This window comes from Talpa europaea, assembly GCF_964194135.1.
Source record: "Talpa europaea genome assembly, chromosome: 13".
NCBI lineage: Eukaryota > Metazoa > Chordata > Mammalia > Eulipotyphla > Talpidae > Talpa > Talpa europaea.
Window position 1 is genome coordinate 19,228,388 of NC_140080.1, and position 144,179 is coordinate 19,372,566.

Here is a 144,179-nt window from a genome sequence, read left to right on the forward strand (position 1 = left end):
GCACACCAGAAGACCAGATGATGGCCTTGCTCAGGAGGGGTTTGTCCATAATGATGAAGGCTTGTTTCCCAAAAATCAAGTTCCTATGACCTCATCCCCAGAGTCTCTACGAGGCAGGCTGAGTCTGATCATCTAATGACTGTTGGAAGCAGCAGCTTAGAAGCCATGGACAAAGTGCAGTTTTCAAAATTTTGAAGGCTCTGTGTTCATTACTGATGTCTTCATAGACGTATTAAATTGGTACATGCGGTGTTTTCAGTGGAAGTCTCTTGGGATATTTTTGTCTCTGCTTCTATCATCAGATTTCACCCAAACCCACTGAGAAAAATGACTTCCTTGTGTACAAGGTCACATTGTCATCAAGGAAGATCATACCTCTGCTTGCATGCATATATCCAAGGTCCTTAGGAAATTTCCAGTGACTGTTATTAACGGTATGCTTTTATTAAGCCTTCTTTTTTTAAATGCCCATAGATTTAGTAGTTTCTATGAAATTATTGGGGTTTCTATTGGAATTTCATTAATATCTAAGTCATCATCTCTGATTACTGGGTTTTCTTCTTACTGAAGGACAAGTTGCAAATAGGGGATTCCCACTCTATTTTATTTGCAAGACCTGCTTTTATCATATTAGAAACTTTTCTTCAAGGTTGTACCTAGAGATGGCAAGAGTTCCCCGCTACAAAAGGTGTACACAGAAAACTTCTTAAAATGTTTTTTGCCTTTTTGAAATTTTAGATAGCTTCTTAAAAATAGATATTTGACATTGATGCACTGTGTTTTTAATATAAACAAAGCATACTATGATTTTGAAGTTAGATCTGACCTCCTGGGCCTCTTGAGTTCTAGTCTCATGAAGGTTGAAACCTGATTTATAATCTCTGTGTCTATAAACAAGGTATGAGATTTGTTAAACCTTTAGAAAATTAACCTCAGCTTTGATGGTAATGATTCTTGGTTTACTAGTTAATGTTCTTATTTATAAAATCAAAGATTATTTTTTTACCTTTTTTTATGATCTTCCTTGATAACAAAAGAAGTGCTTTTTTTTTTTTTTCACCTGACTATGTCTTTGGTTATTTAATGGGGTTTCTCATTATGAAAGAGCTAAGTTTCTCTTTAACTTTATTTATCATGTTTGATTATTTAAAAATATTTTCTTATGACTTTGATTAAATAAGGAATCAAGTGTTACCTTAATAAAGTGTCCACACTGGACACTTTTTAGACACATCTAAAATATTTTTGAATTTTGCCTTGCCCAAATCGGAGCTAACATACAGAAAAAAATAAAAATAAAAAGACATCTTTCACATCTAAAACTATTTCTGGGATTTCCCGGTCACTGAAAATATCAGAGATTTGGACTTTTCATCTTTCATAAAAAGAAGTGCTAGAAACAATTGGTTTTGTTTAATATGTTACTATTGTAAAAGTTCCTAGGAAGAGTTGTTTAATAAGTACAGACTTTCAGCCTTCCCTTTGTTATAACTGTTTAGAAAAATTAATAGAAATATCTCAGAAATTGTGTGCTCTATGGGGAATACTTAGCTATTTGACAACTCTCCCCTTTCTATAATAATTTAATAGATTTTGTTTTTATAGAAATTTTAGATTCACAGCAAAATTGAGAGGAAGATAAAGAAGTTTCCCACATATCCGCAGCCCCACACATGCATACATTCCCCATTATCACACTTTCCACCCCGAGTGGTACATTTGCTCCAACTGCTGAGCTTACATTTGCTCATCATCGTCACCCAGAGTCCATAGTGTACCTAGGGTTTACGAATGGTGATGTGATGGTTTGTGGGTTTGGATGAATGATGTGCATCTTCCATCACAGTATCAGACAGAGCAGTGTCACTGCCCTTTAAAACCTCTCTATTCTTCCTAGTCCTTCTGCCCCTTGGAGAGCTTTTTCTTGCCCACAATGAATGTTGTGGAAAAAATCATTTTAATGCTCATGATTACAAACCAATAAATAATAAGTAATTGTGCAAATGACAGAACATAGGAAGACAACTAGTTTCATTATAAAAAGGTTAATCAGTCCATTCCTTTAAGTAATACTTGTGTTATCTTCATGCAGATGAGTTATAGGCCATCACCTTGCTTTATAGCTGCAGTTGTGGTTGTTCATAATAGGCACACCGTGACATAAACTGAACTATTAATACGATTGTTGGCTGTAGGTTTATCTAGAACATTTCTAGAATCAACACATGCTGGTAGTTAATCATCACCAGTGGATACAGAATGCCATCTAGACAATAAATTATATATATAGATAATACAGTACACAATGAAGTGTAATATATAGCAAAAATCCTTTGTTACACATATAGGCAAAGATGATGTTGCCAAGGCACTATCTATTTAAGGGTTTGTTTAATGACTGACAAATTACATTGCCTTTGATGTTCCTACAAGTATTTTTGCATGTATTTGGGATTAGTAACTAGCATCAGTGGAATTTCAGAAATGGAAAGAATCACACGCAACAGTATGTATGCTATATTATGTTGCACAAAAGAAGCTATGCACTAGAGGTTATGCTTTATGATTTCATAATTTATAAGAAGTTAATGAGACTGACCAATGTGTTGGAATTCAGGGTAGTGGTTACTAGGTTTGAGGAGAAGTCAGTGAGTGACTAAAATAGGCTTGAGTTTGTGAAAATTCATCAAGCTTTCCAAATAGCATTTGAGTACTTTTCAACCAAAGCCTAGCTAGAGTAATTGTAACGGTGACAAGATACTTGGTGAACCTGAAGCTATTGTGGTTACAGCAGGAATAGTGTGGAAACCCTGAAATGGAGCTGGGGGGAGAGGGAGCCAGTGAGCAAACCACTGGTACAACCCAACCACTTCTGAGGAATGGAGGATGCCTGGAGACTGCGGTGCCCACGTTACACAGCTACTTGATGACAGTTTATTAATAGGTTTGCAAACATGTACAGGGAGAGTGTGCATAAGTGCACGAACGCACTCACAGACCAAGTCCCAGATGTGGGCAAGATGCAGGGATATAGTTGGGAGTCAGACTGGCTCAACCAGCCCTTTTGCTCACAGCATTTGAAACTCAGGTTTTCCTGCTCAGTCATTTATAGGACCTGCCCCACCCCCACTAGAAGGGGTTCCACACCTCCTGATACACATTCATCATCCAATTTTCAGAGAACTGCATATTTCATTTCACGAAGATGCAGCATGAACTTCCCGTCCCACTTTTACTTATTGAGCATTTCTCTGTGCTCAAGAAAGAATGTTTTCAGAATTGAGCACCATTTCATGTTCCTTACCAGACACAAGTCATCCAGAGGTTGTGATGAGAGCCTGGAGAATTGTCCCCTGGTCCTCTTCTGGACTTGCCGACTGGGGTCCCCTTCAGTTGGATTCCAGGAGGCACATTCACATCATTTGGCTCCCAGGCTTGTCATTTGATCAGGCGCTCATCTGCATGTCAATGAGCCTTAAAGCCCATGGAAAGAATTAACTGGTCTGGGATGTTTATGCAACTTTTCAGCAAAGGCAATTGAGAGGCACATTGCCCACTGAGCTGATTGTCTTGGAGCAGATACGCAGTGAAGTCATCATGTTAATATTGTGTGACTCGGGTTATATGATATTTTCAATGATCAGCCTAGTAGGAGTTTCAACATGAGCAAAAACACAAAGTAATCAAAAACAGTCAATGAAACATCATTTTTAAACAGATCGACTGGCCTTTTATTTATTTTTATGCTTTTTTTTTTTTAAGATTAAAGCATAGGACAAGTTCAGGATTCCTTCGGCATTTATGAAGCATGTTTTTTTCTCTTGCGTTTTTAGACCAACAACATTAATTTCCAGTTGTGTTTCTTTTCCTTTAGGACTAATTAAAGAAAATATGTTTGTTTTTCTAGGCATTACTCCTAAATCTGCAAGTGCCAGGATATAAAATCAGGTTTTATGTTCCAAAAGAATGTTTAGGTTTTGAGATCATATAATCTGTAGTAGAATAAAAGTTCACATGTAAGGAGGTGCATAAATTCTTTGTTCAAGTTTAACCTCATCCCATAGATATTTCTTGAGAGGTGAGCAAATTCCATGCCAAACTGTCCCTGTGACTTCTCCATAGGTTTTATTAATAAACACACAACAAATTCCACCTGGTTATACCTCTGAAATATAGTTAAAATTATAAACACATGTATTATACACACATGTTGCAAGGGGGTTATATACTATTTTTTTTTTTTTTAAATGAACTTTTCTTTTTTTTTTTTTTTTTTTAATTTTTTTTTGAGGCATGTTTTATTTATTTATTTGTTTGTTTGTTTTTGTTTATACATGCACTGGGTACAGTCAGAAGCACGGGAGGGTGAGAGAATTCACCAGAGCCAGAGCGGGGAGCAGAGCAGGCAGAAGGACCAAAGTACACTGCTGAGGGGAGCAGCGGGTGGCAGGAGAGGTCTGCGCACCATGCGGGACCCTCCTCAGTGGACGGGGAGCAGCCGGGGAACGAACCGGCGCCGCAGAGGCCGCGGGCAGCTTCTAAACCCAGCGCTCAACCGCTGCGCCACCGGGGAGGCCCAAGGGGGTTATATACTATTAACCCCCCCGCAACATATGTGTATAATACCCCACAACATGTGTATATTTTCTTTTGTTTGCATTAATGTCCTTTATTGACAGGGTGGCTTCCCCCCAAAAATCTTATGAGAGAACTTGATTGGCAGATTCTTTTAAACTGAAAGATAGTAATGTGAGGTCCTTCCTGGTGATCATTCTGAACAACACTGAAGCAACCCTGTGCCAGGAGGGGTGTGCAGTGAATCCCCATCCTATAAAGTATTTTGGTTCTAAACTCAGTGCATAAGGCAAAAAAAATTATGACTAGTCAAAATGACCCTTGAATGCCCGTTAAATTACCCATAAAATCCACCTTCCTATAAACCCAGCACAGCCAGTTTTTCCTCCGGCATTGCAAGCAGGGCTTTCTCTTTGAGAGTCAAATGAGGTAGGACCTCATTACAGGAAAACGTAACCCCAGAAGACCCCCTTATGCTAAAATCCCTGTGCCATGAAACAAATGGGAACCAAACCAGTGAACGGACAGACGTTTCCTGTCTCGAGCCCCACGTCCATTATCAGGATGTCCTCGAGGGGTACAGGGAATGGAATTTCCCCACACCATGTCAATTGGTTTCCTTTCTTCTTCCCTCATTCTGCAGAGTTGAATTTAGGTTGAATGTAGTGACAGCTCCCTGTGTGGGAAGCCCCCATCTGCTTCCCTGTATATAACACACCAGGGACAGGCAGTGGAAATACATGGTCAGCTCCAGGGTTAGACACTTGAAAACAATGCTTGTGATGAGGGATTTAAGTGGTGTGTACCCCAACTCTCCTCCTAGAGAGGATTCTAGCTGGTTTAGAATAACCAGTTTTGAAGGTGGGTGGCCTTTATGCATGCTCAAATATATGTAGGTTGTGCTTAAGACTCTATGAAGTGTATTTTGGCAAGAACAGCTTCATTTTAATAAGGTCATTATGTGGTTTATAAGCCTAATGTTAAAGAAGTTCTTTTTGATTAGACTGAAGTAATTGGGACATTTTTACTTAAAATTTTACACACACACACACATACGTTTCCTAACATATATTTTTTGAAAGGTTGATTTATTTATGCATACAAGAGCTGGGGTATAGGCCAGAGGTGTGGGGGTGAGAGGATTCACCAGAGACAGAGTGGGGAACAGAACAGGCGGATCTACTGAAATACACTGCTGAGGGGAGCAGCGGGCGAGGCAGGAGAGGTCTGCTGTGCCATGTGGGTAGCTCCCTGGTAGGGGATCGAATTCATGCTGCAGTGGCTGTGGACAGCTTCATAGGTTGTGTTTTAACCCCTTGCACCACCAGGGGGACCAGCCCTCCTAACATATTGATAATGTCTTTTCCGGTTTGACAACATGTAAGAACTGGAGCACTTTTTTCTCTTGCTGGTCAAGGATTCAAAGTGAATCTGTCCCTAGAGTTCAGGGATGTTGGGATAAGCTCTCTAACTTTGTTTTTTGTGTTTGTTTATAAGAGTTATTTATTTATGCATATAAGTACTGGGGTACAGGCCAGAGGTGTGGGGTGGGTGAGAGGATTCACCAGAGACTGAGCAGGGATCAGAACAGGCAGACTGACTGAAATACACTGCTGAGGGGAGCAGTGGGTGAGATAGGAGAGGTCTGCTGCACCATGTGGGTTTCTCCCTTGCTGGCCGGGGGGATCGAACTTGTGCTGCAGTGGCTGCGGACAGCTTCATAGGTTGCGTCCTAACCCCTTGCGCCACCAGGGAGGCCCTATGCTTTCTAACTTTGGAACCGCCCTCCACATCGCTCCCCTTGCTTCCTCATGTGCACATGAGTAAGTGCTTTCTCTATCACCGCATATCATCCATCACCACAGCTCTTCTCTTGGCTCTTCCCCCCATAGCACACCGGAGTCTGGCGCTGGTGTTCCCCTAGGGCAGCTGCTGGGCGGGAGCATCAGCCTGGCTCTGAAGTCCCTTCCTGACCGCAGGCTCTGTCTCCCTCTCGCAGTCTGGTCTCCAGCTAGCCTCTTGCCTGATCTTATTCAACATAAATCATCTCACGATACTCTCCCCTTTGAAACCATTCACTGGCTTCCCTCTGCATCAGAATCAATTCCCAACTCCTTTCCATCTGCCATGGGCCCTGCGTGTGCACACGGGACTCTTGTTCCCCTCCACACTGGCCTCTTCTTCTGTCTTTTTGCTAAGCTCTTGCTTCTCTCAGGACTTTGCACTAGCAGTTTGCTCCTGTGGAACCCTGTTCCCACTGTGTTCACGTGGCTCAATTCCTTTTGTTGTTAAGAAAAGAGACCTTTTTAATACACCATAATTAAAAAAGCCCAGTCTTCTAACCCCAGTCACCCTTGGCCCGTTATTTTGTTGTTGCTGCACATATCCAAAGATGAAAAGATAAATATCTATTTAATGACATGTTGATTGTCTGATTCATTCACTGGAACTGTCCAATATGGTAGCCGCAAACCATGTGTGGCTCTTTTAACTTAAATGTAATAAATTTAAAATAAATAAAAGTTAAAATCAAGTTCTCTGATTGCCCTGGCTACATGACAGGTGCTCTTCAGCCACACATGTCTATTGGACAATGCAAATATTAGACACTTCGGGGTCTCCCCGATGGCACAGCAGTTGAGTGCTGGGCTGTGAAGCTGTCCGCAGCCTCTACAGTGCCAGATCCCACTGGCGAGGGTCCCACATGGCACATAGACTCCTCCTGCTGCACCCGCTGCTCCCCTCAGCAGTGCACTTCGGTCCTTCTGCCTGTTCTGTTCCCCTCTCTGGCTCTGGTGAATTCTCTCACCCTCCTGCACTTCTGACTGTACCCAGTGCTTGTATAAATAAATAAATGAATCTTTAAAAAAACCAAGCCAATATTAGACACTTCCATCGTTCCAGAAAATTCTGTTGGATGATGCTACATTAAAATAGGAGTTTCCTGGGAATAGAAAGTCTGTGTCGCTTGTTTACCACTGAATGTTCAGTGGCTGCATCTGACCCATGATGTTCAATAAATAGGAGTGGAAGGAAGAAAGGAAAGCAGGGAAGGAGGGAAGAGGGAAGGAAGGTAGACAGGGGAGCCTTCTGTTTTCCAGGGAGAGACAACTTCACTTTAATATTGGAAATTTTCTATCTTTCCATGACCCTAAGAAGGCATAAACTTCAAGATTTCAAAAAAAATTAAGATGTTTCTTAACGCATAAGGGAAGACTTGGAGGGAATATTTAATCATCATAATGGAATCCCTTCTAATTCCCCTCTGTTTACCATCTTTCACCTCGTCTCCTTCGATCCTTCCTTTTGGGGAGTTCATCCTTCAAATTAAGAAATTATCTAATTCCAGAAGAAAAGCACATTTCTTCCTGGTAAGATAAACCTTTTCCCTCCCTCTATTTCCAGGATGTGTGCCTAGTGTGTTCCCCTAACACTCACATAGATACGGTTCTCCGGAACTGGATAAATAGAATGTCTGTGCCTACCAGCTGTCACTGGTGCAGTTTTCCTGATTTTACCTTGTGAAAAATCATACTTTTAAAAAGTATCTTGAGAGTGGATGAACTTGTAGGACTCTCTATCATACCAGATTGGCGAGATCTTGCAACGTAAGGATGGTCGCTGAGTGTTGATTAAAAGCAGCACTTTCTCTGGCTCGCTTCAGAGCTAGGACCCTTATAAATTGTTGCTATGAACTTTTGAACTCAGAGAAACTTCTGAATATATGTAATAAGAAGTAAGGTAATCCGGGGCTAAGAATTTGTGTCTTCCTCTTAACAGATCACATCTATTAAAAAATTAGTTTGCTTCTTGGCCTCTTAATGTTTTCTTGTAATTTAATGTTGGAAAACTTGTCTGAAACCTTTAAACATACTTTCTCTAAGTCTCTTAAAAACAGTTTTTCATTGACAGTTGTCTAGATAGGAAATCATTCCCTAATGTAGATATGAAAATCATTTCCAAGAAGGAATCATTTCAAAAACAGTCATTTGTCATGTTTGTTTTGCTTAGAGACAGAAGTAAATCATGACAGTTCAGAATGACTTATTAAGTCATGTTCTGAAGCTTAGATTCTAGAAATGTACTGAGATCGAACTATCAAAAAAATCTCAGCCCATTTAAATCTTTGAGTAGCTTTCCTTTCGAATGTTCTGTTGCCCCGAATAACTGACATGAGATGTTTAGATCTTGAATAAAATAAAACAAATAGACTGAAGATCTACGATGCCGTTCTCCAGAAAGATTAATGAATTAGTGAATAGTTTTATTTAATAAATTCTTATGAGAGAAATATAATAGCTGTTTGTGGAAAGTCGTATTAATTTTATTTTTACTGGAAACAGTAACGCATAATATGTCTTTAAAGGCTTGAGTAGTAAGCAGCCCATGAATCTGTAGGCTTAGAGATAAAGATCTTGGTCTCTAGCATGTGCTAACCACAAATAATAATGCCTTCAGCTTCTCCAGAGGAGGATCTGATGCTGCCTGGATGCCTGCATCTCTTAACATGCCACAGCTGGGACAGTCCACCAGCTTCTTGGGGCCTCTACGGCAGTTAGGGTTGATTATCTGCACTTGCAATGGTGCTCTCTTACAGAAGTGGGAAAACGTTGTTCCAGGGAGCACCTGTAACCACTTTCTCACAGTTCTTTTTGGCTTTTAACATTTCGATGTCAGAATTGCTTTTGGCTCACTGAGATTTAAATATTTCGAAACATAGACGGCCTCTCTACTCAAAAGCATGTCCCTCCACAAACAAGTGCAGAAAAACACTTGGAAGTGTTTCAGATGGCTGCAGCGGCACTGGCAGACAGCATGCCTGCAGCTGGGGGAGGAGCTGAGGAATGGGTGCAGGGGGTCAGTGAGGAACAGGGTGCCTCAAGTCCCCAAGCCCCGGTTTTGCAAAACCATTGATCAATCTGATCGAGAAACAACAGTTGGAGTCACGGTGCCCCCACCCCAATTAAAGAGGGAATGTTCAGAACACCAACACAGTCACACAATGCTCAAGCAACAGACCAAAGCTTGTTTCTGGGAAGCAGGTCAGGTAACCTGGGAGACTCCACGGGCTTCAGTAACCTAGGAGACCCTTGGGTTCCAACCAGTCAGAGACACAACATTGAGACACCCAACTGCCAAACTCCTCCTTGTCCACAATAAATCTGTAAATACCTGCTTCTTGTCCCCTAAGTAGCAACCCAGTTGAGACCCCTCTTTGCTCAGAGTACTTTCCTGACCTTCCTCATATCTGCCCATAAATCTCTTGCTTTTCCGTCTAACTCTAGTCTTGATGTTGAATTCTGTCCTTGCTGAGACAAGCACCTGGAGCTGGTTGGGGTTCTCAAATCCCTAGGATGGATTCAGATCCACATTGGAGCCTTTCTTCCTGGGTCTGCACCACTGGATCCAGAAACTCCCTTTCAGTCTCTCTCTCGTGGAGACTGGTAATATATAGGCTGTCGTAGTGTTGTTGACAGAACTGATCTCTGCTGCCTCCCGCCCTCTGGTCTCCCTACCACTGCTGCTATCTCCTCCGCATATGCTGGAATGATCTTCTACTCTTAGTCAAGGTGCATTGTAATACTACTTCCACCAGGTCCTTGCTCTGTGAACTAGTAATGATTGCTCTCCAACCCATATCTCAGTTTTCCTGTCTCTGAAATGGGTATAGTTATATACACTTGGTAGAGTCAGTGTGAGTTGTAGAAATTTGGCATGTAAAGTGCCTGACATGTGTTTGTTGCTTGGAAAGCAGTCCTGTCTCTTCAGCTTCATGAAATTCATTAAATGGAATGCTGTTTGGAGAAGAGAACTCTCTTTTGGACTGCATTCCCTTAGCACTTATGTTTTATTTTGTAATGTCTCCATGAAATTTTTCCAGTGTGTTCCATGAATAAAAAGTATGATTATATGTACCAGAAGTCCTTATTATCTGCGAATAATCAGGAGAGAAATAAAAGACCGCTAAAAAGTGAAGTCACTAAAAACTGGAACAGTCTTTCATAGTAAATAGTCAAACAAACAGAATTCTTCTAATTGGAACTGGTCTTGAAAAGTCAACTGAAATTATAAAATCAGTTCCTTTATGCCTGTCTTTGATGAGATTTAGGTTAGATCTTTAGAATGAATTGGCAGTTCATTCTTTCAACAAAATCAGGCATGCATATTATATGACACCGTTCATTTTGTGTTTGGCTTTGTAGTGCATAATGAGAGATGGTCATTGTTGCACGAAGAAAAATGCCCTTGGGCTTCCACCTCACTCGAAGCCTTTTCTCCTTTGATAATCAAATCATTCTCTTGTGAAATGTCTCCTACACCCCATCCTTCGATATGGTACTGAAATTATGAACTGCTCCAACTTTTCCAATTGCCTGATGTATACTTCAGGCACTTACTCAACATCACTTTTTTCTGACCTCATGAATCCTGCATCTTTTGCAAGCCTTCCAACTTCACTTCCAGTCCACTTGCCTTGTATTTTTGTTGCATCAGCGGATTTGAAACCTTTCACAAGTAGTGAGGGAGGGACCTGCTTCCAAAGATGTTGATTTAATGGATACCGGGAGATAGTGCTTGTAAGCAGGCAGGGATGTTGGGGAGGGGGCGGGATTTCTTGAAACAGCCAGCTCATAAATATGTCCATGTTATGATGGCTTTTATTTCCCTGTGCAACCTTGAAATCGTGGAAAATTGGGTAACCAGGCCTCCCCTTGTAGAATCAGTGTCATCTCTGATGAAGAGCTCTATCACTAACCGAAAGGTCCAGCATGCTCTTTCTCAGCATGTCTGCTCATGCCCTCCCCTGGGATCTCCAGAACAACTTTTCCATCAGTATCATTGGATCTTCTGCTTCCACATCATCATTTCCTAGTGACAAGCCAGATATGAAAAGGGGGAAGGGGTAGGTCAAACTTCCTCAGCCCTGGATCAGCATGATCATCTTTTTACTATCTGTAAAACTGGCCATTAGTGATTATGAAAAAATAACTCAGTGACTTTCTACTTCTGAGGATAGATGAAGTTTGGGGACAACAAATGTAAGGCAGCGCATGGGAATAGTCTAAATTCTGGCTATAGAGTCCTGATTTCCTAATCGCACCAATGACCTGAGTGCACTTAGCAAATTTTATTTATCAGTAGGGGTATTTTAGTTCATCTATGACAAGAATAAAAATAACAACGAACAAGCGTTTACCTCTATTCTAAAGACTTTTCCTCCATGGTCTGATTTAATCTCTGTAGTATCCTTGAAGGTCAGATGTTCCTATTTTATAGATGAGGACATTGAATCTCCTTCACTTTAGTGCCTGTGAATATTGCGAGGTAAAAACCTGGTAAGAGTTGAAGTGAAAATAGATGTTGTCTGCTGAGGTATAAAGATGTAGTTTACCATCCAAGGGTGCGTTGGAAATTCAGGAATCTGAGTATTTTCTCACCCTGGGAATCAAGCAAATGGAAAGAATAACAGTGCAGAGCCAGTTTTGCCTCTGTTCAGCACAGAGATAAGCAGAGGAGTCACATTATTGACTCGAAGTGGATTGTAGTGGATTAGAACAGGGAAAGTTGAAGGCTTATCAGTAAAAATGGAATGTTCAAAGTCAGACAACTCCTAGGAATGTGTACTGGTTACCAAATGCAAAATCAGATTAAATGGGGGAGGGAGAAACTGCAGAATGTCTACATTTCACTAGATAACAGCAACGGAGCGCGCCAAGAACTGGATCGGAGTCTGGAGAGTGAAGCAGAGGTCCAAGTGAGGCTGACCTATGCATGAACCACACTCAGTGGCCTTGGCAGTGGCCTCCACCTCCATGGTAATATGGTGATAACAAACACGTGCAAATGAATTAACCAGGGCAGCAACAGTTAGCTTCACCATGGGAGATAGAGTTGGAAAGTTCAATAAGCAGTTGGGCCCTGGACAGATGTGGTCAAGAGGGAAGAAAACTATGTTTAAAACGTTCAGTTTCCAGGTACAATGGTGTCTGTTATCTTTCTCACTGATTTGGTTGTGTCGATGCCAACAGTTCAAATGGTAACACATCCATGTTTACTTGCTTAGTTCTGCCCACTGGCGTTGCTTCTGGAAGTGACCAGAGTAACATCTGATGTCCTAAAGTAGCCGAGGTAGACCAGGGCCCTGGTTGAGATAGGCTCCTTGTCATACATCCCCTGGCAGAGTTAGGTCTGAGAAAACAGGAAATAGGTGTAGGACTAGAAGTAAATACAGTGTTTAATTGGTGACCGTGACATGGTTTACCAACCAATGGGCAAGAGAAAACAAAATCCTCATTTTACACAGCATGCAGAATAGCACTTGAAACCGGGGAGGAATTACCTATTGACTGATTTTAATGGATTTGAAGCCGAAGAAAATTCTCAAGGACATGCACCACATAAAATGCATCTGAAAAAGTAAGCATTTATGATCAGTTTCTTATGGTTCAGATATTTGATGTAGATGAGATTTTTCAGTGCTTGGTCTAAAAAATTGTATTTAAGGCCGATGTGTTATGTCCTTCTTCTGCATGTAAAGAAAATGGGTCATTGTATTTGTGAGAGTCTCACTGTATTTGGGCGAGGTGCTTTCGTACAAATCTGCAGGCAGCCCCCAACTTGAGGTTCCTTTAATGTCAAAAAGTAATTTTTTTCTAATTTTATTTCATTTATTTTCATTCCTACTATTTTTCAATAAATTCGTGAAGTGTAAGTGGGCGGTGTTGCTGTAAGCAAGTCTCTGAATCCTTCTAGATCTCATTTTAGTCATTTGCAAACTGATGATATTGTGCTAGATAATATATTCATTAGTCTTAATTTTTTTAAAACAGTTTTATGTTCATGGCAAAATTAAGAGGGAAGAACAGGGTTTATATATTTTTGGCCCCCTGTACACACACATGCATAGCCTCCCTCATTATCAATTTCTCATTGTCACACATCTCCCTTCAAAGTGGAATATTTGTTGTAACCGATGAACCTACATGGTCAAGTCATCATCACCCAAAGTTCACAGTTTACCTTACAGAATATTGTATAACCTCAAGAGTTAGACAAATGTTATAGATTTGGACAAATGTATAATGACATGTATCTAATACTATAATATCATACAAAAAATCCAAATATATAATGACATGCATTGAACATACTAATATCATACAGAATATTTTCACTCTCCTATAAATCCTCTCTGCTTTGCCTGTTCATCCCACAACACCCTCCCAACCCGTAGCAACCCCTGGTCTTTTATACTTACTACACAGGTAAGCCTTTTCCAGAATGTCAGTGTTAGATTCATGTGGCGTGTGACCTTTTCAGATTCACTATTTTTGTTTAATGATATGTAATTAATGTTCCTCCATGTCATTTCATGGCTTGATAGTTCAGTGCTTCGTAGTGCTAAATAATATTCCATTGCCTGGATGCACCCCAATCCATTTATCCACTCATCTACTGAAGGACATCATATTCACATCCAAGTTTTGGCAATTATGAATAAAGCTGCTGTAAACATTTATGGGCGAGTTTTTGTGTGGACATAAATATTCAACTCCTTTGGTTAAATACCAAGGAATTCTATTATGGATTGTATACTAAGAGGCTATATAGTTTTATAAGAAGTACCAAACTCTCTTCCAGTGTGGCTGTACCATTTTACATTCCCAGGAGCAATAAATATCACTTCTTCTTGTGCCACCTGCATACCAGCATTTGGTGGTATTACTGTTTTTGATTTTGCCTATTCTAATAGGCGTGCAGTAATCTGTCATCATTTTAGTGCCCATTTTCCTGATAGTATATGATGTGGAACATATTTTATATGCTTATCTGTCATCTGTATATATTCTTCTATGAGGTATCTGTTAAGATCTTTGGTCCATTTTTTAACCAGTTCATTTTCTTATGTTGAGCTTTAAGAATTCTTCGTATACTTTGAATAATCGTCCTTTTTATTATTTAATATTGCAAAAAGCATTGTTTCCCATTCTTTAGCTTGTCTTCTCAGTTCTTGAAATGGTCTTTAATGGAACAGAAGTCTTAAATTTTAGTGATGTCTAGTTTATTATTTCTTTCACGTATCGTGCCTTTGGTGTTGTAGTAAAAACATCATGCCATTCCCCAATGTGATCTAGGCTTTCTCCTGTCTTCTAGGAGTTTTATTGGATTGTATTTTACATTTTGGTTTACGATTCCTTTGGCGTTAATTTTTCTAAATAATGTAAGGTCTGCATCTAAAGTTTTTTGCCTGTGGATGTCCAGTTGTTACATCACCATTTGCCTTACTGTATATCAAATATCAGTTCACTCTGTTTATATGGGTCTATTTCAGGCTTCTATGTTCTGTTCCATTAACCTACTTGTCTTTTCTTTCACCAGTACCACACTGTCTTTATTATGGCTTTATCGAAATTCTTCAATTCAGATAGGGTCGGTCCTCCAACTTTCTTCTTTAAAATTGTGTTGATTGGGGTCAGAATGGGGGGTTTGCAATTGTATGGGGGAATATAAAAATAAAATTTATTATTTAAAAAAAATTGTGTCGACTCTTCTGAGTCTTTTGCCTTTTTATATACATTTCAGAATCAGTTTTTCAGTACCACAGAATGCCTTGGAGTTTTGTTTGGAGTTGTATTGAATCAGTAGATCAAGTTGGGAATAACTATCATCTTGAAAACATTGAGTCTTTACATAAACATAAATATCTTTTTTAGTTCTATCTTTGATTTCATTTATCAGAGTATTAAGGTTTTCTCATATTGATCTCGTGCATTTTTTTTATATTCACAACTGTTTCATTGGGGGGGAATTAATGTAAATGATGTGTTTGTAATTGTAAATTCACTTGCTCATTGCTGGTATGTAGGAAAGGAACTGACTTATGGATATGAACCTTATATCTTAAAACCTTCCTGTAATTGTTTATTAGCTCCAGTAGGTTTTTATCAACACTTGTGGATTTTCTCCATAGACAGCCATGTTGCCTGCAAGCAAAGACAGTTTTATTCCTTTCTTTCTGATCTGTATCCCTCTAATTCCTTTTCTTGTCTGATTGCACTATACACCATTTCTGGTACAATGTTGAAAAGGAATGGTGTGAGAGGACTTTCTAACCTTGTTCCTCACCGCAATGACAAAGCTTTGACTTTCTTACCTTACAGTATGATGTTAGCTGCAGGGTTTTATATCGTTACTAAACTAAAGAAGTTTGATTCTATTTAGTAATTTTGAAAATAGCAGTATTCAGTGGCTTTCTCCAACGGAGGAGGTGGGGGACACAGAAGAGGATAGTAGTAAAAAGAGGCACAGGTGAGGTGTTGGAGTAAGGCTAGCATTTAAACAATTTAAAATCAATCTCCAACAAACTTTCTGTTTGTATTGGTGACTTTTCTTCCTCTTTGAATTCCTGCGAGCTTTGTTGGGCCTCCTCTGACCCTTTGTCCGTCTTGTTTGGGGTGTTAATCATTTTTAAATGTCCTATTTTTTTTTCAAGTCCCTGAACCCTAACAATGGACCCTTTATATTTGGTAGTTATGGCTGTGATTCTAAGCTACCTGCACTTCCCCAAAATGTGGTATGTCCTACATTTATTTTGAAATATGAAGCCGTGATGTGTTTTGCCATAAGACTTTCTATAGCACTGATACAGAAAATTGCAGGTAACTTCTCTGGCAAAGCCAAAATTACCGTCTTAAAAAAAGATCCGTCTTTAATTTCACTATTTCATTTACTGAACCCTTTCATTGATTCAACACATTCTTTTTTTTTTTTAAAGATTGATTTACTTATGCATAGGAGAGCTAGGGTATAGGCCAGAGGTGCTGGAGGTGGGGAGCGGGTGTGTGTGACAGGATTCACCAGAGACAGAGTGGGGAGCAGAACAGGTGCATCTGCTGAAATATGCTGCTGAGGGGAGCAATGGGTGAGACAGGAGAGGTCTGCTGTGCCATGTGGGTAGCTCCCTGGCTGGGCATCGAACTCCTGCTGCCATAACTGATTGCTTGAACACATTCATGAGTGCCTCAGTCTCCTGGGCACAGGGCACCTTGCAGCCAATCTTCTTACTGAGACAGCTCCCCCCACCCCCTTCCACCATCAGCCACCTGTCTTCTGACCCAGAGGCACCCACAGCCTTTATCCAGAAAATGTCCCCATCCTGGGCTCTTCCCTTCCACACAAAGCAAGAAAAAGCACTGCTTGGGCCTTCATACTTGCACAATTTTTCTTCGCAACCTGGTTCTCAAATTCTCTCCTCTTTCTCTGCTACGAGATTTCCTCCAGGTTTTGAATTCTGTGTTTCTTCCCATCCCCACCGAAGATCTCATCACGCCACTGCTCTTTGCAGCCACCCAGCCCTGCAGGGACTCCTGATTTTGTCACAAACCAACTGGAACCACATGAGCAAGTTGCTCAGCTGTAATGAAGCTAATCATACCTTGTCGGGCTTACCGGGAGGATTTCGGGAAATAACGTATGTGAAGAGTCCAGTTCATGCCAGGCTTAATCAATCTTAGCTCCCTTTCCCCACCAGAGTGGCCTGGAGCTCTTATCCACATTTCCCAGCACTTAGCACAGTAATATAATTAGCAGCATTAGTATATCTAAAAGGCAATTACCATTTAATTGCTCTGGCCCCAGCCAGCCTGAAGTTCCTCTCCATTCACTTCTAATTTGGAGTTGGGGGTTTTCGGTCCTACCCTAGCTGGTCACAAAATCACTGCCTTAGAAGAGAATTGAAAATAACCCCCCACCTCTGGCTTACACCCCAGTTCTTGTATACATAAATAAATAAATCTTTAAAAAAAGAAAATAACTTCAAGCACCCCTGGATTCCAAGATGAAAGATTGAGTAATTCTCTCCATTTTGTTCTGCATAAAAATGCAAATGTCAGTTTGCTCCTGGCCAGTGAACTGATGAGACCACTTCAAGCAGCATCTTTCCAAGACTTGGTGAATTGCCTGCTGCCTGGTGGAACCAGCCTGCACTCTTAAGCGCTATATTGAGCACTGATCTTCATTAAAATAAGTGAGTGCCCTGGTACAGATTTAGACTTTGTGTCAAGTTTCAGGCATCTCTTCTTAAAAGGCATTTGTTTATATTACATACTCAATTTAAAGGAGGTAATGCCCTTCCCAAGCTAGCAGAGTTTGTTTATCTTAGCGCTACTGTGAGAATCTAATGCCCAAATGAAGCATGCGTTTGATTTCTCCTCCTCCAACCCAGATCGCACAAAGGGACATCAGTCTCTAATCAAAAGGAACCAGAGTTCTTCAGAATCCAAATCTTTAATATTAGGACTGCACAAGAGCCTTTGAGGAAACCTAGATTGCCTTAAGCCACACGGAAAGCATTTACATCTGAACCACTTTACATGTGAATGCAAGTTAAAGTAAATTCTAAATAACTTTAGCAGTTTGTGATTTGGAAAACAGCCTGGGCCCTATAAATTCTGCCTTGGTTCTCTTTCTGTTAAATCTTATGCCAAAGTAAATGGAAGCTGCAGAGAACCTTTGAACTCCCCAGTTCTCAAGTGACCTCAGTGAAGCTGGATTGGCAGAATGAATGTTTAGCTTCCCAAGGAAGATTTTTCTTTCCTTTCCCCCTCCAAGTGTCCCCATGGCGGTCACCTGCATAGGTCGGAGGGAGCAGGATCCCTTCCCGGGCCTTGCCAGGGAGCCCCTCTTTGTGCCTTAAATGGGTATCGTGGCCTCCCCTGTGGCACAGTGGGTTGAGCGCAGCTCTGTGAAGCTGTCCGCAACCTCTGCAGCGCCGGTTCAGTCCTTGGCCAGGGAGCTACCCACATGGTGCGGCAGACCTCTCCTGTCTCTCCCGCTGCTCCCCTCAGCAGTGTGTTTCGGTCCGTCTGCCTGTTCTCCTCCCTACTCTGTCTCTGGTGAATCCTCTTATCCCCCATACCTCTGGCCTGTATCCCAGCTCTTGTATAAATAAATAAAATCTTAAAAAAAAAAAAAAAAAGAAATGGGTATCGTGCCTAAGGAGCACATCCCTGGGCTCTCAGGACCCCTGGAGTGGGCACCCAGATTCCTAAGCACCTCTTTGTCACAATTCTGTCCGTTTTGCTTTTCCCTTCCTTTTTCTTTTCAAAAGAAATTACTTATGACAGCAAGAGGCCTGGAGTTCAAAGCCACCTGTCCTGCTGGTAAGGCTAGGGCCTGGCCTCTCCGAATTCAGTTTCCATTTCTATGAACTAAAGACTGAAATAGTCCTGCCCACATGAGTTCCTTTCTTGGGCTCTTTTATTCTGGGATTCATCACCACATAGTTTAATCCATTGAATTATTATTTATGGATGGTTAATGTTTATTAAAATGTCAATAATTATTATATATGGGCTATATGTGCATACTGTAGCATTTAACAGATATACGTGAGTGTGTTCTCGCAACCAGTCCACATGGGTCTTGAAGGCAGGGACAGTGGCTTCAGTGTCTGCATTGTCACTCCCTTTCTGGGTCAAGGATGGGCTATTGTCAGTAGACAAGCAAGCGAGTGGTTGTCTCTGTCTACGTCCCATGGTTAGGAAAGGGGTGTATTATCCATCAGTCAAGCAAATAGTCACAAAAGTTAATAGTGCTCACCTTACATTTTTTTTAAAGATTCATTTATTTATGCATACAATAGCTGGGGTACAGGCCAGAGGTGTCGGAGGTGAGAGGACCCAAGAGACAGAGCGGGGAACAGAACAGGCAGATTGACTGAAAACACTGCTGAGGGGAGCAGCGGGCAAAACAGGCGAGGTCTGCTGCGCCATGTGGGTAGCTCCCTGGCCAGGGATCGAACTCATGCTGCAGTGTCTACGGACAGCTTCTTAGGTTGAGACTTAACCCTTCACGCCACCAGGGAGGCCCACTCATCTTACATTTTAATGGGCAGTTTTTTCTCATCTAGAAATAACCTTGAAGGGAAAAGGGACACATTTATTTTCATATGTTTTACCCCCTGCAAAGGCATGAAGTATTTTATGTTGGCTGATCCTTTTGAATCGCAAATGTGTCTAGAAGCCTTTTTGGGGAGAGAATGCAAGAATATCACAACTTTGTTTTACCATTGACCCTCAGCTCTGAGAAGTCAGCGTTCATTGCCATAAATTGTTGCCATGTGGGTTTATGTAAGAAATAGCACCCCATAGCCAATCTCTTAACTCACTTTCCCAAATTCAATCTCATATGGAGGTGACTGTGTGGCCTCTTCCTTTCTCTCCCGGAGATTCACCCCATAGAGCCTTGTGCCTCTGCTTAAAGCCAGCTGGACGTGGCTCCCTGTTGCGGGAAGCACCGCCTTCTCTTGGGAGTGACGCGTCCTGGACTTGTGTTGGGTGTTTACAGATCTCTCTGAGGTCAGACATGTAAGCAGCCACAGTGTTTGTAATCACCATCAGAGGAGAAGGGGAAGACGAATCTCTATCCAAAGATTGTCATGACTTGTATATAATAAACCTGAGGTTCCTCTTCTCAAAAGGCAGGTATCCTAGGCTCTCTATAGTGGGCGCACCACTTGTAAATCATTAGGGGAAGGTAGGGAAGGGTCAACAGAAAAGCCACAATCTGACAGCACGCGTGGAGCGGCAGTGACAACTTGTCATTCTGGGGAGCTCCCTGGTGGCCTAGGGGTTAAGTCTCAGTGCTATTACCACTGAGGCCTGGGTTCAATCTCCGGCCAGGGAGATACCCACCTGGCACAGCAGACCTCTCCTGTCTCCCTGCTGCTCCCCACAGCAGTGCTTTCAGACCGTCTGCCTGTTCTGCTCCCGGCTTTGTCTCTGGTGAATCCTCTCACCCTCCCACACCTCTGGCCTGCACCCCAGCTCTTGTATGCATACATTAATAAATCTTTAAAAAAAAAGTTTGTAAAGCAAAGCACCAACACAGTATCTGACTCAAGTTGATGTTAAATAAATAGTATCTAATGTGAACATTATTATTATGTTATTAGTATTGATGCTTGTTATTGCTATTGTTATTATTATTAATAGAAAATCAGAGGTACCTGCTTGGCTGACTGTAATTGGCTCTAAGGTAATGGATTTTTCTTAGGGAATAAAAATGTAGGAACTCTGAGTTGGCCACCTGTCTTAGTAGCCTCTTAGGGAAAGGGATTTAATAGGAAGTGACAGGCCCCTCATTTCCCATGTCCGCCCCCCACCCTGCCACAGTGGAATTGCAAGGCCCAGTTTCCCTTTCTGCTATAACTTCTATAAACCTCTTAAATTCACCGACACTGAAAGGGTGGTGGATGCCAACTGTTCCTTTTATCCTTAAATAGATAAAATACCAGCTAATTTCTAATCATTCTTATCTGTGTTTTTGCTAAATGTTGTGTTAGTAAAACAAACCCCCCCCCAAAAAAAAATCCCTCATCTGTAGTATTTGCTAATTTCCATGATGTGAATGCTATCAGCATACTCAATTTCAAGCTTCCAACATGAAGTCACTGAACAGGGAGTTGGGAAGAGATAGACAAGTTTGTTCCATGGTAGATGACTCCAGTCCCAGAAGTTCAAGTTGAAATATGTTTGACTGTATGTGACAGGACGATTGAAAGCAAAGCTGACAGTTGAGAGAAAGTAGTTTGTCCCCAATATGGGTGACTATGAAATGCTTGGCCACAGTTCATCCAAAAATTGAGTTAGTGGCCGATTTCTTGAGCAATGAATTGTTTCAGGGCCTATTTTCTGTCCTTGCTATGTAACTGTCCTGTCCCTACTTTCGGCAGAAATCTTTCCCTAATCTTTTGTGCTGTGGGGTGGAAAGTCTCTGCAACCACATCCCACTTGTCAGAAAGTATCTTTAACCAGTAGTCTTAAGATTTGGTCATGGGGCCTCCCTGGTGGCACAGGAGTTAAAGACAGCGCTATCAAGCTATTACCAGCCACTGCAAGGTCGATCCCTGGCTGGCCAGGGAGCAGCCCACATGATGCAGCAGACTTCTCCTGCCTTGCCCGCTGCTCCCCTCAGCAAGGTATTTCAGTCAGTCTGCCTGTTCATTTTTTTTTTTTTAAGATTTTATTTATTTATTTATTTATACAAGCACCAGGGTACAGGCCAGATATGCAGGAGGGTGAGAGGAGTCACCAGAGACAGAGCAGGGAACAGAACAGGCAGACTGACGAAATACACTGCTGAGGGGAGCAGCGGGCGAGACAGGAGAGGTCTGCTGCGCCATGTGGGACCCTCACCGGCCGGCCGGCCGGTATCAAACTGGCACTTCAGAGGCTGCAGACAGCTTCATAGTGCTGTACTCACCCACCTGCGCCACCAGGGAAGGCCCAGTCTGCCTGTTTGCTCCCCATTCTCTCTGGTGAATCCTCTCACCCCCCACACCTCTGGCTTACACCCCAGTTCTTGTATGCATAAATAAATAAATCTTAAAAAAAAAGTTGTGGTCATGGACCTAATATTCATGTTCATAAAGGTGTCTGGCTCTCTCCCTCTCACTCTACTTTGCTCCCTCTCTATTCCCTCCCCTACAGCCTTTGCAAGGATTTTCTATGATCTCTTGTATTCCTAGCAACCCCATGAAATCTTTAGAACAGGAAATAGCATTCTGGCTTTACAAAAATGGTAGAGAAATTAGAAAGCTCGCTGTGCTTCATAAAGCACTGTCATGTAATTACCATCATTCTTTTTTTTTTAAATAATAAATTTTATTGTTATATTCCCCATACAATTGCAGCCCCCCCATTCTGACCCCAATCCCTCCCCTCCCGCCCCCCTAAAAGTGTCTCTGGTTCATAGTTTTTTGTTGATTTTGATTTTCACTTTCTTATAGTTATTCATTTTCCTGGTCCCTTATTTAAGTTTTCTAGATTCCTGCTATGAGTGAGACCATCCGGTATTTTTCTTTTTCTTTTTGGCTTATTTCGCTGAGCATGATCCCTTCCAGCGCCATCCATGTTGCTGCAAATTGCATGTGCTTATCTTTTTTGAATGCTGAGTAATATTCCATGGTGTATATGTACCACATCTTCTTGATCCAGTCATCTATTTTTGGGCATTTGGGTTGTTTCCAAAGCTTAGCTATTGTAAACAGTGCTGCTATAAACATAGGGGTGCAGGTGCTCTTTGGAATTGATGTTTCTGTGTCCTTTGGGTAAATACCTAGGAGTGGAATTGCTGGATCATATGGAAGCTCTATGTTTAGTAGGTCCAGAAATCTCCACACAGCTCTCCATAGTGGTTGGACAGTGCATCTTAATATACCATTTTGTTATTTGGAAATCTTCGTTGTTATTCAGACACCTCCATCCTTTTCCCATGAGCAGAGAGGGTCATTTCACCTCTGTTTCCCTGCTCTTTGCTGTCAGAAATGTAATTGTATTCTATCCCTTGTGCTTGCTGAAAACTATCACACTGTGTATTCAGGAAATTGCATTACAGTACTATAAATACTTTTCTGAGAACTTTTAATTAACTGATAACACCTAGAACTTTCTTGTCATAGTTAATGTCTCAAGAGATGATACAGTGGAATCCTCTTGGGAAGCCATTCTGTTTTCAGCAGTTCATTACAGCAGGAAGCAGGTTTCTGTAACAGACCATCTCTTAACTGTTCAAGTGACACAGCTTGATGATTTTATCAACGTACGAAAGTTCAAGTGCCCAGGTCTTCTCAATGAATACCTCTTAGAAGTTTTCCAAATGCCTGATGCCTTAAACTGAAGAGAACTCCATGTCCGGACTAACTGATTTACCTTTCACCATGAAACTATCTGCAGACCTGCTTGACATCATTGCTTGTTCTGTCCTCATCACCGTGAGCTGTGTTGGAAACCTGTGTTTGTTTCACTCTACGAGGAAATGTATTGCCGGGCACTTGCAGACCTCCTTTCTTCTAATTTTCAGTCTTGTTTGTGTCCACCTCATTAAAAACTTGGTGGTGAATGTCTTGAAAATTGTTGATTCTTCTGGTTTCACGTTGGATTTGGCTGGCTGCAAGGTTCTCCACTTCACGGCGGCCCTGACGACATCCCTGGCCATCTGGTTCACATTATACTTCGCGCTGCTGTACCACCAGAAGCTGTCCCTAACAGTCCACCCCTTGAGTGAGGCTCCAAACCCAGATCGTCCGCAGCGGTCCTTGAAGGTGGTGTCTGCGCTTTGGGTGGCTGGTGTGGTGGTTTACACTCCCATCTTACTTTATACCAGAAAATCAGATCACCTGAACTCGGGAAATGACACCACGTCTACGTACAAGCTCTACGCGGATTGCCCGATGGACTTTGGAAACCAGCAGGTAGCCTTTTACTATGGGAAGATATTTCTAGCTCTGGTTGATATTGTTCCTTTAGCCTCCTTGGTCTTTGTCTGTTGCTGGATGTCTTATCTCCTTTTGGAAAGAAAAAAAATGACATATGGAGACATCTGGATTGGAGATGATGATTCAGAAGTTGAAATCCTGAGAGGCGCCAAGTTTAGTATTTTATTAATGTGGCTGATCACTCCACTTTGGATTTCTCACTTCATCTTAGTCTGTTTCTTGAAAGACTTGGCAGGCTGTGTCTTTTTTCCAGCTGTTCTCACAGCCCTCTCCTCAGGCTTTTCTGCTTTCAGTCCTTTCCTGCTTATGCTGGTGAATTACAAAATGAAGTTGGTAGCCTTCTGTGGTGCCAAAGAGGAAAAGGCCACACCACTGCCTGCAAATGATGTTCCGTCTCCGTATGCTTAATGGCAAAGAATTCGGTTTTAATTACCTGGAAACAAGTCCCCTCATCGGACGGTGCAGCTGAAGTTTTCATCGCTGATGTAAGCAGTTCCTGAAAAGGGAACTCGAAGATTGACTTCTCCCCCAAAATAGACTTCCGAGGGGTGAAGAGATGAAAATAGATAAACCCGGGCCTCCCTGGTGGCGCAGGGGTTAAGATGCAACCTATGAAGCAATCTGCAGCCACTGCAGCACAGTTCAATTCCCGGCCAGGGAGCTACCCACATAGCACAGCAGACCTCTCCTGCCTCTCCCACCGCTCCCCTCAGCAGGGTACTTCAGTCCATCACTCTGCCTGTTCTGTTCCCTGCTCTGTCTCTGGTGAATCCTCTCACCCCCTGCATCTCTGGCCTGTACCCCAATTCTTTTATAAAAATAATAATTCTTAAAAAAAAAGAAAATAGATAAACCCAAGTTTTAATAGGTTGAAGAAAAGTAGTGATTGAAATGTTTGCTATAAAGTACAATACCAAGATTTTTAATGTGGAAATTCTAAAGTGATTCAACAATGATCAGTCTGGAAATGAACTCAGCATAACAAAAGATAAACGTGTTTACTCCGTGTGAGGTATTGTATTAAAAAACACCCTATCATTGAAAGTGACATAACACTTCCTAGCTGAATTCCTCACGACACTTAACTATAATCTTGCATTTTCATCTTAAGTTTTTCTTGAAATGCTTTGACACATACTGGAAGTGCATTATTTAGGTATGCAAAATCAGTTTTTGCACTTTTAATCATAGTACCTCATCTATGCTGGAAGCAAATTTTGTTCATTTTCCTTCTGCTAAGTGTCTTTAGTAAAGTAGGGTTAGATAAAAGCATTGAATTAAAGAATTAGTACTTGTTAAGTCATTCTCTGTGTAAGTATAGATGTGCAAATATTTGGTTACTGCAGAACCCACTGTGTTTTCTTAACCACCTAAAGATCAAAATCGACTCTTTCTAGAAAAAAGGGACACGTGTTTTATAGAAATTTGTATCTCTTCCTCTGATAAACTGATACATTTAAAATTGGTACATTTATTATTAAACTGGTACATTTAAAATGGAAGAATAGATAAAATCCTCATAATAATTTGATTTTTGGACTTGGATGCAATAAAAAATAAGCACATTATGGTTAAAAATACATGGTCAGGTTTTTATTTTTCACAGTTACCCAGTGTAGCCATTTGGCCTGCTTCAGATTCAGTGAGTAATTATCTTAAATATTTTGTGATGCATAATATACATGTTGTATAAGCAGTGAATTTTAAGCTAATTTTATTACAGTTTTGCTTTTTTTTTTCATTTTTGTCTTCATTCGTAGACCTGGGTTTGATTATTCTGCAGTTCTAATGAATGAATATCCCTAAATTGAGATTCTTGCTCTTAAAACGTTGCATATGAAATGATCAACCTGGATCTCATTAACAGGGGAAACTTAGAACATCTTTGGTGTTATGGAGAAAAGACATTTTAAAGAAACCAAGGCCCAAATTTTGTAGGTTTTTTAGGCCAGAGTCTGTCCCTTTTATGGCACAGGGAATTTAAACACATTAACATACTAACATACACATGCGCGCACACACACACAGATTTAAAACCTTCTTGATGTGTGTGTGGTCTTCATGGAAAATGCTTAGTTGAGTCCACTGAGGCAGTTTAATCAGAAGGGCACTAGGATGGATCCTGTCTAATGAAGTTAACATCTGGGGAGATGGAGGATGCAGAGGAGAGGTCACCTTCTTTTAATTAAGCACAGATGTAGTCAGAGCTGGGACGAGTCATTGATCTTAGGTCTTAGCTCTCGAGTATGATTCTGGAACCAGCATCACCTGGGGACTTGTTAGAAGTGTAAATTCTCAGGCTCCAACCCACACCTATCAAGTCAAAAACCCTCAGAGTTGGACCTAGTATTGTTTTAATAAGCCTTCTGGGTGAGTCTCACAAACTGAACTTGGAGAACTTCTGGTCCAGAAGTTTCGTCCTCACAAATCCTGAGAGCGGAGCCAAGAGAACTGACTCGCACTGTAGTCCTTAGTGTTCCCCACACACATTGCTACTATGTCCACTTCTCTTTAAAACAGCCATTAGAATTGTCATTTGTATTCCTGCCATACATCCTCAGCAGTACCCGCCAAACAAACCCACTGCAGAAATCAAGTAATCTTTGCAAAATCAAGAGTAACGCATGACTGCTTCAGGTGCGCCAAAAATTTGGAACTTGAGTTGGGATAGTTTCCTGTACTTACCCGAGTAAGGGATCCAGTTCCCAAATTATTCCATAGTTCCTTTCCAGAAGCCAGTGCAAGACAGAGTTGGCGTAAGCCCATGCTCAGATTTCCAGTGCTAGAAATGTTTCCTTTTTTCTTCCCAGATATTTTCTTGTAGTTCGAGCCTCATTAGGTCATAGTTTTGTCCTTGTGGAATTGATGTGCTTGCATCCATAACAGAGAGCAAATCGTATCCTCACTCAACAAACAACATTCCAATTCTTTAAAAAATTGTTTTTTATTAACTCTCTTGCTCTCTCTTTTTTCCTCTCTCTGACCTGCCATAGTTCATTCATTTTCCTGGTGGCATCAGAATGACCGAGAAAATAGGATAAAGGAAGCTCGGTAAACACAGCCATGGGCACTCACTGAAGAGGAGTTTCCTTTTTTTTGTTTTTTAAGAAGTGGGGTACAGGCCAGAGTCAAGGGCGGGTGAGAAGATTCACCAGAGAGAGTGGGGAGCAGAACAGGCAGATGTACCGAAATACACTGCTGAGGGGAGCAGCAGGCGAGGCGGGAGAGGTCTGCAGCACCCTGTGGGTTGCTCCCCAGCCAACTGGGGATCAAATCTTGCCTCAAAGGTCACGGAAAGCCTCACAGAGCTCTGTGCAATCCCCTGCGCCACCAGGGAGGCCCTGAAGAAGAACTTTAAAAATTGGTAAAGGGCTGTCTTGAGGTCCTGGTTTGGTTTCAGGTGTTTCTGCTGCCACCTCACAGTCCACAGAATCTTTGAGTTAGAAGGTCCTCCCCTTGGAGGGATTCTCATCTTCCTTCCTCAGAGACCCCCTCCATGCTTCTTGGTGAACAATTTCTTGCCGGGGTGGTTGGGAGCTCATAAAAGCAGCCATTCCATCTACGCCCATTCCAGATGTTGTTATTAGAAAGTCTTTGCTGATGTTGGCCTCCTTGAAACTTCCTTCAAGATCTACCCTTTTACTGATGGGTAGAGAGAGAGGAGTTTTTCCCCTTCGCCACATAAGAAGTTTCCTAGCTGTGCCAGACGAGGAAGAGTTGCCAGCTCTCATGGCTTCCCTCCTCTGACTCTGAACTTTCGGGTTTGTCTGTGGCCTTCTTAAGAAACTGCACACAGATCTGAACACGACGTACTATTTCTTGTGTTTACCTGCGCATGTTTTTTGTATTGTACATGCCTTTATTTTCTCTTGTGCAGTGGCTGCGAACATGGATTCTTTCTCTCTTCCTTCCAGAAAGAATTTTAATGCTAAATTCATTTTCAGTCGCACACACAAATACCAAGTGAAATACTTCTACCTCTTGGCTTTAAAGCTCGAGTCTTTTCATGCTCTAAAGTTCTAGTATCTGATAGTTCAAACTCAGTATTTCAATTTTAGAAAATGTGAAATGACCCCAAAAAGCATTTGCAGCAATTTGAAACTACAAATTAGGCTTCTCAACTACTTTGAAGATGAAGTATTAAACCAACTGGCTATAGAATTGAATGGCAGTTCAGGTGTATCTGGGTCTAAGGTATATGTTTGGTACAGAAGAAGTCTATACACTTTGCTTTAATGGTGACGAGGATTCCTACTGTTCTATTTAGAGGAAAGAACATTCTGATGTTTGGAGTTAGATTTTGTGAACACCCCAGGCGATACAATGGAGGGCTGGGCGTGTCTATGGAAATCTGACTCTCTGTTTCAAAGACAAGCTGGTGTTTCTGAGCAGTACAGTGGATCAGAAGTCCTCTGAACTTGTTAGCAGAAGCGCTTTGACTGAGTTTTGCCCCTACCTAGTAGTCCATAACCTTGGTTAAAGAATAACTGAGTTTTACTATCTGCGAAATAGGAAGTGGTTGTAAATCACGACCCATACCCTCCGCCTCCCTCACAGAATAGTGATGAAGTCAGATGAAAAAATAGTGAAGGTGATTTGAAAGAATGAAGTGCTCCATACATGGGGAGGTGTTACTTTGCCAGGTCAGGTTCAACAAACTAAATTAAAGGAGAAGCACAGACTTAACATCAGAAGCCCTGGCTGTGTGTCTCTGAGGTGATTCTAGAACCTCTCTGAGTCTGGGTTTCCTTACTTCCACAATGGGGATTTAAGATATTTTGTCTCCCAGGATCTTTGTGAAACAAAGTAATAAATGAGAGCCTGTTTGTAAAAGCACCCAGACCTATACTCTGGTACCAAGTTTTGCTTCACGAAGGTTCTGGGCATTCCCCTCAGGCAGCAAATGCAGTGCTGCTCATGGGAACCACAGCAGGCTCAGTACAGTCCATCGACCTGTCCTGTTTGATAGCAAACATTTACTTGTGTTTTCTCCAAGCATAGCAGAAAACTTGGTATTCCAAGAAGACACGATCTATTTATAGTTGGACTTTGGAAGTACTCCCCTGGCCCCTCTGTGTAGTACCCCATTGTTGCCCTCACCACCAAGACCCCTTTTTGCAAGGAAAATATCAGTAGGTGCTAAATCCATATTGTCCATCCTTCCCTGCTTCAGAAGTCTAACCTTCCAGCCTTGATCCATGCTGCAGCATTACATGGAACACTTCTCCTGCCAGGACAACCTCCTCGCTGCCAGAACAACCTCCTCACCACCCCAATCCTCACCCTTCAGCTTTCTGCTGACGCCTTATCAGGACAACTTCCCCCCACTTCAAGGCCTGGGTTTGGTGTCTCAGGCTCCTGTGTACTTATTTGTCTTAGTAAGGACCACAGCACAGGGTAGTGGCTCTTGTTCTAGCCTTATGTGCCACAGCAGGCCCAGGGCAGGGTGGGTCTCATCTGGCGCGGGCACACAGGTACAGCCCACAAGTGAAGATGTGGGTGGAACCCACAGAGCTGTGCTCTCCCCCTTCCCTCCTCATGTGTTCTTCTTGGCTCTCTATCATTGCCTCTTTCCAGTAGAAATTTCTTGCCTCTATCATTTTTCTGCTTCAGAACTAGGCATTTAACGACTGCCATGCCGCTGGCCACTGTTGAATCAAAGAGTGAAAGAAACTGAATCCAACATTTGGAATGAGTTGCTTCCTTGCCAGCCGAGCTACTGAGCCAACTGGGGACAACATTTCATATATTCCATTTTTTTTTCCACCCAAGTTTTCCAGTGCTTAGTTTGTGATTTTTTTTTTTTAAGGTGGGGGGTGCGGTGAGAGCTCTTGTTCTTTTGTATTAAAGAAAGCAAATCCAGTATTGATGAGCAGGTTTTTAAATGGAAAATGTATATTAGTGCACATTTGGCTCTGTGTGTGTGTGAGTGTGTGTGGAGGTATAGGAAGCTGCAATGTGTTTCCAAGTATTGGTATACCAAGGAGTAAAGAAAAAAGTTGTAATGCAAATCTATTGTGGTTACTTCATCAGCGAATGAAGAACTCTACTCATTTATTTTGACAAGCCCAGCTTATTTTTAATTACCAGGCCCCCTAGTATACTGGTAAAATGTAGCAATAGTGACTTTGGCAGAAAAGAAGAAATCTGTGTAACACGAACCTTCAGAATGAGCCCACACTGACTCCTTGTAAAATGGAGTGAGGCAATTCATTTTAAGAAGAATTTCAGTAGAGCAATTTATGTGATATGTGACTGCAGTCACAAATCAGTGAGCCTTCTATGAGCCAAGCACACCAGAATGTGTACATTAACTGAGTAGTTTCTCAGAGAAATGTGGACCACGCCAAGCATTTTCCAGCGATGGGGTCCTTCCCCAACAGATTTTTGGAAATCTTCATTTGGAATTGTTTACAGAGTCAGTTTTCGAGTCACAACAAAAAGCTAAAAATATCACCTGAAAATCACAACACTGGAGGGGGAAGCTGTTTTTAAATTACTTGCCGACTTTTCATTCTCCAACAGGATTCTTAGTTGCTTAAAACTCTTTCCCCAAGCGAAACTTGCCTGGAGGGGTGTGCATTGGCCATCACTGAGGTCACTCAGGGAAGGTGACATGGCGCTGATAGACCCAGTAGGGTAGTGAGCCCCTCCCACACACTTTTACAGGCTCTGGCAGAGCTTCTGTTCTTGGCAGTTCATCAAAACTCTTCATGAGTAGGAAAATCCTTGTGGACAGTGTGCATAGTCAGTGCTCATCATATCTCCTTTACCTCCTCATCCGGTATCAGTTTGGAGTTTGGGTAAAGTTTCTTTCAGTGCTTCGGGTAGATCAAAAGAGGCTCACACCAGCACAGCATACAGCTCCCCACTGCGTCGGACCCCATTTCTAATATTTTTGTCCTTCCCTCCCCTGTAATTTTCCTGCTCGATTTGGTAGAGCTAAAGCATCCGAAAATATCTCCTTTACACTTCTACTCCCTTACCCCTGGTCTGACCTCTGTCTTCAACTTCACCTCCTTTAGAAATCACATACGCAACACACTTGCCTGAGTGAATAAAAATTAAAAATGGCCAGTGTCAGTGAAGAGAAATTAGAAGCCCAATGGAGCTTGAAGTAGACCGATTTCAGTTGACAGCAATGAAGACAGACAGTTATGGCCAGAGGTGTGTTGAAGAAGGGTGAAGAGGGTTGAAGAACCATCAATTAAAACTAAAAGAAAGCCCTGGGGACCCGGTGGCAAGTGACTGGCCCGTGTACATCAGGACTGATTGGGGGGAGGGGTGCACATTCATAAAGGACTAGGTCCTGAGATCTTGATGGGGCCCATGGACAACTATGATGCCCAGCAATAAAAATCTCATGTAAAGATTTTTTAGCTCTCTGCTCATTTGGGGGAGGTGTAAGGAAAATGGAGTAATTCAGGCTCTTTTTTGCCTCCCACTGCCAGCCTTTCCAGCCACCACCTGCAGCTTTGTTTTCCTCCTAGATTTCATTACCCACACGTGCTATCATGTTATTGCAAAAAGCACTTGGGAGCATGAGCATGGGCACACCCCTCCGATTACGGACTCCCGGGCTGAGGTGTTGGAGAGTGTGGGGTGCGCATGGATATAAATGCAGCCACCTTTGCCAAAAGGGGAGAAGAAAGAAGGCAGAGAGAGAGCCAGAGATCGTGGGAGATTACATAGATCACAGGGGCTGGGAGGCTCAGTTGCTGCCTGCTTCCCTGCCTGCTGGTCTGCCTGTGTACCCAGTCCTCTGCTTCAGCATTAAAGACCCATCAGATCTACCTAAGCTTCCAAGATTCCCTATCTGTGCCTGAATCAACCATGAACCTGCCCAGTCTGGGAGGTTTGCTCCTATAGGCAGTTGAAAGATACTATTAATCTATGCATTACCCACTTTCTTGGGCCCTGTATAGGGGTGACTATTGCCTCCACGTTTCTGCTCTGGCTGGGGGCTCAGGTCTGTTCTGGAGTTGCACTTGGCACCTGTAGGGCAAGATGAAAGGTATCAGGCTGTTCTGCCCTCCCGCCATTTGGATGGATGACCGCAGGAACCCTGCGGTCCTGAATGCATGCCTGAGGGCGGGCACCTGGAGTAGGGTGTGGGCATAGGTAGATGGGATTCGACTGGGCTTTTAAGGACGGCGTCACGGGGATGCCAGCAGAAGCTGAAAGAGAAGCAAGAGCAGCAGAAGCCGAGAGAGAAAGAGAAACAGGAGAAGCAGAGCCGGGAGAAGGCCGGAGAGCCCAGAGTGAAGACCTGCTGGGGTCTGGGAGGCTTGCCAGCCTCCCGGCCCCCCAGCGCCTCTGCCTGCCATGTACCTGATAATCTAAATAAAAAGCCCGCAAAAGCACTGAGGACTCTGACTTCTCCTGTACCCTGCACCATGTCCATTCTGCTGGATCAGAAAACCTGCACCATGTCCATTCCTGCCCCTACAGGACTTCTCCCTCCTGTCCCGCGAGTCAGTCCAGTGGCACCATGTAAATCCACAAGGGCAGTCCCAATGCCTTCCTTTCTCCAGCTGTAAAGTGAAGGAAACACAGTCCCCCCACTAACCACCACACCACCCCCCACGCCTTGGAACATTTTACTGTTTGTGAAAGTTTTCTTTTCCTGGTAAAATAAAATAAAATGGAGGCTCTGCAAAAACACACACTGTAACACGTGAGAAATTTTATGTTGTTGCTTTCGTGGTATGAGAATTTAAAACCATCTTGGAATACAGAGTCAATCCTAGAATACAAAAGAAGTAAACATTATTTGGCAGGAGGCACCAACTGAAAAAGGAGGTGAGGGAGAACAGGACTGGTTGTTTAGTGCTGAAGTCCTTTGAAAGGTCTCATACACGCAGGCCCCCACGGCCAGGTGAGGCATGTCAGTGAGGAGACTGGGAGGGGGGCTGCTGGAGTTGGGGGGACTGGCCTCATGGACTCTTGGAGCAGCCTCGGCTCAGCTGTAGCCAATTGTTGCCATGCGGAGCGTGGACCCGTCTGCCAGTGCTTCGGATATTTTTTAAGTGAAAGCAGAAATCCAAAATTTTATGTGAAATCACCCAAGGTCTACAAATTGGCAACCTATTCGATTTTTTTTTTTTAACACTGCTAGGGCCAAACACATCACATCTGTGGGCCAGACTCAGCTCATGGGCCTCTGCTGTGAGCACTCAAAAGCCATGTGTCCCCCCAGAGCTGGGTGTCATTGTTCAGGAATGGGGCACACTGATTTCTGTTTTGGGCTGATGTGTGGGGTGGGGTGATACCAAACGAATAGTTTCCCATCTGTAGTCTCTAATCTGACCTCACCCATTCCTGTGGGGCTTCTCATGCCTGAGGGTACCATGCGGAAGGGCAAAAGAGGCAGAAACAGGCAATGCCATGGACGCTGAGACCACTGTGGATTCATGTTTGACTAAGAAGAAGCAATTAATGAGGGAATGTGGCTAGAATTGTGTAGGGTAAGGTAAAAAGTATCAGGCTTTCTGCCCTCCCGCCATTAGGAGAGATGACCGAACCCTGTGGTCCCGAATGCATCCCTGATGGCGGCACCTGGAGTAGGGTGTGGGCCTATGTAGATGGGATTCACCTGGGCTGAGACTGGGCTTATAAGGGTGGCATCACGGGGACGCCAGCAGAACCACAAGCAGAGTGAAAGAGAAGCAGAACCACGAGAGGAGCAGAGAACAAGGCCACCAGAGAAGGCCGGCGTAGGGTAAGGAAAAATGTCAGGCTTTTCTGCCCTCCCGCCATCAGGATAGATGATGGATCCTTGCGGTCCTGAATGCAGGCCTGATGGCGGGCACCTGGAGTAGGGTGTGGGCATGGGTAGATGGGATTCACCTGGGCTAAGACTGGGCTTTTTAAGGGCAGCGTCACGGGGACGCCAGCAGCAGCAGAAGCCGAAAGAGAAGCAGAGAAGCAGCATAAGCAGAGAACGCCAGAGAGCTCAGATAGAGTGAGGATTTACTGGGGGCTGGGAGGCCTGCCAGCCTCCCGGCCCCCCAGCACCCCTGCCTGCTGTGTACCAGGTAAATCCCAATAAAAGATCTGCAGAAACCACTGAGGACTCTGACTTCTCCTTTACCCGGTCTGCATGGGATCAGAGAACCTGCACCGTGTCCAGTTCTGCCCTTACAATTGCATAAGTTGGCAAGATGATCCATGCAGACGGGTATGGAGCCCTCCAAAGACCTGGAGGGACTAAGGAGTAACGGACTTTGCCTGTGACTATGCTGGAGGCATCATGGCAGCACAGGAGAGGGACAAGGTCCAGGAGCTACAGGACAAGACCTGGCATGAAGGAGACGCCTGAGAGAACCAGCCAACGACACCTGAAAGGACCAGCCAACGACCCCTGAGGCAGCAGAATTGTCGGGGAGGAGAGGACCACAATTTGGAGCTCGCCAGTGCTGATGCAGGGAGAGGCCAATGGACTTCTACTGATGGACATGGACTGATGAACTTGGACTGACAATCCCGCCAGAAGGCGGAGGACCTTGCAGGTTGTTATGTTTTGGGACCCTGGGGGTGGAACAGTTTTGTTTGTAAACCCCAGGAGGTGGGAATCTGGGGGTGGCCAGCAGGCCTTGGTGGCCAAAAGCAGCCTGTGTATGCCCAGCAGCCAGGCAGAGGAGAAAAGCCAACTGAGAAGGCAAAAGCTGGTGCTGATGCTAAGTTTGGAAAGCCCTGAGCGGCTGTTAAGCAGCCTGGGTATGCTGAAGACCTGTGAGTCTCGTAAAATCACCTGTGGGTGATGCCCTGCTTGTTGATGAGTGAGGGTGAGGAGCTGAGGAACCCATCCTTGGGGGATGGGTGGGGAATGTGTCTTGGGGTGGAGCCCAAGCTGCATGTAGAGTTTGGATCCCTGACTCATGAGCTTGTGCAGTGGGTTGGCCTGAGTGCAGGGGTCTGCGAGTCGCATTGGTGGCCATGAAGGCCGAGTGTTGGAGCGACTGCAGACAGAAACCCTGAGGGTTGGCGATTACCCCCAACAGAATAGAATCGCCAATCCCAGAGCTAGTGCATCCTGGGGGTGGATGCTGTGTGTGCCTTGTAGCCGAGACTACAGCCAGAGAAGGCCAGGAAGCCTGATGGCTCCTGGCGTGTTACAGTAGATGCCGTGAGTGATTCCCCTCCCTCGTATGAGCAGTGCCTTCAGCAGCAGATGTGGTGCCTCATCTGCTGGTACCAATAATTGTCTTTTGCACTAGGTTGGGGCCCTGCCTGGACTTATTTGTGTTCTGTTGTATTTTGTTATATTGCGATGTATTTGCTTTTGTGGGCCATGGCTGCATTGTTTGTGTTTGCTAAGAAACAAAGTTGTGTATGTGTGGATTATATGGCAGAAAACCCTGAGGGGGTGGACTGTAGGGTAAGGAAAAATGTCAGGCTTTTCTGCCCTCCCGCCATCAGGATAGATGATGGATCCTTGCGGTCCTGAATGTATGCCTGATGGCGGGCACCTGGAATAGGGTGTGGGCATAGGTAGATGGGATTCACCTGGGCTAAGACTGTGCTTTTTAAGGGTGGCGTCATGGGGACACCAGCAGCAGCAGAAGCCGAAAGAGAAGCAGAGAAGCAGCTGCAGAAGCAGAGAACGCCAGAGAGCCCAGATAGAGTGAGGATTTGCTGGGGGCTGGGAGGCCTGCCAGCCTTCCAGCCCCCCAGCACCTCTGCCTGCCATATGCCTGGTGAACACCAATAAAAGACCTGCAAAAACCCACTGAGGACTCTGACTCCTCCTTTACCCGGTCTGCTGGATCAGAAAACCTGCTCAGTGCTCCAGTCCTGCCTTTACAGCCGGAGAGCCCAGACAGAGTGAAGACTTGCCTGGGGGCTGGGAGGCCTGCCAGCCTTCTGGCCTCCCAGCACCCTTGCCTGCCGTGTGCCTGGTAAATCCCAATAAAAGCCTGCAAAAGCCATTGAGGGCTCCAGGCCTCCCTCCTCCTTCACCCCGTCTGTTGGATTAGAAAACCTGCTCAGTGTCATGCCTGCCTCTACAAATTGGAATCACAGGCATTTCTGCCCATTGCTCATGAGACTTTGAAGGTGCCACTTTGAAGTGGCACCTTGAAAAAGAAGCATTGAACCTGGGTGAAAGAAATTGGGTTGTAGAGAGATGGCTCTACATCATGAAGGAGATGGCTGCATGTGGAGGCCATTGAGGAAGTCAAGACTCTTTTGAGTGCACTGGATCCCTCAGCCGGAGGGTGGATGGTCCAGCCCACTGAGATCTCTGTGAACAGAGGCCCAGGTCTCCCTATAAAGGCTTGGAAACTGTTGTATCACTCATGTTCTAACCTATAGCATGAAGGATCTCATTGCCATCCCCAAACCTGAATATAACTTCTGCCTTAATGTCATGGCTTATATTAGCCACTGGATATGTGTCCTTTGTATTTTCATGTATTAAAGATCACTCCAATATTAATCCCTCGTTAATATGTGTGATGTGCAGATATCTGCTTCAATTCATTAGGGTGGTCTTTCATTTTGATGACAGTTTATTTTGCTGTGTAGCACCTTTTTGGTTTGATGTAGTCCTGTTTGTTTACTCCGTTACTCTTGGGGTTGAGTCCCCAAAGCCATCTCTAAGGTTAAAGTGGTGAAGTATCTCACCTGTTATCATAATTTTATAGTTTCAGGTATTACATTCAAGTTTTTATTTTTTTATTTATTTTTTTATAAATTTTATTGTTATATTCCCCATACAATTGCAGCCCCCCCATTCTGACCCCAATCCCTCCCCTCCCGCCCCCGCCCCCCTAAAAGTGTCTCTGGTTCATAGTTTTTTGTTGATTTTGATTTTCACTTTCTTATAGTTATTCATTTTCCTGGTCCCTTATTTAAGTTTTCTAGATTCCTGCTATGAGTGAGACCATCCGGTATTTTTCTTTTTCTTTTTGGCTTATTTCGCTGAGCATGATCCCTTCCAGCTCCATCCATGTTGCTGCAAATTGCATGTGTTTATCTTTTTTGAATGCTGAGTAATATTCCATGGTATATATGTACCACATCTTCTTGATCCAGTCATCTATTTTTGGGCATTTGGGTTGTTTCCAAAGCTTAGCTATTGTAAACAGTGCTGCTATAAACATAGGGGTGCAGGTGTTCTTTGGAATTGATGTTTCTGTGTTCTTTGGGTAAATACCTAGGAGTGGAATTGCTGGATCATATGGAAGCTCTATGTTTAGTAGGTCCAGAAATCTCCACACAGCTCTCCATAGTGGTTGGACCAGTTTGCACTCCCACCAACAGTGCAGAAGAGTTCCTTTTTCTCCACACCCTCGCCAGCATTTGTTGTTGCTAGTTTTTTTAATATGTGCCATTCTCACTGGTGTAAGATGGTATCTCATGGTAGTTTTGATTTGCATTTCCCTGATGGCAAGTGATGTTGAACACAAGTTTTTAATCCAGCTTTGAGTTCGTTTTTGTGTATGGTATGAGATATAGAGTGATCTGGTTTCATTTCTGTAAGCATGTACCTGTCCAGTTTTCCCAACGCCATTTGTTGAAGAGACTGCCCTTCCTCCATTGTATGTTCTTGGCTCTTTTGTCACAATTAGATGTCCATATACACTTAGACTGATTTGGAAACAGCTCATGCAAGTCAACAACAGCAATGAAAACAAACTGATTGAAAAGTGAACACGGGATCTGAATAGACATTTCTGCAAAGAAGAAGTACAGATTGATGGTCAATGGGCACATGAAAAGATGTTCATCATCTCTTATACAGGGAAATGCAAATCAAAATAAGGAGCTATTATACCTTACTCATGTGATAATGGCTATTCATTCCACAAGACAAAACACAGCAAGTGATGGAGTGGGTATGGAGAGAAGGCAACCTTGTACACTATTAGAGGGAATGTAAATATCTATGTCATATGGAAAGCAGAAGGGAGATACCATCAATAAATTAAAAATAGAAATTCCATATTATCTAGTAATCCCACTTCTGGATACTGAACCAAAGAATATGAAAATGCTAACCCTAAAAGATATATTTACCCCTGTTCACTGCAGTATTATTTATAATAGCAAAGATTTTGAAAATATTTCCATCCACAGAAGGCTGGATCAAGAAGAGGTGATATATATACAGTGGAATACTACTCAGCTATGAACAAAGATGACATACTACCGTTTGCAACAAGGATGAACCTAGAGGGTATTGTGCTTAGTGAAATAAGGTAGGTTGAGAAAGACAAACACCTTATGGGTGGTGCTTAAAGAAATAAAACAAATGAATGATATAAATAAAATAATTTTTTTGACTCTAAGACCAAATTACTGGTTACCAGAAGGGTAGCAGTTAGGTAAATCAGGAGAAAAGGATTACTTGTATGGTGAATGAGGGAACTGGAATTTTTGTGGTGAACTTACTGCATTATATACAGATGTTGGCTGTGCACCTGAAACCTATATAATGTTACAACCCAATGTTACCTCAATAAAATATTTTAAACAGATCCAGTTGATCCCCAGCGTTGATGCGTGTTTTTCTGCTTTGTCTCCCGATGTTCCATGTTTCTGGGGATAGCTCATCCTGACACCCTACATCATCTTTTTGTTCACCAAGACCATGGAGTAGAGTCTGCAAATCAATAGTTCATTGCGGCGTACAGATTTAGGAAAAGGAAATTGGATTGGAAGAAAGTCTGTTAACTGACAAGCTGGAATTCAGTCTGGATTGTCTCAGAATCCATCAGTATAAGAGAAAAAATCATGTTGAGTAATTTGCAAGTATGAGTGTACATGCTTTTTCTCTGAAAAACTTTGTGTGGATTAGAGAGAAAAGGATATCTTTGTACCAAGCAATTTTCTTAAGAACCCATTTCTAAAGTTGTATAAATTATAGATTTTCTGGCAATATATGCACATATATTTTAAAAATACAAATTGATTTTATTTTTAAACTCTACTGTGATTTCAGAACTTCTGGCGTTCTAAGTAGGAACATCTCCCTTGAACATGGTGGTAACATCCCAACCCTTTCTTGGATCCAAAAAGATAGAAAAATGTAGATGGATTTGAGAATGGAAGGAGAGAAAACACTGACAGTTAAATCAGTGGGTTGAGATATGAGGTGGCAAATGATTTCCCCCCATTTTTGTAATTATACCATTTGTGTGGCTTTAAGATTTATTTTATTTATTTATGCATGTAAGAGCTGGGGTGTAGGCCAGTGGTGTGTGTGGGGCGGGGGGTGAGAGGAATCACCAGAGACAGAATGGGGAGCAGAACAGGTTGGATCTACTGAAATACACTGCTGAGGGAAGCAGCAGGCAAGACAGGAGAGGTCTGCTGCACCATGTGAGTAGCTCCCTGGCCGGGGATCAAACTCGTGCTGCAGTGCCTACTGATCACTTCATAGTGCTGGGACTTAACCCCTTGTGCCACCAGGGAGGCCCCATTTGTGTAGCTTTAAAAAAAATCTCAAAATAAGAAGGGAAGCCTTTGGAGTGTTTACTTTTTTAAAAGAAAGGTATTTTTTTAAGATTTATTTATTTATGCATATAAGAACTGGGGTACAGGCCAGAGGTGTTGGGGGGGGACGCTGGTGAGAGGATTCACCAGAGACAGAGCAGGAAGCAAAACAGGCAGATCTACTGAAATACACTGCTGAGGGGAGCAGTGGGCAAGACAGGCGAGGTCTGCTGTGCCATGTGGGTAGCTCCCTGGCCGGGGATCGAATTCGTGCTGCAGTGGCTGCGGATAGCTTCATAGGTTGCATCTTAACCCCTTGCACCACCAGGGAGGCCCCAAAAGAAAGGCATTTTTTAAACTCTGCTCTTCTATCCATCACTTCCCAGTAAAATATTCTTTGTTTGCCCCTTAACTAGAGAAACATGAATTATTTCAGGTTTTCCAGTTTGAAGTAGCTAAGAAAGGTTTTATAATCAGAAAGACAAGTTATGGGAAATGGAATCTTCTTTTGTTATCTGAGAGTTGGCTCCGTGCAGAGACGTGCCCAGCAAGGCAGTGCCAGGAGATCAATATTTCTGTTCTTGAAGTCTGTAGGTGCCACTGCCACAGCCGATAGTGATGATGGTAAGTGATGGGGAAATGGACTGGGAGACAATGTTGCTTTCTTGACAGCTTGAAAGAATTGCCACTGGCAGCCCCAAGGCAAGGGCCAAGGGAGGAGATTCTGGCGCCTGCGTAGGTCACTCTGGCACGTTGGGGAAAGCTGTTAGAAAGAAGCAAGGGGCAGTGCAGTGACTGTGGTTTAAATCTGGCCTTGGAATTTGAGCCTCTTTTTTTCTCGAGGGGTGAACTGGAGGTGGTGCTACAGATTCTGAACTCTCCGCTACTGTTAGTGAGCTGGCATCTGTCTAGTACATGTGTTACTCTGCGGAGAGCCGGTAATCACTGCTCCAGGCACAGCATCCACCGAGGTGCCCACAGTAAACGTTTGAATCTGGTTTTCCTAAGATTTCCAGACTCACTCCCCATCCCCTTCTGCAAGCCATAGGGTGTGGTAAGCGCTAAGTGAGGGCTGTGTCCTGCCTTACATTGCTCAGTTTCCTGACCCCCAGCTCCTGCTTCAGCAATGACAAGCAGGCCTAAATGAGGTGAATCAAAGGTCTGTGGGGGCTCTTTGGGGAGCCCCTGGGGACCCTGGAGGAGCTACTTCTTGGGTTTCTGGAAACCCAGGCTAGGGACATTCCCAGTGAGGACATGTGCTTGAAGGCGGCACTCACGCCAGTTACCTTCCTCATTTTGCTTGTTGAAATAGAGTTTTGGTTTTAAAACAGCTAACCATTTTTTTGTCTTCTTTTCTGCTTCTGTCTTATGCAGGAGTTTATTAAGTATTTGACGTGAATCAAAATGTGCAAAGGAGAATAATGGAAGCTCCTGAATACCTCGATTTGGATGAAATTGACTTCAGTGATGACATATCTGTGAGTATCACCTGCAGTCGATGCTTTGGGAAGCTGTGACTTTCCCTGCAGGGGCTACCTTCTCTCTGGTAGTCTGTATCCTAAATCCTTGCAAACAAACTGAGAGCAGAGATCCCGTGAGGCAGATCAAAGGAATCTTAGGGTTTCCCGGACCCAGAAACAAATGTCCCTGAGTTATATGTGAGCTGAGCATCTTGTCAACAGCCTGTTTCATTGTTGTCAAAGTTATTCAGTGAACCAACTTCCAAAGGGCCTGTACACAATTAAGCACCCTCACAGTTACTTCTGCATGCAGTTAACTGTTGGATGTTAATTTCCTTTGATACAACTGGCTGTGCCACAGCCAGCGTTCTCTTGAGTTCACAAGGACACAGACTGAACGATGACCAGGTTATCACTGCTGAGCAGTGAGAGGAAGCATTCCAGGCACTGCAGGTTTGAAAGCATAGGTCAGAGCTTGGAGGGAACACCGAAGAATAGTCATATCTTGATAAGGACTGACCCAGCTGCCCCCGGAAGTTATGCTTAATCCTGTCACTGAGGAGCATCTGTATTTCCCACCACCGCCCCCACACACTGTCTGCCTGCAGGTGGTTAACTGAGCTGCTCTGAATGGACCTTCTCCATGCACCTGGCTCAGAGCCATTTGTGACTGAACCCAGGCCATGCATCAAGTGTCACCACAGAGGCCAACCAGCGAAGGTTAGACCTCTCATGCTCCCCAGCCACACCCAGGCTAACTCTCAGAGTCTGTGATGAGAAGCTTACTGCTTCTGCTCTTTTCCTAAAAATTCATAAACTTTTCTTCCCAGGACCTCCAAGATCCCAGTTTCCGACCTGGCTTTTTTTTTTTTCCATAGATCTCTCAGAGCCTAGAGCTTTGAGTCACCCCTAGAAACTGTCTCAGAAAGATATGCTGATGAACCTGCCTCCAGCAAGGGTGCTTTGCTCCACTTCACTCCTTTGAAGTAAAATTTGCATACAGTATGCAAGACTTGGATTACTGGGATGAATTTGATGAATCGCTTATTCTGTATAAGTTTGGATGAATCCTTGTACCCAGAAAATGTGAATTCAGCCTTTTCCTATTTCCACTTCCAGATAATTTGTATTAATCCATGCTAAGAAGAATGGGAAATGAGTATTTTCCTTCCTGTCTCTCTTTTTAAATTGTTTTAAAAGGTTAGAGCATGATTCTTTTATACACCTGCCACTCAAGGTATATGGAGCTGGGGAGGGAGGGGAAGCAAAGATCTGTTAGAGGGCAGGAGGAAGGGTACCCCATGACTTGTCTGCTCTAAATGGGTTCTGCTGTCCTCCGCATCAAGACAAAACATACTATAGTGCATAAGACCTTTAATGGACAGGAGCTTTAATATAATAGTGTGCAATAAAGAGAAGCGAATAGAAAGAATAGATAAAATAGTTTCCATATGAAACACCCAAAGTTACCCATCCCCTTGCGGGTAAATGCCCAGCCACACAGGGTAGGGCCAAAGCAGAGCCACTGAGGCCTGAAAGCATAATAAAGTCCGAGGCACCATCTGGTGGGGACCCATAGGCACGGGGCAAGAAGGGGCCAGGCATGTCTGGGACGAAAGAAGCAAAATCAGATCAAGATAAAGGCGGCCATGGTCAACCTCCCCTGGGTCTCTCACCCATGTCTGTTTCGAGTTTCCTCTTCCATGCTCTCCAAGTCCCTGGTGCAAGTCCAAGGTCAAGAAACAAGGGCAGCTTCTTCACATGTCCTTCTGCTCCATGTGCCTCCTCCAGGTCTCCTGGCTCCCTTTCATCCCTTCTCCCTGACTTCTCTGGCTTCTCTCTGCCCAGATCTACCCTCCCTTAGGGGAGCAGGGAACCTGGAAATTCCTCTTTCCCTAGGGATTACCCTGGTACAGAGCAAATAATATTACAGGGAGGTATGTGTAGGGTGTGTGGGGAAGTGTGTCTAGGATGGAAGGTGTTTTAGAAAGAAAAACGTTTTATGGTTTTAAGTTCGTAAACAGTTTCCTGAGTTTTGATGGTAAAGTTGCATTTTTTTTTAAACATTTATTTATTTATTTATACAAGCACTGGTACAGTCAGAAGCGCGGGAAGGTGAGAGAATTCACCAGAGCCAGAGCGGGGAGCAGAACAGGCAGACTGACAGAATACACTGCTGAGGGGAGCAGCGGGCGGCAGGAGAGGTCTGTCGCACCATGTGGGACTCTGGCCAGCAGCTGGGGATCGAACCAGTGCTGCAGAGGCTGCGGACAGCTTCACAGTGCAGTGCTCAACCGCTGCACCACCAGGGGAGGCCTGGTCAAGTTGCATTTTCAGGGTGTAGACTGTGAAGGACAGCTTGGGCTCCTACTTATTCTAATGTTTGCTCACTGGTGCCCACTCACTTCATCTGTTTGAGATGACTTACTAACTTTTAATGTCGTTTTGAGGATTGAGTGAAATAATATATGTGAATCACTTAGCTTGGCACAGAGTAAGTTGCTCTTAAAAATGGTAGCCGTTGTTATTATTTCAATGAATAATGCAATAATATTTATATGACCGATGGTGAAGAAAAAACTCAAGGGAAAAGGCCAGGCATCATGTCAAGACTTTTTTTTTTTAAGTACAATAGTGCAGTTGTATTTACAGAAGAATCATCTGGCGGCAGCCCATAATTTTGATGAATTAGGAGTCTCCACTTGAAAGATAATAAAATATCTTATGCAATAACTGAAATGGTTTAGCAAATTGGGATGCAAGATTTTGCAATAGTGAAGCTTCTATAACTTGACCATTCTGAAACATCAAGATATCCATCTGTAATTGTGAAACTATACTGTAACCTTACGCCCTGGAACTCTATTTCAATTATTTGGAGTTTTAACCTTCATTTAAACTTAAATCAGGGCTCCCTGGTGACACAAGGGGTTAAGACAGAATCTATGAAGCTATCTGCAGTCACTGCAGCACAAGTTCAATTCCCGGTCAGGGAGCTACCCACATGGCACAGCAGACCTCTCCTGTCTTGCCCGCTGCTCCCCTCAGCAGTGTGTTTCAGTCAATCCACCTATTCTGTTACCCACTCTGTCTCTGGTGAATCCTCTCACCCCCCCCATACACACCTCTGGCCTACACCCCAGTTCTTGTATGCATAAATAAATAAACCTTTAAAAATAAATGAATAAACTTAAATCAGAAGGGAAAAAGTAAAATTGCATAAAATTGTTGAAACCATAATAACGGTTACCATTTATTGAGCACTTTATATGAAATTGGCATTATCCAGTTTATTCCTTGAGATAATCCTATTAAGAAGGCACTATTAACATCTTCACTTTAAAGTTGAGGAAACTGAGGTACAGAGCAATGACCTCACTTGCCCACGGTGTCCACTTGTGCAGGGTCACCCAGCTGGATGGGAACACATTGTCTCCAAAAAATCCACCTGTTAGCTGCAATATGTGACTGCCTTCCAAGATGAATACATTCTGTGGGAGGGGTCCTCAGCAGGGCCAGCTGCACCCTTCCGATGAACATCTGTCAATACCTGGAGACACTTTTATTGTCCTAACTGGGAAGGTGCTTCTGGCATCTAGTGCGGCGAGACGAGGGATGCTTCTAATTATCCTACAATACACAGGAAATCCCCCCACACATTGAATTAACTGGCTGAAAATTTTGGTAGTGCTGTGGATGAGCAGTCTGGTCTATTTTAACCCACTTGAAACTAAAGAAGCTGTCCTTTGACTAGCAACCTCTATAATATGGTAAATTATTTTGTAATAGTTCAATCTGATCTAAGTTCAGAACTTTAAACGTGCCAGAAACTGTATTGTTCTTACATAATGACTTCATGGGGAAAGCATGGAGATAACCTCTTAAATATTAAAATGACTGTTCTCAACTTATTTAAGTAAACTAGGAGTAATAAATGTTACAGCTGCTTTAAGGGCTAAGTGGAGACTGTGCAGATGCTAACCCTGGAAGGAAGATGTGTTCAATTTGCTAATTCACTGCAAGAAGAAGAAATGTAGTCTCCCATAAACATGCCTATAGCTTTAGGTTTCTGTAAACATCCAGCTCCGACAGCCCTTAAGCCTCTCTCCTGGGTAAGTGTTGGGGGAGGAGCAGGGAGAAAATGCACATTACATTTGAAAAAGATGTTTACAGAAATGATGCCTGAGTTTCAGACTCCTCTTCCTACTCTCTGGTCAGAGCCCTAACTTGGTAGTCTAGCTTTTCTGTTTCGTGATTGTCCCTGCTGGTCATGTGCCTACTTCTTGTTTTAATTAAAACACAAGCTGTATATTGGTACCAAAACACAACTTTGTCTTTTTTGCCTTTACCCTCTGAGACAAAACACAGAAGGCAATTCAATTATTTTGAAGTTTCCCAGACTCCAAAATAATGCTCATCCTTTGCAAAATGCAGACTTGAAACTTTACATTCTTGTCACCCTGCCATCCAGAAGGGCAGCAGATTGTGTAATCGCTGCAGATCTGCGAGGGAGAGATGACAGCACAGGACACAGAGGTGCAGGCTAGGGCTCATACGTCCCCGAATTTGGGCTGACAGATCTCTCTATTCCTGTAGATGCCAGATTCCCCAGCTCAGAAAAGAAAAATGGCCTGGAATACTATTTTACCAAAGAGTAAAATAAATAAGCCAGGGTATGCTTATTTTACGAAAGGCCAATTTGCTCGTCTCAAAAATAGCATTATACACAGGACTGCATGCAGTGGAGGCTGAACTACCAGTGTACTGAGCAGAGATCGTCTCTTGTAGCCATGCCCTTCCTGGAACCCAAACACCAATTCTCTGTTGAAGCCTCACCTCCAGTCTATGAAGCAGTTCTTGCTTTAATCCTCTTTGGCAGATGGAAAAATGGAGAGCGGGGTTGTATGGCTGTCACAAGGTTACAGATAAATGAATGGCTGGGTCAGAATTTGCATGCAGAACTGTTTGACCAGTTTATTCTTCCCCTTCTGAGCAACTTGGCTGAGTAAAGAAATCTGGTCCAGTCGCTCTTCCCAGTTGATAGGCACCGAAGCAATGCCAAATAGCTTTTTAGAATAAAAGACATTCCCTATGTATGTATGCAACACAAACACATATAACGTATATGCATGTGTACACTACATATGTGTGTACATATGCATGCACATATGCATGCATGTGCATGCATGCATGTACACACACCTATACATACAACACATACACACAAATTATGTATGGTACACATGCAACATACATGCATATAACATGTGCATAACACATGTGCATGCACATAACATTAGCATGTATACACAGAGATAACATATAGGCACATATATACATAAAATAAAACAACTAGAGGGAACTTAGGCAAACCCTTTAAATTTACTGTAGTCAGTCAGCTTTCCCATATCTAAGATAAGGTGGTAATAATCCTCTTTACCTAGCACCCTGATTTTATGGAGAAAATATGAAAAATCATATGTGCATATATATGTAATCACATACCCACATGGTTGTGTACACACATGGGTATACATACAGAGATGCACATATGCACGTGTACACACACAAGCAGAGGTCAGTGAAACGATCTGTCCTGTACACAGGAATTGTTGCTGTATCATTCTGACTGCATTTTGGTGAACCTTGACAATTATTGGCAATTACACCACCTGTTTTTTCTGACATTTCAATGCGATCAAGATAAATCAGTGTGTTTCCATTTTACTGTCCCCTATGACCCAAGTTCTTGCAACCAGAGCAATGCCACAGAATTCCGTGGATTCATTTTCCTAAGGTGCTTGTCTCGCTGGCAGAAAATAGATTCTTGCGGCGAACGGTCTCACTTTCAATGAATGTTCGCATTTTCCATCCCTCTGATGGGGCATCACTGTCATTGAAACACAAAGCACCCCTCTGCTTTGTGTCACCACTTCTCTCATTTCACGGACACATCACAGATTTCATTACATGCTGACCCAGGGCCCTGTCATAGCAGGGAGGCCCTTGAGCAAGGCCACGGAGAACATGTCTTGTGGACACAGCTGTGTGTTGAGGCGGGGAAAGCATGCAGCTTTTGCCCCGACTGCAGGTTTGAAAATGCTTAGAAAGATATTTAAGGTACAAAGAGCCTGGATTTCCCCTGCCTCTCTAGCAAGGAACCTTCCAGAGTGAGATCCTTTCTGCTTTCTCTTGCACCGCCTTTCACGTGGCTTCTCCACAGTCCCAGTCTTTCCACCCTGCCCTTGTCAGCAGTCACCTGCTCCTATATTGACTTTTCTTAGTGTTTCACAGTGTGCTCTAGCTTCATCAGCTGCTCAAAAACCTCCCATGATGTTCTGATATCCCCCGTCATATATGTTATCTTGTTTTCTTAACACCTGCCAGGACAGGAATCAGGACTAATCATCCAGATAGGATAAGTTATATGTTCACATCCCATACTGGTGTTCAAGTCCAGGGCTAGAACCCAGCTCTCTGGACTTCAAATCTTGGACTGGACACCTCTTCCTGAGATGGTAGAGTCAATTATGGAGAGAGTGATTTCCAAGAATGAACAATTGCTCGTTCTTTTATTTGTTCTTTGCTTATTCTGCAGATAGCCCTGGAAGTTCTCGCCTGATAGGCCATTTATTAGATTGCCTATGCAGGTTACTTACACGAACTATTAACCTTTTGTGCATAAGGAGATTTTATGCAATCTATTCAATAAGCATTTATTAAACGCTTACAGTGTGTGCCAGGCATGGTTCCACTCTTGCAGTGAATAACATGGACTTAGTATCTGCTCCCACAGAGTTTATACCCTATAATAACAATCAAGCTTGGGTTAACTTCATGGTAGGTCATATTCAAGTACATATCAAACACCACTCTTGACGGTCAGCCTTTATATTTTTGTTGGTGATTGCTTATTGGCTCACAATTAAAATTAGACCATCATTGGAGATGAACAAGGTTTATGACCAGCCATTTGCCCTACTGCAAGACATTTCTCTTGTAATTTTTTTTTACTTTTATATGGTATTTTTTCTTGGATGTGCATTAAATTCTAGATTATAAGAGAAAGTTACGAAAGTCCTTACAATGTTGGATAAGTAAATTTTGGGGGTGGGGGCGTTGGGGTCTTACAGTAACTTTTATTTATGTATATATACATATGTATATTTTATATCATTGTTCATTTTTGTGCAATGGCTGAGTTCTCCACTCAGGTGTATTCCCAGTAAAATTCCCACTACCAGTTCATCCGTGCACCATCACCAGAGACTTTCTGCAAGGGTGGGGGAGGCAGAGGGATATGACACTTTGCAATTTTTACCTCCATAGTTATCATTTCTTTGGCTTCATTTTTTAATGCTCGTTTTTGATGTTCTTCAATGTAAATAATATTAATAATAGCCTTTATTGAACACATTTGTATCAGACACTATCCCCTGTGCTGCACATTATTAACTCATCATTGTTGCAGCCACACTGCTGTAGATGCCAGGATCACCTGTTTTACAGATGAAGCATGGAGGTTAAGGAGCTAAGATTAATTAGCTACAAAGTGGTACAGCCAGGATGTGACATGGAGCGTTCTAGCTCGAGAATCTGTGTGTAACCACTGCGTTTAAACGACTTCTGGGCCTCCCCTGGTGGCGCAGCAGTTGAGTGCTGGGCTGAGAAGCTGCCCACAGCCTCTGTAGCGCGGGTTCGATCCTTGGCCGCTGGCAAGTGTCCCATATGGCATGCAGACTTCTCCTGCCATGCCCACTGCTCCCCTCAGCAGTGTATTTCGTCAGTCTGCCTGTTCTGTTCCCCGCTCTGTCTCTGGTGAATTCTCTCACCCTCCCGTGCTTCTGACTGTACCCAGTAATTGTATAAATAAATAAAACTTTAAAAAAAGAAAAAAAAAAAGCACAACTTTGCTAGGCTTTCCTGGTGACACATGGGTTTAAGTCTCAGCACTGTGACGCTATCTGCAGCCACTGCAGCACAAGTTCGATCCCAGCCAGGGAGCTACCCACATGGCACAGCAGACCTCTCCTGTCTTGCCCGCTGCTCCCCTCTGCGGTTTATTTCAGTCAATCTGCCTGTTCTGCTCCCCACTCTGTCTCTGGTGAATCTGCTCACGCCCCACACCTCTGGCCTATACCCCAGCTCTTGTATGCATAAATAAATAAATCCTTTTTAAAAAATGACTTCTCCTGGTCCCCTTGAAAACCTCTGGCTGTCCCTGGGCACTGAGTCCTTACCTTTGTCACTTCTCCTAGTAGAAAGGACTCACTCAACACTGTGATCTCACCCCCTTCTCTTTACCAGTGGCCCTTCCCCTTTTGCCTGAGCACACATTAGCTAGAGAGAAGTCCCTGGTGTACTTTTAATGTGGTCCAAAGAGTAACTGAGCTTCCCCCAACAACAATGCAATGTCTTAGCATCAAAGAATTTATTATTAATTAAAAAGGAAACCTTTTGAGAGGTTAAAAAAAAGTGAACAAGAGCCGACATCTAATGCATTTGAAAACAGGGCTATTTATAATTTTCTTTACTGGAATCTAAATGGTGGAAAGAAATGTATTATTTAAGGCAGGCTGGGGTGGATATTTGCCAGTGCAGGTCACCAGGATGTGTCCTGTGTAGAGCTGGTGTTTGAAACGGTGGGAGACTTGGAAGACTTGGAATGTGGGAAGAGAGGAATATTCCAGGGAACTCTGCAGAGTTATGTCCACGTGGTAGGGTGACTAAGAGGCTCCTATGGACAAAACTAAAAAAGGGAGAAAATGGTGGTGCTAAAAAAGGAGGAGGAGATGTAAAGAATTGAAATAATTTTAAGAGAGTGGGGCCTCCCTGGTGGTGCAGGGGGTTAAGCACAGGACTGTGAAGCTATCTGCAGCCTCTGCAGCATGAGTTCGATTCCTGGCCATCCATGGAGCTACCCATATGGCGCAGCAGACCTCTCCTGACTTGCCCGCTGCTCCCCTCAGCAGTGTATTTCAGTCAGTCTGCCTGTTCTGCTCCCCACTCTGTCTCTGGTGACTCCTCTCACCCCCCCACCTCTGGCCTGTACCCCAGATCTTGTATGCATAAATAAATAAATCTTTAAAGAAGAGAGTGGTCAGTAGAGGGAACTAGATCATTCCAAAGAGAAGGGCGGGAAATACTCACTGAATTTTCTCAGAAAGATTCACTGGTGGCCTTAGTGAGTGTGTTCCCTGTGGGGCTGGGGCAGGAGCTCTGTTTTTGTGGCTGGAGGAGTAAATACAGAAGTGAGGAAGCCGGGACAAAAAAAAAAAAAAAAAAAAAAAGGCAATTCTTTAAAAAACATGAGGCAGGAAGTTCACGGTCAGCTGGGGAGGTGCCCTGTCTTGAGGTTGGGGCACAGGGGATGCCTGTTTATTTTTCTAAGGTAGAAAGAAGGGGCAGCCTTGAGAGTGTGGCCAAGGAGGAAGAGGGGCTAATGTCACAGCAGGAGTTGGGAGGAGATGGTAGAGGGGGTGGGAGCACAGGCAGGGGGAGCAAAAGGGGGCAGTGAGGTGCACTGTTAGTGCCGCACCCTCAGAAAAGGGGCAGCGGAGGTCAGTCTGGGGCATTAAGTTAGGACTCTCCTTCCTGAAAGGGAAAGACAGGGCATTCCCAAGGAGGTCAAATTTTTGAAAAATACATTTCTGAGACTCTCACTCCAGTTGTGTATCTTTTCTTTCCACTACCAGCTTTCCTTGTACACACTGTTGTCATTTTATTGTGTGTCTGTTGAGATGCCAGCTCAACTTTTGGAAAGCTGTGTGAGAAATCGTGAATTTCAGGATCGTTGTTTGGATGACTGGCTTAATTGTTTCTCTTGGAAACTTAATGGGACCTCAGTGTTTAAAAAATCTCTCGCTTGAAAAGGTGCTTGGGATTTTAGTTCTTTCGTTTTCTGTGGCTCATTACCGTTTGAGTAATGTCTGTTTGTTCACCCAATTGGCTCCGGTTTTCAGGAGCGAGGGCCAAAGCTTTTCAGTTCTGAACACTATCTAGAGTGGCCAGAGATCCCCACAGTCCATTGTGGAAACCCTGCGCTGTTGTTAAACCCCATGCATGTTCAGACTATTTTGCATGGCAGAGTGACAGGTCCACTGGCTTGGGCTGGGCTCTGTGCAACTGTCTTGTGTCCTGTCAACTCTGTCATTTGTGAATTCAGTGTGAGCCCTTGGCCACAGGCTGCTGGATGAGGAGTGGCCAGAGAGAAGCCAAATGGTGTGCCAGGAAGGGCTGAGTAGCCCTTCTTTTCTTTCCAGCTCCAGCTCAGCCCCCTCTTCCTTCCACACTAGTCCTCGCATCTTGAACTGCTGAGCTTATAATCAAGAGAGGATTGATGAGGAGGGAAGGGCCATGGGACACGCGTGGGACACAGGTCAGAGAAAAAGAAAATGCTTGACATCATTCTGAAGCTTGCAGATTGGCTTCACCTACATTATATGATTATCGCTGTTTCTAGATAAGAAAACTGTGCCCCAGAGATAAGAAGTGATTGATTTGTCCAGGATCATGGAGCTAATACATGTCAGGACAGGGACTTGAATCTAGATTTTCTTTATGCAAAAGACGAAGGCATAAGCCAGCACTCATATTGTTAATATATTAGAAGCATTTGTTCCTTTAAGTATACCGTGATTACGTTGCTAGACTTGTAATTATGGCTTTTTCTAGGAAGATTAGTGCTCTATAAATATTAACTCTCATTATTATTGTTATTACTACTTCTAAAGTTATAGGCTGCGTAGTTCAATAAGTACCTGTCTCTTAAGTAAATAAAATATTTTCCACACCCTCTGGAAGCAGAGAAAACAATTACATAAACATACAGATGAAATGTCATAGTGTGGATTCTGCTTTCTCAAAGTACAGAAAGCTGTGCTCTGAAACTTGAGCATATATTACAGTCACCGGGGCAGCTTGTCAGTACGCAGATCCCTGAGCCCTGAACTTCAAGCATGTGAATGTGTAACAAGTTCCTGAAGAACTTTGATGTCACTGGCCTGACACCACCCTTCAGAAGCTGGAATTACTTCTATATGGGAGGGCCAGAGAAGATAAGGTAGACATGAGACTCAGACAAAGCTAGAAGAATTAAGAGGAATTTGCCTATCAGGATAGCATTCCAGATAGACAGAATAGAGTGCTTAAACATATGGGTAGGTAAAAGAGTACATAGGGGGCCTCCTGGTGGCACCGGGATTAAAGTCTCAGTGCTACAAAGCTACTGCCAGCCACTGAGGCATGAGTTTGATCCCCGAGTACCGAGCTACCCACATGGCACAGCAGACCTCTCCTGTCTTGCCAGCTGCTCCCCTCAGCAGTGCATGTCAATCAGTCTTCCTGTTCTGCTCCCCACTCTGTCTCTGGCGAATCCTCTCACCTCCCATACCTCTAGCCTATACCTCAGTTCTTGTATGCATAAATAAAATAAATCTTTAAAAAAAAAAAAGAATACAAAGGGCAACCACAAGAAATTTGCTATTGCCACATTCCAAGAAGTAGTGGATGGTGGTGAGAGTGAGTCTGAGCTCATGAAGGACTTCATATGCCATATTAAGTCACGTGGTATTTGCCCTCTGGTCTTTGCAGAGCCATTGAAAGACTTGAAACAAAGAAGCACCTTAGTCAAACTGGCATTTTAGAAAGCTAATTAATGCTAACATAACTAACTACCCCACTACCTACCTTAATATGAACGAACTCCTTTGAAAGTCTATAATCTGATGCCCAGGGATTGGTCAGATGTGTATCCATCTTGTTAGTTCAGTCAAGATGTATGGTCCACAAGTTACTGGGCTATGTAATTCCAGAGATGCTATCCTTTCCCTTAGGTACATTTTGGAGCCAACACCAACACATAGGAACAGTAGAGCACAAGGCCAAGCTGTATTTTACCATGTGCAGAAAAGAGAGAGGTCAATAAGGGTTTGGCAGAGAAGGTAGAACACAAGCTGACCTTGAAGAACAGTGGCATTGGTTTAGCCCAAGGAGGATCCTGGAGTAAAGGCAGAAGGGGAACTAAACTTTAAACGCGTAGGGAATGGAAGATGTGGGTAAACCTTTCGGCAGGTACTGTTCTGGAAACAGGAAGGCGGAGTAGAAAATCTTGGATCAAAAAGACTAAGTCTATAAGGAATAACTCCTGGAAAATGGTTAGAAAGAGAATAAGTTAGGACAACATAGAGATAGGAAATAGCATGCTTCTCAACCAACTGCAAGCCCCTCCTCCGAGTTCATCACCCAAGAAATAGGAATTGAGGGGATAGGGTACAAAGATTTGGGTTGGGGGTAAGAAATGGGGAAGATGCATTGGGCTTTGATTCTGGCACCAAAATGACAGTATTTGCCACCCCCAGGAGCTGGTCATTGTCCTGCGAATGAGGTGGGTTGGTGATCTGACAGTTCTTATAAAAGGCCATCTGTCCTGTGAGCTGGGATGAGAGCCTGGGAAGCTTTCCTTTTCAGCTCCCAGATGGTAACTCATTCACTCCTGCAAGAGGGGCTTTCTGGGTCATTTGCTTAGTCCCAAATTTGCAAATGTGAGAACATTTTGCACATTACTTCTGTGAATTGTGTTTCCTCTGCACCCCATTCACATCACATCCTCTTTACAGTATTCCCTTAAGTTTTATCTTCTATCCAAAGAGCACTGCTTATACTTATTGAAACAAACCCAGACATTGTTTTTTTTTCTCATGTCTTTATAAAGAACAATGCATTTGACCACAGCGCAGATGAGAATCACTGCCTGTATTCTTATGATAATCCAAAACTTCCATTTTTGGCCAACACATCATCCTTTTTTATTGTACCTTTTATTTCCACTACCAGGAGCAGCACTGACTTTTTCTTCAGGGCCTTTATTCCCAAGGAATTAAAATTAATCCCTTACAAAAGTGCTTTCCAATTTGATCTTGGGTAGAGAAGCAAAGTTGGTTGAGGCTGTGGACAGGGCTAGCCGAGCCCGTGACTCAGCCCCACACCATCCGGGCAGTCTGTGCTGTTCAAATGTAAACCTTATCAAAATAAAGCTTCCTGCTCACTGGGGACCTTTGAGGTCATGTAGAAAGAGATGGTGATTTGCACGCCTGGCTTTGGCGTGGGATGTGGCCTTTAGGATGCATGTGCCTGGAAACACATAACAGCTCCCAGTTTAATCAAATATTTATCACTAAGCCCCATAAGCAACCATACTGAATTTATCATTAACTCTGTTTAAACACAATCAATCTTAAATTTCCTCTTTCTAAAATTTTGCCTTGGAAGAAAACCAAAAAGGAGAGAGGGTAAGACTTTGCCAAGGGGTGCTTCATGGGGCACATGGCAGGCGAAACAAAAGGCCCAATTTTAATTGAATTAGAGACTGTGTAATTATTTAACCTGTACCAGCTGGTCTCAAGAAGCTACCAGATTCCTTAGAGAGCTTGTACTTGGCCAGAAACATAAGGTGCTTTATTAGTAACAAGAAAAATGCTTTCTGTACCTGTTACCCCTGACTCCTACTAAAGAATATAATGCAGAAGGAAAAAAAAAATCCTTGAAGTTAATCTTTGGCATAAGAGGCAGTCTCCCCCACCCCACTGAGTATGTCAGGAGATTTGCTCAAGCACCTGTACTCTGAGGGACAGCCAACATAAACAGGATGTTATTGCATCAGACAGGTAAGAGTAATTTCTCTAATTAGTCATTTGAGATTTCATTTCTCACTTGGAAGGACTGGAAATTTAATTTGTTTGTGACGTGCAATTGGCAAACTGACAGTAGCTACAACTGCCCCTCTCTCTGTCTTGCTGTCCTGATCCTGTGTGGAAAGCGCTGTGGGATGGGGGTGCTTTCAATGCAGACATTTTGCTTCATCTATCAACATCAAGCTAAATAAAGCACCTTCTTATTGACAAATGTGTCCTAATTGCCCTGTCCTCGCCTGTAATGCTAGAATAATCCTAATGAGTTTCTCAGGATCATTCTTCTTTCAGATCAAATTCTTTTTTCCTCAAGCCCCCCAATTTTGAAACCGGGAAGCATTTCGTAATACATACTCACTGACGTCAAAATATTGTTCTTAAAGATACAGAGCAAGGTGTTTTTTGGGAGCTGCATTTTATGAATTAAAGTATGATTGAAGATAGTTCCTGACCTGGCCTTTGGTTAAAGAAAGAGTTCATCCTTTTTTTTTTTTGGTTTAAAAGACGATGCTCTAGAGAAAGATTGATTGGCATCCAATGGAGTCCCCATAAATCACAGCTATTGATTTTACATTTGTTTTAGCGCTTCTGCTTTTATGCCCCCTATGTCATAATTTGTTATCCTGATAGCCAGCCCCTCAGTTGGTGCTGGGAATGCGCCTGCAAGGTGGTTTCCTTCAGTTCTAGCTAATCTATACATGAGACAGATGAGCTTTCAAACACGGGACCTTGCTTCTCTCACTTGTGTTACCTTGCCCTGGTATTTATCATGACAATTACAGACACCACACAGTACAATCAGTGGTAACCTTAGGACACAGGCATCATCCTACCAGCCTCGACCCAGCTCCTGCTGCCCTGGGTTCTGAGGGCAACTGAATGCTCCTCCCTTGGCTTTTCATATATAGATTCACTCTTGGAATTCAGAATGCAGGGCTTCCCTGGTGGCTCAAGGGGTTAAGACACAACCTATGAAGCTGTCCACAGCCACTGCAGCCCAAGTTCGATCCCCAACTGGGGAGCTACCCACATGGAGTGGCAGACCTCTCCTCACTTGCCCACTGCTCTCTTCACCAGTGTATTTCGGTCAATCCACCTGTTCTGTTCCCCACTCTGTCTCTAGTGAATCCTCTCACCCCCCACACCTCTGGCCTGTACCCCAGTTCTTGTATGAATAATAAATCTTTTAAAAAAATTCAGAACGCAGACATTTGGGCCATCTTCTGATAATTCTCAAGCTCAGAAAATTCTTCTATCTCCCCCAAACTAGCAGAAGTGATGGGAGTAGAAAGTCTCCTGGTCACACCCACCCTGTTGGCCCAGTTTTTACTCTGCACCTGCCTCACACTCATGAGCCAAACTTGGGAGGCTCCCAGGGTCCCTTGCAGCCCTTCAGGGTTGTATTTGATTGACTTTCTGGATAGACATGTTGTGCTCAAGCGCCACTTCCTGTATTTTGATTTTCTAGCCAATGTGAATAAATGTATGCTCTTTTATTAAGCTGTTATTTTACACCCTTTCTCCTTTGGCTTCCCATTCAGTATTCAGTTACATCACTGAAGACCATCCCAGAACTGTGCCGAAGATGTGACACGCAAAATGAAGACAGATCAGGTAGGGTCCCTCCTCCCTTCCTATCCCCTCCCCTCCTGCTGAGAGTGGGGGGCTCCTGGAAGCAGCCCCCCTCACTTTGTGATTGCTCCTGTTTGCTGTTTTCTTTATCTCATATGACTTCTCCACTCACCCCACCCTAGTACGCTCTACAAACAGATGTCAGGTCACCCTCCAAAGGCTCACAGGACAGGGAGGCCCTAATGAGGACCGTGTACAAATAAAAGGATGATCATCACAGCAGCCCCAAACCGCAGTATACACAGCAATTTACTGAAAACCCGAGAAACCATTGGTGACAAAACATAATGATGCAGGCGCCAATGAAAAAATGTTGGATGCATTTGCTCCCCATATGGTGAGGACCAGCTTGGGGGATGGTGCTTTGCCAAAGCCTGAAACCCTATCGGGGATGCGACATGATAGAATCTGCAATAAGGCATACTGTAACAGTTAAGATGAAAGCAAAGCTTTGGAGTTTAATAGTGTAAACTAAACAGAGAATTATGGCATAGAGATGAAAACCAGCTGGTTGACCTTTTCTCCTGACACTCCATCCCCACTCTTGACAAAAAAAAGTACATTCAGGGTTGTTTTTCCCTCTGCAAATCAAATTAAACCTCTCTCCTTTTCTCTCTGTGATGGGCAAAATGAAAATTAAAAAAAATAAAAGGGTATTGATGGGAATGATTCCAGGGTATTAAACTATGAAATGATGTTTACTATTTTACTAAGTAATTACTCTAAGGTATCACCATTAACCTTGCCAAACCCCAAACCCCTCTGACAGTAACTGGAGTCTTGAGAACTATGGGTGATGGAAGGCTTAAGATAATCCTCCAATTATGTGTATCGCCTTTAAAAATAAATAGCTGTTCCTTACCTACGCAGCTACTAGAATGCTAGGCCTTTCTAACTCAGAGGACTCCTACAAAGCTAATTGACTTTTCTCCTGGACTGTTTGTTTTCTTTTGGCATTTTGCTTAGATGAGACAGGGAAAATAATTAATCTCTCTAGGTTTATTTATCTCTGTGGTTTTCGTGTGAGTGAAAGTCATGGTTTGATTTGGGGTCCGAAATATCATAGAAAAGAGTTTTAAGTTCCAATGCAACTTTTCGTTTACCTGCAATTTTTGATTATTTAGTTTTTGGTTTCACACACATTCAAGCTTCTAGTAGGTTGAACAGAGACTTTGCCCACAGGGCTTATCAGGACCTGTCCTCAAGGGGCGCCTCTGGCTCAAAGCTGAACCCCTGCTTTCATCAGTGATAGGGCCTCCTGCCTCAGGCTCACAAAGACCTGCTTTAGGTTCAAGTTCAGCCATTTATCAGCTCTTCAACTTGGAACTTATGACTAGTTCTCTGTCAAATAAAAAGGAAACTTGTCCTACCTATGATATCAGTCTGTTGTTGGGATCAAAATTAGTGATGTGTCTGAAGGCATTTTGTAAAGGCAAGATTTTCTTTTTTCTTTCACTGAGTGGTGGTGGAGGGGGCAGTGGTAACAATGAAGAAATAATAGTAAACACTTCAGACTAGAGGCTCTTGTTAGCACATTACTGATGTTAACTCAATGAATCTCAAAATCCCTGTGAGCAGAGTACTATTAGGAGGATTATATTATAGATGGGCAAACTGGGGGGCAAAGCAGAGAAGTTAAGTCACACAGCACGGCCTCTCTGGTGGTGCAAGGGGTTAAGCACAGCGCTGTGAAGCTATCTGCAGCTAGTGCAGCACAAGTTCGATCCCCAGCCAGGGAGCTACCCACAAGGTGCAGCAGACCTCTCCTGTCTCGCCCACTGCTCCCCTCAGCAGTGTATTTCAGTCAGTCTGCCTGTTCTGCTCCCCACTCTGTCTCTGGTGAATCCTCTCATCCTCCCAACCCACGCCTCTGGCCTGTACCCCAGTTCTTGTATGCATAAATAAATAAGTCTTAAAAAAAAAACAACAAAGTCGCACAGCAAAGTTGTGGAGCTAGGATTCAAAGCTCAGGAAGTAGGTATCTAAAATCTCTCCTCTTACCCATTATGTCTACTTCTCAGATAGCTGGACTCAGTGGCAATAACTTAGAATAGTATCCCTTTAAGCCACCATTTTCTTTCATTGACTAAGAGGCGAATTTCTTCTCTGCTAAATAGCTACTCTTGCTCACCAAGTTAAGTGAATTAACGGAAGCCTTTAAAAATAACTTTTTTCTGGGACTGGTTCCTTCCTTTTTCTCCAGATCTTTTGACTTCCACCCACTTTCACAATAATTGATGTTAGCATTTCTTCTGTGGCTAAGAAGACCAGTTTGAAATTCAGAAACTTCACCCAGATCAAATACCTGGGGCTCAAGGTGATCAGCAATAATTAGACGTGTATGACCATGCCCCCATTTGATGGCCCATTTGAAGACTGGCTCATAATGATCCTAGGGAAGGCAGCACATGGGAAAAGTCATATTTCCAGAGCATTGCTGTCCAGTTATCTGCGGGCTCTTTTGAAAGAAATCACAGCACAGTGGAGTTTTCACCACCATTTTCTGAAAGAATTGATGCATTCTCCAAAGTTCCACGGTTTGCAGATGTAGAATACCCCATATTTGCCAGTCTGTCTTGTGTCAGCCACCTGGAGTTCACTCCAGGAATGCTAAAAATTTCCATCTGTGTGGCTGATTTTCAAACAGGTGGCAACAAAAGACACACTGGTTTCTTTTGTATTTTACATCATTGTAAAATATGTATTTTACATCATTGTTTATTTCTGTACAATGTGTGCTCTCTCCTCTGAGGTATAGTCCCTGTAAAATTCCCACTACCAGTTCACCCATGCACTATCACCATAGTCCAAGACACTGGTTTCTGAGAAGAGGTTGTATCTTCTTTTGGAAGAAGATACCCCCTGGGGATATTTTTTCCCAAGACCACCTGCCACTTAGAATAGACTCTACCACATAGACCTTTCTCTTTACCTAAGCCTTGTCAAGCATTTAGTACCTTGTGTGGGTTGTCAAAAGTTAACATCTATCTTTGTACAAGTCTTTGACCAGATGTTCTTGGGACGATTTATGCATCTGTTCCTTCATGCAGCAACTATATGTTAAATGTTCTATATCCTAGGGCATAAGGACAGGACAAGGAGCAAGAGGTAGACATAGTCCCTTTTTTAGAGTGCTTACCTTCTGGGGACGACAGAAGTTACGCATGTGAATCTTGAATAAATAAAGCAGATCATTTCAGACAGTGTTAAGAGGTGACATGAGGCACTGCAATAGAGTAAATTGTGGGAGTTAGGGAGGAAAAGGAGTTTGGGGGCTCAGGCAGTGTTAGAAGGACCCAGCCAAGTGAAAACCAACAGTGTTGAAGGCAGAGGAAGTAGCAAGTACCAAGGGTGAAGTTCCTGGGCCAGGAATGAGCTGAACATGGGAGAAAGTGAAAGTAAACCAACATAGCCGCAGCGTGGTCATCATGGAGGGGGTGCGGTCAGGGAGGTGGGCTCTGTAGAGCCCTGTTGACCACAGTCTTCAGTGTCATGACTTATGCTAAGTGCAGTGAAGGGCATTGCCTGCAGGAGTGCAGTTTTTCTAGCATCCTATTGCCTGGAAAGAAGCCTTGATATGTAGAATCATAACTCTCATTAGAAAAAGGGAGTGTAGGGCCTCCCTGTTGGCGCAAGGGGTTAAGTCAGCACTGTGAGGCTGTCCGCAGTCACTGCAGCACGAGTTCGATCCCCGGCCAGGGAGCTGACCCTCAAGGTTGCCTGCTGATCTCCTCAGCAGTGTATTTCAGTACATCTGCCTGATCTGTTCCCCACTCTGTCTCTGGTGAATCCTCTCATCCCCCACACCTCTGGCCTGTACCCCAGTTCTTGTATGCATAAATAAATCTTTAATTTTTTTTTAAAAAAGGCAAACAAGATAAATAAACGTATGCAGTCCTCAGTCCCTGTGACCCTGAGGGCCATCTCCATTATCCTGACCATGGACTCCCAGTCTGCTCTTGACCACTTCAATGAGGGGACTCACGCGCTCATCGTCAGCGCATCCATAAAGGTTACTTTTTTTTAATTCAGCCAATAGCAGTGACCCTTGAATTTCCTCCTTCAATCCTGGTTCTTCCTTAGGAGCCATAGAGAAGGACTGTGCCCTGTGGGTGAGTGTCTGGAGATGGCAGTTACCCTTGGTATTGTCTCCTGGTTGAGCGCCCCTTCCCCCACATCAGTGTATCCTATTCACTCTTGCTCTCTCGTGAATGGTGATGTAATGGCACCCCTCTGGCTGGAGCCCTCAGAACGAGACCAGATCCACAGGTCCACTGTCAGGACTGACCACATTCCCTTCCTGTCCTCCCACTGGCCTCCCAAGCCAAAACTCGTACCTTCCCTTTCTCCCAGTTTTTCAAGTGTTCTGAGAAGAGCAGGGCTTTCCTAGGAGTCCTGTTGGTGGGCCCTTAGAAGCTCCTTTGTGATGCACAGCCCTAGGCTCACCCCACTTCTTCCCTGGCCCCTGGGCCAGCTCCACAGTGGACTCCAGGGAAGCAGAGCAGTGCTGGGTGTGAGACGGGTGCCTTACCACTGCCCCAGCTCTCCAGTGCCCATGTGTCCCCAACATAGGCCAAGGCATTGGTTCCCACTGAAATCTCTGTTTTCCCCTAGCAGGGGTAATATTTTAAACTGATTAAACTATATTATGGCTGGGTGTCAACTTTTTGAAAGAAAGGTGTTGAAAGACAGGAAGTATTGGAGGGACTGATACCACAAGAAGGCAGGAGGGAGGTGAAGCCCTGGGAACTGGAAGGCTGAGAACAAACTTGGCTTGGTTAGGAGCTTCCCATGTGCGCTTGAGACTTCGAGTTACTTCTGAGGTGCTCCTGTGCCAAGCTCAATGCGGGTCCTCTGTAGACTTGTTTGTCCTCAAAAGAATTCTGAGTGAGGACCATTTTACGTCCATTTTTCTCATGACAAAAGTGAGGCTAACAGAGGGTAAAAGAGTTGCCCAAAGTTGTGGAGCTGCCCCATGCCCTTGAAACAGGCCTGTTGACACCAGCAGCTTATGACGTGTCTGAAGTCGATCCAACTGAGGAGAAATTTTAGTCCAAGAGCCATGTGTGGCTGATAGCAAGATCAAGGGGTAGCGGCAAGGAAGTTGTGTGAAAAATTTGTGCCAATGAAAGCAAGTTACTTGTGATACATCTTCACATATTCCTCCTTCATCCCTGTTGCTCATGTAGAAAAGAAGACAAAACAAGACAGGGAGAGTTCATTCTGCTCTATGGTTTTCTCCCAATGAGGAGGAATATGTTATGTCAACATATGGTCTTCAAATCAAACATATTCAATTTCATTGACTTTGAGATTTTAAAAATTAATTGGACATTCAGATACACATTTGTTTCAATTCATGGTGCTTTAAGTGTCTTGTGATTCCTTCGACTGTGGATCTGCTAAGCTCGTTGGATAATTTTCTTAGGAAAAAAGGCAGATAAGTATGAACGCAGCTTTGCATCTGAGAATGTCTGTATAATGAGGTTTGGGAACTCAGACATGTAACAGCAAGAAATGATGCTTGGATGTGCTTGAGACTAGATGTGAAAGAATTTTTATATCTAAATAATAGAGAATATGGCTGGTAGAACAAGTAAGGAAAAACATACTTTTTAAATATGATATCTGGGAAAAGTCAGTTTGGACTTGTATTTAAAAGCCCTGCACATGTAATGTATTTTTAGTCTCTCTGCATGTGATTTTTGTGATTAACACTGCCTCTTAGAAATACATAGTTTTCTAAGATTTTCATGGATTTTAGCTAGCACCAAAAATAACAAATTGATATGAAATTTGTCCCCTCAACCTTGTTGTGACATAGTTGATGATGTAAAGCATATAAACCTTCTGTTTCCACTTTTATTAAGGTTTAATGCTAAAAGCACGGAAGGATAGTTGGTATAGCAGTTCTGATTGAAAGGCCTATTGAGGTTAGCTCCAGTCAGGGAGCTAACCCACATGATGCAGCAGACCTCACCTGTCTCTTCCTCTGCTCCCCTCAGCAGTGTACTTAGTTAATCTGCCTGTTCTACTCCCACTCTGTCTCTGGTGAATCCTCTCACCCCCCCACACCTCTGGCCCACACCCCAGTTTTTCTATGCCAAAAAAAGGGGGGCCTGCTGATTGATCCACTTCACATGTTGATGTATAAAATGGGCTCCAAAGAACAGAGAAACATCTCCTCGGATCTCCAAAACATGTACTCTTCCATCTGATGCAGCAAAAGACTAATATTTATGACCAGAACATCTTTAACTATCATAAAAATACACATACTGTAAAATATCTAGATGAGGAGGTTACAAAATAAAGCAATTCTTTAAAAAAAATTGTTAAAAGTGAGTTTGTCTTATTAAAAAAATGGGAAGTGAAAAGCACAATTACCCCACCACCAAAACACAAGTGCTGTATTTCTTTCTAGTGTTTTTTCCCTGAGGCCTATGTTTTGTGTGACCATAATCAGAACGGAAGAACGGTTTCTAGCCACTGCCTTTTTCTACAGCTGTACCGTATAGATGACCACCATTTGGAATGAACCACACAACTTAACTCATGAAAGCAGAACTGCCCTCTGTCTACAAAGAGAGGCTAGCTCTGCCTTTAACTCATTAACCCTTTGCTGCTGCTTCTAAGAGTACAAGTCAATGTTATGTAAGATGGGAGCAGAGGTGAGAAAATAGTTAAAAACTCGAATGTGTCAGAAATAACATGAGGCCTAGAACATAATGGAGCTTCAATACAATACATCTTTGCCCCTTCTCATTCCTGGAATGCTTCTTTATTTAGTCATAACTCTGATGGCTTCCTGATTTTCTAAAAGGTTAATAGCATGTGGATGGAATTGAGGAAGTCAGGAATGGGTCAGTTTTAGAGGGAGCGGAAACTTGGGGGGAGGGGCTCATAGACTCCCCACCCAGGTTTTGGTTTATTTTTATTGGATTCTAAGAAATATATCTTATTTGGATAACATATGGATAGTCAGAGAAATCTCTTCTTGATAGAAACGAGGTGAAGGAAATCTGCAGCATGGAAGGATGAAAAACTGGAAGTCATGAGATAGGCTCTTGGGGGGAGGGGGGTGGCGGGAGAACTGGAACACAGGGACAAGGAAAAACTGAGACAGACAGACTGCCTCGTACCTAGTGTGGCCTCACACGAATGTCCTCCTCAGATGTCTCCATCCTGTCATGCGGAGAAGTAGTTTCCAGGCCCATCACCCTAATCTGAGGCAGAAGTAGGAGTGTATATTAGGAAGTGGGTGTTGTTACTAGTTTCAGACCATCAGTGCCTGTCCCAGAGCCCCCCACTTCTCACTGAAAGCAAGTCTCTTTTCTTTAGTCTTCCAGTGTTTAATGAGCTGTCTTATCATTCAAAATTGACCTCTCTTTGTCATCATTTCCCTTGGCTCTGACTCTGCCCTCAAAAAAAAGTCATAAAAGAAACTCAAGTAATAGAATCAGAATCCTAGTATCTCGTAGTTGAAGATTCCTCAGAGTCCGGGGTCATCTACAAAAGTCCAGGTGCCTGGATGGCAGTGATGCTGGGGCCCTCGCTTCCCAGAGCGTGGTCTGGGAGTGGAAGCAGCACCCTCGGATCACAGGGGAGCTTGATAGAAAGGCTTGCCCCAGACTCCCTGACTAAATAGCAGATCTGGCCCCAGAACCTGCCCTTTTTTTTTTTTAAATAATAAATTTTATTTTTATATTCCCCATACAATGCAGCCCCCCCATTCTGACCCCAATCCCTCCCCTCCCGCCCCCGCCCCCCTAAAAGTGTCTCTGGTTCATAGTTTTTTGTTGATTTTGATTTTCACTTTCTTATAGTTATTCATTTTCCTGGTCCCTTATTTAAGTTTTCTAGATTCCTGCTATGAGTGAGACCATCCGGTATTTTTCTTTTTCTTTCTGGCTTATTTCGTTGAGCATGATCCCTTCCAGCTCCATCCATGTTGCTGCAAATTGCATGTGTTTATCTTTTTTGAATGCTGAGTAATATTCCATGGTGTATATGTACCACATCTTCTTGATCCAGTCATCTATTTTTGGGCATTTGGGCTGTTTCCAAAGCTTAGCTATTGTAAACAGTGCTGCTATAAACATAGGGGTGCAGGTGCTCTTTGGAATTGATGTTTCTGTGTCCTTTGGGTAAATACCTAGGAGTGGAATTGCTGGATCATATGGAAGCTCTATGTTTAGTAGGTCCAGAAATCTCCACACAGCTCTCCACAGTGGTTGGACCAGTTTGCACTCCCACCAACAGTGCAGAAGAGTTCCTTTTTCTCCACACCCTCGCCAACATTTGTTGTTGCTAGTTTTTTTAATATGTGCCATTCTCACTGGTATAAGATGGTATCTCATGGTAGTTTTGATTTAATAAGCTCTCCAGGTGCTTCATTTAGGCATATTCAACTTTGAGAAGTACTGACCTCTCATGGTCAAAACCAAGCAGTGGTTTCCTAAGAGGGTTCTCAAGGTTTGCGATGGGAAATGCTCATCTGCGGGCCTCAAGACTGAGGGAACTTCATCTGAATAGCCGCTTCCCAGAGCTCCTCTCCTGCGGCTTTCTGCCTGCCAGTCACACAAGAGAGCCTCCCCCGGTTCTTCAGATGTGGTGTTTTTTCACATGGGATGACTTTCCTTAGCTCCTCTCACCTCCCACATCACTTCCTCAGGGAGGTGATGTTTTCCTGTCTCCCTAGGCCAGTGATGGCCTATATGTAACTTAAAATATAAAGCAAGCCATTTATATAACAAAGTTTTTCTGGTGGCCACATTAAAAGATATGAAGAAACGAACGAGATTAATTTTATGAAAACAGTTATTTCCACATGGACCACCAGGCACATTTTAATCCCTTAGTAGCTACAGGTATCTGGTGTCCATTTTAGACAGTGCCTACATTATGTCAACACCCCACCTCCAGCCCGCTAGATTATTTCCCAGCTCTCTGTATTTTTCCCCCTTTTTAAGTATCTGTGCTTTGATAATTGTTAGATCTGATGTGGACTTAATATCAGTTTTGTCTCATAGACTAAAATCTCTTTGGGGTAATTTTTTTCCTTCTGATACATGCCCTACCTGGCACAGGTACTGAGTATACACCTGAGCGTGGACAGACAAGTGACTGTGAAGAGGGGAAAGGAAGTTTTACTTCTTTGGGTTTTTTGGGGGTTTTTTTATTTTTTTTAATTAATTTATTTATTTGTTTGTTTGTTTGTTTGTTTATTTATTTATTTATACAAGCACTGGGTACAGTCAGAAGCGCGAGAGGGTAAGAGAATTCACCAGAGCCAGAGAGGGGATCTGAGGGGAGCAGCGGGCAGCAGGAGAGGTCTGCGCGCCATGTGGGACCCTCCTCCGGTGGTGGCCGGGGAGCAGCCAGGGATCGAACCGGCGCCACAGAGGCTGCAGGCAGCTTCGCAACCAAGTGCTCAACCTCTGCACCACCGGGGAGGCCCACTTCTTTGGGTTTTATATTGTGGTTGAGGGATGGGACATCTGGAATTGTGCTTCCCTTCAGGGGATTGACACCTTGGTCCTTCAGTCATCTGCTCTTTTATCTACTTCATCCATCTCTTTCTCTTTATGGGGTCATTACCCTTTTCATGTGAACAAGCTTAAGAGGGACTGAGGGAAAAATCGAGCACTCTATCTCCTGTCTTAAAAACAAGCAAACAGAATCTACACCCCAGCAGCTGCCACCCAGCTTCTGTCCTCCCTACCCACATTTCGGCCCAGCCTGATTCAAAGAGTTAAGGAAGCTCCCATCTCTAGGCCCCCACCTCTCATTCACCTGTGAGTATCCCTAGTGTGACGTCACCTCTCAAGGGCAGGCCATGACTGCCACGCTCACAAGTCCACAGACACTTTGACATACTCAACTCCGTCAGCCTCCTCTTATTATTTGAGATTAGCGGCCACTCCTTTCTGAAAAGTTCTCCCGTCTGGGCCTTGCGACACCAGCTCTCTCCTCATTTCTCTCCTAAGACTCTGACATCTTGGTCTCTGATGCAACCCTTCTCCTCTGCTTGACCTTGAAATAACCAGGTGGGACTTGAGTATTCATTTGAACACTCTCTCCTTTCAGTCTCTCTGGGTTGACATCTATCCATTCTTATGCCCTCACTGTCCCGCTTTTGTGCCCCCCGCTTGCAGCCACTACTCCCTCAGCACACCAGCCTCTGCGTCATGGCCCACTCAATGTCTATATCTCAGGGGATTCTGAAGAGGAATCCTCACCCCAACATGTTCCTCCTCAGACTCTCCTTGGCCCTCAGTTTACTGAAACATCCACTGAGCGACTGAAGCTGGGATTCTCTCTCTCCCTTGTGCTCCACATCAGTCTGAGTCTTCTGTGCTCACGGCCCATCCCCAGCGGTCCCCTTCTCTCCAGTCTCAGCAGCCACCAGCTAGGCCGGGTGGCCTTCGTGTCATCTGAGTACTAGCCATGAATTTGCCTCACTTCCTTCCTCAGCTCTAGCCTTGCTCGGCTATATTTCCACCAGAGTCTGTAGGAGGATGTATTTTGTTTTTACTTTTATTATTTTATTTCATATATTTTTACATCATTTTCATTTTTGCACAATGTACGCATTTTCATCTTGGTTATATTCCCCATACAATTCCCGCCCCCCTTATTTTAACCCTAATCCCTTTTCCCCTCCCCCCTTCCCATAGTGTGTTTCTGGGGTATGGGCCAGAGTTGCGGGAGGGTGAAGAGGATTCACCAGAAACAGAGCGGGAAGCAGAACAGGCTGACGGACCAAAAGCACTGCTGAGGGGAGCAGCGGGCAAGGCAGGAGAGGTCTGCGCGCCATGTGGGAATCTTCGTGGCCGGCCAGGAATCGAACCACGCTGCAGAGGCTGCGGACAGCTTCACAGTGTTGCGCTCAACCAACTGTGACACCGGGAGGCCCAAGGAGGATGTTTTTTTTTTTTTAAGATTTATTTATTTATTTATGCATACCAGAGCTATGGTACAGGCCAGAGATGCGGGGGGTGAGAGGATTCACCAGAGACAGAGCGGGGACCAGAACAGGCAGACTGAATGAAATACACTGCTGAGGGGAGCAGCGGGAGAGCCAGGAGAGGTCTGCTGCACCATGTGGGTTGCTCCCTGGCCGGCCAGGGATCAAACTCGTGTTGCAGAGGCTGCTGATTTGTTTCATAGTGTGGTGCTTAACCCCTTGCACCACTAGGGAGGCCCCGAGGATGTATTTTAAATAAAAAATCAGATCATTGCATTTCTCTGCAAAATGCTCCCCCTCCCCTCCCCACCCACACACACACTATTTCAGTTAAAATATAAACAAAACTGTTGTGGCCATAAAACCCTCAAATGGTTGAGCCCTGACAAGCTCCCCAACTTCCTCTTTGATCCCTTTAGCCCTACTTCTCTCTGCCCTAGAATAGGCCAGATTCTCTCCTGCTGGAGGCATGGAGAATGCACTTCCCACAAAATCATCTTTTCTCTTTCCCCCCAGATCCTCACATACTGGCTTTATTCCCCAGATCCTAGCTTCCTGTCACCTTCATGATGTGACTTTTCGACTGTTCTCTAACCGGCATCTCATTGTTCCCTGCAAAGCCCTGTGTGTTCTGTAATTTCGTATCATCCTAGACTTGCTCTCCTGTGTGGTCCCTTTTCTCTCCCCACCCTCTCCCCAAACCCCTCGCAGGGATTTTGCTAATTTCACTCACCTCCGCACACCTAGAACCATGTGCACAGAAAACATTACAACAAATGTCTGTTGAATGAATGTACCTATACAGTGTTTTAGCTTTCAGCCCATTACCTTAATATGTCTGAATAAGCTTTATATTTTTCCTACACCTCTTGCTTACATTCAAAAGAGGTTGCATCTTTAATCCATGGGAGGAATTAGCAATCGAAACAACAAATTCTTAGTGATAAGATGATGCCATGTTTTGGCTAATGCCACTAAAGATAAACAAAGTCAGAAAGTTCTTCCTCTCACCTGCTTCTAAGAAAATGTGTTATTAAATCCCATTTTCCAGGCCTCCCTGGTGATGCAAGGGATAAAGTCACAGCACTATGGAGCTATCCGCAGCCACTGCAGCATGAGTTTGATCCCCGGCCAGGGTGCAGCAGACCTCTCCTGACTCACCTGCTGCTCCCCTCAGCAGTGTCTGTGGTCTGTCTGCCTGTTCTTCTCCCCACTGTGTCTCTAGTGAATCCTCTCACCCCATGCACCTCTGGCCTGCACTCCAGCTCTTGTGTGGATAAATAAATAAATCTTTATAAAAAAATCAAAACATTTTCCTAACTTTGTGGTCACACAATAGCATCCAAATCAGTGATTACCCAAACCAAGCAGAGAGCATAGTTTGGGATTTAGGTTAAAAGGAATTTGAAATGAAATGGGCCTCCCTGGTGGCACAGCGGTTGAGCACTGGGTTGCGAAGCTGCCCGCAGCCTCTGAGCGCAGGTTCTATCCCTGGCTGCGCCCCAGCCACCGGAGGAGGGTCCCACATGGCGCGCAGACCTCTCCTGCCGCCCGCTGCTCCCCTCAGCAGTGTACTTCGGTCCTTCTGCCTGCTCTGCTCCCCGCTCTGGCTCTGGTGAATTCTCTCACCCTCCCGCGCTTCTGACTGTACCCACTGCTTGCATAAATAAATAAATAAATAAACAAACAAATAAATAAATAAATAAATAAAAGGAATCTGAAATGAGTGCAGCCAGGTCTTGCCACTGGTTTCTGGAATCCCATTGATTCCATGTGGTCCAAATGGAGAAATAGCGAATTATTTAGGGAAATAAGTTTAGGGAATATGTTTTATTTTGTAATGTGGTCCTGTGATGTTTTGTATAAAAAAAAAAAAAGCTGGAATAGCGGAACTGGGTTCCTGGTTGAGCAGTCAGTAGCTGTTTAATTTTCCACCCAACACTTAAAACTCCCAGGTTCTTATTATTCTCAGGGAGGCTGAATAAGAGCTGCTCAGCCATCCTGCAGAGTTGTTGTGAAAACCTCCAACGAAATCATCTTACACAAACGTGATGTACTAGCAACTTTATTTTTTATTGTATTATTTTTATTGAAGTATCATTGGTTCACCACACTCTACAGGATGCAGAACTATGGTTCACACCTCTTCAGATGCCTGTTATCAACACACCACACCCACCACCAAGGCCCCCAGATCTCCCCACAGCCCGTTGGGCCCCCTTCTATTTGCTCCTCATCCTCCCCCTTTGCAATAGCAATTTTAAAATGATAAATGAGGGAATTTTAGGACGTTTCCAGTGAGGAAATATCACTTTGAGACAATCTTAGACTGCATGCAAGTCTTTTCCTCACTGTTTCTAATAGTGCCAGTGACGTATGCACTGAGCTGAGCCAGGGAGGAGAGAGGGTGAGCTCCTCCTTTACCCCGGGAGGAACTTGTCTGCACTTTGCTGTTTTCAGCTGCACCTGCCCTGGTCTCTCTCATCCTTGTAACTGAGAACGCATGTAGGCGGACCCCCTGAGCCCGCCAAGAGGAAGAGAAAGCTGCAATCCAGCTCCAATTCTTCCTCCCATTTCTCCCTCGAGGCCTTCAAATGCGTCCCTCTCAAACCAAGACCAGGTTTCGCAGACTCATCACTTTGTTTCTCATGGAAAACAGAATTCATTCAACTTTTTGCCAAAAAAACCAGTAGGGAAACACATTTTCAAACTTTTTTGTATTACTTTTTATTGAAGTCGTGTCAGTTGGTAACACTGTGTGTGATTTAGGGGTATAGGATCACACCCCTTTAGATACACACTGGAGCCAGCACCTCCAATATATGCAGTCAGGGCACTTTCTTGTACCCTAAAGAAATACCCCTTTTATTTCTCTTCTGGATGTCTAAAGACAGATTTCTAATGTGGATACATAGCTGTCTACTTCGGTATTTTCTGAAACGATGGATTGTGATGAACAGCAGAGGGTGGAGGGTAGGGGTTTTCTAGTCCAACCCCATCTGCCTTGTGTCTCTTAGGAAGGAGCAGTAACTTGGTGCTCTTTGTCCCCGACAAGTAGATCGCTACTGTAAAACATCGCCACCTTCAGTTCAAACGGGTGATTGTTTTTCTGCACTTTTCCAGAAACCACACAGAGCTAGCTCTCCCCTTTTCTGCCCTTCTCTGCTTGACAACTTTCTCACTGTCCCTTGATGTATCTCTCTCTCTTTCTCTCTGCATTTCTGCACAGAGAGGGAGAGAAAGGAAACCGGGTAATGGGTCTGGAGTGTATACAAGACTTAATCCACTTAGGGGGCTTTGCTAATGTCACCGTGAAGGTCAGCATACTTTTTAGATGACAGAATAAGTCTGAAACCATGTACTTCCTTCAGATCTACCAATTGCTGTTCTGTGTGACCTGTGCTTTTGAAGCCCAAAGGTTTAAAGTTGTCAAAATATTGAGTCTGATTTCATGATCGAACGTGCTTCTTTGGTGAAGAGGTGTCTTTTCTCTCCAAGGGAGTAAGGTGGTGAGTATTTCTAGGGGTTTTTGCAGAACAAAACAGTGGCCCAGCTAGAGTGCAGAGTTATATGCACAGGACTCATCCATTCTGGGCAGAGCTGGTGGTAATGAGACATGATTCTGACACTTGCAACAGCTGCTTGGTATCAGTAGCCACTTAAAGTCAAAGTTTAGGAGCAGATCAATGAATCTTTTCACAAGAATTTTATTGTGTAAATGCCAATAAATCATGGTTCAATTTTTTATAATAATAATGTCCTCTGTACTGCTTCAACCTCACAATCCTCTTAATAGAGGGTCTGTGGCATTAGTGAAAGGGTTGAGCAAGCAACCACATGGGAATGTTCCAGAAATATGCATTTCCTGCACAGGTTCACTCTTTCAAACAGAATGGTCCAACATAGTTTCTCCTATTCCAGGATTTACGCAACCCTTTGTGGATCAGGTTGTAGTCTAGCACCCAGTAAATAGTCCTCACTCAGATGCCATACCCTTCTTCCTATTGTCAAAGACCGTATAAGCCACCTGTCACCACTTCTTCAGAACCTGAGGTGTTGTCATTACAAGTTTCGTCTTTTTTTTTTTTTAAAGAATTATTTATTTATGTGTACAAGAACAGGGGTACAGGCCAGAGGTGCGGGTGATGAGAAGATTCACCAGAGACAGTGGGGAACAGAACAGGCAGACTGCTGAGGGGAACACACTGTTGAGGGGAATAGCAGGCAAGACAGGAGAGGTCTGCTGAACCATGTAGGTAACTCCCTGACCAGGGATCGAACTCGTGCTGCAGTGGCTGCGGTCAGCTTCATAGGTTGCATCTTAACCCCTTACGCCACCAGGGAGGCCCCACAAGTTACATTTTGTATGAGATTAAAGAAACTTGTGACTCTAGCATAGATGCTCCTAATCTTTCTTAGTCTTCCTCCCTTAGGAAGTGGAAGGAAATGAATTTTTGGAGAACAGAAAGTGTATCTTTGAAGTTGCAAGAGCAACAGCTACATGGGTTGTATTGTTATGAACATTTAAAATATTATAACTAAAGTTGACCATTTAGTTTCTCATAAAAAATAGAATACATTGACCTTTTCAAAGTAAACATTAGAGAACACTATTCTATCATAAAGACATACCCCTTATCTTTCTCTTCATAAAGTCTAATTTTCCAATTTGGATATGTAACTCCATATTTGGAAGTAAAATAAATAGGCAATTTGGGAGTCAGCACTGACGTTCAGCCTTGAAAACTGGATCCACCGTTGCAACTGCAAACTCTCATTATCTTCCTAAGAAAATACTAATTTATCAGTCTAAGAGCCAAAGAGTTGTTCTGTGTCAGCAATCAGCGTAGCCTCATAATTATGAATTTGTGAGGATTTGTTGAAAGACATGGATCCAGAAGTATTCTAGTGTTTCAAAGTGAGTCACTCAGAATAAAGAGCCCTGTTATTTGTAGACTTTCCATAGAGTCATAAAAATTTAGAGGTGGATCAGGTCTTAGCAATCATGTTGTCTAACCCCTTTATTTTGCACATGAAGAAATCGAGTCTTTTCTTGGGGAATGTATGAAAATATTCCAATACCCAGCACATCTTCTAAATGTCAAAACACATTCCAGAGCTTACTAACACTATCTTTGAAATACTTAACACAGCGCGCCCAAAATATGGCTAGAATGACTGATGGTGATCAGGCTCATCTTGTTAACTATACTGTGCATCTTTGGGCTGCATATTCCCTCCTTCTTGCCTTCCTCATTCCCTTTTTTCTTCCTGTTTCCCTCCCTTCTTCATTTTCATTCATTCATTTAAAGATTTAACCCCTGAGTCCCAATATTGTGCAATGCTGTGCTAGAGAGAGTGCTGGTCATACATGCAAGTAGGTTCAAGAGCAATCTTTGCTCTGGAAGATTATTGAGAGAGGGGGAGGCAGATGCATGAGCCACTAGTTGCAACAGAACTTTGTAGTTGCTGCACTCATGGTACTGACAAGGAAAAGCTATTTCCTGGGAGACACAGAGCGAGTACCCCAATCAAGTTACACTTGAGGGGAATCTTGCTGATGAGTCTGTATCTGAGACAGAGAAGGCAGCAGGAAGATGTTCCAGAAGGGGAACTCCCCCAAAGGTGGCATCAGTGAATGCAGCACATGGTGTATACAGAAAGGGTGCATTTAGCAGTGGAGGTGCTTGGAAAAATTAGTGATGTAGGGATGATGGGTGCTGAGATGAGAAGATGAATTAGCTAATGAGTAAAAAGAACAACTATGTAGTGTCCTAAAGAATGTACCTGCTCTCCTGAAAGCCAGGGTTTCCCAGACCTTAATGATTCAAGTATTGTTTCCACAACACGACTATATCTGAGGTGAAGCTTCTTCTGTTGGCTTTCCTCTCTGTTACTTTTGTTTTTCCTTTATACCACATGTACTCTTTATTTAACAGAGTTTTCTAAAATTGGTCACTTTTTTGGGGGTACAGGCCAGAGGTATGGGGTGGTGAGAGGATCCACCAGAGACAGAGTGGGGAACAGAACAGGTAGACTGACTGAAATACACTGCTGCGGGGAGCAGCGGGCAAGACAAGAGAGATCTGCTGTGGTCAGCTCCCTTGCAGGCCAGGGATCGAACTTGGGCTGCAGAGGCTGTGGATAGCTTCACAGTGCTGTGCTTAACACCTTGCGCCTCCAGGGAGGCCCAAAGCTGGTCCCTTTTAATCATATTTGCTTTTAAGAGTAACATTATGTCAGTGCTGTAAATAGAAAACCAGTGCCACTGGCAATAAATTGAAGATCACTTTAAAATGAACGTAATGGGAACAGAGCATTCCTATTGACTCTTTCTGCTTCTGAAAATCTCTGTGCCTACTGCCTGCAGTTTCTGTATTTTCAAGGAAGACTACATTCTGGGAATGAGTTAAATTCATCATAGAACCAAACCTGACACCCCTTAAATTAATCAGAAGGATGGGGGAGAGTTGTAAGATGTGCAAGTGCCTGTCACCCCCCAGTCAGGGTGTTCAGCGCAGTTCTCAGATTCTGCAGGGATATGCATTCGACTGGGGGTGGGTGGGATGTGAGGGACATTATTTCAGACAAGCGTGGGTTTTGAGGTTTTGAGGTTTCAGGTTTTGAGCTAAGAAGTGACAAAATTAGCCCTATATGAAGAGGCGTCATACAGGACTGGAAAGAGAGACCCAAAGGAAGCAGGAGGAACTTTACAGAGACTTTGGGAGGGTCCCCGGGTGGTCCAGTCAATGTAGTAGGATGAACAGAAAAAACCAGATTAGAAAGGGCTTTAGGATGTGATCACAGCAGGACTTGGTCCCTGAGGGATGAGAGGCAGCAGGGTTGGGGGTCAAGGAAAGAGAAAGGTCAACAGTGGATTGCTCGGGAGACTGCATCAGTGGTCATATGCTTCAGGTCGGGTGCACAAGGTCTACATTTAGGGGAGACAGAGGAGAGAGAGAATTTGTGTTGTGCATGTGTGTACCTGTGTGTGCTGGATAAGGAATGAGAATGCAGAAGTGGAAGAACTAGGCCCGGGGTGAGCAATAAGCCCCTGGATTGGAACATGCTGCCTGTCACAAATAGATGAACATGCCAGGCTCCCATAAATGCTTGTTGTATAAATAGCTAAGTGTGGATATTCAGCTGGCAATTGAAAATACCTTGCTGGAGATCAGAGGCATTCCAAATGTCAGCTACACGAGAAGAGATAATTGTGGCCTATAAATCAGCCTCAAATCAATTTCCATTTATGTGTGACCATTTTAGAAAATTTGTGACATAGTCAGATAGGCAGGTTTAAGGTGTATTAGACATGTTTACTTACGTAAGATGTTAAAAATGAATCCAATCAACTCGAAGGTCATTAACAACCTACGTATGGAAAGCAATTTGCTGGTTGCTTTGAAGACTACAGAGATCAATTAGACACAGACCCTATTCTCACAAAGCTTTAAAGATCTAAAAATAAGATAAAATTTTCAGGGATTTGAAGTTTACCGTGGGAAGTGTTTATTCATGATTTTGTGAAAATAAATTTAACCTATTCCTAGTCATGATAGTCTGAACATTGTTTCCACATATTAGAAGAAATGTATTGGGGCGTTCGGGTAGAAAAATACCACAAGTGAAATTTTTGCTAGACTTTTAGAATAAGAAATGAAAATCTTACTAGTCCTTCCCTAAAAACCCCATTTGCCCAGCTTAAGAGAAATAAACTAAGTTATATCTTTTATCTTATGCATAAAATTGCCCTTCTTCTGAGGTAGGTATATGATATATAGTAACATATATTGAAATACTGCGGTAGTATATTGGAGCACTCTCATGAAAACCTATTCAATAATCCATTTTTCATGACTAGGAGTTTTTTCCCTAGCAGTCAACACACTGACTAAAAAAGCATAGATTTCGCTCGCAACCTAAAAAAGAGTCGTAGGTTTGATAAGGGGAAGGACACCACGCCTACTGTTGACGCCCCTTCTTCAATTTCTAGAACCTTCTGTGGAAAAAAAAATGAAAGTGTTTTCATAAGACTCAGACAGAATTCATTTCCATAGAGCGTTTTTAACAGCTCCTGTCAGAACAAAACAGCTGGGACACATATGGTATCCATTTCCCTGTATCACTTGGAAAAAATTTCACATGTAAATAAAGCCAACATAAAAGAGTAGCCCTTTGAACCTTCAACCTTATACAATACATAAATATATGGCCACAATGCACTCATTGTGTAGGCCTACTAGGTTATGTGGCTTTAAATTTTTTATTACATCCTGAGATGCACATTTTCAAGAAATTGCAAAGAAATGAAGGTACTTAGCAAAATAAGAGCAAATCAACACCTAATAATAAGTAGATATCTCAAAAATGACAATGACAAGGGGTATTTTATATATATATTTTTTCCCACTAGTTAAAGCTTTTCAGAAAATGAATGAATAAAATTAAAGGTGTATTTATTTACCTTTTCAAATTTTATGTCCATGATCTCTGGTATTTTAAATAAGTAAGTAACCATGTGTTCTTGAAAGGGAGCGAGAAAGGCTGGGCAGAAATTTCTGGCAGTCATTACTTTTTCATAACTTTACATTTTTAGGGGAAAAAAGGACATATAGAGAGTAGGAAAACTATCAAATGCATAATAGACCAACTGGAATTAGCCTTTGCCTTTACATATTTACATTTCATAAATAATTTTAGAAACTCTACTTCTTATTGGTGATTATCACTCCTCTGAGTTTATTAACAAAACTTTGTCCCTGTGAAATTAAACTGTAAATCCCTCGGAAGGATGCACATTGGACATTTACAAAGAGGTTTAATGAGTTGTGCAAAATGAGATTCCAAGTCAAATACTAGAATTTGTTAATTGTCTGCTCTGTGCCAAGAACTGTGTACAATCAAGAGCCAGAGCCAGTGACAGGGAACAGATGCAGCAACTTAAAAGCACCTAGACACTTCCCTTCTGGAACATTCCCTGATAATACCTGTTCCCTACTTCACAGAATCCATGCTTCCCTCCATAGCTCATACTGTTTTCTTAGATTCCAAAATGCCAGACAGTCCATTGCCACAATTGTCCATTGTGGGGAATGAACTCACTACCAGTTGTATGGATTTGAACTCATGACATTCGCTTTTAGTCCTTGCCTTGGTTCCAGAACTTCTTGGAATCCTTTGAGGACACACCCTCACTGAAGAAAAAATGACCAGGGATCTACATTTGGGGAACTTCTCATAACTCCTTTGCCACTTTAACCCCAAGAACTAGTGGAGGCTAGGGACTATGGAGGAAGTCAGACCTGGGGGCACCCCATCTCAAGTTCTTTCATTATTTGTGCCCGGTAGTGGCAAGGAACAGGCACATGCCTATGCTTTGGGGTTAAATACTCCCACTTGCTGTCATTTCAGAAGAGGGGAGCGAGGCAGGAGTCCCTACTTGGAAGGCATGTCCTGAAACCTTACCTCTTTGAGGGGGACTGTGGAAACCAAGTCGAAGGGAAGTAGGAACCCATAAATCAGTGGTCTGCCACCTCCTTAAGGTGCTGGGTCACTTGTGGACTGACCCCGGGAGTGTCTAGGGAGGAAGCAGAGTCGTCATGGCGGAGGGGACTTGTGCCCTCACTAAGAGGAGGCTGAGCAACCTTTCATGGGCAGCTCACAGGCGGGGCACCTCAGATGTGTCCTCCAGATCTGTTAGCTCTAGATGTTTCTTGCCAGTTCACTTACCAGACACTTACTCAGATGTCCACCCCACAGCCTTTATCCAGGCCCAGGTGGAGGAAAAGAGTCAGCTGAGCTCACCCACCCACCCTTTGCAACTTCCTTTGCTCCTGAATTTCCAGCCCAGGAGGGCAGCTTTGAATTTGAAAGAGCATGTTCGCAAAGGACACATCAGTGCAGTTTGTGGCAGCATTGCAGGCCAGAGCTCTGTGAGGTGCCCCTCAACAGTGACTGAAAACATGTTCAGTCTGGGCTGGAATGCACTCAGCCCTGCTTCTCTCCCATGTCTCATCTGCCTCTCACACACTTTCCCTCCTGTTCTTTCCCTGATCCACCTGATGAATCACCTAGCAAACCCCCCACTAGATCCTGTTTGCCCAATATTAAATAATGTGCCCCTCCTTTGTATGGGAATGCTTAAGCTTTTTTTTTTTGGGGGGGGGGGGTCATGCATGTATGCATGTACACATGTGTACCTGTGTGCTCACACATCATGTATTTTCCCTGAATTAGTCTGGATGTCCGTTTAACACAGAGGGTCCTACCCTCCAGTTCTGTTTTTCAGGACAGTGACAAGCATCAAAATGCTGCCAGGTACTGTGAGGTATAACACACTGGAGGTGTGAAGTTGTACTCTGCAAGACATACAGTTATGAAATGATGACAAATTAAAAAAATATTAGTACTGTCAGGGAGATGTAACTCTCCAGGGAATAGACCCAATTGTCTGTCTGGGTTTGTTCCTTGAACTCTGTGCTTTTTAGTGGTAGTACCACTTCAATCCATTTGGAGCCAGTCTTCCATAACTTTGATGTATCCATCAGTGTTTTCCAATGGTAAGTTTGAACTATGTGTTTTATGATTGATATTCTCTTGAAGTCATCCATCGCACCCAGGTTAACTTTGAGCGTAACTTCAGTGGACAGTGTTGCCTGTGTGGCCGAGATGTGTTCACTGCTTCAGTAATCTCCTCCTCTTTTAATTTTTTTAAAAACAGTTTCTGGCTCTAGCTGGAATTGTGGCGTCTCCACGCTCATTGCAAATGCTCAGAAGCCCACGGGGATCGCCGATGTGTACAGTAAGTTCCGCCCCGTCAAGCGAGTTTCCCCACTGAAGCATCAGCCCGAGACTCTGGAAAGCAATGAAAGCGATAACCCAAAGAACCAGAAGGCGGACTACCAGAAAGGGGATGATTCCGACCCAGGCCCCCAACCTGAGGAGCTCAGCTCCGGGGAGGGAGAGGGCGGCCCCCAAAGTCAGAGCAGCGAACCCAGCACGTTGCTGGGCGAGCTGGAACATTATGATCTGGACATGGATGAGATTCTGGATGTGCCTTACATTAAATCCAGCCAACAACTTGCCTCCCTTACCAAGGTGACTTCAGAAAAAAGAATTTTGGGTTTATGCACAACCATCAATGGCCTTTCAGGCAAAACTTGCTCTACTGGAAGCGCTGAAAACTCGCCGTCCAACACGACACCGTTTTGTGTTCTCTCTCCCGTGAAAAGCCCTCACTTGAGAAAAGCATCCTCTGTCTTCCGAGACCAGCCAAAGCTCTCCACTGAGGAATGCGAGAGCTCGACTCCAGTGGTTAAGTGTTGCTCTGCCTATGAGTCTGAAAGCCAGAGTAAGGACTTCCTCAACAAGACCCTCAGTGAGGCTCACAGTCGAAGAGGCGAGAAGGGGCTGCCAGATTGCCAGCTCAGGGCCTTCCAGCTGCCACCCGCGGCAACAGAACCCAAAGTGGAAGAGCAGATGGGGGCCATGAACTGGACCAACTCCCAAGGCCCAGAAGAAAGGAGTGAGTATCTAAAAAAGGCGAAAAGCATCTTGAACATCGTCAAAGAAGGACAAATCTCTCTCCTGGTAAGTAGGATCGAATTTGAGGTACCTTGTCCTCGTGTGAAGACTCTGGTTATCTGAGCTCTGCTGGTTAGTGACAGGATGCTGTAGACTCGTGTCTCTTCTCACTTAATCTTTACTTATGGCTTTAGCTGGGAGATGTGACTTTGAGTTTTAAAATCAAAAGTTAGGTTAGTACAAGGAAAACCAAATAGCTATGGAGGGAGTATTATTTCACTTTAACTTTGCATAAATTCAACTGGAATAAGGACCCTGTATTTAAAACAAAATCAAACAAAGCAAGCCCAGCACTTTCTACAACTTGAATCTTAATGTCTTTCCTTTTTGCTTTTCAAATGGTTCCCAAACCTCTCACTAGTTATTTGTGGGAATGTCAGCTACTTGCTGATGGTGGACCTGCCAGATACATGAACAGAGGGTCTTCTGTTTTATCCTGATCATTATTCAGAAGCCTTGGATTAGGGTGTTTGAATGCATTTGCAGAGAAAAGCTTACTCTAGAGCTTGATTGCCCTCAGGCCCTCATGGGGTTTTTAGTTCCAGCTTGCATGTCTAGGGAGCATGAAGAAGCTTTTCCAAAGACTCTAGACGCAGAGTAAGATGATGTAAGAAAAGTCTGTTCTGCTTAGGCTCAGAAATCACACTCCATCTGCCTGCATTGTTCTTTTCTGGCTTCCAGACTTGGATGAAACAGTAGCACGGCTGGGTTGATACGATGATGTTAATTAAAGTCTCATTCAAGAAAATCATCACATCTTGACAGTGTGAATCTACTTAGAGTAAAATCAGGCATAGATAAGTACAATGTGCTTGGCTTACAATCACAAAGTGTATTGTTTTAATAGGATGATATGATTGAACAATTTTACTGAATATTTGCTTTCTCTTGAAAGTGTCTTTTCTACTTCTCCCATTTCTCTTTGGCTCATTCCTTTCTTTTGTCCACCCCAGGTTTTTCTATTTCCAAAATGATAGCCCCTCTCAATTCATCCAACAGTCTCATCAGCCATTCATACTCCGGGGACTATACTTCAATAGCAGTGAGAAAGCCAAAGGCCACGTTGCCTCCAGATGTCCCAGGAGTATGTCTGGCCTGAAAGGGTCTAGAGGTCCCCATGGAAGCAACTAGCACCGACAGTTACCATGTCGTTTGCAATCAAAGCTAGTTGTTCACAATTCAAGGCGAAGCAGACAGTGGAAACAAGTAGTTCATTCATTCAGCAAACCTACAGCAGGGAATAAAAGATCTGGCCCTCTGGACTGAGCGGTTGAGTGGAGGAAAGACAGGGGTGTAGTGTGTAGAAAGCCAGCTCGCAGACCTAGCCCTGTCGCCGTGTCTCACATGAAGATAAGACTCTTGAGAACTCTTGTTCTAAAGTGCAGTATAACAAAAAAATTGTCATGGGAAAACATTAGAATTAATAGCAAGGAATTCAGCCTTATTAGATCCCCACAGCTGCCACCAGAGCTTCTGGAAGCTCATCTCTTCTGCCCAGTGTCCAGAGCAAAGCCCCCAAAGCATCTCATTCTGGTTGATGAATGTCACTTTTCTAATCTCACTATTTTGTACAGCCACACCTAGCTGCCGACAATCTGGACAAAATTCATGACGAAAACAGAAACAATCTCTTGCACGTCGCTGCATCGCAGGGACACGCAGAGTGTCTGCAGCACCTCACCTCTTTGATGGGAGAAGACTGCCTCAGTGAGCGAAATGCAGAGAAGTTGACTCCAGCGGGCCTGGCCATCAAGGTGACTGGTTGGGGGTGGGGCCCTGCACAGTTAGATGCTGTATATCTTTTTTTTTAAGATTCATAGTGAGCTAAAGTGTTGGAACAGAGAGAGTGGCATACCATGCAAATAGCAAATGAACATATTATGTTGAAGATGCTAATCTTTGTAGTCACTCACTGCTTTGGGATTTGAGACTGCATTCAGTTTATTGTGCAGTGAGGGTAAACTTCAAATCAGCTAATAAAGAGGACAGAACCTGATATATTTCAGTTTTGAGAACTGTTCCTATTCGTGGTGACTGTGATTTAGATTCTTAACCACAACTGGATCTACCCCAGACTTTCCTTTTTTCCTAATGTGAGTATAATGAGCAAGCCAAATGAGGAAAAGGTATATTTTAAGGGAGGATAGCACTCAGGAGTATTTCAGATAATAAAGTGGGCTTTTAGGGAATCTCATCTGAAGTTTAAATGTCTTTAGGAGCAGAAGTTGTCTGGAGTGTGACTGAGTGTGAGTTTACCTCTTGCATCATGTTGACTGAGACTGAGTTAAAAACCTACACGCTGTGATACAGGAAAGCATGGCCTGTTACAGCACCAGCGTAGTGCCTCTGTAAAATATAACACATCACTAGAAGTTTCATGGTTAAACTAAATTTAAGTTTAAGCTCCTTGGCAATTAAATGTGTAATTCAATTATATTTATTAAGAAGCCAGAAATGAGGCTCAAGCCAGTATATGTACTATCACATCTACACTTGGTTTACATAATAGTGATGTCTTCTAAAAGCTGAATAATCATAATTTTTATAAATAGAATTACATTGAAATTGACTCGGGGAACTAGCTAAACCTGCTTGTGCCTGAATGTGCTGAAGGGCACATGACATTTGAAAAGCCAGCAATTGTTGTCCTGCCTCTAAGCCTATCTTTGATGCAAATGTGAATTTTTGTATCTTTCATCTATTTACCATTAAGTAGTTTTACAATTAAAAACGTGTTTTCTATTTATTTAATTGTACTCAAGGGCAAGGCATTGTTTCAAAGATAGCGTAGAAAATATCCTTTGCTGGTATGAGAAATCTGTGGCCCCGGTGGGGTATGTATCATTTCCCTTCAGTCATGAATGATGCAATGTCAAAGGAAAGGCTAAACTGCAGGCAGCCATTGTGAGTAGAGAAAAGTCAAAGTTAGCACAGTTGAGTTCAACAGTTCACCCCAAGTCCACCAAGTACTGTGTTAGGTGCTGACAATACAAATTTGAATGAGACACAGTCCCTTTTCTTAAGGAGCACATAGCCTGATGGATAAGACAGGTAAGTTACCAGGTGCAGGACGGCCAGTTGAACATCTTATCCTATGTCAGATCCTGTGGGAAGACAGGAGTCCAGTCTCGTCATCAGTGTACACATGTCAGTGATGAGCAAAATATTCCCCCAGTGCCAGTAAATGCTGTTGACCCTTGACTAGCCATTGCAATATTTGTAAAGTATTTGAAAAGTACAGTTCTCATTCCTTTTCTTGACTAAAGATAGATTTTGAATATATCCTAACTGCAGAGTTGGGGAAATTTTTTTCTAAATTTATGTGCCCTTTTTTTGATAGATTAATAAGCGTTTTTTGGGTAGGGAGGTTCATTGTCCTCCCTGTAGCCAATGACCTTACCCTGGTATAAACTCCTTCTGCAGTATCCACAGTAAGTGCTAACTCTTAAACTCGCCAGTCGGTGCACTATTGCCATCACAAAACCGGCATACAGACTTATGTGTAAGTCTTATACATAAGTGCACATCTTTGTTTTAATGAACAGCACATATCAAATCCCTAAGACTCATGGGTGCTTATAATTTGAGTTCTTAGGCTTTTTGTGTTTCACTTCTGGGCAATGATTTGAGAAACGGAAGTGTTTTTCTATTCCTGATTTTAGTCTAGAATTTACAAGCAGTAGATAGAAGCATTTATAGCAAGTGCCACCTCTTTGGAAGTTTATCTTGATCCATGGCCTACCTTGTCCACACAGTGTATTTCCATGGGCTGTGATGAAGTGGGGAGATTCTGAAGAACTAATCATTCTTTCTTTTTTAGACCTTGTTCTGAGCAACAGTAACTGACTGAGAGTGTTTCATCTCATTGAACACAGTTCCAAGAGCCCTGTTGTCATTAAAGATAAACAAACTTAACACAAATTTGCAGAAGTTGCTCAGATAATATGACTTGGCTGACAGGAAGCAGAGTCAGAGATAAGGTATCAAATGAAAAGATTACCTGCGAAAAGGACTTGAAGTCCTTCTATCACTTAAGAACATCTCTCCCCCACTCTGAAATTCCTTAAATGGAACATCATAAATTCTGGCCAGTTGCAAGCAGAATTTATTGAGTGTTTTCAGGGGGCTCCAACACTAGATACTGTGGGAGCTGCAGCCATGACTGAGTGCCTTTTGGGAATGGTTGAGCAAAATAACTGGAAAGAAATGTGTTCCCATTCCTTCTTCATTCAGAGCAAATGAAGTACATTTTATTGTTTCTGTTGGTTGTTTTTTTTCAACACTTGGCACCCTCAAATTGTGTAATTTCAGGAAAGTCTATGGTGGATGAAGGGATCACCTAAAGCAGGGGTGGTAGGGGGGGAGCCCCAAAGGAGAGCAGGGGTCTTTGGCAGCTAGAGCCAGAGGGAGCAGGGGAAATACTAGAGAAAGAGAGGACTGAATGGATGGACTGGCTGACTTTTGACCTGTGACTGGAGGAGGGACTCAGCCAGTGGCAGGAATCAAGAACTGAGGAAATCTTGACACTCTCCCCTTTCCTGGTCTCCACTGGCTATGCCCAACAACAAGCCAGGAGCCAACAGAACCGGCCCACACAGATCAGCCTCCACAGCCAGGAGGGCTGGGAAGGAAGGCGATAGATCATAAGGGGCCGTGGAAGGTATTCCCCACATAGCTGACCCTGCTAGATGCCCCAAATGCAGAGAATGGGCTGTGCGTGTGACTACTTAGCAGTCAACTCCTTGAAACTCCATTATCCAAGTCACAGTGAATGAAGGAGGAGCAGATTCCCTCCTCTGTCTTATTTTCAGAAAAGGCTTTCCAAATTCTATCACCGAGGAGCTCTTTTCTCCTATGCAAAGTTCCCACCTCTGCAAAGCTAAAGATTTCATTTGCCTTTGAGTTAGTGTGAGGACCTGAGAGAACGTTCTAGTCATGTCAGGTAACATGTCTGTATACTTAGCATGCTTCCGTGCCCTCTCACTTAATCTTCACATTTTATCTTTAGGAAGTAGTTATTGCTGTTCCTGTATTTCACATATGAAAATGTCAAGTCTCAGAGGAGTGAAGTAACTTGTTTGGGTCGTATAACTAAGTGGTGAAATTAGGACTTAAATCTGTTCTGAAGTCTGGGCCTGTTGTGTTGCTGTGACACCCGACACAACTTCCTTCCTGCTTGCACAGCGTGGGCTCTCAAGAGAAAGATGTTGGGGCCATCATCAGGGAAGGCTTCAGGGGCTTACCTTTTAAGCCAGGGCCAGAACTTTAATTTTTGTCTCTTTTTTTTTTTTTTTGAAAGATTGATTTATTTATGCATATGAGAACTAGGGTGTAAGCCAGAGGAGCAGGGGGTAAGAGGATACACCAGAGACAGAGTGGGAACAGATTAGGCAGATTGACTGAAATACACTGCTGAGGGGAGCAGCAGGCAAGATAGGAGAGGTCTGCTGCGCCATGTGGGTAGCTCTCTGGCCTGCCGAGGATCCTAACCGGTACTGTACTGGCTGGCAGTAGCTTGATATCGCTGACTTTAACCTCTGCGCCACCAGGGAGGCCCTAGTTTCTCTTTCTTTAGTTTAGAATCCTAACCTTTTTAACTTGTCAAGGGCAGGAGAATATTCCAAGAATTAGTGGATAAACAGTGGTATATTTGAAGAAAGGAGTATTTGTTTGCAATTAAAAAGGAACAAACTACTCAAACTAGCAGTAGCTTGAATGTAACTCAGAGGCTTATGCTGAGTGAAAGAAACCAGATCAAAAAGAGTGTACACTCTGTTCTATTGTGATAGACATTCTATCCATGGTCGCCTGAGGCAGAGGTGAGAGGAATGTGCTAAAGGGGTGTGACTATTTTTTTGCTGGGTGTTGATGGAAATGTCCTATAGCTTCATTAAGTTGTAGTTACCAGAGTGTGCATGTTCACCAAAACTAATCTAACTGTACACAAGTAAAAGGGGATATTTTTAGTAAGTAAATTATACCTCAATAAAGTGATTTTGAAATCACTGATTTAAATAATGACAATGTGTTTAAGTAAAAATTATCCAAGTGCTTTAGTGCCAGAACCACAGGTCAAAAATATAATAGGTAATGTATTTGCATTATAAATAAATTAAGTCTGATATAAAAGCTAATATTCTTGTTATTTCTTCTCTTGGTAAAATTACCACCCATGAGGTATTTTTCAAACTTGAATTACCTTGAATTTTTTCCTTCTTTTTTTAAAATCTAGAATGGTCAATTGGAGTGCGTACGCTGGATGGTTAGTGAAACCGAGGCCATAGCAGAACTGAGTTGCTCCAAGGATTTTCCAAGCCTTATTCATTATGCAGGTTGCTTTGGCCAGGTATGAAGAAATTTTAGTTACCTTCCCTTTGTGTGCTATATACAGTATCTTTTAATGAAAGTTTAGCCCATCCGAATGCAAACCCAAGGAATCATCAAAACTATATTCAAAGATTTATAAGCAATGCTATCTATAACAGCATTTCTAAGTGAAAACGCTTCTAAACAACCTAAATACTCGATGATAAGATGTTGGGTAAGTAATGAAGCTACATCAGTATGATGTCATTTCACGGGAAAATGTTCATATAGAATATTAAATTAAAATGTATTATATATGTTTTGTAATTTGGTACTGATTTTGGTGAAAGAGTAGAAAAACTTTTAAAACATGCTTTAGTAATTACAACTCAGGGTGGAATGAGAAGTTTTTATTTTATTTTTTGCATCTTGCATTATTTTCAGATTTTCTACAATAAACACATATAACTTGTCAAAAGGAAAAATGATCAATTTTCTTGAAGTCAAAATCAAAAAGAAAATCTTTAGTAAGATATGTCAAGGAAATCTCTCTGTTAAAGATGGGTCAGTACACTAAAGATGAATCACAGTTACAGATAATTTCTACCTTAGGAAATCCCAGAATGAGTGAGATACAAACTGATCTCAGTCCCTTGTACAGAGCAAAAAAAAAAAATCACTAACTCCCTGTGATGAGGATGAGTGTAAATTACCCTTTAAAAATCTTAGAACCACCAGCTGCCAATACAATCTTAAAAAAATAAACTCAGCACTAAATTAAAATAGATTTTATATATTTGTTTGTGGCAAAGAAAATTGCTTCTCATGCATATAACTGTATCCCCTTGGCTTCATAAACTTCCCCAGTGGCAATAAATTGTGGTATTGTCAACAAGAGATTATGTTTTTTCAAGCATGACAATCTCAAGTTCAAAAAGCAGACGTGAGAATTGTTACCAAGGCTTTTTTTGTGTGGGAGTCATGTTAGGTGATACTTTATGTTGTGTGTTGGCAACTTCAGTTAACATATGCACTAATGTGTAAGGTTTCCTATGGGAGCTGAGTACCATGCCATGTGATTTTACATTTATTATCTGGCTTCTTCTTTAAAAAAAAAAAAAACCCATTACATCCTATTGTTTTTATCCTCCTCATATAAATGAGGAGACTGTAAAAAACAAGTGACTTGTACCACGTTTCACGGCTAGTAAAAGCACAGATTGCAGGTTCTGTGACTTCAAAGGCTGGATCTGTCGGTGCATAATTTTTTTAATTAATTTTTTTATGCATACAAGAACTGGGGTACAGGCCAGAGGTGTGGGGGGAGTAAGAGGATTCACCGGAGACAGAGTGGGGAGCAGAACAGGCAGACTGACTGAAATATACTGCTGAGGGGAGCAGCGGGAGAGATAGGAGAGGTCTGCAGCGCCATGTGGGTATCTCCCTGGCCAGGATCAAACTCATGCTGCAGCGGTTGCAGATAGCTTCACAGATTGTGTCTTAACCCCTTGCGCCACCAGGGAGGCCTGTCTGTGCATAATTTTGAACTATAATGCATATAGTTTGTTCTCAGTGCCATTGAAACAGCTGAAGAGTTTTTTACAATTTTATCTAACAACCGTGATGTGTACACTAAAGCACCTTCTACAGCTCATTACAGAACAGAAAATATATCTGTACAAAATTTAGGAAATGAAACAAGAAGGAAGGAGAACATGCAATGTTTGTAAAAGCCGCGTACACGAATTAGCATCTTCTCTGTATATTGTCTTCCGAGCCCCAGCCCTACAAACAACCTTAATAGTTAACCAATAGTTAATAGTAAACATCTGCTAAGGATGCCCCTCCTTTTTTGATGGCTTATATTACTGGCCAAGGGGAAAACAGAATTTTTAAATGGCCAAAAAATTTGACCACCGCTAATCTTCATAAAGCAAAGTCAGTTGAAAAGGGAATTTTAATTTATTCTCAAATTGTCTGAAGAATTGTTCCATGTCCCCACTTTCATTTGCTTGTCTACAGCCTGATGAGGAATTTTAGCTGCCAGTGGAAAGGCGGCCTGCACTTTTGGTCGAGCTTGCCAAAGAAAAGGAGAAAAGGTTCGCATTGCTGTTCTGAGACGCTAAGTAAATAATTGGGAATCCGGCATTCTTTGTCTTGGACATGTTGCTTATATATGCCAGTTTCTTTATTCAACTCTCACAGCGGGCTTCTCATAATTTTGAAGCTATGGGGACAGAACAAAGGGAAAGTGCCCTTTGTAGGACGCCTTGGGTGATACTGAGGCTGCTTTGGCTGAACTAGAAGAAAATATGGAAATCCATGACCTGTTTGGAGAGCCGTGTCAAACATTCACTGCATGCTAGTATCAATCTTCACGTTGTTATTTCTAGCTGATAAGCATTTTTAATGACCTGACGTGCAGCTCTGAGCAGGGCCGTCCAACAGCGCCCTTAGCAGAGCTATCCTACCCGAGTGGAAAATGCAGCACCCCATTAGGACCTGGAGTTCTGTCCAGCCACCCTCCATCCACCACCACTTATGTAAGAGATAACCTGCGGAGATGCTGAACTTGGAAATGTTACAAAGCTAATATTTTCACAAGGAGGGCTGTTATTGAACACTTTTCTAATGGATTCAGCACATGCAAGTTTTTCGACATCAAGCAGGCACTTGAGCGTGTTCTGGTTTTGTTTCTTCAGTAAATACCCCGGGAAAGCACAGTACAGAGGAAAATTCCTCTCTTGGTTTATTTTAGTTGCCCTCTGCCCCCCTATAGATTCTTAAAGAATGGACTCCTCATTTGTGTCCTTTTTCTTGTAAAAATTTCCCTTAAAGATTCGAGTACCACAGAGTAGCCAGCAGTTTTTAGCGGTCTCCTGGAGTGATAGATCTTTGGGTGATAGAAATTGATTTTCCTCATCTTGACACATGAAGTCTCAGAGGGGGCAATTATTTCATTGCCTGATTGGACCTGGAAGAACTCACCACGGGAGCTCGAAGGCACAGACCTCGGGGAGACACAAGGCAGGAGCAGGAGATGGCTTCCTGATGGCCTGCTCTACCGTCCTGCCAGAGAGACGATGCTGGTGAGAGATCTGAAGCAGAGTTGTCTCCATTCAGACTCCTGTCTGTGTGACTTGGGCTGTTTTATTTGAACATGAAGGTCCGGACAGTCTTGTTCAGGCTCTTCCAGCCAAGCTCTTGGCCTCAGCGGCTGGGGGCTTCAGCCTGTGTCGCCTCAGTCACTAGCTCAGTGGGCACTGTGGTACATTCAGCATCAGGCCTGTGACATTTTGTTCCTGACTCCTTCTGTGCTTTTGGGTCAAGAGAGTCTGCTAAAGAAACAAACAAAATAAGCCTCATCGCATTGAACGTACATCAAGAGCTTTTTTGCCTACAATGTGTTCGTGCACCATTTTGAAGGTTTGTCCTGTTGCAGATAAAACCAAAAAAGGGGGGTGCTGTTTGCAAAAAGCAAGGGCTCAGCCATGCCCACAAATGGTCATGAGTGATGGGTTTGCTGGAGAGGGAGCCGCCGCCACAGACTGTGTATGATTGTTTTTCCACAATTTACTTTAAAAGGGGGAAATATTCCGTTGACTTTGTTGTTTCACCATCATGGGGTAGAAATAAGTAAACAGCACTGAAAGTGATGCAATTGCAGAGAAAAGCAAAATAGAAAAATCTTTGATTAGCGTGAGTAACCATGGGTTCTCTGAGAACTGATCTTTGAAAAATACAGCCCCCAGCACGCCACACACCTGCAGGCCGCATGGCAACTGACTGTGATTTCTGTGACTTGAGAGGTGCAAAGGGGGTCAGAGGTCACAGGGAGATGAGCTTCAGTGGGTACTCAGACTCAGAAGCGAGAATCATGGAGAATGTTGACTCCTGCGCCGTGTTTAAATCCTGACTCTTCCCCTGGCCCCCAGCTCAGTGGCCTTGGATACATTTATTAAAAAAAAAAAAAAAAATAGAAAAAGATTTCCATTTCTTCTTATTTAAGATGGAGAGAGCAGAGATCATAGGATCTTCCTCAAAGGATTAATCTCACCACCTTTTGCCAGCTGTACTAAAAAAACACAGGCTAAATGTCAGCCCTTATGATTATTGTTTATTATTATCTTTCTTGCTATTAACATTATTCAGTTTATTTATTTTCCATATATCTAAGAATAAATTGCCAAAGAATTATTTAGGCCTTAGCCCATTTACTCAAATGCTAGATGTACTTTTTTCACATTTTACTCTCTCTGAAGTCTACATTTTTCTTACTATAAATGCCATAGCATTTTGACTGCCTTTTTTTTTTTTAACATCTCAAAAACTGGAGTGAATCTGATAACTGACAGGGCATCTTAGAATTGATGATCTACAATCACAGACAAATCTTCCTTGAGAACTTGTGATGGCCCCACACACTGTGGAGACTTTATGGATGGCAGTTAATAAACCTATGAAATACCTTTCAATTACATTTTCATCAGACTCTGTCCAGTGCATCTCATAAATTATATGCATTAATTGTCTCTTTAAACAATTTGTGTTACCTTGAGGGGCATACAAAATACAACACTGAAACAGGTTAGGGAAGAGCAAGACAATCCCCAGACTGCATAGTTTTCAGTGCGTAGATGAAAGTTGAGTGGATAGAGCATGGGTGGCTGGATGGATGAAATGGATGTAGGCCAGAGGGACTTCTCCATCCATCGAACTGCATTGACTGTTCTCTGAAAGCAATGCTTTGGGAGAACAGAGATCAGAAACTAACCTGTTCCATCGACACCTCCTATCAGAGCAAAGAGAAGAGAGGAGGCCTGGGAGGGAAGGTGGACACCACTGTTTGAATATCTAATAGATGTTCGCATTCATCAGGGCCTTCCTAGAGGGAGAAAATAACTGTATTTGTTCTGTTCTCCTTACTATATATACTTGTCTAGTAAGTGACTGTTTAAATTTTAGGACCGGGCCTCCCTGGTGGAGCAGCAGTTGAGCGCTGGGTTGCAAAGCTGCCCGCGGCCTTTGCAACGCCAGTTCGATTCCCGGCTGCTCCCTGGCCACCGGAGGAGGGGCCCACATGGCACGCAGACCTCTCCTGCTGCCCGCTGCTCCCCTCAGCAGTGTGCTTCGGTCCTTCTGCCTGCTCTGCTCCCCGCTCTGGCTCTGGTGATTTCTCTCACCCTCCCGCGCTTCTGACTGTACCCAGTGCTTGTATAAATAAAAACAAAAAAATAAATAAATCTTTAAAATAAATAAATAAATAAATAAATAAATAAATAAATAAATTTTAGGACCATGAATCTCTAAACCACATTCTCCAGAATCAGAGCTGAAAACAGAATTTCTCTGAGAGTGGATGTTATATACACTTTCACCAAAATCAGTGACTTATAGTCATTTCCATGTCCATTCAGAAATCCTAAATGTTGCTGGTAGACCAGGTGCAGAGTCAGCAGTTCCAGGGGAGGCTTTTGTTTCCGTGTAGTATCTTAGTGGACAGGACTCTGCCTATGTAACTTAGCCACTGCAGGACATAAACTGAATTTGAAGTGTTGGGCAACGACCTGTCTTGCTCTGAAGAACAGAACAATGGTTCTTTGGTAATATAAAGAGTCTTGCATATTGAATTAGGAAAGACCTTTCATTATAAGTAGAGTTATCCGTGCCATCATAAGCAAGGAAATCAGCTTATGATAACAGCATGGACTGAAACTGACTGGAGAGTCTTCAAGAGTCAAAGTAACTCTGCCCAGACAGATCTTGTTTTGTTCTCCCAGATTATCAAGGCCGTGCAAAGTCCAGGTCTCTAACCTCTTCCCCAGATTGCTAGGAGGGGAGATTTCCGAGGCTTCTGAAATGTAATATTCCATTTCTTACAACTCCTTTATTGAAAGTCAGGTTACTGTGAATTAGTTGAAGGGCATTTTGTATGCAAATGGACATACAGATCTATAATAATCTTTACATGGGTCTGAAAAAGTAGGAAAACATGCCTGACAAGAAGACACATATTAAACATTTCTTAGTGACTCGAATGTCTCTAAACTTTACTTGCTAAGGAAAGAAGTTTCGAGAATATGCAATTGTTTTTGTTCAGTTTTCTGACTGGTAAAATAAGGAGATTTGAATTGGATGGTTCCCTAAAATCACTCCCATTCTGCACTTTTTAATATATAAAAATTTTAATTTAACATCATAGAACAAGCCTAAGTTCCCAAAGGCTTACGAATGACCCACTGAAGGTGACAGGGCCACGCTTGTCACCAGAAGAGGCAGAGCCACCTGCTCTCTTTCTGGTTCCTTACCTTAGAGATTGACTTCAAACCAGCAGGCTATACCATCTATCCTGAGACAGATTCACTTCACCAGATATTTTAAGGAATTTAAGAACACTCTGCAATCTTCTGCCTCCAAGTAAAGGTACATCTTTTCTCCACTCTCCAAACATATAATGTTCCTATTTGGCATGATTTGATAGGTTATTTGGGGTGGGGGTTAAAGGGTTTGGGCCTGGGGATGCTATTAATTCATGTGGGAAAGTCCCATGCCATTAATTTATATTGGGGAAAAAGCCTGCATATCCCCAGACCTCCAGAACAACAGGCCAGAACATGCCAAGTAGGAATGTTCTATGTTTAGATACTGGGAGAAACCCATAACCCAATTTCCTTTTCCTACCTATTTAGGCAAAATAAAGCAAGTCGTTATATGTTATGTATGGAAAACATCATCTGCTCTGAGCCAAATATCGCCTCTAACTCTCTCCAAGTCTGCCTCTGAAGAAGAACGTTAAGTTTATAGCCTCTCTCTCTCTTTTTTTTTTTTCAAGGTTTGATTATTTATGCATACAAGAACTGTGGTACAGGCCAGAGGTGTGGGGGAATGAGAGGATTCACCAGAGACAGAGTGGGGAACAGATCAGTCAGGTTGACAGAAATACACTGCTAGGGGAGCAGTGGGTGAGACAGGAGAGGTCTGCTGTGCCATGTGGGTAGCTCTCTGCCTGGGGATCGAGCTCATGCTTCAGTGGCTGTGGATAGCTTCATAGGTTGCGTCTTAACCCCTTGCGCCACCAGGGAGGCCCTCAGCCTCTATCCAAATTCAACTCCTAGGCCTGTCCTGCAGGCTGTGCTCAGCCCCATTCTCCCAGCTTGTTGAGTTTCGTTTTCTACAAGGTCTGTGTTCTTTTGCAGCTGACACTTTCCCTGGGTGCATTCTTGGTGGGTTGTAGGCACTGATTACATTTGTCTGCCTGCTCTTTAAGGGATCTAATACCCCGCTTGCCCCGGGTGGAGAAAGTGTGGTCAAATGCTCCGTCTGTCCCTGATGTCACAAAGGCCCTTTTCCCCACATGAAGGGTGAGACATTAAAGGAGTTGGCTGCTTTTATCCAACATTCCTTCAGCAGATTAGTTGGCATGTTCAGAAGGTGAAGGCAAATTTAATCCAGAAAAGTATAAAAGTTCATGACCAGTCCGAGCAAATAACTGGGGGAAAAAAAAGTGCTTTTAAAGGGTAAGAAGAGGTTCAAGGCTATTTCAAACCCATGATCATCCTTTTAAATGTCAAATTCCACCCACTAAACTCCATGCTGTTGTTTTTACCACTGTCATATTTTTTTAACATTATATTTAATTCTTCTATTTTAAAACAGTGAAATCCCATCCCCCTGCTTTCCCCTGAGGCCAAACATAACATGAAAACACCACAAAAGACTCAGTGGGCAAAATGCAAACGGAATGTGACAAAACATGCTGACCACTCTGTGTCTTTGCTTTTGAAAGTTTGTGTGCAGAGATTTGAGGGTGCTCCCTTTAACATGGAAAAAAGAGAACGCTTTACTTAAAACATCACTGACATTTGGTCAGAAAGATCACGAGGATCCTGGTTGTCTTTTATACTTGGCAACCTAAGGCGTTGCCTTTTTTTTTGTAAGTCTGGTGGTTGCAGGGGTTATGGGATTAAGAAGGCAAGATTGAAGCATGATAAACTTCAAAGCAGAAGTTAGTTTATCTCAAGAGTCTAAGGTTTTATAATAACATCCTTGAAGCCTACAGTCTAACAAAGTAGCAAAAAACCTTGTCTAGGAATCAAAAGATCAGGATTCTAGATCCAACTTTGGATCTGTCTAGCAGACTGACGTGGCGTCCTTAGAACTGGCTGTGCCTCCATTTCCCCAGCTATAAAATAAGTGAAATAAGGCCATTTCTTGTGTGTGTGTGTAATCATTTGATCACTTTTTTTATGACATCATTTTTCATATTTGTACAATGTATGATTTCCCCATGAAATTCCCACCACCATTTCACCCGAGCACCATCACCTTAGTTCCGTGTGCTCTTCCCAATCCCATCCCGATCCTTCTCCCTCCTCCCCTACAGAATGTCTCTGATGTGGTATATATACATGATGGAATATTATTCAGCAATCAAAAAGGTTAAACTCATGCCATTCGCAGCAACATGGATGGAGCTGGAAGGGATGATGCTCAGTGAATTAAGCCAGAAAGAAAGAGAAAAATATTGGATGGTTTCACTTATAGGAGGAATGTACAAGAACCAAATAAGGGATCAGGAAATCAGGCCATTCCAATGATTATCTCTTGCTCTTAAAATTCTCTGAGTGTTCTTCTTCCTTTGACTTCAGTCAGAAATTCATGGATTGGCAGTTCATACTGAATGGGAATTTTTCTTTTGATATGGTAATATCCTCGCTGGGTTATAGCCTACCTTCACTAATATAAGTTTTGTTTTTCCCTGTCTTTATATTATATTCCCTTCTCTCCATGATATTTCGTTAATTCCCACCGTCTTTGTGTTTATAGGAGAAGATCCTTCTGTGGCTTCTTCAGTTTATGCAAGAACAGGGCATCTCATTAGATGAAGTGGACCAGGATGGCAACAGCGCTGTCCACGTGGCCTCCCAGCATGGCTACCTGGGCTGCGTTCAGGTACACAGGCACTGCTGTTTGAGGACAGTGATGTGCTTATTAAGTAATAAGACAAAAGACATGGAAATTTTATTCACTGGGAGAATATCTAGATTAAATCATCCTTTTCTATTACAGCAGACAGTAAGGAATTACCATAATCCATGAACAGCATGGGGGTTATAATCACTGACCCCCTCACACATTTGAAAATTGTACATAATTTTTGACCCCCTCAAAATTTAACCGCTGTTCACTGGAAATCTTCCTGACATAAACAGTTGATTAAGGTTATTTGTATTATGTGCTATATTCTGACAATGAAATAAGCTAGATAGAGAAAAACATTATTAAGAAAATCCTAAATTGATCACCCCATGGATTTTAATCCTCTTCCTCTTCATATGGAGGAAGAAGAGGTGGAGATGAAATAAATCCGTGTTTAAGTAGACCCATGCAGTTCACACCCACATCATTCAAGATTAAATGTATATTGATGTATTTATATTTCCAGAAATCCAAACACAGAGCGAAATACAGATTCTGTGAGCTTCTGCTTGAGAACCATAGGGTATTGAAAGGAGGTTTTCCTACTTTCCCAAGATTACCCTAAGACCTCTGTGCTGAGAACCACAGACATTATCCTCATGTTCTCAAGACAGCAGGAAACCACTATTGATCTGATATCTCTCCCTCTTGCAGATACCAACATTCTTGCTGTCTTTAGCACGCTCTCCCTCCCAAGTGTAAGGAAAAGATATTTAAGAATGGCTTAGGAGAATTCCTTGGAGTAGGGAGAGTAGGCCAGAGAGAGTGTGTTTGTTTCCCCCCCTTTTTGGTTCTACAGCTGTATTTCTCGAATGAGCTCATAAAAAATGATCTACAGTCATGACAAGAGGCCCTGAGCTGTTGGTTCCTCCCTTAGCTCCTGGTTGGCCACCCACTCCACTCCCCAGTCTCAGGGAGAGGCAGCCCCCACCCCTTCCTGTGGAGCTGCACAAGGCTGAGCCACACTGTGTGCTGCATCATAGCTGTGTGTGCTGGGATCCCGGCAGGGGTCTCAGAAGTTTGGGGCACAGGTGAATGCAAAAACTAAATAGGCCTTTGCACCCTGTCACCCCAAGGACAGAGCAGAAGGAAGAGCCAAAGAGAAGGAGAAAGTGTGGGTAAGAGTGACAGTGTAAGGAGAAAAAAGACTGAATTGGAAGCCAAATTAAAATTTAGATTTGGCCTGGAATTCATTAGTTGAACACAAATCATAACTAACAGAATCAACCCAGTCACATCATTGTTATCATGGAAAGTGACCCACTGTCTATGGATTTGTTCCCATGTCTGCTAGAAATGTAGGAAAGGGTTACTGTCAAGCTATGGATCAAGGACAAAATTACAGAAAATACGTTTACTTCACCAAGTTTATATCGTTTGAAATGTTGTATGTATATAACGTCTTTAAGAAAGCAACACTTTTTGTTGTTGTTGCTTTGTGTATGTGCTGCCAATTTTATTGCAAGTTCAACATGCTCATTTAACAGGTCCAAACTGAGGTCCTACTGTGTGCAAGAGAAAACTGGGCAGTGAGGATAGTTGCTCAGAAAAGGAGAGAGGATGACAGGAGATTACATGGGGAAATGAAACTGTAAATGTAAAAATCTAGAGATTAATAAAGTTAATCTCCTCACATGCAACTGCTCTCTGGAGAAAGAAGTAAGTCGATAGGAACTATTCCAAGCGTCTGGAATTTTCCCCACTATTGTTGGCAAAGCATGCATTTTCTAATTTAAGGCACCAAGTTTAAAAGAGTGCAGAGAAATTGCAGAGTTTTGAAAAAGAGAGAGATTTCAATTATACCAGCATTTGCACCTGCAAAACAGGATCAGCACTTTTTTTTGTGGAGAGAAAAGAACAAAATAAAAGCTGAAAACCTCATTTTTCCATTGAACAAAATACTCTCCTACCAAACAGTGTCAAAATAAACTTTTCATTGGCTAATAAATAAGTGAAGGCCAAAGAAAACCAGCTGATATCCCTAATTCTGTTTGAGATTTAAATACCTCTTTTTTGTAGCATGTGAAGAGAGGCGTCTGGCCTTTCGGAGCACTTATCACCCTGCTTCACACAGGTGATATTGTGGCAACACGGATCACCTTGGAAGTAGGAGTCTGTGGGTGTTAGATTAAAAGGAAAAGCAAGATTACGGAGAGACTACAAGTGAAATAGGAGGTGAGCAGGGTCCCTCAGAGCTGAGCAGGCGAGATGCCGACGTCTCTCTGAGTTTCTGGCCTTAATGGCCCGGGCGTCTCTGTGATGTTCCTGTGAGGTTGGAGGCAGTGACATTCGGGAAGGTGGCCCTTCCATGGTGAGTGGTCATGAACCCAAAGGAAGATGAGTCTAAGGAATTTAAAAATTACAAGTAATATCTGTGCGGAAATCTATTACCTATTATCTGTGTGGAAATCTATTACCTAAAATAAATCCAGGAGTCCATGCTCTCCTGAGCGTGTCAAATGGCGTGTCAGATGGTGGCGGTGATTATGATCCATGTAGCAGCCTTTTGTGGAATCTAATGTCATCACAGAATAGGTACAAAAAAGTCTGATTTTTTTAACATTGAATGATGTTACCCAGTGCTCCGTGAAATCTTTCTCTTCTGTGCTAATGATTCTTTGACTCTTGACATTAACTCCAAATCAGTTTGAAATCTCAGTCTAATATCTGATTCGGGTTATCTTCCTCCTCACCCAGATTAGACTCCAGGTTCCTGAACTGGGCATGGGGAACAGGCTGTGAGCAGCTTTTTACACACGTTAGCTCCTGTCCCCCTCTTTCTTGTGGACTCCTGCGTTGGTGACCAAGAGGAGGCAGGGAGAAAGGTCAACTCTCTTGTCTTCACTCGGAAAACTCATGACATTTCTTGAGATTCATCACTGCTTCTTTGGCTCACACTGGTTTGCCCTGATGTCCTCTGGGTCACCTTCAGATGCTGACTCTGCCGGGCGCAGTGAATGGGGTCTTCAGAGGGCCTCCCCACTGATGCCTGCCAAGGGAGATATGCCCCCAGTCTCACACTCTTCTCTCCCTGCGTTGTCCCCCACCACCTCTGGCTGTTGGAGAAACATGTCCTTTTTAGTGGGGTGATTCCAGGCTCAACCAAGATTCCTTCTGCAGTGTCCCCTCAATCCAAGGGACGTGCCCTTGCCATGGCACGTGATGGGACAGCCTAGGCCCTGTCCTTTCTCTCCAGTTCTTCTCAGCAGGTAGTCTGGTAGGCTGAACAATAGATTGAGTGAGCTGCCAAGCCCACAGGAGCAGATAAGCAAAACTCCATTCTCTCCTGCAACTTTCTGAGCAACCCTTTGAAAGGGACAAAGCCCTTGCCCACATTCTCAGTGGTGGCACCCCACCCCTTTCTGGCAGCTTTTCTCCAGGCTGGGCTGGGATCTGCAGCGGTGAGATTGAGCCGCTGCTTCTCTGCAGGCTCTGAGTGATGCAGGTTCCCCAGGCCCTTCTGTGTGGAGCAGATGCCCCCACCTGCCCACTGGCTTTGGAATAGCAGGGAAGATGCCCTTCAGCCCTCTGTTACAATCACTAAAAAAGAACATTTGAAGGGAGGTTTTGATATGATCTCCTGTCTCTGCGTTTTCTGACAGACCTTGGTGGAATATGGAGCAAACGTCACCATGCAGAACCACGCCGGGGAGAAGCCGTCCCAGAGCGCCGAGCGCCACGGGCACACGCTGTGCTCCCGGTACCTGGTGGTGGTGGAGACCTGCATGTCACTGGCCTCGCAGGTGGTGAAGCTCACCAAACAGCTCAAGGAGTAAGTGCCTCATTGGTCAATGACAGCTAAGTCCATGCAGCTCCAGGGCTGGCGTTAAGCGAGGTACTTTAGTGGGTTCCCTGCAGCTTGTACAAGCAAGTCCCAGCATCCCCCTTGTTGCTGCCTGCCTTTTCTTCCTCTGTCCTAAGTCCTCACAGCCAGCGTTCATGCTGAAGAGGCCATCACTGCGGAGGCAATGTGATATTTAAACAAAAAAGTGCAGAGAAAACTCCCAGGGGGCGGGGACGGTTGGGGGGAGCTGAAGCCACAGGGACACAGAGAGAGCCCCTCTCTGTGTGCATGTCTTCTGCAGCGGGGCCAGGGGATGCACCTAGATGCGTCTAGATCCACCTCTGTCCTTAATAATCTAGGAAAGGGAAGCTGATGTCATGTAATAATGCAATCTTCCATTTCAAAAATGTCTCAATGCATTAAAAAAAAAGAAAACAGCATGAGAGAGAGGACAAGACTAATAATGGACCAATGTCTCAGTTTTCATAAATAGAAAAATATATTTTTGGAAAATGACAGAGAGAACCTGGTATCCATCACCAGCAAATTTCTAATAATAATCAAGCAGGGCACTCATAAATCCTCAGTCTATAAAATTGTTCAATCAGTATGAAATTGCTTGACACAGTTAAAAATGATTCAATAGGATGTTTTTTCTAAAGGGTCATACACCAGGGAAAAGATCACAGAACATTTCTCTCCAGTCTCTGCACCAGAGTCGGGAGGCGCTCATGCGCTGTGGTGCCTGTTTCATTGGTGAACTGCACAAGGTCCAAGTCCTGGCTGCTTCTCTTATCTCTTATCTTTTATCCCCTGGGATAAAATGCCCGTGTACACTAAGAGACAACAGTTCTTGTGCTGTCTGCAAAGCTGAGTGCTGTACATGGTTGTAGTTAGGCCAATGTCAAAATAAAATATGAGAGGTATGGGTGTAGTCGCTCGTGTTTTACTTTCTTTGTACCTCTGTGACGCTGGCAAGACCGAAAATGAACAGAGAAATCCACTTAGCTCGCCACAGTGCACTGTGACCATCAGGTTCCAGGGCACGGATGTCTCAGGAAGGTACAGCAGGGAGGATAGCACACGTTGCTTTTCCCACTTTGTGCTTTTGAGTGGGATATAGTTGTGAGTACCTTTACCTACTCGAATACTCATTCTAGGTCACGAACATAGCACTACTGAACAGTGGTGTCCTTCAGCTCTGTTGAAGTCCAATCTGCCTAACGCTGATCAGGAATTATGAGCTAAATGGTGCCCCCGCCTCCCCAAAAAGAGATGTTGGCATTTCAACTCCTAGTATTTTAAAATGGGATCCTATTTGGTGATAGGAGCTTTTTTGTTTTTTTAATGCTTTGGAAACTTTTTTATTTTATTTGTTTCTTTACTTAGCACCATTGTTTTGTTTTGTTTTGTTTTGTTTTGTTTGTTTTGTTTTGTTTTTGTTTTTGAGGTGACAATGGTTTACAACAGTGCATATGATTTAAAGGTACAAGTTCACACCTCTTCAGATGGATGTTGCATACCACACCCACCACCGAAGCTTCCATAATCCTTCAACACAGTACATTAGGCCCCTCCTGCCTTTGTCCCCCACCCACACAAACTCTTCCCCACACAGTAGCCTCAGCTCTGCAGTCATATTTTCAGGGTTTAGGGATGGGGTCTTTGCAGAAGAATGAGGTCACTGCAGCGAGCCCTATTCCCACTGTGACTGTGTTCCTATAAAAAAGGGAAACTTGGGCACAGCCTGACACACACCGGGAAAACATTATGTGAACATGAAGGCAGAGACCAGGGTGATAGCTGTGAGATGAAGAAGGCCAGAGATCACCAGCAAACCCCAAAAAGCTCAAAGAGAAGCAGGGAGCAGAGTCTCCCTCCCAGACCTCAGAAGGAACCACCCCAATCTCAGACTTGTGCTTCCAGAATTCTGGGAAAATTAATTACTGTCATGTAAGCACCCACTCTGTGACTGTTGCAGAAGCCCTAGCAAACTCATGTACTAGGCATATGCTCAGATATTTTATATATTTCATACACACAGGTCACTTGCTAATATGTATTAATTAAAATTGATTAGTCCTTTCTAAATACTTCTTTAGAATCTCGAGAACGACGTTTTTTTCTCCACATTCATACCTGGGACTCCACACAGTCAACCCAGTTGCCCACCCCCCAATAGTTCTCTTGATTGTGTCATTATTCACTTTGACACCTAATAAACCCTTCAAAGCAAACCCTAATCTTTCTTCACCTATTTTCTATCCACCAAAGGTTTTCCTTAAACATGTGACATGCAGGACTAACTAGCACAGTGGGAAAAGCAGAATGCTTTAATGCATTTTTGTTTTTCACTCTTTCTTTAGACCAGGGCCAGCAAACTATAGACAGTGGGCCAAATCCAGCCCACCGCCTGTTTCTGTAAATAGTTGGCTGGACCACAGCCACATATTCATTTACCTATTTAAGGCTGATTTCAAGCTGAGTAATTGAGACAGGTAAACCTAAAATATGACTGGTTGACCCTTTATGACACAACTTGCTTTAAATCATTTTAAATCATTAAGTTTTCAGTAGATGAGTCTGACAGAGTAAGTAAAATTAAATGAGACCCCAGATTTCTCTGGGCTTCGGGATGGAGTGTTAGGACTAAAAGTGATCACTTCTGAGAAACTGAGATAGTATTTGGGGCATAGAAGGGCATTATAAGGGCCTGATCTCACATAATGAGATATAAGGGGTCAGCAGTGAATTGCTAAGGACCATACTGGCCTTCCTTAGACAAGTGTCTACAATATAGCAGTCATTTTAAGAACACCTGTAACTCACTGATTTATTTCTGTGTCTTGGCTCATGAAAGCTGCTAGCATTTTTAATGCCAGTTGTGTTCGTATTTTATTGTTCCTATAACAAATAACCACAATTTAGTGGATAGTTCTATAAGTCAAAGGCCAGAACAGTCCTCTCCAAACTAAAATCAAGCTGAGGACAGTTTGCATTCATTTTTAAGAGGTTCTACAATAAGAGTCTGTGCCCTGCTTATTCAAACAGTTTGCAGAATCCTTGCTGGTGTAGGACCGAGGTGAGGCCCCTATGTCCTTGCTCTCAGCTGAGGGATATTCCCAGCGACTTGAGAATACTGCCTCATGTCAAAGCCAATGACCACAGATCAGTCCTTGTCACCCCAAAGAGTCATTCTGACTTCCATTTCTTCCTCTTCACTGTCAAAGTCTCGTGTGATTAGATTAAACCCACTGAAGCCATTCAGGGTAATCTCCCTGTCTAACAGCTGTGATACACAACCTTAATGATTGTCCCCAGCAACCTGAATTCCCTTTTGCCATAAGGTAATACAGTCACACCTTCCAGAGAGTTGGATGAGGATGGGCAACTTTGGGGAAACCCCATTAAAGAAATACTAGAGTTCAGTAAATAATACTTATTTCTATAAAGTCAGAACCCACTTGATTTACTTATTTTAAGCTCTGTAATAAAATGTTTTCTAAACAGATTGGACTCTTGGTAACCAGTGACTTTTAACTTTCTTTAATTTTTTGAGAAGATTTATTTATTTATGCATACAAGATCTGGGGTACAGGCCAGAGGTGGGGGGGCAGGAGAGGATCCACCAGAGACAGAGTGGAGAACAGAACAGGCGGATGGACTGAAATACACTGCTGAGGGGAGCAGCGGGAGAGTCAGGAGAGGTCTGCTGCGCCATGTGGGTAGCTCCCTGGTTGGCTGGGGATCAAACTCATGCTGCAGTGGCTGTGGACAGCTTCATAGTCTGTGTCTTAACCCCTTGCACCACCAGGGAGGCCCTAACTTTCTTTACTTTAAAGTATGTTTTGATCTACATGCTTTTATGCACAGAGAAAATTGAGTGTTGCCATACATTCTTTTCCTTTTACCTACAAAGATAATGTTATTTCATTATTTTTAGCCAAGGTGGAAATTGGTTATTTTGTTTCTGATAACTCAATTAAAACAATTACTTTAAAAATACAAATAATTTAGAAAGCGTAAGTAACATTTGGAAGTATATCCTTCCAGATTTTTTTCCACTGAGGGGTGTGTCTGTGTGTGTGTGTGTGCACATGCATCTATCTGCACTTAAATATAGAGGACAGAGGTTTCTTAAAAGTGAGATTATACTATATACAGTATTTAGTAAGTTCCCTTTTAACTTAAGGAAAGATATTTTAATATGTATGCATATGCTTTATATATTAGGGAAACTTTTATTTCCATATTCAACTTCTTATCATTTTTACTAACTGCCATTATAAAAATAATAACAAATTTACTCATTTTTATTGATTAGCATTTATAGATTTTCACTAAAATGAATAATAAACATCTTGTGGGGTTCTTTCATGTATTTTTAGGAAATTTTCTGCAGTGTACAATATATACATCTATAAGGCTTTTTAAATGCATGCAACATATTGCAAATTATCATGAAAAAATATGTATAATATGTAAATACTTGTTTAAAGTAGTAGCCATGAATGAGAGCTGTTTTGGTTTGTTTTTCCCAGACAGACAGTGGAACGTGTCACACTGCAGAATCAGCTCCAACAACTTCTAGAAGCTCAGAAATCAGAGGGAAAATCAGTCCTTTCTTCACCCAGGTAATACTGGGGACATTGGTGCTTAGAGTTCTCACATGTCTCAAATTTCTGAACCTTTTAGAACTTCCTTTTATTAGCTCCTAAGAAAATGACAACAAAGGTCATTTTCTTCTTCTAAAGAGGAATAAAAATGAGATATCACAGCAAAAGAAGTTCTGGACCTAGGGCCAGAAGACCTGGGCTTCCGTCTCTGCCATTTCCTTTTCCTTGTCTATAAACAAATCGCTTTATCTTTCTGAGTCATTTTTCCATCTATGAAATGGGAAAAGGCTATGCAGATTTATAAGGTTGTTGGAGGTGGGATTAATTGAGAAAATTTGTGAAATGCTTTTGCAAAAGCTTTTGCAAAACTGATACAGAAAGAGTAAAACAGGGCCTCCCTGGTGGCACAGCGGGTTGAGCGCAGCGCTGTGAAGCTGTCTGCAGTCTCTGCAGTGCGGGTTCGATTTCTGACCGGCCAGGGAGATTCCACATGGCGCACATGGCGCAGCAGACCTCTCCTGCCTCACCCACTGCTCCTCTCAGCAGTGTACTTCGTCAGTCTGCCTGTTCTGTTCCACGCTCTGTCTCTGGTGAATCCTCTCACCCTCCCACAACTCTGGCCTGTACCCCAGCTCTGGCATAAATAAATAAATCTTTTAAAAAAAGAAAAGCAATAGTAAAACAGTTTTACTAGGCAGTAACCCAAGCATCAAGTACAATCCATGCTGTAGTCTGGTTCTGCTTGGCACGCTGGAGCCTTTGCAGATTGGCTTGAAAAGAAACTAAGGAACTATTCTTATTCCAGTCTCATTGACTTGTAAGTTCTTAGTGATGCTGGAGGCCATGGGGTGACTTGTGGCTGAGTGCTTTGAGCCCAGAGGGAAATCATGTCTTGTGTCCTTCATCCTCTTTTCAGCTCTCCATCCTCCCCAGCTTCCAGAAAGTCCCAGTGGAAATCCCCAGATGCAGATGATGAATCTGTAGCCAAAAGCAAACCAGGAGTCCAAGAGGGGATTCAGGTTCTCGGAAGCCTGTCAGCAGCCAGCCGGGCTAGGGCCAAAGCAAAAGAAGAAGATGCGGACAAAATCCTACGTCAGTTACTGGGGAAAGATATCTCCGAAAATGTCTGCACCCAGGAAAAGCTGTCCTTGGAATTCCAAGATGCTCAGGCTTCTTCGAGAAATTCAAAAAAGATTCCTCTGGAGAAGAGGGAACTGAAGTTAGCCAGGTTGAGGCAGCTGATGCAGCGGTCACTGAGTGAGTTGGACATGGACTGCAGCTACTCCGAGGACCCCAAGAGCACACCGGTGCGGAAGGCTGACAGGCCCCGGCCGCAGCCCATCGTGGAAGGTGTGGAGAGTATGGACAGCACAGAAAGCCTGCACCTGATGATCAAGAAGCACACCCTGGCCTCAGGACGCAGGTTTCCTTTCAGTATCAAGGCCTCCAAATCCATGGATGGCCATAGCCCATCCCCCACCTCAGAAAGCAGCGAACCAGACCTGGAATCCCAGTGTCCAGGCTCAGGAAATGCTCCTCTAAGCCAGCCCTCCGGAGAACCCACTCAGACCAGCCCTGATGGTGCCACAGCCCAGAAAGTGGCCACGAGTCCCAAGAGTGCCCTCAAGTCTCCCTCTTCCAAGCGCCGGACAGCTCAGAACTTGAAACTCAGAGTTACTTTTGAGGAGCCGGTGGTGCAGATGGAGCAAACTAGCCTTGAACTCAATGGAGAAAAGGAGAGAGATAAGGCCAGGACCCCCCAGCGGACCTCCACCAGCAGTGAATCAGGGGATCAACTGAAAAGGCCTTTTGGAACCTTCCGATCTATCATGGAGACACTAAGTGGCAATCAGAACAATAATAATAACTATCAGGCAGCCAGCCAGCTGAAGACTTCCACGCTGCCTTTGACCTCACTTGGAAGGAAGACAGCAGACAGCAAGGGACATCCCGTGAGCTCTGCTAGCAAAGGAAAGAACAAGGCTGTAAGTACTATGTGATGGATATCCCGTTTTCCTTTTGATTTCATTATGTTGTTCCTAATATGAATTGGTGACCCATGCCACCTTGAGCAAATCCCCAGAAAAATGTTCAAGCGATGCATGAAAAGCCAGATGCGTGTGTTTCTAATGAGACAAGTCATGTTAGAGACCATGCTCTTCACGCTTCCTTTGGAAAACAATCTAAGCGAAAGATGAAATCACATGCGATTATATATTCTCATCCCCGATTTTCCCTAAATAATTCGATCCTTGCATATTAGGAGCCTTAGACTGGGAGGCATTTCTTCAAGAGCAGATCACCCATCAATGTGAATCAGGCCCTTCTTTGGCTCTGATTCTGCCTCAGGAAGAGTTTGTTTTCCTCATGTGACTGCATAGTTTATTCTCAAGCCCAATTAAAAAGCACGTAGTTACTCTATTTCCAAAGAATTAGCTATGCAACTAGGGAATGACTTTTGAAATGAACACACCACAGGGACCTCCACATTGTCATTTTATGATGCAAGCCCCTAAGTGTTGCTCAGGAAGTTGTGGCCATTAGAAGTGCTCGCCAGTCCTTGGGGGATGGCTGTGGATGCCATGAGCTACACTGTGTCATTGAATTTATTGGAAAACCATGCACTATAATCTGTGGTTTACATCCAGTGAATAAGCGATACAAACATCTTTTTAGGCGATGTTTCATGCTTGCTCTGTGCATGCCATGCCATAAAAAAATGATACAGCAGCCAAAATGCACAACTCGCAGGAATAGCAGGATTAAGAATACCCATCATACAGTCGATATATTATTTGCTAGAAGGTAAAGTCCTATTTCCTTGAGGTGTGAGAATGGCCTAAGTTCTTTTTGCAACACCAAAAATCAACTTTTAGTCAATTTCTAGTAGGCACCAGTTTCAATTATTCTTTGATTTCCACCATGAGTTGTCTTTGGCATAAAGGACTTGAAGACTTGTCCTGGTGTCATAAGTAGGAGTTATTTATTTCAGCTAGAAATGTCACACCTGTGCCCTAAATACCATACCTTGCAGCCACATATGCCCACGCTTGCATGGCTTGATAAAACTTTTCCAAGCAATTAAATGGTTTCTCTTACTAGGGAGTCAAAGAATGATCTCTGCGGTTCCCCAGGTTTCTGAAAATGTGTATGAAGCTTTTGTCCTAGGTCTCACCTACCTCTTGCATGCCTCTTGTTTACTGAAACTTGTGCATGTGCTGAGCTCTTTGCATGTCTTCAGTGATTTTTAATTGCACCTCTTTAGGAGATGTACAGCAGCTGCATCAGTCTCTCTAACACGCTGATGGAGGAGCATCTGCGTCACTATGCACGGTATGTGGTGCCAGGGATGCTTCATGCATGCACAGCAGTTCCAGGCCCTTTGAATTGCATGCCTTTTACAATTAGGGAGAGGCTTACCAAGAGCCTTTAGAAGGGGCTGACACTGAAGAAGGAAATAGCAACTGTTCCCCCCAAAAGAATCAGGCAGACTTGTCATGGAGCCTTAGAAGGGTAGCCAGTACCCTACTGGAGGGGTTTTCTTCCAGCATCAGAGGGCAGAGGAATTCAATTTCCCAAATGTGCAGTGTTTCCCAGTTGACTTTGGCTGTCAGTCTTTGTTTTAATGGCATCAAGTACCCAGTTAATATAGAACGTCAGTTTCCTGGCAGGGGTGGAATGACTCAACCTCTGATCAGAATCAGAACTTTGAAACGGAGCTGAGGGTTTTTTTCATTGCTGACCATAGACTGAAAACACTTTTCGTCACCCTTCTGCCACCCTGGGGAGAAGCTGGGCGCTGCCACTCAGAGATCGCTCCTGCTTAACATTTGCAAGCACGAAGCGAGTCAGTCAGCCCATCAGTGAGTGGCCACCAATACAAGGGTCATTCTCAAACAAGATGTTTATGACTCAAAACACATGTACATAAAAAAAAAAAAATCATCTCTGGTGCCTCCTTGGGCAAAAACCTTATGTAGCACAACTTTCACACCTTGAGAACATGCCCTGACCAAGTGTGAAGACAGAGGAGCAGAATGAGAGCTGAGAGCAGCTTAGTTAATGCAGTCAGTGTCTCTTGACTGGTTTATTTCAGAAAAGATAAACCCCCAAACACATTTTATTTTTTAAGATATTTTTATTGAGGTAATGTTGGTTTACAATGCAATATGATTTAGGGATATAGGTTCACCCCTCTTCAGCTGCATATCCTCCACCACAGTTCACTGGGCTCCCTTTCTGCTTTGCAAAGACCCCACACCCTCCCCCTCTGGTAGCCTCAGTTATGCAGTTAGAGATCTCAGATTTGCTACTGGTTTGGTTCTGTCTGACCCTTTGTTTTGTTTCTCTGTATTCCACATATAAGTGAAACCAATCAGGATTTGTCCTCTTTTTCACCAATTTGTCTTAGCATAATCTCCTCCAGCACCATCTTTGGTGTTGCAAATGGCAAAAGATGAAAAAGAATTCATCTTTTTCATAGCCAAGTCGTATTCCGTTATGCATATATACACCACATGTTCTTTTTCCACTTGCCTGTTGTTGGGCATTTAGGCTGTTTCTATAACTCGGGTATTGGAAACAGTGCTGCCATGGACATAGGATCCCCCAGATGCTTTTTTAAAGGAGATTGGTGCCTTCAAGTCCATTAATGTAATTAATCCTTTAAATTAAAAGAAAAAATTTGACATGCATTTCAGCACTCCTCCAAAATGTTTCTGTGTGTGTATGTGTAAGTGTAAATAATTTACATACACTCAAATATGAATGTATATGTTGTGGGTATGAAGGTTAGCTCAGGAGGCTAACCTGAGCTAACCTAAACCAAATGTAATCTGCCCCTCTAAACCAAATGTAATCTGTTCAGGTTACTATTAGGGCTAGAGGAAAGGTAAATCTTGGTCATTTAAGGAAGTACTCTGAGAGGTCTCATTAACTCAGCAAGTTGGGATCTGCTTGGGTCATGTTCATGTGTCACCTGAGTCTCGGCTACCTGTGGTCACACTAGGGCAGGGAAGAGCTGAGCAGTGCTGAGAGTGCTGACAGCCCAATGCCTGGGGTGGAGAGGAAGTAGAAAGGAAACACTCATTCCCTTCCTAGACATCGATATGGACCCACCACTATTTCCCCCAACCTATCTTCCCCAGGCCATTCCCTTCTCTGCCCTGTCACAGTTTGAGTGTGTCCTCTGGGACCTCTGAGTTCTGTCATTGTCCTTAAACAGAAGTCCCCAACACCCAGAATTAAGGAAACTCAAAGACTTAGCAAACCTTTGGGGAGGGAGCACTTGGAAAAGATAGTTCATATCATAGTAGATTGTCTATGAGCAGGGGAACTAAACTGAACAATCTAATAGGATCACAAAAATCAGAGCATAAAATGAGGTTTTGAGGGCTGCTTGGATATCCGACACAAGGGGGTAGTCACACTCAGTTTAGTCCTTACTAAAGACTTTTTGGACCTGTTAGATTCACTGGCTTTAGTATTAACAGTTGGATGCAATGATGAAAAGACACCCCAAAATGAAATTATTCAATATATTTAAATAAGCATCCCGACCTCTTCTCCCCCATGCCTTATAAATCAGCCTCTACTTTATCATTCACAGAAAGTGCAAACTCTGGTTCATTGATGCCAGAGAGAGGAAATTTTTCTGCTTCACTTATCACATAAAGGCAGAGAGAACTGGCCCACTTCACTCCTTAGATGAAACAAGAATAGATATCTCAAAATGAAATAAGATTCCTTAGAGAAATTAAAACAAGCATGGGAATGTGGACATGAAAAAGAGTCTAGTCCTGCTTCCTTTTGCCTGTGGCACCTTGCTACAAGACAGAAAGGGACCCAAGTGTTCATCTGTCAGTGATGTCCCAAATTTGGCCTGAAAATTTGAATTGAAGGTCATATGGCTCCTTTTGAGGAGCAGGAATTGCCTTGGAAATATATCACTTTGGAAACCAAAGACTTTCATTGGATGAGAATTGGCTCCGAACATCAACGCTTCTGGATGACCATCTCCATGACACCTTGGGAGCAAGTGAGGTGCAGTGCACTCCAAATCCAGGCGTATACTGGAATCACATTTGACATCCTAAGGAAATTTCATTTTTCCCAGACAAGGAAAAATAGAGCCAATAAATACATTTTAAACAATGTCAGATCTCTGAGAGAGTTCTGTTTGCTATTTATTTCTCCAAATTGGTCACAGTTTGATAGCAAATAATCTGAATTTCTTTTCAATGCCCTTTAAAATTAGATTCAATTCTGGGGCCCAAAACCACTTTCCTAGTGTATTTCAACTGCAGAGGATGACTGGGTTTATAACAAGCAGATTTATCTTTACTTTTTCTTATAAGGAACAAGTTAGTTTTGAGTCATCACAAGGCTAAGGGAATGTTTGCAGTGAATTGTCTTAAATGCCAATAAGACATTCGTTTCCCAGAGTTTAAGTCTAGCCGGGATCTGGAAGGCGTGCAGTGAACACTGATAGCAGATACCAATCAGCACTGGCCTCAGCAGCTACACCCTTGCTTGTCTGTCATCGTGATCTTTGGGGATTAGCCTGAGGAAACCCTGAACCCTAATACCAACATGGGAGTCAACCTTTAAAAAAACATTGAGCAATAGACTCCATTATGTGGATGTTACTGCCAAGGAATTAGCCACACTGGGAATGATACTCCTAGAGCCAAAAGCCAGTGTCAAATGTTTTGCATGAATTTCAAGGTTGTTCCTAGCTACTTCAATGAGAGGGGGTGTTTGGCACAAGATGGCGTGAGGGTGTGGCCATGGGCATCTGCTGTGTCCACTGGGAGGTCAGAGTTCAGGGTACCCTTCCCACCCCCATGCACCCCAGCACACACACATACTTGTGTTCTTATGGTCAGATCATCACATTGCACAGGAAAATGAGCAAAAATGTGAAAGATAATGGGAAAATAGAGGTGAGGCCCTGGCTGAAAGCTGCCCCCAGGCAGAGAGGTCCTCAGCCCCCGTCAACGGTGATTCCAGAATCATCATGGGAAAATGTAGTCAGCACAAAAGGAATCCAAATGCACCCTTGGCATGATTTCTCTGGATGTGATAGAATCACTACATTTTATAATTGTCTTTATATTTTGACTTTAGTCACTTTTTAACCCAGTATGGTTTTTTAATGCACCCCAATGAAGGAGCGCAGCCACAGCCAACTGAACCTCACCAATGTAACAATTCAGAAATGTCTGTTCAAGTGTGAATACTGAAAGAGTATTTAGAAACACTATAGACATTACAGTTTCTCAAGAACTCTAGTTTCAAGTTAGAATTCCCAATGGGAAGTTATTTTTTCTGCCTTCCTTTTTGAGGGATCCAGATACAACTGGGAGGTGAGGGCGATGACCTCTGATCCAGCAATACCTAGAGCCTCAGTGGTGCCCCACCCCTCCATACCTGGTTCTGTGGCACAATTCTCTGCCCCACCTCTGGCTCCCTAGGGCTCAAATTCATTTCAGAGACAAAACCCTCATTTTATACTGCAGCTTTATCCTTATGACTTGAAGGAGGAAGAAGAAGCCATCTTGAACCGTTTCTCCAAATTATATTAATAAATGGCAGGTTTGCCTTTGAAGCAGGCTATGGTTTTCAGTGTCTCTATTGTAGAGTTATGTACAGAGAAAAGGCTTATGGGATGGGGAATATTTAAAAGGATCAGATATTTGGGGGATCTAAGCACAACTTAGCAAACTCTTTATAAAAGCTGTCAGAGTCCCCAAGGTTTATGAGAGCATGATTGACACATGAAGTTTCTTCTCATAAGCTCCTCTACCCTCTGGGCAAAGAAGGAAGCATATTCTGCCACAGGAAGACAATGAAACCAAATAAGTAGCTAGGTATAATGAGTCGAGACATACTTAGAATAAGCTATTGCATAATTTAATTTTTTTAAATGTAAATTGCAAATTTGCTGTACCTAAGTTCCTGTGTCGTGTGTGAAAGCAGTGCCTAGAAAGGCAGGGGATCCCTAGAAAGGCACAAAATGAAAAGGTGCAACTCATAAACACTCTTGAACTGAGGGTAGGAAGGCACAGAAGGGAAACCTGCCTTGGGAACCAAAATCACCCTAAAAAGACACTCTGGGTACTTGGGTGCACAAATTTATATACTTTGAACCAGAATCTTTTTTTAGTAGATGGAATTTATAGAAAAGCTCTTAGAGCTCTGAAGGCAATCCCAGAGTAACCAAAATAAAACAAATGCGCGGACGTGGACCCTTGGACTAAGCCTCTGGGTGAGCTTAGGGGCTGTGGAAACACACAGGCGATGCCTCGATGAGTCAGCAAGTTCGATGACTTAAAAAACTGAGATTTAAGTGGAAGCCTTTTCTGTTTTCCAATTTTGGTCACTCAGAATGTGATTTCATATCCAAAAATGAAAGCAAGGAGCAGCAAATTATCTGAGTAACTCCTGCCAGAATTACCCAAACACTTTTCTTCCTTTGAATACTGGTAATTCAGGACTAGGTAATTGAAGGGTGGAGGGAGGCTTAAATTATCCTGATAGCCATCAGATAAATGTCTGAAATTAACATTTTACTGGATAGATTCAGCTCTAATCATGCTGCAGAAAGTTCTTTTTAGTGTTTTTGACCACAGCACCCTTTAAAGCGAATATACTCTATCCAAGTCCTAACAATGATATCATCCTTAAACTAGAATGTAAGTCTTCACTTAAGCTTATTTATTATTTCAATTTCATTTTTTTGCCAAAGTGCTGTGGGTATATATAATAATAATAATGTCCCCTGTGCCCAGCCTACCCTGCCCCCCGCTTCCCACTCCCTGCTTCTCATTTCAATGTTTTCTTTGGTTATTCTTTATTTCTAGGTCACATGTTCAGGCAGGACTTTAATTTTCTCTCTACTATCTACTGACACCCTGCTGTATATAGAAAGATAAAAATGCTAACCCTTTTAAAGCACGTATACAACGTGTACCAGGAAATATCTAGCTACTTGCTCCGTATAAACTATTTAAATCTTCATACGGACACAATGTGGTAAATATTATCAGTATGGAAAGTTTGACAACTGGAAATTGAAGCCCAGAGAGATGATGTGTCTTGTCTAAGGTTGCACAGTAATAATGGTAATAAATGGTGGAACCAGGATTTGAACACATTCAGTCTAGTTCCAAAATCCACGTTCACCACCACGAGCCACATGTGTCTACCTCTATGCTGGCACCCAACACTGCCCCTCACCCCAGCACACACACTTCCTCCTTCAGCCATGAATATGGTTGCTTCCTTCTTTGGAGTTAAATCCATATGTGGTGTTCATTTTTATTATTATGGCTATCTATTAATCACAGGACTGCTGTGATTTCTTTTCTCATAGAACATTTTGTTTTCCCTAGAAATAATTTTCATTTCTCAATTTATAATTCATCTGAAAACACTCTACCAGAGGCAAAACCCCCTCAGTGCATTCAGACAGATCATGTCTGTCTCTGTGTAGATCTCTTCCTGCCACCTCTTCTCCTGGCCAGTGACCCTGCTGCTGTTGGTGCTGCCCCACTCTCAGACTGGGTGGGGGAGTCCCCTCTATGACATCCTGGGTGGGCCGTTTGCTTCTCTCTTGTGTAGAACTCTACTTCTGGAATCTCTCTTTTCCTTTTTCTGGTTTATTCTCTTGCAGGTAAGCACAGTTTTCCTTCCTAGGGAAGTGAAGACAGACCTTGCCTGTCTGAAAATATCCTCAATTTGCCCACAGTGGATTAGGAATGCTTGACTGAGTAGAAAATTATAAGAAGGAAATATTTTCCCTGGGAATCTTGAACACATTGTTTCATTTTCTGCTGCTTCTAATGTGCCTATTGAGGAACTTCATTTCTGTCTAATAGCTAATCCCTTGGAAGCCTTTCTGATTTTCTCTTATCCCGAATATTTGATTTCTTGATACTATGCCTATTCTATGATGTCATTATCATTTTTGGGATGTGGATACTCAGCAGACTCTTTCAACTGGAAGTCTATGTACTTCAATTCTGTGAAATGATTTTGTAACATTTCTTTGAAAATTGTCTTCCAATTCCTCTTTTAGTTTTTCTGGAAATCCTATTATTCTAATGTTGGACATACTGGACCAATCCTCAGATTTTCTAAATATCCTTTAGAATATTTGTCTAAACCTTTGCATTTTCCAGTTCTACTTTTTAGGATATTGTTGAACTTTACCTTCCAGTTTTTCTATTCACTTTTAGTTCTGCTCTAATAGTCTTAATTTCCAATAACATTTTGATGAGTTCCCCATGTTCCTTTTTATAGCAGTATATATGCAGATCTCATTTAAACTTTTATGATCAAATACAAATTATATATTTTTATCTTTCCTTCATTTTTACAGTAAGCATGACACACTATACAGTTTTGCTTCTTCCTTTTTATTTTTTACCTAACATGTTGGAGTTATTTACGTAGTAGTAGAGAAAGAACATTTTCATAGCTATATATTATTTCATTGGATGGATGCATTATTGTTAATCCTTCATTTTTTTATTGAGATTCTGATCTTCATGTTGGTTTCTAACAGCTTTTTACATATTACATATCATGAAGATTAACCCCATGTGAAATTATTGCAGTTTTCCCGGTTTTTCTTTTAAATTGCTTTTTGACATTTCACCACTTTCCTATATTATGTCTATTCACTTTGACTTTTGTTTCTCTATTTCTTCTGGTCTTTTTTTTTCCCCAGTAGTACTTTCTTCAACTGTCTGGTGATTCCTAACTCATTCACTTTTAACAAGACACTAAAGCGTTTAGGGTGAAATTTGTTGACATACTATACATTACTTCACACAGACTAGTGACATCTGGGCTTTTATGTTGGGAAACTGATTGTCAGTATGTGTAGGTCTTTTCTCTTGGCCAGTAATTTCTCAGGATGAAGAAGCTCCATTCTCCTGTTCGGGCCCATAAATCTCCCTGCCAGGAATCTGTGAATCAAACTAATGGGAGATGGAATGAGAATTGTGTTCTGTAAGACACACTTTCACTTAATCCTGTAGTCTCCATGCCCTTTAGCTAAACTGAAAGTCTCTTTGATTCATGCCTTTCAGAAAGTAACCTCCTCTCTTCTGTCACACTGAGAGCAGGTCACCAGGCTACTGTGAGACAAAGAGGTACAAAAAGCTACTCCAAATTTTTTCAAATCATCTTCCAATGGTCAGCAGTAACTGTCACCTTTAGGAGTTCACAGCACTTCTGCATCTTGCAGTACAAACCAGTCTGTTAACTCCCTTTACTGTGGGCTTAGGATTCTGCTTTTTCTACTCTGCTAAATCATTCCACAAATCTGTTTAATTTCCCATTCCTGAAATTTTATTTGCAGCTTGTCTATAATCCCCTTTCCTGTTGCCTTATTCATATATTTTTATAACTTTTATTCATTTATTTTCATGTTTAGTAGCATCTTATCAGAAAAGGGTGGTGATATGTGTATTCAGCCCACCATGTTTAATTAAAGGTCCATAGAACTTTGTTTTTTTTCACCAACCAGGTTTTTCTTTCACACTCTTCCCTTTTTTTTTTTTTTTTAAGATTTATGTATGTATGTATGTAAGCACTGGGTACAGTCAGAAGCGCAGGAGGGTAAGAGAATTCACCAGAGCCAGAGCAGGGAGCAGAACAGGCAGACTGACGAAATACACTGCTGTGGGGAGCAATAGGGGAGACAGGAGAGGTCTGTCGTGCCATGTGGGACACCCGCCGGCGGCCGGGGATCGAACCGGCACTGCAGAGGCTGCGGGCAGCTTCGCAGCCCAATGCTCAACTACTGCGCCACCAGGGGAGGCCCCACACTTTACCCTTTCATGCCCCTGGGCAGCTCTCTCAAGTCCTATTGAAAGGAAAAAATAAAAATAGAATTATAACTTTCAGATGGTGATAATGATCCATATTTGCTAGAACACTGAGAACAGACCACATGGTCTTGGTAAGTCAGCAGGATTTGGAGGCCATGAAACCACTCTTCCCTTGTCCTCAGGTTAGTGAGTACCATCACCAGAATCACTTTGTTTTTGTGCAGAGTAACAACAGGAAAGAATTTAGTAACACGAAGACTTACCCACTCTCAGGAGATAGCTCGTTCTGGAAGGCTTTATACCCAGAATGGGACTAATAACTTATTAAGATGGATGCAGGCACCCAGAGGGAAATTCACTTAAAAAGCAAAAACTGTTCTAACACGAGCTCATACTTCTTCATATCAAGTGTTAAGTGAAAAAGAGCACTATTGTTCCCCAGTTTCTTATTTTTACTATAGATTTACCTATTTGTGGTCTTCCATCTACTTCATGCTACTACTCAGTAATCACACATCCAGTGAAAAAACATTCTCTAAAGTTTTAAGACTCCAGCTTCCTGGAAAACAGGAGGTATCTCCACTGAACCCAAATGCGTGAAATAGAAATATCTCTTGTTCCCACTTAGCCAAGTGTACTGTGCTTCCTTTCTCGCTTGATTCTGATAAAATTCACTTGACTATAGAATGCTGCCTTAATTACAGTCAGCATGGTTGAGAAATTACTTCCAGAGTCAAATTAAAAAGTGTTCAGTCAGTGTACATTAGTACAGGACTACTGCTTATATGTTTAGAGAGTGGTTTATAGGAAAAAAAAGAATAATTTGCCTACTGGAATGAAGTGTTCTTCAGGGTGGTTCGTGTGAGGATAATTTCCATTTTTGGTGAGCTGTTTAGCAGTGTTGTCTTGTAACTTGACCATAGTTTTATCTAATTTTGGCCTTATGGTTTTTCTTCTACTTAGGCATAATGTCATCAATAGAAAAATGAAGAAACCCTACAGTGTAAAGCACACTGCTGAGCCAGAGTCAAAAGAACTCTTCCTGTAAATCACTTTTTTATTATTTTTCATTGCTGCCCGTTGGACATCATTGAAATTTCTGGACTATTCTCTGTGGAAATAGAACCATGAGAACTATGCCTCACCAGCAGACAGAATATCAGGATGCCTTAAATTTACAGTAGTAGACTCTATAAGACACATTTTTTTTGGAGATTTGTATATATAACTTGTTTTTAAAGAAATGTTGTTTAAAAGCATGATTGGGCAAATGTTTGTTTTTAAGGTTGATTCATCCAGCTTCCCCCAGGACATTCACCAACCACTGATACCATTTTGTATTTCATCAATTGCATGAATGTTTGCTAATGTTTGTCTGAACTTCCTCTCCCCCATAACTTGGGCAGTATTGGCTCAGTATTGTTTCTGTCAAGAGTGTTCTTTCTGTCATTTCTACTTTTTTGTATAAAGGAAATAAAACAATGTTAACAGCCACCTATAAGCTTGGGGCACCTACTTTCTAATAAATCTGCAATGTTCAGATTTCTACAGGACTTTGAGAGTATTTTGATTGCTGTTATTTTATTTCAGGAACAAACTGCCCGGTTTAGCTTTTTTCCCATAGGGGTCAAATAAAACATTCTAGTTTTCATTATGTACTAAAGGATCAGACAAGTATATAAAGTAAGTCAATTCCTTCTGTCTTCTCAAATGGCAGTGTTGACATGAGAAAACAGTAATGACGACTAAGGATTTAGTCTTTTCTTGGGTCACCTTTTTCTGCCTCTAACACATTATGAGGCCTGTGTAATTCCTTTAGGAGACAGTATGGAGCCTGAGTTCATAATAGCCTATTGTTGATGCAGCTCTTTCAATCCTTGTAAGTAGTAAGTTCCAGAAGGTTTCATCCTATCATGTAAAAATATATTTCTGTTGAAACTTCAAGAGTTTTATTTTCAAAGTGTTGGCAAGGCCTGTAAGAGGCCTGTCAAATTTTCGTTTGAAAGTAGAATGTATTCTTACCAGTAGGAGGGGGTATGTGTACTACGCTCACTTACTTACAGTGTTACAGAAGGCAAATGTGGGCCAGGCTGTCTCCTGGTAGAAAAAGTAGGCCAAGGGAAGTGAATTAGCAGGTAATCATGCATATGTGGGTCATCTATTGAACTTGAGCTTGAGGAGATGTAATAAGGTATAGAAGCAGCAGCCAGCACTTAAGTGCCTTTCATGTGCCAACCACACTTAAATGGAAATATTATTACTCCCATTTTATAGATAAGAAAATTAAACTTTGGGAAGTAACACTTATGGTGAATAGCAGCATCGGCTGGTACAAGTTGGTTCAATATGTGGTGTGCCTCAGCACACTGCAGTGTGCCATTCCCTAGATAATTCTTTGGTTTAGGGCAAAGGACATTACTTCTTTAAAAGCTCTGGAAAAGTGTGAGACTGGCCCACACACCCAGCTGGAGAGTAGGTACTTTCTGGCCAATTTATAGAGCAACATATCTCTGAATTTTAACCAGTTTGTTTTGTCCTTGTTCGGATCCTCTGAGTTTCTGTTGTTGGAACCTGGTGCCACGTGTGTGGTTGTGCAGTTCCCACTTGGTCTTTTCTTCACATGAGATTCCCTATTCTGATTTTGAGCCCTGGGTCTTTGATTATGTCCTCAAAATTTCAGTGCTGTGTCCTAGTACTTGCGATTCTAGAAGAGGATAGATAGCAAGCACATGAGAAGTGTAGATGCTTCCTGCCTGGTACTGATGGTAACACAGAAATCACAAGTGAGTCAACATTCAGGACTTCATTCTAGAATAGGGCCTGCAAAGAAAAGAGAAGCAAAGCATGCTCTCCATCCCAGAGAGCCCTGAGTTTTGTTCTTAGACAGACTGGTTTTAATCTTGAAAGTGGACAGGGCTGTGAATTCAGTAGAGATTTTATGAGCCAGACACAGAGTTCCCTAAGAAACAGAGCAAGGAAGAATTCAAGAGTTCAAAAGAAAGAGATGCTACCTGCACCTAGCCTTCTCCAGCAATTTGCTAGTTTATTGCCACTGGCATATAAGATAACATAGTACTAACAAAGAATAAAAAAGAAGTTAAGATAGGAAAGTTGAGCAAATTGAAATGAATCCAGCTGCAATACAAAGCATTCTATGGTTAAGTGATGGCCTAGGACACTAAAAAGGCTGTTCCTTAAATTCCACATGGACAATATTGTTACCACCTAAGTTCCTTAAGAAACAGTTATGCCTGCTTGACATTAATAGAATAAGGTTTTCTTTACAAGAAATTTTTCTGTGCAAAATTTTTTAAATGAAAGCACAAATTCTTACTTGTTTATAAGCATGGAGACACATTTACATGTTAAAGAAAGAGTGTGTTTCCTTTTAGTAAGGAGAGCTTTGGGGCTCCTGCCCCAACTTCCTCCCATTGGGCTAGTAAAATGAGTTAGCTTGATCTGCATGCCTAATTACATGCACCAGAGCAGGAAACTCAACTCCACTGTAAAAAACAAAAATCACAACATCTGTCAGCATCTTTTAAAGCCTGGCATCTTTTATGTCACTAAAGGGACTTGCAATGCCAAAATTGAACACTTCAAATTAAAAATGTTTCTTAGAAAAGATAATAAGACACCGAACCTTTACCACCTCTCAGCCTTCTAAACCTTTTATACAGGATCTTCCTTAGAAGAAGCCTGGCAAAGTAAGTGGTTAAGTAGGAGTGTGCTAGATCCATGTTTATGTGGAAAGAAAACTCAAAAAAAAAAAAAAAAAAAAAAAGAAAAATGAAGAAGGAATCTTCCTTCTTGCCAAAATAGGTATGGAGAACATGCATCTTTCTACACCCTTTCTACACCATGAAATGTGCTTGAGGTCATATCAAGAAAGAGGCCCTGCTGTGCTAGGCACTTGAATAAAAAGATGCAGGGTCTGGCATCCACCCGAGTGGGGATATTGGAAGACACTGGTGGAAAAGGGGAGGAGTCTTAACTGGTTAGCAGCAACAGTTCTCAAACTATGGTGCCCATTAGAATTCCCCAGGGCACCCAAGCTGAGCTTCAATTCGAATAAATCCAGCCTTCTCATGCAGGACCCAGTGACTCATATTTATAGAAACTGCCCCAGGACCCCAATGTGCAACTTAGTTTTAAAACCAGCACCTTCTTCCTCAAATTGTGTCTAGGCCATGGCATCGCTGCATCAGCTGAGCTCGGAAAGGCAGTGCCTTCTGCGCTCGCCATGTGCTCTGCTTTTAAGATCGTGATGCTGTGAACACCATATGGAGACAGTATTTGAGGAGACAGTGGAGGGTAAGTGAAAAAGTATCAGGCTTTTCTGCCCTCCCACCATTAGGATTGATGGTGGATCCCTGCGGTCCTGAATGCATGCCTGATGGCGGGCACCTGGAGTGGGGTGTGGGCATATGTAGATGGGATTCACCTGGGCTGAGAGACTGGACTTATAAGGGCAGCATCATGGGGACACCAGTAGAACCACAAGAACCATGAGAAGAGCCATGAAGAGCACAGAGCAGAGAAGCAGAGACCACCAGAGAAGGCCGGAGAGCCCAGACAGCGTGAAGACTTGCTAGGGGCTGGGAGGCCTGCCAGCCTGCCAGCACCCCCAGCACCCCTGCCTGCCGTGTGCCTGGTAAATCTACCCCTAAACCTGGGGCACGGTGTGGGGAAGAGACAGATGTTTTAGGGAGTGCTGTTGGGACATCCCACTCTTAGGACTCATAGCTCTAGAGACTGAATATTGCATTCCATACTATTAATTCCATCTGTGGGAAATTTAATTATCATATAATGGTAGAAGGTGAGGCCTGCTTCCTGGACGGGATTGGTAGAAGACAACAATAGCTTTTCAATAAAGGATACGCTCCTTCCACTTTGATGTTTAATCACAACAGGGCAAGCTTTTCCATGGCTACGTCTCTAATTCTCCCAACTCTCTGTGGATAGAAGTCAAATAGTCAGAAAGCTACGAGTCTGGCAGTGGCACAGCAATGCAGAGCGTACAACCCACTGCCAAAACTGCTCCCCAACCACTGCAGGGACGCCCCTAAACATGCCAGCAAGATCCAGGATGTAGCTTATAACCTCATTACACAGCACAGTGCTCAATTCATGCCAAACACGCCAGTTCATTTACACCACATGCACACGCGTGCACACGCCTGCACGGCGAAAGTGAAGGCTGACCAGGTGCACAGCGTCGTCCCGAGTGCTGCAGGCAGCACGGACCTCTACAACGTGGCCACAATCATTTCTGCGCATGCGCAAGGAGGACTCGCTACAGTTCCCCGTAAACCACGTGCAGTCACGTGCCGAGCACCAGCCAATCGGATTGCTCGCCCCGCCCCTTCGTTCCTGGTTCGTCACCCTGTTCTGGGCGGCCGAGAATAACGTCACGCACGAAGGCGGAGCAGAGGACGGGGGACCTGGGCTCGCCCGCGTGCTGTTTGGTAAGTGAGTAAAATAAGCTCTTTTTTTCTTGACAAGTCTCTAATGTCTGGCTTCTGGGAGGCGGAGCCCCTTCCCAAGCCAGCCTATATCCTATGAACGCTTGTTTTGGGGGGCTGGGGTGCGGTGTACAGGGGGCACCCCTCACCAAACTGGTGACAGCTCCGAAATCCACCCCAGTTCCAGAACTCCCCGGGGGCTTGGCCACACTTACTCGGCTTTATCCCGCTTCCTCCCCTGCCCTCCACTTTTCACTTCGTCTCCCCTCCCCCTGGTTCTACTGCCCCCCCACTTCCATAGGTGTTGATCCCAGCAGTCATGTGTAATAAAATCCCCACACACTAATCTCGAGATCAGCATCTCCTTGCAGAGGAACTCCATCCGTGAGGACATATTAGCATGGTCAAGTCTTGCAGGAACTCACTTCTCAAAAAAACTTAATTGCTTTTGGTGCTTAAACTGATTCATAAACCAGAGGCCTTTTCTTTTAAATCACTTTTCACCTCCCGGAAAGTGGTTTCTCTTAAAATGAGTGTGGAACCTACTGGAATCAATTTAAGATCATTGTGCATACATGGAATTCAGACTATTTGATTGTGATGAAGGCCCAGGGACAAATCAAAATGTATGGAGCCGGGCAGAACTTCTTTGCTAAATTTCAAAGGAATGCAGTCAGAGTTATATAGTATTTGGATACAACTCCTTTGGTTCGCTAATAATGTCACACTGATAATGTGGAAGCCTGGGATGTTGTTCTGTGAGGCCTGCTCCCAGGGCGAGGGCTCGGTGTCATCCATCAACCTGAACTACATCCTCAGCCTCCAGAGAAATATCATCTGTGAACTATGGCATTTATCAAAAATCAATATAAGAAATTGCCATATAGAAAAGTTTCTATTTTTTTGGTATGAAACTGTTACTGAAACCATCGTATGTTTAAAAAACCAATGACTCTATCAGGGACCATAAAATAAATTCTTTTTAGAGTTAGTGCTAGATGAAATATGCTTCTATAGAAAAACTGGCATGCTTCTTTTTATTAGCTAATAAGAACCTTATATAACATGTATTTTCCTTTTGTCTTGCCTGCCAGGAAAAGGTCAAAAGTTAAGTTTGGATTCAATCTCAGTAGCCAACCTTAGCTTAGTTTTTACTGGTTTACCAACCACTTTGCAACTCACCGTCACTCTTTTGCTCTATTCCTTTATTCCTCCTTCTTCGGCCTCTTATAAGGGTGTAACACATTGGTGTCTTCTAACCCTCCTGAGACCTGAACATAAGTTGGGTGAAATAGGTATAAATGTTCCTACCATTCCCCCCCCGCCTTATTATCCTTCCTACCTGCCCAATCCTCCCACTCATTTTTATTTAACTAATACTGAAACACATACCAATTGTGTGTGCAAGGCAGTGCTGATTCATAGTGTAACATACCAGTTACCCTTCAGTTGCTTATTGTCTGTCAAGGATGGGAGAAATAATACATACATAAGTGAAGTCCAAGACAATAATCGGTATATGTGCAGGCGTCCTGGAAGCATTGTGTCGGGTAGAGGCAGACAATACTCAGGTGCACTGGTCGTCTAGCCACATCCCTGTGTAAAGTAATCAAGTGTCAAAATGAGAATCACAGATGAACACAGCTCTGCATGTCCACAGCCTTACTGGGAGTTCATCCAACTCAGAAAATCTTGGAAAATATTCATTCTTCCCTTATTGTGATCAAATCATATTTTCTTTTCTTTTTCTTTTTTAAAGATTTATTTATTTATTTATACAAGAACCGGGTTATAGGCCAGACTGGAGGGTGAGAGGATCCACCAGAGACAGAGCGGGGAACAGAACAGGTAGACTGACGATATACATTGCTGAGGGGAGCAGCAGGCGAGACAGTAGAGGTCTGCTGCACCATGTGGGACCCTCGTCAGCTGGCCCGCCGGGATCAACCAGCACTGCAGAGGCTGCGGACAGCTTTACAGCGCTGCGCTCATCTGCCTGCGCCACCAGGGGATGCGCCAACTCATATTTTCTAACCCACAGACAGGTAGGTGGAGATTCAGAAGTGAGTTCTGTATGTTACTGAACTTGTCTTCTTGGAATCCAGATCCAGAGCCCTAGAGCCTTCATTGGGATTGCACCATGGGGGGCCTTGCATTCCTCCTCAGGGTCACCATGAGGTTAACCCAGCCAAGAGCTCTCTTTCAAGGCCACCTGCCATGGGGAGCACCTTCAGCTCAGTTGTCACACCCACCCCCAGGCCACGCTTCATCTGGATTTTTTTTCAGCAGGGACTGAACATAGCAGAGGTGTTAGCGCCAGTGCCTGTCTTCTGGCTGTGCAACTCAGGTGTGGGACAACCACGGCCCCAGGCTCCTCATAGCCTGGCAAAACTTTCTCCAAAGGGGACTGCAGTCTGTGGCTCTTCCCAAGCCCTCTTGCCTTTCTCTTTCCACAGACGTCAGTCCTGCATCACAGTCTTTCCCTGCCTGCTCCCACCCCCTCCCACTTTATTCTTCATAGATGTGTCCACCGGTAAACCTCTTGCACTCCTTGTCCCATTCCAGTGGCTGCTTCTCAGAGCATAGCTGACACAGTCCCTGACCTTCCTTCTTGGGCTTCCTTCGGCACGCCCACCTTCACGGTTTAGCCTCTGCTTGGGTTAAGCATTGAGCCTGGGCTACCTACCCCTCTCTCTCCACTTCCTCTCTCCTTTCCCTGCTAGGTGGGGTAGGGCTAGAGCTTGGGATCCTAGGGGTGGAGGTAGGTAGAGGTTTTGGCCTTCGCTACTCATAGTGAAGATGAACAGGGTGCTAGTATTTGTCACCTATAACTTATGCCGAAAGAATCTTGATTTCCTTCTCCATCTTGAGCTGTGTTCCAGAAAGCCAAGTTCTAGACTTAATGACCAGGTTGACTTAGTGGGAAAACCACAGGGTTGACAGGTCAGAGAGAGGTTGCCAGTGTGTGACCGAGGAAAACTTACCTTGTAGCACAAATAAAATTTGCTCTCTGCTTTCAGAGAAAAGAATGGCCAATGAGAGATGGATGGGCACTCCCATTTTTATGAAACACCCACTCCTCCAGCACACACACCATTTTTCTTTTTGTATCTGTTTCCCAAACTCAGAAATGTTTTACTGGTCACAGGTGAATGACTCATTCCCCTTCTCTCACTTCAGCTTATTCTTTACATCTCCATTCTCCATATTTGCATTAATTTAGCCCAAAGAACACATAAGCCAATTGCTAATGCCCAGTACTACCTGCAACATTTGTTGCCCTCCTATTCATCCATGTTGAAAGAGAAGTGCTTTTTAAAATAAAGACTAAAAAATTCCATAACCTTGTTATAGGCCACAAATAGCCATCACAGGGGGGTAAATATTAAGTTATATTGGGACATGCTGGTCATTATATTATCACTGCCAATTCCTCCCTTGAATGACCTCAGGGAGGAAGGGGCTGTTCTGTCTGTGACTTGTCTGAATGGATTCCTGCCATCCTGGTCACAAATCTCTAGGTTTGCCTAGAAAGACACATGTGTCTATGAGAAAATCCCATGAAATCACATTTCCATCAATGGCTGAACATTGTCCTGATGGAGGAAATTCGTCCTTTAGCTTCAGTATGATCTTAAGGGGCAGGACAGTCCTTATTATGCTGGTCCATGCAGAGCAGCATTCCATGTGACAACAGCATTCCTAGCTGTTGTTCCTTCCCAGAACTGGAATCCCACAACCAAGAAAAAATAGACCTTTGGTTTCAGGACAGTTTTCTCTGGAATTTACCTGGGCCCAGACTCTTCAAAATGGTTATCATTTTTTAATAGTCTTCAGTCTCCTAGTAGGAGGAGCTGCTTCTCACGTACCCTTTTGGTTTTCCAGACACACCAGCATCCATTAGGAGCACACGGTGTGAACATACAAAATGTTCAGGAACAGGGTTTCTTTTTTTATTTTTAAGATTTTTTTATTTATATAAGAACTAGGGTACAGGCTAGCAGCGTGGGAGGGTGAGAGGATTCACCAGAGACAGAATGGGGAACAGAACAGTCAGAGGGACTGAAGACACTGCTGAGGGTAGCAGCCGGTGGGGGTAGGAGAGGTCTGCCGTGCCATGTGGGTATCTCCCTGGCTGGCCGGGAATCGAACCTGCACTGCAGAAGCTGCGGACAGCTTTACAGTGCTGCGCTCAACCGCTGCACCACCAGCAAGTCCCAGGAACAGGGTTTCTTGATTGGCTACCTAATTAAGTAGATCTCCTTGTCTGAAGGAGGCTAAGTTAGAATAATGCTGAGGTCCATCCCAAAACCCACAAAAGAGAAGAAAAGTAAAACCCAGGCCTGACAGTGTCCTCTGTTGTGCAATGAGTATTGCAGAATGGCCATCAGATGAAGTTTCAAATCCCTATTCACATTTCCCTACACTCAAGTCCAGACCCCACTGTCTCCTAAATGTTGCAGGTTTGGTTGATGTGGGATTTCCGGAGGATTACCCTGTTGGAAGCCATCAGCAATGAAGTAACTCTACCAACACTCCCTGCTGCAGTATCTTCTACTTTAAGGTACGAGAGCCCTTTCTTCATGAATCAACATGTGGCAAAGAAAAGCTGGGCAGAGACCTGAGCCATCAGTTGCCTCCCTACACTTTCTGGAAGTAGCACAGCATACCATTTCAGACAAAGGAGAGCATATACTTTTTTTTTTCAAACCACCAAAGCATGAGATTCCACCATTCCTCTCAGTGACTTTTTTAAAAAGATTTATTTATACATACATGGACTGGGGTACAGGCCAGAAGTGTGGAGGGTGAGAGGATTCACCAGAGACAGAGTGGGGAAGAGAATAGGCAGATTGACTGAAATACACTGCTCAGTCTGACCCAGTTGACAATTCCTAGTACTCGATCCAGTGTACAAATACAGAAAGAGGCAGGAAGAATCAACTCTGGATGCAAATCATTGTACAAGTGGAATTAGCTAACACTTTGTGTGTGAGAATTGACACTTCATTTTTTTAACCGTAAAAATACTTAAATATATACCCTCATAAAGCCATCTTTGATTGGTGTGTATGTGGTTCAATGAGATGAGAATCACTTTAAAGCTAATAAATTGCTCATATTCCCCTTGACCTATGGAATAAATAATCACAAAGAACCTACTTCTTGGTGTTATACATCATCTTGTTGGTGTATTTGTAGTAATTCATCACACCAGCCCAGCCCATACTTGAGGATAAATTCATAGCCAACAGCCAGCACTATTAGGCCATGAGTGGTGAATAACTACAAATGAATTTAGTTTCCTACATCTAAAATCCATTTTTGATACATCTCTCCTCCCTCCAGCCCCCACAAAAATCTATTACATTGGAATTATTGAGTTTATTTCCACATTGGTGTGGAATATCTTATATGGCTTGTTAACATGGCTTACTGTATTTTCTAGGCATAAGTGTTTATGGGAAAAACTTCAGATTTATACAAGGTTTTGGACATGTGACTCATATAAACTGAAATAAGAGCATTGTTGCTCAAACCTGGGGCTTGCTTTGAAGCCTCATCATACTGTTCTTGGGAAACCATTAAGCGAAATGCCCTGAAGGGTAGGAAAAATTGCAATGAGCAATAAAATGTCAACAAACTGCAGAATTGAACATCAAGCACTTTCATCTAAAAGTGCCCTTCTCTCCTTTCACTTGGCAGGGGTTTGGCTTTTAAAAAGTAATAAACTCGAGCACTCCAGTTGACCTGGGATGTGTTTAAGAAATCAAACCCTAGAGCCAGAAGCATTATGACCTTTCATGTGAACTCCCCACCTCAGAAAAACCATAGAATGCAAAATATAAACAAAGAAAGGGAACAGATATATATGTCTCCATTGTCTAGGTCATGGATTTTTTTTAAGGGGGCACACAACAAAACTTTACCCCTCTTGGCCACAATGAATAATCTTAAATCTAAACTGGTGTCCACTACTATCTCATGAGAAGCAAATGAATATAATCGTAGCACAGTACAAGGATATTAACAAGGAAAACCTATTCATAAGCCTATAGAAACTTTATCAACCTGGGGCAGATACAGTTTGGTCTCAGAGCAGGTTGGCTGTCAAGAAACAGTTCCCCACAGCCAAAGGCAATTTTTAAAATAATTCAAACCCTAGACTTATGTTTCTCAAGAACCATAAAGGGCATCCAGATTCAAAGACCATAACTATATTAAAACACCCCTCATACTTGCTGCCAATCCAGAGCATTTCAATTCACAACTCTTCATAACTTCTCTCAACACATCATTCTCTTTCCTTTGCCTTTCCTCACTCTCTCTTTTCTGTACATTTTATTATGTAGACAGACCTCAGCCCTGTGCTAGCAGAAAGGAACCCCTATTTGTAGGAGGAAAAAGAATCAGGAAGTTGATCCGGTAATTAAACAATGCCCCTTGACTGGACAGGGTAGGGAAATTGACAGTGAACACCACATGTTAGTCATTTGAGCCCAACATAACTGTTATGAATCAAAAACTACTGGTGGTGGAGACCTCTATCTTTGATATACCCTTAAATACCAAGACCTGAAAAATCTGAGAGCCTTGCTATGAATGTATTATATGTATATTGTTCTAATAAGTTTGACGAAAGATCTCATGCTTCTCTGTCTCAAAGAGGGAAGTTTCCTTTTGGAAGCATAAATCCCATAGGTGACCAAATGGAGGTCTAGAATCTCTTGGAGAAGGAAGAAGAAGGAGGTAAAACAGAACACCCATCATGGAGAGTGGTGGGGAATTTTCCCATCTGCGTTTAGAGACCAAGCCTTGTCATCACATGGTTTGGAGTGGTAGATCAGGGTTTGCTGCACATGGCTAGCATTCATTTTCTGTAGTTTCTGTCCTACCACATCAGAGGGTGGGTACAGAGATACCTATGATTTAAGCTGTATCCTGATTGACTCTGGCTGAAGTGAGAACTATGGCAAAATGGAGAACATTCTTTCTCTAATGTAATTACTCCTTTTCCACTAAATTTTATCGTGTGGAAATGCTGGCCCAGTTTTGTTGAATTCCCAGTTTTCCAAGTGAGTCTGAAAATCCATGTTATCAATAACCCCCCCCCCATTTTAAATGTTGACAATTTAATATTTTTCATTGCTATGAATGTCAAATGCCACACCTGTAGGCTGATACAAAACACATCAACCTTTAAAAAAAAAAATTTAACCAAGTAGCAACATATATACCAACATTTGGTCTCCTCTTCTGAATCAGTATGAATATTCAGTCGAATGTTCTGCCATAACCATCTACCAACAAATAAGAAGTCTTTTTTTTAAAGATTTATTTATTTATTTATACAAAAATGGGGGTACAGGCCAGATGCGGGAGGGTGAGAGGAGTCACCAAAGACAGAGTGGGGAACAGAACAGGCAGACCGATGAAATACAGTGCTGTGGGGAGCAGCGGGCGCAACAGGAGAGGTCTGCAGCGCCATGTGGGACCCTCATCGGGATCGAACCTATGCTGCAGAGGCTGCGGACAGCCTCACTGCATGGTGCTCAACCACCTATGCCACCAGGGGAGGCCCCAAATAAGAAGTCTTAAAGGAAACCAAAGTGGCCATTTTGCCACAGAAGTTAATTCAGCAGTGTGAACATTGTGGACTTGGGCCCAAGAGGAAGTTAGGAAAATGGGAAACTGCCTTAAAAGAGGACATCCTCACCCAGAGGCTCCACTTACAGAAAATTATACAGAGAAATAAATTCCTAGTTGCACAAAGGTTAGTATGCAAAGTGATGTCATTCTTAACATTTGTGGATCAAATTATGAGGCCCTCGGGACAAATTAACAGCCTAGTCTTTTTGTAGGGTTCTGTCCCCTTGGTAGTCCCAAGGCTCCAGGGAAGGTTACATAGACCCAGGGACCTGTGCTCCTCATTGTCCCTGCCTATCAGGGCAGTGGCAGCTCCAACTTCCCCTGGGATTCAGGATTAAGGGTTAAGTCCTCAATGGCAGAGTCAGCATAGGCATCTCTGTTCTGGCTCCCCTTTAGGATATCCCTAAGGCATTAGTACTATTTAACTCTTTTGTGTTATTTCATTTCTATTACATCTCTGTAATCTGTGCCATAAGACCATAAAAATTGGACCTCCCCTGGTGGCGCAGGCATTTGAGCGTGGCGCAGGCATTTGAGCGCAGCGCTGTGAAGCTGTCCGCAGCCTCTGCTGCGTGGCTTCGATCCCAGCCAGCTGGCAAGAATCCCATATGGCGCAGCAGACCTCTCCTGTCTCGTCTGCTGCTCCCCTCAGCAGTGTATTTCACTCAATCCGCCTGTTCTGTTCCCCACTTTGTCTCTGGTGAATTCTCTCACCCTCCCATGCGTCTGACCTGTATCCCCGTTATTGTATGTATGAATAAATAAATCTTTAAAAAAAAAAACATAAAAATTGTAATGGTTAGTAAATTACTTTGTCTGAAAATCATTACTTGCTAGTTTGATCTGATTAGAAAAATGTAAAAGACTGTATCTGCAGATTGTAAGTCCTGAATACCAGGATATGTGTGAAGCGCTCAGCCTAGAGTGTATGTGCATGTGTCCATGCATGTTGGGCTGTACTCCTAATTCCATATATTTCAGACCCTTACAGACCAGGTAAGATAAAGCATTGTATCAATTTTTTTCAAATTGCAAATTTTCTTTAGGTTTCATTCACTCTTCAATATCAAAGTTTTTAATGGACTACTAGAGCAGTGGAGAGCTCAGTGGATTGAAACTCTAGCTGAGAGAGAAAGAAACAAGAGAAATCACTGTGCAGAGCAGGAGAGCAGTCAGGAAGAGGAAGGGATTTAAAGGCAATGGCAGCATAAGGAAATTCAGTGCAATAAATGGGGTGAAAAGTGGGCTCACAGAGGGGGTGGTTTGAAACACAGAATGCAAACTTGACTTGCTCTGCAACTTTACCTGGTTCACTGGTGGCAGATGATAACTCTCTGACTTCTTGACATGCTTGCCAGCAAAGCTGCTTCGGACAGTATAATGCACTTTCCATGATCTGCCTCCAGTTTCCATTATTGAAATACTGGTTTTTCTTATGTCTTCCTGATTCTCTCCAGGAGGAAAAGAAGCAGAGAGAAAAACTCATTACTTGGGAACATTCCCTGTTGTCAACTTGATATTTTATCATGTTGTCCAAGATCTCATAGGAATAGCAAAAGCATCCTATTTTATTGAATTGATGATAGTGCTTGGATTGTTTACTCATCAGATTTTAGAACTAGAACATTTGAAAATTGTCTAGGAATTGTCTAAGACCATCTCTTAATTCAAGGTATTTAATCATTTACAGGAAAAAAACACATTATTAAGGTCCTACTACAAACCAGGCCTCAGACAGAACTAGGGACTTACCTCAGATATCACAGTCTCCCTCAAATGTCTACTTGGAGCTGTGACCTTGAATATTTCTTAATGTGTGGTTGTAAGTTATTTAGGCAACTACTTGTATATTCCTTATATTGTTCTTAAGTTTGACTCTTTGGGGCACTAGAGATGTAATACTAGAGATAGTCATTTATAAAACACACAAAAATCATCCCTGAGGTAAACATGAGGAAACAATCAACAAAAATAGATACTGAACCATCAGATAGTGATAATAAAAGAGGAGAAAGTTAAGGACCTAGAGCATGATGATAGTGAGGCCTCATTTTTCTGGGTCCAAACTCGCTGTCATCTCACTTTCTCAGACATTCTGAGGTACAGGAATGTCTTCCCTCTTGCCCTAAAGGGAAATGAAGACTGGATTCCAGTTGATCGTAAATACGCATTTGAATAAGAACCAACAGTGCTGGCCAATAGGGAAATTAAAGGCTTGGTTACGGTTTTGTGCTTAAAGGGACTTGGAATACCTGTGGATTCAGATACACTTGAAAGAAATTCATGGCCACCAGGTTAGGATAAACAGGACATGTCTCTAGCTTTTCTGCTTGCCTTCAAGGGGGACAGCTGGGCCCCATTCCTAGCTGTGCCTTGGGCTTTACACCAGTCATGGAATAGCTATGACATAGGCAAAACTTTTGCTTGGTTCTAAATATGTATTTTTTAGGATGCTAAGGTTTGATTGTCCTACAGTGTCTTGGTATCTTGTGTTACAAAGAGAATTCTAGCAATTCGAAAGAATTCTTGTTTAGGAGAACGTTGCCTAACGAGTGTTTATCTCCTAGAAATGTTTGTTACTTGCTGAACCGAGGCTTCTGTTTCTACTCAGTTGCTTGACATGCCATTTATCTCTGTGTGTTTACCTCAAGGAGTTTTCTCGGACTAACCCTTGCCCTGGAACCTCCTCTGAATTCCTGCAGAATTATCTCTGCCCTTCTTCATTTGTCATTTAATTCATACTATTATATAGGATTCTTCCCTCTCTTCCGCCCTTCCCTTCTCCTCCCTTAAAACTTCCTGGGTGCTTACTCTGTATGAACACCGTCCTACTCTCTTGTTAGTTTTCTAATTTAATCTTCTCTCTCTCGTTTTCTCTTCCAATGAGATAAATATCTACTTCTTAAGTATAGAAATCATCTTTCTGCATTTTCGATACTACTTTACGAACACTTACTCTCATGAAAGAATAAATTGGACTAAAATCTGTGTATAACTGAAGAATACACTGACATTTGACATAAGACTTCAGTATAATTAAAAAAATAATTTTATCTTCACATTCAGTTGTTATATCTTAGTTCGGTGGCTATCATTGTGCATGTCAGGTCCCAGAATAAACCAATATTTTGAGAGACACAGAGAGTGAGAGAGGCGGGGAGGGGAGAACTGACATGTTACTTCATACTTTTGACAAACTGCAAAATTTATCTCCTCCTTTCTATGCCCCTTCCCCTTCTCTATTCCTATACATCAGTCAAAAGAAGAACATTCATTTCTTAAAGAATGCTTTTCAATGTAATTGTATTAAAAATGTTCATATACTCAGAATGAGAGAGAAAGAGAGAAATAAATGAGGTGGGCTGGTAGAAGTAGAATGAGAACATTCCTCAGACCCTCATAAGCGACCCTCAAAATTATGACTTACTCCAAGAAATGGTTCCCTCGTTACAAATCATCTGAAAGCTATACTACTGAATCAGTTTGCATCTGTTCTGAGCCCTGACTCTCAAAGCTTGGGGATTCAAATCAGAGCTCATTAGAGACCTACATGGTCATGATGAGATGTGAAGAGGCTGGTCAGCCCTGGAGCCAGCAGTGACAAGGTCTGAGACTGCTCACAGGGCTGCTGATCCCATTCCCCAGGAGTGCTGGAAACAGCAGCTTTCCTGGAGAGAGACCCCAAACTACATTGTTAGGTGAGCTTCCTTGAGGTGCCAGCAGCAGAGCCTCCAAGGTCAGCAGTGCCTGAGACCGCTATCTGTCTGATTTTGAGGCTTACTGTGTTGCCCTGCAAAGCAGCCAACATCTAGATATAAGGCAGGAGACAGAAAGGAGACTGAAGATGTGGCTGGAGGCAAAAGAAGGCTGAAGGCATGTTACTGGCTTGGGGTGGACATTTCCATTCATTTATAATGAGTGAGCAAGGACAGAATTGCAGCCAATCAATTTCTGGCCATTCAAATGATCCTCTGTTGACTGACATATACCGCCCAGCAGGACAGAAGATAACAGAAGACCCCTGCCAATGGGCCTGGACAAAACCAACTCTTCCAGTACCTGGGCACAGTCCACCGGCCACTTCTGACCATGGCCTGCCTGATTTTTGAGCGATAGAGTAACCAAGGCAGCAAGTTAGGGAGCTTATCTCAGCACCCCTTGGTGGGCTGGGGATGAGCCGCCAGTGTCCACTTCATCACAGGCCCGGCCGCTGGCTGTCAGCACCTGGAGCTGGGCCAGGGGGGGCGCCAGGCGGGGCGGCTGGTACCAGTCTCCCTGGCCTGTTCTTTGTCCTCCCTCTACTAATAAATAGCTTTCCTGGCACTACCAACACATGGATCATGGACTCCCTGTTGGCAAGAGAGCCATTTTTCTCTGCCTGATTGGAGCATGAAAAACAGAAGCTTTCTTGAATTGTAGTTGAGTGTAGAGGCGCTCTCTCACACATTTTCTCCATCATTAACTAGACATCAATCAATCTACGAGGCAACTTCTATGCCCCTGGGTGAAGGTATCTTCAACCGCTTCTGAACTGGTCTGTGCTGGAGGAATTGCACAGGGAATTGAGTGGGAGTCTCCAGGAGTCCCCAGCACACTTCACCCCCACACACACACTCCCTTGCTCTCAAGGTAAAGATGGGGCTTTGTCCTCCCACACTTCTGTGCCCTCCCCAGCACAGCACTCACCTCTCCGCACTGTGTACAGGTGCAGATTACTCCCCAAGTATTTCACATTTCATTTGTCTCCATCTTTACCTCAAGGAGTTTGCATTAACCCTTGCCATGGAATCTTCTGTACATTCCTCAAGAATTACAGAGCCAGCCGGCCTGGAACCTTGCTCGGGGCTCTCTTGCCCACAGTTGTGCACTCGACACTGAGCCATGCGCCTGGGACAGATGGGTGGATTGGATTCTTTTCCATGGCTAAGTGGGGGTGATACCTGCACAATTACCCGTCACAGCAGCTGCTTCGCTGCCTTGCCTGTCACTCCTCCATAAAACAGAAAGCTCCTTGAAGCCAGGGGTTGTGTCTTTGCTCCCTTTTATTCCCGATGCCTGGCTCCTAACAGGAATTGAGATGATTGAATGAGTGAAGATTGAATGAAAGCAGTCCACGAGTCTAGGTTTGAGATTGTCTTTATGTTTGACTTCCAGCATCAAAATTGGTCACCAGACACTGCACAGTTGTGTGTGTGAGTCAAAACTCATAGCTCTGTGCATGAAACAAGGTAAATTTAACTGTATGTAACTTTCTTAACAGTAAAGTTAATATGACAAATTAACTGTGTACATTTACAGTATATAAATTAAATTAATTTTTAAAAGTGACAAAGAATATAAAAAATGTGCCAGGAAAATTAAGTCCCTTTTTGTCTGATAGGTAATTGAGATCATTATGAAATTTAAAAGCAGTTTTCTTCCTTAAAATATTATACCAACAAAAGGCACATGTTAATACGGAACCATCACTTCACTGTCAAACAAAAAGGAATATTTCATAACTATCTTTGGAATGTCAATGTAATCTTACTTCCTGTATGAGCTCTTGGTAAAAATAAGGCACTTGTATTTCCTTATGGCTGCAGAACGTCTTCAGCAAATGAATGTTCTTTTAAAAGAATGTCACTCTATTAAATTTCTTCAATGACATGTGTTAAATTTCCTGAGTTTTAAGAATTGCGCTTTACTTGAGGGATTTATTTACCTCTATCCCAACATATTACCTCATAAAGTAGCATGAATGAACCACTACAAATAGCTTTCTGGGGACACAGAGACTTTTATGTAGGGACATAGAGGGACTAAATTAATAGACTATTTTCAAAATTTAAAATATACATGATTTTCCAAAAAAATCTTCCATTTTAGAATAGTAAAAATGGAAACCAAACATGGCACCAGTGATCATGTCTTTGGTACAAAGCAACAGAATTCTCATGATCCTTTTTACTGTCTTCTCTGACTTCCAGTTCACGCCAGAACCCCCCAGTTCTGAATTCTGTTCCTGTCTGTTGAGACCAGATCATTACCGAAGGCAGAGTCCATCTAGCTCACATAAACAGTGAGTGTAGTGTGAGTTTTTTGTGTGTTGTTTTGTCTAACTTGCAGGTTTTAAAGTTTTGAATTGGTTGTTAACATTTCCATAATTGGAAAATTCCCTGTACGTGTCAAGTGTTCATTTCTCATGAGAAATCAGAAGGCTCTGGATCCTCGGTCCACATTCCCATGAGGCTGGAGCCAAACAGCAGCTGCTTTCTGTAGAAGGAGCCTGTGTCCTCTGGTTTACTGGTGTCTCCACAATCATCTGAGTGATCTCTCTGGCCTTTGTGGGTTTTGTATATGCAGCTCCAGGGCAAAAGCCACTCACTTTGGATAAATAGGTCAAGAAGGTTGTATTGGAGAGCCTTCTGACCAGAGTTAGACCAAAGAACTTGGTAGTGTGTCTGGCTAAAGCCACAAGGCTGGAGGGAAGGCTCACAGGCTTAGAGAATTAGGGTGTGTCTGTGGAGGATGCCCATCGCTATAGGGTGGTCTGGATGACAGTGGATCAAGATTTTCCAAGAGAATGTGGTGGCAAATGTATTAATAGTATACTGGTGTCATCCGGGACTCACAGGTCATACTTTCTGCCAGGCTGTGGCATTTTCCTTCTACAGAGGGACCAGAACCACATGGAAGTAGGGATTCTATAGAAGGGCTAATGTGGAATCCATCTCCATAAAAGGGGGCATCACAGCACAGTGAACTGGCACCGTTTTCCCTGCCCCCACTTGCAGCCATCTTGTATTACAAGTCCCAGTATGCTGTGAACCTGCCTTCCTGACTTGGGGGAGCTGTGGGAATTAGGGGTGGAGTTAAGCAGCCATGCTGGCTTGTAACTGAACACATGTGGACTCAGGAGCTCTTGCTTCTGTGACCTTGATTTGCATTCTGTACCGCTTATTAACCTGATGGGTGATATTTGACCACGTCAGCCAATTCTCTCTCTCCTTCCTCTGGCTACCTTTGCAAATTTTTTTTTTTCATTTCTCTCTGCATATACAACATTCTTAAGCATGTGGGTGAGGATTCACCCCAGGTCACTGTGATTCTCCTAGGACTGCCCTGAAACAGTACTACGTGGCTTCAAGGGCTTCAGGTTCTCATCCGGGCCACAGCTTTTCTGGGGCTGAGGTGGGGCTTCTAGCTTCAGAAACCTCGTTTTGACAACTACTCATCTCCCTTCCTGGATTGCCTTTTAGTATATGTTTTGTTTCTTTAATAACAGAGTTGCTTTCTGTGGACAGATCACACACCTTACATTTCACTGGTTACCTTCCATGATCAACTACTGTGTGCTGGTCACACCGCTTATGCTCCTTACTTGTTCTGAACTGAATCATCAGGCTGTCTTCAGGGTCTATGACCATAAAGACACGATGGCTAAGCAGTAATGGTGGGAACTGCACCGGGGCACCACTACTTTACTCCCCATGAGAGCCAGAGCTTTCACAAAGAGACCCTTTAAGATGCATATGTAGAGCACTCCAAAGTAACCATCAGGTAGTCATGAAAGTGGGAGGATTATAGCAGAGAACAGTACTGCATGGCTAAATTTTCTTAATGGAATTTTGAGGCTAGAAGCCCTCAGAGGACAAGTCTTCTCTGAGGAATGTATTGCTACCAACTCCTCGCAGCCAACTATCCAAAGTGATTCATAGCTATATTCACATATGACTAACAGAATGACCTCAAAGAACCATAAGAAGGAACACCCTTGCACTGGTGTCAGTGCTGGTTTATCATACTTGCTACTCATTGGCATACACCCTGCCTTCCAATTATGCCTTAATTTAGCTTTTCTAATTAGTAGGAAAATCAGTGGCAGATGTGAAATTCGTGGGATGGTGAATGCAAAATGTTAATTAATTTGAAAAACTTTGAAACCTCTCGAAGAACCTTGTCTAAGAAAACTTCATGTGATGTCTTCATTAACAGAGACCGTGAAATAGTTTTTTCTTTGATCATGCTACACTTTGAATCAGATTCTTACCGTTTTTGAACTATATTCTTTGGACTGAAGCCATTCTGGGAAGTTATTAATGCAAATTGTGGACCCAGAATTGGTAACTCTAAAACCTTTGATCTTATTTATCTAACTGTCCTGTCTGACTCTGGTGATCAGCAGGCGCCCAGCCCCCTCAGCCCAGAACAGCGTGGAAAAGCTTTGAGGCTGTCGTTTTGTCTCAGCAAATGATGCAAACTTGGTCATTCCTTAGCGGCTTCATCTTATCTCACATTCCAGAGGTCCCCAAGACTCTGGAGTTGTTCTTGAGAATTTGTGCACACCCCTTTGTGTAGAAATGCTGCCCCGAAAGAAGGTATAATGGGAGCAGTGACCTTCCCTCCAGGTTTAATTGAATTCATGGTTTGGGAGATGCCAGAGACCAGTTAGCTTCCAACCTCGGTCCACTCCAGTGGAAAAAGGGGCTAAAAGACCTAACAATGGACATTGTCACTTTTATTTACTCCTGTAGCAAAATTGCTAGAAACGAATTCCTATCCCTAGAGCCCAGGGTAACTGGAACATTCTCCTTGTGGTGCATAAATTCTCCACTGAAGCAAAAAGTTTGCGGCTCTGCTGGTATTTTCCTGCAGCATCCCCTGCTGTCACTTTGCAGGACACCAGCTGGCTTTGGCCTGACATCGGCATTCTTTTCCTAGGGTGATCGCAGCCACCGAATCCTTCCAGCACTTCCACTGCCTGGGAATAAGAATTCACCCGAACCAAAGCTCATGCTCTTCATGGTTTTTATAGTCACTTTGGGTTTAATACAATTTTGGTTTTTAAGTAAAATGTTTCATCAGAGCTAGATCTGCAGTAACACAGATAGTCACCCTGACCGTGTTCCCTGGCATGCCCTCAACACGATTCAAAGCACTTGGTGAAGTGAAGCCTCTCAGCTACTCTGTGAGCTGCAGTAGCTCCTGCTTTTAGCATTATAAGCTCCTGTGATGCTGACTGATGATGCACACACATGTGTGTACAACTGAACCAGGGGTTTGAAACCCCACGGGAAGGCAGAGGACCCTGAGTTTTCTGTAAGTGAAGGAATTTCATTGTGAATGGGGACAGGTTCAGGGTCATGAAAACCATCAGCTCTGGCAAAAGCAGTTGGTGGAACTTAGAATTCCTTTCCTGTTATCTTCCTGAAACAGACAAGCCGCTCTGATTGCAAAGGTATTCTGCCCTTAAACTGCTTTTTAGCTTAGACACTTTAGCAAATTTTGCATAAAATGCAAAAAAAAAAAAAAAAATCCAGTGTCATGCAAATTCATAGAAAGGTGCTCTTTGGCAGGGATTCCAGCCTATGCTGTACATTGCCAGCACCTCGGAGAGGCTTTTATACATCTCCCTGTCCAGGCCACATCCCAGACCAATTGCAGCAGAATGTTGGAAGACTGGAAGGCAATTCTAATTTGCACCTGATTCTGAAAACCTCTTGTGGAAGAAAGCAGGCTTCCTTCCTGCTGACCCTGCTGCTTCAGAACTGAGTTGGTGATTAGCAAACCTTCTCCATGACCACTCGACCTTCAGGGGGCTGGAGGCGCTAGACTGTGTAGCATGCAGGAGGGCTCTGCTCGGTGCTTGGTGTGAGTGGCCTCATTGAAGGATGCTGAGAACATTGTGGGATTGGGAACCATCTTACTAGCATCTTAAAGCTGAGACTAAGGCTCAGAAAAACCAAATAATTTACCTAAGCAGTTGAAAAGTGGTGGAATCAGGATTGGAGCCAAAGAATCTTTCTGAGCTAGAAGTTGGTAAATTCTTTTGGCAACTAGGGCATGGGGATTGTGTGTGTGTATGTGTGTGTGTGTTTTGTACAGTTTGCACCTTCCAAGATCTTGTTTTAAAATAGAGACTGTATATTTCTACATGAAACCACCTCCTCATTTATACCTGCCCCCTCCCCCATGCTTTCATTGCTAGCATGCCTTTGCACATGCCCTTGGCCGATGGGGAAAGCGTGCTCTCCAAGGACAAGTGTGTCTCCAGCCATCCTCGTACCCCTGTGACCTTGTGCTCTCTGCCAGGCATCATGTAAGAGCTGATGGCAAGTGTCTTATTCACATGTCACAGCCCCCTGGGGCTCACGCCGTTAGCACCCTCATTTCACAGAGGAGGGTGCAGGGCCTGAGTTTGAAGAAGGCTCAGAGCTGGCATCCACCTCCAGGCTGTGGTCTCATGGGGACTGTGTACCATTCATTGTTGTCACTTGTTAATGGTGTCACAGTGTCACACCCTCACCCGGTGTAAGCTGCCTTCCAGTCTTCTCAAGAGTGAGCATTTTAACCAGTAGAGCCTTCAGCTTCTCCAAATAACAGGGGTGTGAAGGATGAAATTGACTTTCAGTGGTCAACTTCATAGAGTACATACACCACGATGACTCTGCACATAATGTAACAATGCAGTGTTACTTCAATTTAAAAATGACAAAAAATAAACGCCATTGGTTGGGGAAAAACAAAAAAGAAAGAAAGAAGGGAAAAGGAATTGGCCATAGCCTGTGCTGGAGTGGGAGGTAGTGAGTGTGGTCACCAGAGGGAGACAGAGCTTGAGACATCAGGCTCTCCTGTTTCAGCTGCTCCTTTAGTAGAGCACAGAGCCCAGAGGGAAACAGATGGGGCTGGAACCCTTTGTTGGGCTCAGTGTTTGCTGCTGCTGCTTACTCTTGCCTTCCCCCTGCTCATCCTCTCATCCTCTCTCTCCTTTTCCTTGCTTGTTTCTAAGGCATAATACAGGGTACAAGGAGGATAGCTTGAGGCCGGCGTCTGAACTTGAGGAGACACACCACTTTCTGTATCAAGAGGCACCTGTACATTTGTCACGGCTCCTCTGTCACATCCTGGGGTGCTTCAAGGAAACACAAAAACAACACCCGATAGATAATTTTGTGGCAAGAAACTGAACTCTGGCAAGGCAAAGGGGAGTTCATCACTACGATTTTTTGCCACAAAATTTTCAGTTAGATTTTTAAATATCGGAGTATTCTGTTTCAATGCCTGCACGTGAAACTATACCCACACCATCAGAAATCTTTTTCTAAAACAACTGATTGTCTAATTTCAGCATTTTAAACCTCTTTAGGGCTTCTCAGAATAATAGCCACTCGGGATAGAGCAAAACAATTTTTAAAAATTAATGGAATTAAAGTCCTCTCTTGATTTCAGAGATTTGATTAAAGAAGATATTAAGCCTATTGACACTGATCGACCAGAGAGGACAGACTCGATTTTATTAATCCAGACATCTCCAGTGCCTGCCGGCATGACTTAGCATGAGAAAGTCCTCCTAAATACTTATCAGTTGACTACTGAATCACAGGTCTGTGATTGCCTGGTGTCCGCAGCACAGAACCCACAGCCTCAAGGAAACGCTGGTCCCCAATGCACCACCAGCTCGCCCCTCTGAGGCGTTGGCTTGTGGGAGCAAGTGCTCAGTCAAACAAAGAAATGCAGTCAAGAGCCAGGGTGTCATTAGTTTCCCTTGCTGTGTTCCCTGCCTCTTATACCAGTTAGGGGTTATTTGGTTAAAAATAAAAAAAAATTAAAAAAAAAATTTTTTAAATAGACGAAAGGAGAGAGAGGAGATTATAATGGCTCTTTCACAGAACTCAAGGGCAAGTTTCATCAGCCTTCTAGGAAGCCTGGAACCAGGACAACAAGGCAGTTGGGGACTAGACTATCCTACTCTTTCACCTGCTTCTCTCCCTTCAGAGGTGCCTCTCACTTTTCCATAGATGAGCTCTATCTGCTTTGCAGGGCGTGCAGGGAAATGACTGCCCCAGATGGTCCCATGTGAACTCAGGGTTCTGGTTGTCACTCTTGTCCGAATTCGTTTCTGCAAACAGGCCCAAGTTGAGTCAAATATTTACCTTTGACCTAAACATCTTTGACCTGAGAACTGTGATCACTTTCCCTACATGTCATTCAGCAGGCACCACCCCACCCTCTTAAAGACAGGCCATCATGAAAATAAGCCTCTCACTTGTAGATCTGGTTGGTGGATGGCCCATAATATACCCACAGGGAACCACAATTTGCTCTGTTCTTTAGTCAAAATCTAAGGATCAGTCAGTGTAGGGATCAAAATGCTAAGAAAAAGAAATTTAATAATTCAAAGTTGAAACCCCTGTGTTTAAAATAGCAATGTTGACTTGAAAAGTCTTTACTATAAACAGATGGTTTTGACTGATGCTAGTATTGCAGCAAAGGTGTGAAACTGTACTCCTGGAATAATGTAGTTATGTAAACAAATGGTAAGGCAATTTGAATTAAAAAAAATCATAATTTTGTAGTGTGAAACTCCAGTGGCACGAATATGGTTGGCATCACTTTGAAGCATGTTTCCAGTTACCTATGACTATCTTTTGTGCGAATTTCATACCTGCAGCATCCAGAATGTGTGATAAGAACATTGCAATTGCAGAATGTGCATATTTCTGGGGGCCGGGGGTGAGAGTGGGGAGAAGAATGCCTTAGCGGAGAAAGCAGCATTTGTAATATAGGTAAAAGCTGAAGACCAGGGTGTGATTGGATCCGAGGTGAACAGTCCTTTGTCAGTGATTCAGTAAGAGAGTTTCAGGCCCAAGGTGATGCTGTATGGTTGACTGATGGGGTTCTGAATGCCAATCCTCCTCTGTATGATTGTGCCATAAAGGTCACAGTGGACCCCAAAGGATGAGAACCCACAGGAGTCCTAAGGCATTGTCATCCAGTGTGATGAATATCCAAGTCCAGTGACAGTGGTCCAGATCACTTTGCCCAGATGAACACAAGGAAGAGAGAAAAGGCCACATTTCTACTGCACATCTCAGCGCCCAGACCCTATGCCTGGGGAGTGATATACGTGGCCACGTTTCTGTGTGGATAGTGTTTCAAGATAGGCTTTTACAAGTCTCATCACAAATCCCAGGGCAGAATACTGTCCCAAGATTGAATGCCTTCTGCAAAGTGGCAATAATCATCAAAAACAGTGAACTCTAATTTGTGTAAAAACTGGTTTCAGTATCATTTTATTTATCACAGAATAAGCCATAATTTTATGAGAAACAACTTTTGAGACATTAATTTTTATTTTGTTTAACCACCTATTTTTTAAGCATTTTTAGAGACCCTAACTTAATCCTCACCACAGCCTTGTTCAGTATGATTATTAACTGAGAACCAAACAGGTTAAGTAATAGCTAATAGCTAAGTGAGTGGTTTAATAAACAATGAAATTAAAATATACTTTGTCAATATCATTTGAAGTTTCCCCTCCCCAAGTGGTCCTCTCTAATATCATATTATGAATGCTAATGTTCTTTCCTCTTATCCTACTTGCTTCTCAGCACTCCATGAGCTTAGCCTTGGGTAACCTCAGCTCCTCTTATGGATGAAGAAATGGGATCCTAGAAGTTAAATGACCTCCCTGGGCTCAGCGCACTTGTCAGGAGCACAGTGAGAAGTCCAGCAAGGGCTCTTGCTGGCTCAGTGTTCTTGCTACCACCCACAAATCCAACTGGATCTGCTGGTTGTCAGTATGCTAAACCAGCAGAGTCCTTTTTAGCTTGAAGCAAAACCTTAGTCCTAGTGTGAATAAATGCAGTTCCCCTGATATAGAAAACACTCTCTTCTCGTCTTAAGCACTTCCTGTTGGGCACAGGAAGCTCGATTGATGGCAATTTAATTTTTTTAGTTCTGTTCCTGTTTTTGCTTGTTTGCTTATTTGTTTGGGTCTCTTCCCCAGTTCGATATCAGGAATTTCCTAGCCTTGTGGAATGAAATGGGAAACTTTCTGTTTGTCTTTTGTTCTGGAATATGTGTTTGGCAAAATCTCTCCTAGAAAACACTCTTCTCTCTCTTTCGAAAGAGAGAAAAGCTTTAGTGCATTTTCTCTAACTTGAAAATAAAGGGCAGAAGAGCAAACTCTTGGTAAATGCAGGTGGATTGAAAGGGTGGATATTTACAGTAATAAGCTTGTGTTGATGCCAGGACAAAGCTGGAAGGTGGGTAACTGGAACGGAGGAAATGCCCAGCCATCAGTCTCCTGCCACAGCTTGCCAACGTCCCTTCTGTAGAAGGAAGCTGGAGAACTTGTACTTGTGTTGGTCTTGGGAAGAGCTGGGTTTTGATTTTTATTCCACTAGCTTATCACTAACTGTTTTCTGAGGTGCAGGTAGCATACATTGAACATTCTATGTGACATCTGAAACTTAAGTGAAAGCAGGGATTTGACCATGGACAACATCACCTGGGAATACCATAGTCTTAGTAACTGAGTAGGTGGTGGTTATTGAACATCTTTCTGACCTTTGCAGTTGGATGCCAAGCAGTCTTCCCCTTACAGAATACCTTTCTGGACAGCGGATTAGCTGGGGGGGATGTGGAAGCACAGAGCCTCCAGTTGTTGTAAGGCAGGGTGAGGGGCACTCTGGGGCCCCCAAACCTGCCTGCTCTAAGTGGATTCTGCCATCCACTGCATCAAAACAAAGCATACTCTCGTGCATTAGATCTTTAATGGAAAGGAACTTTAATACAATTAGTGTGCAATAAACAGAAGAGAAGGGAGAGAATAGATAAAATAGTTTCTACATGAAATACCCAAAGTTACTAGTTCCTAGTAGGTAAATACCCAGGCAAATAAGATTGACCCAAAGCAGGACCCCCTGTGGCCAGAAAGCTTGCCACAGTCTAAGGCATCTTCTGTTAGGGACCCACAGGAAAGGGGCAGAAGGGGCCAAGCACATATGGAAGGAAAAGAGCAAAATCAAAACTCAAGACAAGATAAGGCTCCCAGTATCAGCCTCCCCACGTGTCTCTCACCTATGTTTCTGTTTCTTTTCTCTTTTTTTAATTTTTTTTAAAGATTTATATATTTTTATACAAGAACTGGCATACAGGCCAGAGGTGCGGGAGGGTGAGAGGATTCACCAGAGACAGAGTGGGGAACAGAACAGGCAGACTGATGAAATATACTGCTGAGGGGAGTAGCGGGCGCGGCAGGATAGGTCTGCCACACCGTGTGGGTATCTCCCTGGCTGGCGGGGAATCAAACCTGCACTGCAGAGGCTGCGGATAGCTTTACAGCACTGTGCTCAACCCGCTGCACCACCAGGGAGGCCCTGTTTCTGTTTCTTTCAAGTGTCTCCTTCGATGTCCTCAAAGTCCCTGGTACAAGTCCAAGGCTGAGAAGCAAGCACGACTTCTTCACATCTCTCTGCTCCCTGTGCCTCCTCCAGGTCTTCTGGATCTCCTTCCTTCCTGCTCCCTCTCTTCTCTCCCTTCTCCTCTCTGCCCAACTCTCCCCTTCCTTGGGTGGAGCAGGGAACCTGGAACTTACCCTTTCCCTGGGGATTACCCTTTTTCGGTGTGGGGTCCAGAGAAGTAGGCTATGCTCAGCCTGCCTCTTCCACATGACTTGGGCAAAGCTGAGACAGTAAGGACTTCCTCCCAAGGCTTGTGGCTTCAGTTTCAGCACTCAGTGAGGTAGTGATTCTTGGTGTGAAGAAGCATCTTAGAAACTCCTGGAGGATCATAGAAAACACCACAAGACTGGGTCCACCTTCCCCCTCCCCCCACCCCACATGGACAACCACAAGATTTCAAAGACCATGGATGACTTTACCATAAAATGTAATTAAAAGAGGGTGCTCACTTAAAAATATAAAGAAAGGAGGGGTAATCAAGGGGTGCTGAGATAGAAAGGTTAGGAGTAAACTGCCAGCAGGCCACATTCAGTTCTCCTGAAAGCCAGCAGAGGGCGCTGTTGTCATGCACATGTGGGATTCAGGACCAGCCTAGCTAAGTTTCCAGTTAGTCTTCCTAAAAAGGGATTTGATACAGTTAGGTTAAGGGGAAAAGTCCTCGGCTCAGAGTCAAGAGATTTAAGTTTCAACCCCCATCCTGCCCTTGGCAAGCCACTTTCTGAGTCAGTTTGAGGTCTATCAAATGAAGGTGGGCAAGAGATTGGATGAGTAAAAAATAATATTTTTCATTTACGGAGTACTTCCTGAATGCCAGACCCCCAACTTAGCCCTTCCATCAGCAGGGGTTCAAACCCTGCCACTGCAGCACATTTAGCATCTGTGTGATGTGGGGCAAGTTACTTAATCTCTTCAAACCTCAGTTTCCTTATCTACTACAGATTAGAGGTAAATCCTCATAGGGTCACCCTGAGGCTTTGATTAAATAAATATATATTGATTTTGTGTGGCATCTGGCACATACATGTAAGTAAATGGCAGCGGTCATCATTTGCTGATTTTTTGGAAAGATTTATTTATGCATACAAGAACTGGGGTACAGGGGCCTCCCTGGTGGCGCAGGCGGTTGAGCACCACCCTGTGAAGCTGCCCGCAGCCTCTGCAACGCAGGTTAGATCCCGGCCGGCCGGGGAGAATCCCACATGGCAAAGCAGACCTCTCCTGCCTCGCCCGCTGCTCCCCTCAGCAGTGTGTTTCTTCAGTCTGCCTGTTCTGTTCCCCGTTCTCTCTGGTGAATCCTCTCACCCTCCCACACATCTAACCTGTACCCCGGTTCTTGTATAAAAAATTAAAAAAAATCTTAAAAAAAAAAAGAACTGGGGTATAGGCCAGAGGTGTATGTATGGGAGGGGTGTGTGAGAGGATTCACCAGAGAATCACAGAGTGGGGAACAGAACAGGCATATTGACTAAAATACGCTACTGAGGGGAACAGCGGGCGAGTCAGGAGAGGTCTGCTGTGCCATGTGGGTTGCTCCCTGCTGTGGTGGCTGCGGTTAACTTCATAGGTTGTGTCTTAACCCCTTGTGCTACCAGGGAGGCACTCATTTTCTGATTTTATTTCATCTCTGCAGTTACCATGCAGTAACACATACTGTCTATAGATAAGTGAGCAAA

General features: G+C 43.1%; 2 protein-coding genes across 2 annotated transcripts; both read left to right on the top strand.

Moving 5' to 3' along the window:
* Window positions 1–23,296: 23,296 nt before the first annotated feature.
* Window positions 23,297–24,262, top strand: LOC311182885 (uncharacterized protein; the record flags this gene model as incomplete). The annotated part of the gene is made up of 1 exon (XM_084252008.1): window positions 23,297–24,262. One exon carries the CDS (start codon window positions 23,297–23,299, stop codon window positions 24,260–24,262), a length of 966 nt encoding a protein of 321 aa, XP_084108134.1.
* Window positions 24,263–40,716: 16,454 nt separating this feature from the next.
* On the top strand, window positions 40,717–115,206 carry SNCAIP (synuclein alpha interacting protein; the record flags this gene model as incomplete). Its single annotated transcript, XM_084252551.1, has 11 exons — window positions 40,717–40,773; window positions 55,985–56,057; window positions 77,768–78,636; window positions 80,205–80,384; window positions 84,863–84,976; window positions 93,763–93,888; window positions 97,518–97,687; window positions 102,241–102,333; window positions 103,232–104,300; window positions 105,581–105,648; window positions 115,122–115,206. 11 exons carry the CDS (start codon window positions 40,717–40,719, stop codon window positions 115,204–115,206), a joined length of 2,904 nt encoding a protein of 967 aa, XP_084108677.1.
* Window positions 115,207–144,179: the final 28,973 nt, after the last annotated feature.